Source organism: Neomonachus schauinslandi, chromosome 4 (genome assembly GCF_002201575.2).
Source record: "Neomonachus schauinslandi chromosome 4, ASM220157v2, whole genome shotgun sequence".
Classification (NCBI taxonomy): Eukaryota; Metazoa; Chordata; class Mammalia; order Carnivora; family Phocidae; genus Neomonachus; species Neomonachus schauinslandi.
In genome coordinates this window covers 19,285,359-19,425,915 of record NC_058406.1, presented here as the reverse complement: position 1 = coordinate 19,425,915, position 140,557 = coordinate 19,285,359, and the positions used below count along the sequence as shown (strand labels likewise).

At 49.5% G+C, this 140,557-nt stretch overlaps 5 protein-coding genes and 1 non-coding gene across 11 annotated transcripts; 1 reads left to right on the top strand and 5 right to left on the bottom strand.

Annotated features, from left to right (window-relative positions):
• Nucleotides 1–6,664: 6,664 nt before the first annotated feature.
• On the bottom strand, nt 6,665–41,691 carry RPS6KA1 (ribosomal protein S6 kinase A1). Of its 3 annotated transcripts, XM_021684142.1 has the most exons (22): nt 41,563–41,691; nt 35,010–35,054; nt 25,947–26,063; nt 25,601–25,682; nt 23,782–23,862; nt 23,526–23,605; nt 22,131–22,237; nt 21,164–21,201; nt 20,661–20,803; nt 20,183–20,253; nt 19,802–19,890; nt 18,729–18,793; nt 18,396–18,498; nt 16,838–16,968; nt 15,581–15,706; nt 15,269–15,358; nt 14,720–14,878; nt 9,688–9,849; nt 9,386–9,462; nt 9,041–9,158; nt 7,968–8,105; nt 6,665–7,636 (listed from the first exon to the last, which is right to left on the bottom strand). In XM_021684142.1, the coding sequence occupies exons 1-22, from the start codon at nt 41,623–41,625 to the stop codon at nt 7,514–7,516; spliced, it is 2,208 nt and encodes a 735-aa protein (XP_021539817.1). In that variant the 5' UTR covers nt 41,626–41,691; the 3' UTR covers nt 6,665–7,513. The 3 variants fall into 3 exon arrangements, with proteins under 3 accessions (XP_021539817.1, XP_021539818.1, XP_021539816.1); XM_021684143.1 differs by lacking the exons at nt 35,010–35,054; nt 41,563–41,691 and adding an exon at nt 28,762–28,850; XM_021684141.1 differs by lacking the exons at nt 35,010–35,054; nt 41,563–41,691 and adding an exon at nt 26,880–27,133.
• Nucleotides 41,692–61,762: 20,071 nt separating this feature from the next.
• On the top strand, nt 61,763–62,008 carry LOC110574791 (cytochrome b-c1 complex subunit 8-like). The gene has a single exon (XM_044913915.1). It carries the CDS (start codon nt 61,763–61,765, stop codon nt 62,006–62,008), a length of 246 nt encoding a protein of 81 aa, XP_044769850.1.
• Nucleotides 62,009–71,565: 9,557 nt separating this feature from the next.
• TRNAE-CUC lies at nt 71,566–71,638 on the bottom strand. Its single transcript has one exon. It is a non-coding gene; the product is annotated as a tRNA-Glu (tRNA).
• Nucleotides 71,639–74,677: 3,039 nt separating this feature from the next.
• On the bottom strand, nt 74,678–90,084 carry HMGN2 (high mobility group nucleosomal binding domain 2). 2 transcript variants are annotated; one of them, XM_021684140.2, is made up of 7 exons: nt 89,872–90,084; nt 88,830–88,874; nt 88,633–88,662; nt 88,235–88,285; nt 87,498–87,593; nt 87,004–87,040; nt 74,678–74,695 (listed from the first exon to the last, which is right to left on the bottom strand). In XM_021684140.2, the coding sequence occupies exons 1-6, from the start codon at nt 89,884–89,886 to the stop codon at nt 87,005–87,007; spliced, it is 273 nt and encodes a 90-aa protein (XP_021539815.1). In that variant the 5' UTR covers nt 89,887–90,084; the 3' UTR covers nt 74,678–74,695; nt 87,004. The 2 variants fall into 2 exon arrangements, with proteins under 2 accessions (XP_021539815.1, XP_021539814.1); XM_021684139.2 differs by lacking the exon at nt 74,678–74,695 and adding an exon at nt 86,191–86,635.
• Nucleotides 90,085–91,225: 1,141 nt separating this feature from the next.
• Nucleotides 91,226–121,707, bottom strand: DHDDS (dehydrodolichyl diphosphate synthase subunit). Of its 3 annotated transcripts, none has more exons than XM_021683589.1 (9): nt 121,649–121,707; nt 121,034–121,151; nt 119,028–119,144; nt 115,856–115,998; nt 112,659–112,775; nt 111,408–111,509; nt 103,173–103,287; nt 101,096–101,203; nt 91,226–93,548 (listed from the first exon to the last, which is right to left on the bottom strand). In XM_021683589.1, the coding sequence occupies exons 2-9, from the start codon at nt 121,094–121,096 to the stop codon at nt 93,309–93,311; spliced, it is 1,005 nt and encodes a 334-aa protein (XP_021539264.1). In that variant the 5' UTR covers nt 121,097–121,151; nt 121,649–121,707; the 3' UTR covers nt 91,226–93,308. The 3 variants fall into 3 exon arrangements, with proteins under 3 accessions (XP_021539264.1, XP_021539266.1, XP_021539265.1); XM_021683591.1 differs by having other exon boundaries at nt 91,226–93,545; XM_021683590.1 differs by having other exon boundaries at nt 121,034–121,106; nt 121,649–121,669.
• A 4,545-nt stretch (nt 121,708–126,252) lies between these two features.
• Nucleotides 126,253–138,250, bottom strand: LIN28A (lin-28 homolog A). The gene is made up of 4 exons (XM_021683588.1): nt 138,220–138,250; nt 137,572–137,756; nt 127,233–127,417; nt 126,253–126,472 (listed from the first exon to the last, which is right to left on the bottom strand). The coding sequence occupies exons 1-4, from the start codon at nt 138,248–138,250 to the stop codon at nt 126,253–126,255; spliced, it is 621 nt and encodes a 206-aa protein (XP_021539263.1).
• Between the last annotated feature and the right edge of the window lie 2,307 nt (nt 138,251–140,557).

The window sequence follows — 140,557 nt, the reverse complement described above, 5'->3', positions numbered from 1 at the left end:
TAGCTAGTCATGGCTGGGGTTGAGTTTTGACTCCAATCTCGTGCCTTCTGATTCCAACCCCTACTCATTCCTCTAAGCGAGAATTTAGCCCCTTCAGGCGCTCTCTGAAGTCCATGCAAAGGGTCTGATAACTCTAAAGTTCTGTCATGACGGCAGGAATGACTTTGACCAAATCCAGCCCTGGTCAGAAGATTTTGAGGTGGGTGAGTGACTCCAGGCCCATCGCGTACAGCCCTCACATCCAGTTCAAAGATGTGTCACATGCCCCTCAATTTCAATTTGGCCCACAGTCTGGGCAGTGGGTGTGGAACAAAAGAAGGGAAGAGAAACAGAGGAAATTATTTATAATAAGTTTCAGACTGAGTCATAAACATGAAGTATAACTCAGAGGCTCTGGGGTAGGAGGGGCAAAGAAAGAGAAGGTCCTTAAGAGAGGGCTCTGCCTGCAGGGCAAAGATGCTCAGATGCATGGACCTCTCTCCAGGCCTTGGATGTGACTCCCTCTACTGAAAAGGGGGTTGGGGAGAGGGAGAGTGAGGGAATTGAGAGTTTGGAGTCTGTGCTCTGGGAGGAGGGAATGGTTAGTCAAAACAGGCTAAGTGGGTTAAGTACTTCACATGTGTCAGGCCCTGGGCTATATGCCTCTGATGCATTACCTCGTTTCACCTTCACCAAGGAGTAGACACCACTATTAACCCCCATTTTAAAAAAGAGAAAATCAAAGCAGAGAGGTTAAATGACATGTACAACTCTGTGCTGGGCCTGGCGACTGCTTAGGATTCTCTCTCTCCCCTCCCCCACCACCCCACCAACCCCTCCCCTCTCTGCTTGAGTGTGCACGAACACGTGCTCTCTCTCTCTAGCAATTAAAAAAAAAAGTTTTAAATGACTTGCCCAAGGTTACACAGACAAGTGGTCAAAATTGGATTCTAACCCAGGACTGCTTGTATGTCAAGAAAACAGTTAAAACCAGGATAGCCTAACCTCAGAGTCTGCACTTAACCACAACTCTAGACAGCTTCCTACATCCTGGGTGCTGTTTGCTTGTAACTGAAAAGCTCTGTAGACACTTCACACACACACACCCTCTCTTTTAATGTTCACAATAGCCCTGTTTGACGGTTGAGGGAACCTCAGAGCAGTGCAATGACTTGCCCAAGGTCACACAACAGGTCGGTGTTGGGGCTGGAGTGTGATCACAGGTCTGACTCCACGTCTAGTGCTATTCCCACTACGAACCCACTGCTGCCTTCACAGATGAGCTGGGCAGGAGTCAAGGCAGGAGGGAACAGGTAGGGGGCCCCCTGCATGGGCCTGGGGGCGGAGGCGGGGGGAGGGCCACGAGGAAGCACAGCCTTAGCACCAACCCTTTGCCTGCCGTGGCAGCTACCTTCCCTGCGGGGGAGGGGAGAGCTCCTTTAGATTTCTCCCTACTACTGTTGAGTCATTTCCCCCTTGGGTCCCTTGGAGTTAGTGGGAACCCCCCAAGAAATAGAGGCTGCTCAGAAGACCTCAAAGTGGAGGAACTTTCCAGCTGCGCGGGGACTGCCTTGTGATGTGGTGGAATCTCCGTCATTGGCGGTATTTGAGCAGAACCAGATAACCATCTATGGGCGATTCCTGCAGTGGGTGGAGATTGGCTCTAAGTCTTTTAGAGCCCTTTTGACTGTGAGATTTTTGTGTGTCACTGTGGGGTGAAGTCCAGCCTGTGCATACTATGAGCTTTGGGGCCAAATAGACCTGGGTTCAAAATATGACTCAAGTCACCAACTTGCTGGGGGACTGTGGGAAGGTTTTCTCTCTAAGCCTCATAAGATGGAAATTATAATACCTACACCATGAGGTTGCTTTGAGTACAGGTTTCCTCCAATGTCTGAAAACACGGAGTTCCTACGAAAACTTCTATAAGCCGAAATGACATAAAAAGAAGCAATTAACATTAATTTATATGGAAATTTTTTTTTAGCTTTCCCAAGACCCCCCAAATTACCTCTCTTAAGCTTTTCTGATACGTTAGAACCCATCTTGCTAATGGATGCACAGAATAAACGGACATAGAGCACAGATGCTCCGAGACACAGTCCAAAGATAGAGTAGCCGGCTCAGTTGGTAAAGCATGCAACTCTTGATCTTGGGGTCCTGAGTTCAAGCCCTGGTTGGGTGTAGAGCTTACTTTAAAAAAAAAAAAAAAAAGGAAAGGAAAGAAAGAAAAGCTGTGGCGGCTTGATGCTGAATGGGGCTCCCCAGGGAGGAGTTTGGCGGGGCTGCTTGGGGTGAGCGCTGCCTCTGTAAGAGCTCACCGCAAGACAGACGCTGAATGCTCTTTATTTTCCTTTTTTGCCTTTTTCGCGTAAGTGAAAATCCTCTTTAGATTTCTTTCGGTTAGCAGAAACAGATACTAATGCAGGTCTTTCGTAAAAGCGAAATGGCCTATTGCGTACTTTTGAAAAACAGGATAACTGCCTTAGGGATGATGTGTGTATTGTGCTCAGTGTAAAGAAGGAACTCGCCAAATCAGGCCTGCTATTATGGCCATTAAATGAATGGCCAAGTCACAGACTGGCAGGTCCTTTGGTGGCCTTTTATTATAGGGTTGGGTGAGAGAAATCCAAGTGTTAACCAAAGTACCAAATGTTTGGATATCTAACATATGTAGGAAACCAGCCTTTTTTCTGAGGTTGCCTGTCTTAGAAACGATCATGGAGAACATGGTACATAGTGGGTAAAATGCAAGAAATGCTCAGGGACTTTGATGCCTGTGCCATCAATTGAGAATCTGAGTCTCTGATTCGGAGGGGACGTGTAAGACCATTTAAACAGTCCCGGACTGGGGACTTAGAATCTCTTCTAAGATCCGGACAAGGCTCATTAGTTCTGTGTGAGTGCAGCCCAGGTGATGGGGAACTCACTACCTTATGAGACTGTGCATAGGAAACTCCCCGCATTTCCCAGCATATTCTCTGTTGTTTGCCAGCTGGGAAATGTAACTGCCTAACAACTACATCCTCTAATGGAGACCAGACCCCAGTATTATAGAAACGTTTATGACCACACGAGACAGATCTGTGGAACATTTAAGTAGATTTGGGGCATTCTCGGAAGCAGAGAGATGGGACAGCACACTCGTTGAGTGAGTTTCAGAATCACACAGACGTCGTTTTGAGTTCTGCTCTGCCACTCACCCATGTCCTTGGGTAAATCAACCTCCAAGCCTCAGTTTTCTCATGTATGACGTGGAATTAATCATTTCTCCTTCACATGAGGATCAAATGAAGTAAAGCAAGGAAAACACTTGGTGCCCAGCACTTCCACATAGTATTCCTTTATTTATTTTTTAGAGAGGGAGAGAGGGGAGGAGGGGCAGAGAGAGAGAATCTGAGCTCGGAGCCCAACGTGGGGCTCCATCCCACGACCCATGAGATCGAGACCTGAGTTTAAACCAAGGATCGGATGCCCAACCAACTCAGCCACACAGGCACCCCGGGAGAGAGAGGATCTTAAGCAGGCTGTGCACTCACACAACCCTGAGATCATGACCTGAGCCGATATCCGAGAGTTGGAATAAGCCACCCAGGCGCCCCTAGCATTTGTTTAACGGATGGGAGCCAATATCTCATGGGAAGGGGTGTCCTACAGGGTAGGAGCTCAGGGATTTTTATTGAGCATTAAAGGGAAAAGTGACTCTAGAATTTAGGGACACATGGATTGACAATTTGTTTCCCCAAGCCAGGTTATTTCTATTAGTGGGTTTTACCCAGGGAGTCAGCACTCAAGAGAAGGAAGTTCCTAGCTGAGATGCTGGCAGCTGGGAACTGTTTCTGGAGTCCATTGAGTTCTTGGGGAGTTGTCTTGACTTTGTGAAAATTAGAACAAGCTTAATGGTACAAGCTGCTCTTTTAACTTCCTAAACATGTTCATATTCACTTGCTTATTGATCTTCAGGTACGCTGTGAGATGGACATGAAATAATGATCCCATTTAGCAAGTAGGGAAACCAAGGCTCAGAGACGTAAAGTATTTTATGCTTTAGAGTTTAGCTGCTGAGAAAACACCTATGGACTCCCACCCTACCCATCACCAATTCCTGGTTCTTGAATCTTCCCTTTGGTGCCCGGGACAAGACATTAACTGCTCTGGGCCTCAGAGCACCAGCTTCTCTTCCTCCTCCCCAGATGCTTTCCAGGCTCCTGCAACTCTGAGGATGTAGTTTCTATGCTTCCTCTAGTACCACCCACCATCAAGTCCACTGTTCCTGCTTTCTCTTGTGCTGACCCATTCAACAAATGCTAGCTAAGGACCAAAATATTGTGTGCCAGGCCTGGTGCTAGGTGCTTGGGGTACAAAATGAACAAAACATAGTCCATATCCTCAAGTTCAGTCTGGTGTGGGGGAGGGGAGGAAGACATCATCAGCTGTTTCCAAACACTGTGATGTACAAAGAAATGGAACATGAGGATATCTGGGGATCCCAAAGGAAGACTGCCAAAGTCTGTGTGGGGTATGCTGGTTGGTTTCTTGGAAGTGTCATTCAAATTTTCCTAAAGAATGAGTAAAAGTCAACCAGAACACATAGCAGCAGAATCCAAGGGAGGCAGAAGCATGGCAGTTCAGGTTTTGTGAGCAGTATGAGGATAGGTTATGAGAGCTGATGCTTAGCAAGGGCCAGATCACACAGGATACTGTCAGCCTGAGCTCTATCTTGTGGACTATGAGGAGCCACTCCAGGGCAGATGCTGGGTCAGATTTGTAATTCTAAATGGAGGATGTTGGGAACACAAAAGACTGGAGGGAATTAGTAGGCTGTGGCAAAGAACAAAAATATGAGGACAGGGAGGATGGAGAGGAGGGGATAAATCCCCCAAATATTTTAGGAGACAGAATTGATGGGGCCAGGATGCAGATGAGATGTAGGAAGTGGGGGAAGGGGTCAGGGATGATGCTCAGGATTCCAGCTGGGGTAAAAAGGTCCAGGATGGACAACCTTGGGCAGTGGGCAGGGCAGGACATATTGGTTTCACTGCACAGATGGAGAAATTGAGTCTCAGGGGAGTGGAACATACCCAGGTCAGGGGCTCAGCACTGTGTGTCTCAGTGGGTGTTCAGTGCCACCTTGAAGTGCTAGCATGCTCCGGGGCTCAGTGGCAGTCCCTTTTCTTCTCTGCTCTGTCCCTACAACAGCACTTCTCAAAGTTCAGTGTGCACAAAAACCGTATGCCGATCTTTTTCAAATGTAGAATCTGACTGAGTAGGTCTGGGGATGGGGCTGAGATTCCGTATTTCTACCAAGTTCCCAGATGCTGCTGCTGCTGGTCTGTGGGCCACACTTGGAAAAGCCCAGCCTCTTGGCTCTATAAACTGCCTCCCAGCTAGTGACTCCAAGATTTATACTTCCAATCCAGACCTCTCTCCAGAACTCCAACTTCTGGTTACAACTCTTAGTTGACATCTCTACTTGGGTATTTAAAAGGTATCTCCCACAGAATTCTCAAACCTGTTCCTCCACATTTCCCTCCGTGTTCAACTGCTCAAGTCAAAAATCTGGAAGATATGTAAGAATCTCCTTTTTCTCTTAGTCTCTCTATCCAAACGGCCAATAAATGCTGTCTACTTTACTTATAAAGCATATCCTGCCTGTTCACTCCCTCCCCATGCCCTCTCCCACTTTCCTAGTCCAGGCCACCCCATCTCTCATCTGAGCCACTGCAGTAGCCACTGATCCGTCACTCTGCTTCCTGCCTCCCCCGTCCCCCCATTAACTCTCTACACATGAGTCAGAGCCATCTTTTAAAAATGTAAATCAAATCATGTCACTCTTCTGCTTAAATTCTTCTAGGAGCTTACATTTTACTTGGAATTAAACCCTAATCCCTTTCCCTGGGCCACAAAGCCCAGCATGACCAGCCCCACCTTCCTTTCCAAGCTCATCTCATGCAAACCCCCTGGCTCTGATATCACAACTACTTTGGCTTCTCTTTGGTCCCTCCCTGAGCATGCCCAGGCTGTTTCCTCCTTGGAAACAGTGTTTCCATGCCCACCTCCTTTGCTGCCCACTCTGCCCCGCCTCCCAGTCTTGGAGAGCCCCTTATCATTCAATCTCAGCTTCTGGGTCACCTCCCCAAAGAGGCCTTCCTGATCATGCCATCTCCTATCCCAATTTAATTCTGCGAATGTCTTATCCATAGCTGACCTCAGTTTGTTAATTGTCCATTTCCCCTATTAGGAGGAAAGACCCATGAAAACAATGACCTTGTTTTCTACTTGCTTCCCCAGTATCTGGAGCAGGGCCAAGGAAGGTGGGTGCTCAGAAAATACTCAGTGTGGACAAAATGTCATTCCCCTCTCTGAGCCTCTGTTTCCCCATCTATAAACAGAGTTGATAATAGACTAGCATTAAATGAGATATACAGGCCCAGGCACAGTGCCTGGCACTTGGTCACTGGGGGCTAATAATACCATGACTCTTATTAATACCATAATGGAATCCCCTGGCAGGAATGTGCAGGAAGGGCCGGTGGGACTCCCACATGCTCCCCAAATGACCTGAGCTCCAAGCAGCTGGGCTCATTGGCCCTGATCCATTTCTTGTTGCTGCCAAAGTCCTCAACACCCAGTAGCAGAGAGGGGAAATTCAGGGATGAAAAGCGGAGGCGAGCGTGCTTCAACTCAACTGCAAATTTATTAGAAAGGCCGTGGACAGATGAACCCTGAGTAACCAGCTGAGGAAGAAATGAAAAAGAGCCCCTGCCTCTCTCGGCCCACCCCACAGGCCTCTTGTGAACTCTGTCCTGGAGCAGACTCCAACACAAGTCCGCCCAAAAGTGCTTCCTGGATCCTCCTCCTGCGGCTGCCCCATCTCCCTGCGGGGAACCCCCTGGCGGAGCCGGTGTAGATGCTGGTGCCTGAGCTGGGGGCCACGGGGTCCTGGTCCTCTCTTCCAGCAGGAAGAGGTTTAGAGCGACCCCGCCACCCCCCAGCAGAACAGAACGGAAAAGGAGCTGACTGCGAATAGAGCAAGTTCTGCTAAACAGCCGAGGGCTCTGGAAGGTGGTGCCGGACTGCCTCGGAGGTATGTGCAGATGGCTGCAGATGGCTGCAGATGGCCCGTTGTGGGGTGCCCCGGGGTAGGATACCAAAGCTCTAAGGATTCTCGGCCGCAGAGAGCCTTGGTGTGACTCAGTGCCCCTCCTGGGGCTGCACTGGCTATTTCTGCTCCCAGAAAGGCAAATGGATCTTGTAAAAAATCCATGGCGGTTTTTGCCATTTTTTTCCTTAAAAAAAGATGAGTTTGTACAGTGAATTGATTTCAACCAGCAGAGCATGAGCCGAGAAGAGTCCATCCTGGGGAAGGAGAAGGCACTTCTCACACCCTCAGTGGGAGTGATCTGGGCTGGCTGCTTCCTGGGCCCCTTGGGGCTCCGCTCCCGCTGGCCCCGTGACTCAGGCCTGCTCCGTCTGGGAAGTATGCGGCCTCCATCAAGCCAGCACCGCCCTGCGGCCTGGACGCTCTGCCTTCTCACAGGGTGGTGGACGGCAGCTTCCTCACCCGCCGCTGGGCCAGGATCGATGACTCAATGGGCTTCAGCTGAGGGGTGGGCTTGGAGCTGTTGAGTGCGGAGTAGGTAGCTGCCATGGCCCCCTGGGAGAGAAGCGGGGAGGTCAGACCACAACGGCGGGCGGTGCGGGGACATGCGCACCCCAGCCGCTCTCAGTGTTCCACACCTGCCCGGCCCCCTGTCAATCCAGCCTTGGCGGTCCTTCATGGTCAGTAGTCCTGCCTCCTCCATCAGACTGGAGGCTTCACAGGTCAGAGCCTGGGTCCCCCAGAGGACCGTGGACACCCTTGCATATTAGATGGGAGCTCCCTGAAGACAGATAGATACGGCATCTGCAGCCTATGCTGCCCAAGTTCTTGCCCTTGGAACCCTGGCCTGGGCCACCAGAGGCCCAGCAGCCCGGAGTGGCCGTACCTTCACAAGTTGCAGGTCCTGGTGGGACAGCTGGCTCTGAGGGAGCTTGTCTTTCTGGGTGATCCATGGGTGCTGCAGGACCTGCTTGGCTGTGAGGCGCTGGTGAGGGTCCACATGCAGCATCTTGGACACCAGGTCCTGCGGGCGCGGCGGACAAGATGGTTGGTGGAGTTGGCAGCAGAGCCCACAGCTGTGCCCCACTGATGAGAAGTGGGCGAGCGGCCACCTCCTGCCATCACCCGCCGTCTCCCGCCGTCTCCAGCCTGAACCCTCCCAGTCGCCCCTGTAATCCATCCTCCACATCGCTCCAAGGCCTCCCCAAGCACATGCCCTTCTTTCGGACTTCTTCCTGGAATGTCCTTTCCTTTCTCTTTCACCTTCTAGAAGCCATGCAGGAAGGTGGGGAGAACCTAAGATTGAGATCAGGCAGACTCAGGTTCAAAACTGGCCTCTTCTGCTGATCAAGTGAGTATCCTGGGCAAATTACTTCAACACTCCGAGCCTCAGTTTCCCCTCTGAGAAAGAGGGAGAACAACAATATCTGCCTCATAAGGCTGATCTAAGGTACTATTTATTAAGGGCTCGACCTGTTGTGTGGCACAGAGGCTCCCATAACTGGAAGCTTGCTAATACTGAGAGCTCAAATGCTCCCTCCTCTGAGAAGGCCTCTCTGCTTGACGTGGTCAGTAGCTCGGCTCCATGCCTCCAGCGCCTGCACCCCTGGAGGAGGACTTACCTTTCTCTGCTGCCTGGCATCTCTGTTCCTTGTATGCAAGCCCCTATCTCTCCCCACACCCAGTTCCCTCAAGGCAAGGGCTGTGATTGTGCAGCCTCTGTCCCCCCGCAGGGCTCAGAACATGGGAAGGGCTGTGAATGATCACCAAGTTGTCCAAACAAGGTAGGACGGCAGTCTGCCTGGGAACCTTCCACTTGGAGAAATATAGCAACAGCGATTTGTGGAACATTCCACTTGAAGAAACGAGGTTGCAGGTTACCTCTTCATGAACTGCTAAAAAGCCCTGGGATGGGACCCTGCCTCCCCACCCCAAATGAGCTGGGCCTCACAGACTCACCTTGGCTGTCTCTGAAACTGTGTTCCAATTTCCCCCACTCAGGGTGAACTTCCCACTGCCGATCCGGGTCAGGATTTCCTCCGGTGTGTCACTGGGTCCATTGGCAAATGGAGTGTATCTGGAGAAAAGTCCACCCAGTTGGGGTATAGCCTTTGGCCTCCATCCTGGGGCTAGGGGTGGGGGTCGGGAGCTGTTTCTCCCTTCAGGCTGGGTACTCCCCAGGGCGGTGTCTTCCCCCTCCATGTGGGGCTCCCAAAGGCAGGGCTGAGTCTCTCCCCTCAGCCAAGCACCAGCCCCGCCTGTGCACTAGGGCTAGAGGGAGGGCCGGGGAGAGGGGCCGCTCACCCCGCCAGCATGGTGTACAGCAGAATGCCCAGGCTCCAGATGTCGCAGCCTTCATCGTAGCCCTGGCGTTTCAGCACCTGGCAGGAAGGAAGGCAGGGGAGGGTGGTTAGTCTGAGGGGCAGCAGCAATTGGCCCCATATGCTCATGTGCTGCTCCCCAAAGGGCAGGACAAGGATCCCAACCATGGGCTGGATCCTCCCTTGGTACCGAAGCCAAGACCATACAGACTGGAATCCTGGACCACGTGGGGCCTCTGTAAAAGGGCACAAGGCCTCCTGTGCCAGGCTCCCCGGAGCACTCACCTCGGGGGCCACAAAGTTGGCAGTGTAGCACGGTGTCATGAGGAGCCCATTCTCAGCCCGCAGCTGCTTGGCAAAGCCAAAGTCGCAGATTCGCAGGCACTCGGGGTTCCCAGACTCGTCCACGTACAGGATGTTGCTGGGCTTGAGGTCCCTATGAACAACCTAGGGGCAGGGGGTCCGGCCAGTTCTCAATGTGGGCAGGCTGCTAGTGGCCCAGGTCAACTGCCAGGGATGAGACAGTTAGGAAGACGGGCCCAGAGAGGGACAGAAGGACCCAGAATCTGAAAGGAAGGGAAGGGGCTGAAATGGGGCCCTTAGTGCTGCTGGTACTGCCGACTTGAATTTCGTGTGGATGTCTGCGAGGCAGCCCTAATTTCACCTGTCCACACCAAACTCTACTTATTTCTCCCCTCAAGTCTGCTCATCACAGTTTTTCCTAAAGACAACTCCACCGATGCTTACCATTGCTTGGGTCAAAATCTTGAGTCCTCAATTCCTCTTTTTTTCTTATATTCCTCAATCAAGGCATCAGTAAGCTCTGCTGTCTCTACCACTGAAATATATCCAGAGCCCAACCACTTTTCAACCCCTCTACTGGCAGCACTGATCCCAACCAAGGACGCTATCATCCCTCACCTGCGTTACGGCAACCACCTCCTAACTGGTCTCCCTGCTTCTGCCCTGCCTCCTACAGTCCTAAATACAGCAGCCAGGGCGCCTGGGTGGCTCAGTTGGTTAAACGTCTGCCTTCGGCTCAGGTCATGATCCCGGGGTCCTGGGATCGAGCCTCGTGTCAGGCTCCCTGCTCAGAGGGGAGCCTGCTTCTCCCTCTCCCTCTGCAGCTCCCCTTGCTTGTGTGCACACTCTCTCTCTTTCAAATAAATAATCTTTTTAAAAAATACATACATACATACAGCAGCCAGAGGGATCCTGTTAAATTAAGTCAGATCATGTCATCCTGGTTGGAACCCCCCAAAGCTTCCCCTTTTAAGAGGCAGAGTCCTTCCAAAGGCCTACATGGCCCCACCTGATCTTTCCCCTGCCCCTCACCCACATCTCTTGCACTCTGTGGTCCTCTAGCACCCTCCTCCTTGCTCAATCAGCTTCAACCACACCAGCCTCTTTGCACTTCCTTCAGCATGCCAAGCACACTCCTGCCTCAGCGCCTTTGCACTCACTGTTCCCACTTTCAGGAACATTCTTCCCTCAAGCATCTGCCTGGCTCATTCTCTTGTTTCTTTCAGGTCTCAGCTCAAATGTTACCTTATCAGTGGGGACTTCCCTGGACCATTCCATATAAAATAGCAAATACCAACCAGTACTCCTTAGGCTCCTCATCCTGCTTTATTTTTATCCATAGCATTTACCTCCATTTGACATAATATTTACTTAATTGTTTTTCTGAATCCACCCACTGGAATATAAGTTCCATGAGTGTTTTGTTCACTGCTGTATCTCAACAGTTAAAACAGTTCCTAGCACACAGTAGGTATTCAAGGAGCATCTGTCCAATGTCATTCAGGCCTGAAGCAAATGACTCCTCTGGCCACCCTCTGCTCCTCTGTAATCTGAGGGCCGAACCACTCCACTTTCCATCCATCCCCCATCCCTCTGTAGGGTTCTACGTAGAGCCAGCCAATCCTCCATTACCTCATTATCAACAACTTTCAGATCACCAACCCTAGCCCAGAACTTATCCTGAGTCCAGAATCATATAGCTGCTTGCCAGAGATCAACCACTGAATGTTCCACAGACCCTCGAACCCAACACATCCCAGACTAAACTCGGTCTCACCCTCTTGCTCCTCCTCCCATAAGCTAATAGGGTGTTGACAAAAACCCTTCAATGGCTCCCTACTACCTGCAAGATAAAGCCCAAAGTCCCCATCCTGGTGTGGGAGGCTCAGTTATCCATTCCAGCCTCACTGTCCACCACAACCCCTCAAGTGTCCTGAGCTCAGGCCAATGGAGGCTCCCTCGACCATAACCATATCTGTCTGTGGAATGGCTGCTCACCTCCAGCACCCCAGCACAGAGCAAATGCTAAGTGAACTCTGTGCAATGAATGAACAAATCCACCTCTAAAACACATAGAGATCTTGCAGGTGAGGTTTTGACTCTCACAGATTAGCTGGCTTTATGAGATGATCCTTTCATAGCCCCAGTTGGGCCCCAAGCCCTCTAGCAGGTGCCTGTGGGGCAGGTAGGTTGGAGGGTAGACATGGCCCTGACAGTCTACCTCCACAGAGGGCACAGTGCCGGATGAGGAGAGGGCTATACCAGCAGGGTGGTCTGGGTGACACCTGCGAACTGTATCCACACTCTTGGGAAGCCCCTTCCTGGGCTGTTGCCTGACCAGCTCCTAGGGCTCTGTCCTTCTGATACAATCATATGGCCCCAAAGACAAGGCCAGACCCCAAGAATGTAGACTCTCTTCCCTGCGGAGGGCCCAGCCAAGCTTTCCAGAGGTTGGTGAGGGTCTTTACAGTACACCGTCAGGCTCACCCACTGCCTGCCACCCATTCACCCATCCCTAGACTGTTACCACCTGAGGGGACCAATGACTAATGGGGGCAAAGTGACACTGTGCTTGGGGATGTGATGCCGTATGAAGTACACCACACCTCCCATGAAGTGTTTTCTAACTCCTTGCTTCTGAAAAGAAGTTGAAGCAGAATATAATTAAGATTTTAGAAATACAGGCAATAGAATTTTAGAAATACAGGCAATAGAGAAACAATTAAAATGATGCCACCGGGCACCTGGGTGGTTCAGTCGGTTAAGCGTCTGCCTTCGGCCCAGGTCATGATCCCAGGGTCCTGGGATCGAGTCCCCAGCTGGGCTCCCTGCTCAGTAGGGTCTGCTTCTCCCTTTGCCCCTCCCCCCTGCTCGTGCTCTCTCTCTCTCTCTCAAAAATAAATAAAATCTTAAAAACAAAAGAGAATACTTTAAAAAAAATGATGCCATAAGGAAGCAAACAGACACATTCAGAATGTGGGACATTCCACAGAACTGATCTCTTCAACTAGTCAGCGGCATAAAAAAGGGAGGTTTTACTATGGAGGTTATGTGGATGTATATATTTAACAAAACTCTTCGGGTTATACAATTAAGCTCTACCGCATGCAAAATTTATCTCCGTTTTTGAAAAGAGACTTAAGGGATTTAACAAGTGAAGGAAAGGTGTAAATCTTACAGAGATTGTGACTCCAATATACTAATGGCAAAAAGATTTTTTGAAAGGACAATAGGGAAATGTATCTATTGACTAGGTACTATGTGAACACAAGTAATTGTTAATTTTGAGAGTTGTTATGAAGGAAAATGTCTTTTTTAGGGTTAGAGATATACAACTAAGATTGTGTGAGGTCTGAGATATGCTTTAAAATACTTTAATTATAGGTATTTATGGGTCAAGTGTCATAATGTCTGTAACTTCCGTTCAAATGCATCTGTAAAAATATATATTTATATGCAGAGATAAGGATATAGAGGTAGAGACAAAGAAACAGAGATAAAGAAAATGTGGCAGACTGTTAAGATTTGGTGAATCTAGAAGAGAAATGGTTTTCATAAGATTCTTTTAACTTTTCTATAGATTTTAATGTTTTCCTCAATAAAAGGTTGGGAGAAATACTTCAGCAACAACAAAAAAAGAAAGAAAGAGAGGGAAGGAAGAAGAGGAAGGAAGGAAAGAAGGAAGGAATGAAAAGGGAAGAAAGAAAAAAGAAAAGAAAGAGAGGGAGGGAGAGAGGGTAGAAAGGAGATAAAAATCTCAACAATTCTTTAATCTGGGTGATGGGTATCTGGAGGTTCATTATACTCTTCTCATAGTTTTGTATATATTTAAAAATTTTGACAATAGAAAGTTAATAAAAAAAAAAAAAGCACAGCAATGATCTGGCCCTATTCCTCCCTATGCAGCATTTTCCACGGGGCTGCTGTGGCCCGTGGAGCCTTCCAAGGGCGGCGAGGTGGCAGCTCCCGCTATCCTGAGTTCGCAGATGAGGAAACGGCTCAGAGGTGAGAGGCCTTCCCAACAGTACACGCAGGACTTGGACACAGCCGATCACTGGATTCCAGAACCTGCATTCTTTTTTTTTAAAGATTTTTTATTTATTTATTTGAGAGAGAGAGAATGAGAGAGAACACATGGGAGGGGATAGGGTCAGAGGGCAAAGCAGACTCCCTGCCGAGCAGGGAGCCCGATGCGGGACTCGATCCTGGGACTCCAGGATCATGACCTGAGCCAAAGGCAGTCGCTTAACCAACTGAGCCACCCAGGCGCCCCAGAACCTGCATTCTTAACCCCCACGCTGTCTGACCACGAGCACCCCAAAACATCATCTTGTCCAGAGAGAAACTCATGCTAACTCTATTTTCAGCTTCTATACACACCACAGGAAATCTTCCACCTCCATCCCATGCAATGATAAAGGCCAAGTCGTATGGTTTGGACAAATACCTCTTCTCTAGCACCTGCTGTCTTTCCAGCAGCATTTCCTCCTGCATCCACTTCCTCTGTCCTAGCAGCCGAACCCACAACCAGATTCAACTCCCTGCTGACCCTGCAGCTTCCTAACTCACAGACCCACACCCGATCTGCAGCCCCTCAACCACGTTCCTCAGTCAGACATTCTGGCTCTATTCTTCTCTGGCTGTGTGACCTTGGGCAAGTCACCTCACATCTCTGAGCCTTGGTCTTCTTACCTGTAAAGTGGGGCCAATAACAGTACCTACCTCCTAGGTCTGTTGTGAAAATCAGTTGAGATAGCGTAAGGAAAGAACTTAACATGGTGCCTGGCCCACAGCAAGTACTGTGTCAACATTCCTTTTCACCATCCGGCCTCATCTCTCCCTCCTTCCCTTCCTTACATCCATCTCCTTACCCACCCACCACCCATCGTCTCCCCTCTGGCTGGCTGCCTGAAGACAGCTCCTGCCTGGGCCAGCCATGGCTCATGCACTCTGCTGATGGTAAGATCCTCAGCAGCCCGCCATCCCCACTGGGTGCCCCCTACCCCGGACTTACCCCCTGGGAGTGCAGGTACTCCACGGTTTTGCTGATGGTGTGCAGGACAAAGCTGGCCTCCCGCTCTGAGAAGAATTTCTGCCGCAAGATCTTGTCTAGCAGCTCCCCACCCCGCATCAGCTCTGTCACCAGGTACACGTGTTTGCCATCATCGTACACCTGTCAGAGACCTCACCGTCAGGGCCCTCCCCTCCATGCCAGGCCTGGGTTCCTTGGTTACCCGTTCACCAGGCCAGGAAAGAAGGACATGAGCCTCGGATATGTGTTCTGCTCCGTGCTTCAGTAGCCCCCACGGGGCCACTTCTCTGGGCCTCTGTCCTCCCTAGACAGGAGGATATTGGCCCTGGTCCCCCAAGGGGCAGGAAAGAGGTCAGAGAAGGCCTGAGTCGGAAGTGGAGAGCCTTGGGGCGCAGCCAGACTGGTGGCACAAAGATCCTTCTCTCCCATGAGCAGAGGAAAATCCGAAGTCAAAGGAATGGCAGTCCTGAGACAAATCCCAAAGTTGAGTGCCCCAGGCCCCATCCCGGTCTCAAGGACCCTCCCACTCACATCTTTCAGAGTGATGATGTTGGGGTGCTGCCCATACCGCAGAAGAATCTCAATCTCTTCTGAGGGATCCCGCTTGCTCTTGTCGATGACCTGAGGAAAGGGGGCACATGGGCGACATCAGGGGGACATTCTCCAGAGTTCCTCCCTGCCACAGAGCCCACACTGCAGGGCTTGGAGGGGGGGGTCTCAGCCGCATTCCTTTCACCCACCCAGAGAGCCTAAGGCACCCACCCTCCCCCGCCAAAGGGCCAGGGCTACATTAGCCTCCCCCCAGCCCAGGAGCCTTGGCTGAGACATGGTCAAGAGGCCCACCTTGACAGCGTACTCCGTATTGGTGGCCTTGTGGACACAGCGCTTGCACACGGAGTAGGAGCCCACACCGATCATCTCCTTTACGACGTAGCCATCGCTAAAAACCAGGTTTTTCCCGTGGAGTTGCTGCAGGAGACCAACAGGTGGGGCTGACCCTCTGCTCTAGAATGCAGGGGTCGTCCCCCAGCGCCCAAGGCCTTGGCTCAGTGGAGGTGGCACCAGGCAAGAGTTGGAGGCCTGGGGCAGAATCTTGGTTCTGTAACCTCAAGCAAAAATCTCCCTCCGGGCCTCGGTTTTCTACTCTATATGGGCACACACAGTGGCTCCAGGCTGTGGTCAGACGGGGGTGACGAGAGCAGGCAACAGAGTCACCACACACACATCATGAGGTCTGTGGCTCTGAGAAAGCTGGGCAGGCCTGAGGGACGTAGGAGCCCTGAGCTGGGTCCCGGTGCTGCCACTTCCTGTGAACTTGGGTGAGTTGCCTCCCCCTTCTGGCGTGTCAGAGCCCATGTCGTGAGGTGTCTTAAGGTTCTAAGCCATTAACAATAGCAAATACTTCTGTGGTGCTTAGTGTGGGGCAGGAACTATTCCCAGCACTTTTCAGCAGTGACCACATGCCCTGTGACAGCCCTGGTTCATGCCTGTTGTCCTTACACCCAGTCTGGTGGATTGTTTGTCCTGGACAAAGGTGTCTCAGCTGTATAATAAATTACATGGTCACCTTAACTTTCACACACAACAACCTATGGAGAAGGTTCTATCATCACCCCCATTTACAGCTGAGGGAACCGAGGCCCTGGGAAGGTAAATGTCTCACTCAAGGTCCTTTACCTTAGAAGCTCTGAACCCGGGCAATGAGCTCCGGAGTCTACACTCAGGCCTCTCACTTCTAAATTTCCCACGGAGCTGGGGAAGTGCGCTCATGGGGGACAAATGTGAGGAAACCTGAGCCCTCTGCCCCCCGTCCCCGTCAGGGACCTGTCAGCCACCCCACAGCACTAGCACCCTGGGCACCCCCTCACATTTATTTATCTAGGCTTTACAACGTCCCCGGCTCTGTGCTCGGAAATTTCTATCCATGTGGCCACCCAAGCAGAGAAACTGGGGCCCAAGGAGGCTGGGAGGTCCAACGGACTACACAGTGACAGTCAGGGTTTGACACTCAGTGACTCCAGAGCCTGTGCCCCCAGCTGTTCTGCCTTGGCGGCTCCCGGGTAGGGAAGACAACGGAGAAGCAGTCTCCCGCCCCCTCACCTGTACCACTGAGTGCAGTGGGGCCTGTGTGGCCCGAGGCTTGCCGTCGTCCTCCATCAGGCCAGTGGCCACAAAGCTGAAGCCACGGAACAGTTGATGGGCACCAGCACTGGGGGGGATGCCCGGGGAGTCTGCAGGGGTGGGAGGGAGATGTGACCCTGAGAAGGCGCCCTTGACCATGGGGCTTCCAGGCCTGCCTCAGCAGCTGGCTGTGGAGGGGGCTTGGGTAGGCCCCTCATGCCAGGCCTCAGGCAGCCCATCTGTTCATGTGTCTTTAGACCAGCCCAGCCCTGACACACAAGAAACATAGAAGACCCCCCACACTGGGCGTCTGGCCCAAGCCAAGACATTTCATCTCTTTCTGGAGGCCTACTGCCTCAGGTCTGCCCCTTTGGGTCCATCTTCTGTGCAGCACCAGGAGGGATGGTCCCAACTACAAATCTACCCCCTGCCCGAACCCTTCAAGTGCTCCCCTCGGACCTCAGAAGAAAGCCCAACTCCTCAGCTGGGCAACTGAGGTCCTTGCGATCTTAGCTTCCTCTGTCTCCACTCTGCAGCTCAGCCTCACTGGACTCCCCAGGTCCTTAAAGGAGCCCCCGAGCCCCTGCACATGCTATTCCCTGTAACTGGGTACTCCACGGCTCTTCTGCCCTTCAAGGCTCGGCTGTCACACTCCCCTCTGAGAAACTCTGCCTGAAGCTGCTCCTCCAGCTCCTCACCCCTGTGAAGCTGCACTCGTCACACTGCCCAGTTTTCATGTCTCTCCCCCAAATAGAGTCCGAGCCCTATGAAGGCAGGGCCAGCCCCCGTCCCCCGTGGCTGATCACTGGCAACAGCAGGAACCTGGTACATACGGGTCAGATAAGTGAATCAAGATGAGACAAACTATTGGAGAAGTGCTAAGCTCCCTGTCATCAGAGATGTGCAAGCCACAGTGAGAAGAGCACCCCCTCTGCTAAAACCCATCCATCTGGGAATCCTTCCAGAACTAACCCCACCCCCCCAATATCTGGCCAAAATATTGGGATTTATCAAACTCCCTCCCAGAAGCCCCCTCCTTGGCTTCTCACAGTAACCCCAGGAACTGAGAGGGTCTGTGGCTGAGCCCACGTTCTAGATGAGTACACTGAGGTCCAGTGATCAGAGCAGCCAAAGGCGATTCCCACACTTGCCCCTGACCTGTGGGCGCTGTCACCTCTGCTCTGCCAGACTGTCTCCACCTCATGTTTCTGCTGGGTCGGATTCTTTAGTCCTGACGTGAATGTGAGCCTCATGTGTTCGGTCTTCCCAGCGGGCTGGAAGATGCCCCGGGGAAGGGGGCCTGACTTTTCTACTGTGGCCTTAACCACCCACTCCCCCACCCCCTCACCCAGACACAAAGAGGCCCATAGAGCCCTGGAGTGGGAGAGTCAGGCCGAATGAGATGGGGACAAAGAATCAGAGACCTATCCTGCAGTCTGCCCACACACCTGGGCCTGACCACCCTACATCCTGAGGGGCCCCCGACTCCCTGCTTCCCTCCTGTACCAGCCCAAGACAAGCCAGACCACAGACGCACCCTTGGGTGTGCGGGACGTGAACTCGGTGTCAAAGTAGAAGGTGTCGTCAGGTTGCGCCACGGCCGGCTTGAAGGGTGGCTTGATCTCACGACGGTACAGCTTCTGCAAGGTGGGGTGGGCACTCCGGTCACCATGGCGCCCCCACAGCCCATCAGGAGCCTCGGGCAGGAGAAGGTAATTGGCCTGGAGTGCAGGCACCCTGGGAGGCCAACCTCGCCTCCAAGGCCATGCCGTCACCCTCTGCTCCACATCCGGGGCCCTTGTTGGTAGAAGCCCCCTCCCGCCACAGGTGAAGCCCTGATGGGGGCTCTGGGGTGGACAGACACACTCACATTCCAGTCAATGGTAGAGTAGAAGGCATGCCGCTTGATTTCCTCTGCCCCATCAGGGCCGGAGCCTGAAAGAGCCCAGATGAGGGGTCTGCCCTTGGACGGTCCAAGCCCCCAGACACCCACCCTGTCTGCTGTGTGACCTCACCATGGTCTGGAACCAGCGACTGCAGCAGTCTACTGGGAGCATGGGGGACAATGGGCTCCCCCTGTCCCAAATCCACCCAGCCATGACTCCAAAGGCCTACTGCCCACTCAGCATTTTCCACTTTCTGGAGACCCTTATGATCAAGCTCCAGTGTACTGATGGAAGAAGAAAGGCCCAGAGAGGTCAGGCAACTTGCCCAAGGCCACACAGAACAGAAATTGGCCTTGTTCTGAGATCTGCAGAGGCCCCCATCTCCCTCCCAGCCCAGGCCTCCTCTCTATTGCTCTTATCCCATGTCCTTGTCAGCCACCAGGCAGACTCTCACTCCATTCAACCCCAGGGACCCGGACTGGACCTTACAAAGCTGGTCATGGTCCAGAGGAACCCAGGGGCCAAGGAGCCAAGACACAGTGAACATCTTCTACACAACAGGCATGTTCATGCAACTTCATTTAGTCAACAGGGTTCCAGAGCATCATCTCCCATGGAGACGGGGATCCGGGGCTCAGGGAGGTCAAGTCAACTGCCTTGGGTCACTTAGCTCATAAATGGCCCTCATTCAACAAATATTTATAGAGGGACCACTGTGTGGGGGCGGTGAGGACCTGACACGGGGCCGGGATTGGGACCTGAGCCTCCTGACTCTTGAGCTCATGCTCTTTCTGCTGTGCCAGCAGCCTTGGCGAAGGAGCTGTGTGGGGGCCTCTGTCCTTGTCCCCAGGGGGAGTGGGGATGACTCAGTTCCTGCCTTCCCCCTACACACAGGTCACCCCCCCCCAAACACCACACATGGAGCCAAAAAGCAGGGTGGCCCGCGGCATTGTCTGCCCACACAAAGGACAACAACGGCCCCTTTCAGCCCCAGATGTGGCTCTGTGGCCTAGGCTGCAGCTGTACCCCGCTCCCCTCCCGAGCTGGGGCTGCTTACCGAGCCGGTTGGCAGGATTCCGCTTGAACAGGGCCCGCAGGAGGCTCTGGGCTTCCGTGCTCAGAAACTGGGGCATGCCCAGCTTCGCCCTAAAATAGCCCCCAGGTCTCATCAGGGCTGAGCCCGCCCCAGAGGCCCTGTCTCCCCTCCCCACTCTGTCCAGGTCAAATTTCCAGCTCAATCCAGACAAACCATCCACTAACTCACCTCCCAAAGACTTCAGGGATTCCCCGCCCAAGCCCGGGAAAGCATAGTGCTTAACCCAGAGGAGGGTCTCATTAATGGGGAAATCTGAGGCAAGAACAGGGTATTATTCTGGCCCCCAAGCTGGGGCCAGCATCGGGGGAAACCCTAAAGTGTCAGGGCAGGGCTGGTGCTTACTTCAGAATCAGCGTCATGGTCTCCTTCCGGTCCTTCCCCTGGAAGGGCAGGGAGCCCGTCAGCATCTCAAACTGCAAAGGACAAGGGTCTGTGAGGCTGTGGTCTCCATCTCCCATGTCCCCCACCTCCTCCCACCCAGGCCACTCAGCTCCATTCCCAGGATTCTTGCTGGACTGTGGCAGGTCCACCTGGATCAAGAATTGTGACTGTCTCTCTTTCCTCTGCCAATCAGAACACCAAAAGCAGTACTAGGGGCTGAGGCTGAGGTGAGGCCCAATCCCAGGCTGGGGGCAGCCCACGTGGGGCCAAGCCTGGAATCCTCCCAAGGAAGGAACCTGCAGCTGGGTGGAGGGTGAGGCAGCTTGGCTGGGAAAATACAGGAGGAAGTCTTAGAGAGTATCAACCCCCTCACTGTACAGAGGGAAAAACTGAGGCCCAAAGCATGGGCTGAATGCTTTACCCCTGTCTGGGCACTCACCATCAACACCCCGTAGGACCACCAGTCGGCACTGTGGGTGTGGCCCTGGCGGTTGACGACCTCGGGGGCCATGTACTCCACCGTCCCACAGAAGGAATAGGCTTTTTTCTCATGGTCAATGGCCTCCTTGCTCAGGCCAAAGTCTGTGGCAAGGAGGGCAAGAGGACACGTCTTTAGGAACCCCCTTGCCTTCCTTGCTGCCAACCCCTGCACACCCAATGCCCCTGCCCACAGGCCTGAGGACATCACCCCCATGACACTCGGGAGGAGGCTAAGGCCCAGAGAGGTTAGGTGACTTGCTCAAGGTTACCTAGTGGGGAGCTAGGGTTCACACCCAGGCCATTCCAAGTCTAGGGCCTGGACTTTTGACCACTTCCAAGTGCCTGGCACAGCCTCTCAGGTAGAACGGATCTCCTGGCACTCAGCCCAGGCCTATCAAGAGCCCATCCTGCCCTCCCCTGGGACTTGATGGGAGCGGGGGGGAACAGGGGCCCTCTACTCACCAGTGAGTTTGATGTGGCCCTCCTCATCCAGAAGGATGCTGTAATGAAGAGATGGGTTCTGGTGACACCATGGGGGTTGTGGGGGGCTGGGCCTGGCCCAGAGAAGGTGATCCACCCAGATCCATCTGATGAGAGGCAGGTGGAGTAGACGGGTGCTGCCATGCAGACATGTTGCCTGCCTTCTTTGCTAATCCTTGAAACAACGGGCTGAGGTAGGGACTATTATGGCCCTATTTTAACAATGGGGAAACTAGGGACACCTGGGTGGCTCAGTCGTTAAGCGTCTGCCTTCGGCTCAGGTCATGATCCCAGAGTCCTGGGATCGAGCCTCGCATCGGGCTCCCTGCTCAGCGGGAAGCCCGCTTCTCCCTCTCCCACTCCCTCTGCTTGTGTTCCCTCTGTCGCTGTGTCTCTCTCTGTCAAATAAATAAAATAAAATAAAATAAAATAAAATAAAATAAAATAAAACAACCAATGGGGAAACTAAAGCTCAGGGAAGTTAAGTAACTCCACACGGTCACAGAACTAACAGGTGGTGGAGATAAGATTTGAATTCAGGTCTGCCTAACTCAAAAGCCAGATCTCTTTCCAGCCCAGCACCTGTTCCCCTGGGCTCCCCCAAGTTACCATTTGAGGATATTTAGCTATTAAGGAAAATTCTAGAGAGGACCATATCAAGGAATGACTTTTAGTGATGGCATCTCAGACATCACACTGGATTAGCAAAAAATGTAGGCAATCACCTGCACGGAGGAGCCTCAGCCTCGTCAACGGCAGAATGGTGATTAGGCAGCCCCCCCAAGGTGGGCCTGCTGCCACCACCACCCCACTCCAACCACCTATTCATGGGGCAGCCATAGAGAGGGAGACTTTGTTGGGGAGAGTCACACCCACCCCTCAGGAGAGACCCCAGGGCCTGCCTCTGCACTCCCTAGGGAGGCTGGTATGGAGCGCGGGCTTCACTCACTTTTCAGGCTTGAGGTCTCTGTAAATGATGCCCAGGCTGTGCAGGTGGTCCAGGCCCAAAGCCAGCTCAGCCAGGTAAAACTTCACATCCTCCTCTGTGAACATCACCTACGACAGGCGGGAGGGGGCGTCAGCTGGGAGCGCCTCTTCGTCAGGAGCTAGGGCACTGGGCAATCAGCAGCTTCCTGGTCCTCAGGGCCCACCCTGGGGAGGACCCTTAGACACCCCCAGGCCATACTCTCTTCTCCTTATAAAGGGGGTTGAGTATGAAATGACTAACATACAAGTCACTCATCGTGGCATTGTTTGGAAATAGCAAAAGGGTTGCAAAGAGCCCAAGCGTTGAGCAGAAGACTGAAATGAACTCCCCGGCATGATGGAGTGCTATGTAGCCCTAAACACACAAGGAATCTCTCCATGTGCTGATATGGATCGATCTCTAAGATACACTGTCTTGAGCAAGGCAAGATACAGAACGGTATATACAGGGTAGTGCTTTTTCTGTAAGAAAATGGGGGTTGGAATTCAGAACATGTATCAGAATGGTTTGTATTACTAAAGAAACATGGGGTGCTTAAACAAGAAATCAATAAAAATGTTTACCTATGGGGGGTAGAGGGACTGGGGTGGGAGGAAGACTTCTCAATGAGATTTTTCTTTTCAATCATGTAAACGTATTACCTATTCAAACATTAAAATAACATTTAAAAATTTTTTTTAAAGTTTCTCTTCTGAAGGTTGACTTGTATTAATGGTCCCATTTTTATATCTGGCTCAAATTCTTTTACGCCAGTTAAAATCCTTTTGGTTAGGGGCGTCTGGGTGGCTCAGTCAGTCGGGCATCTGCCTTCAGCTGGGCTCGTGGTCTCGGGGTCCTGGGATTGAGCCCCACGTCAGGCTCCCTGACCAGTGGGGAGTCTGCTTCTCCCTCTCCCTCAGCCTCTGTCCCTCCCACTCATGCTTGCTCTCTCTCTCTCTCAAATAAATAAATAAAATCTTTAAAAAAAAATCCTTTTGGTTAACACATAGGACATAATGTTAAAATATCCAGATTTCTGGGAGGATTTGCGCTTCTTCCCATCCTCAAAGCTTTGCCCGGGGCAGCCTTGGAAGAATGGAGGTGGAGAGGTGAAAGACCCCTTAGCTCCTGGGAATCAGGGTGGCGTCAGACGCAGGCCCTGATCCTCCTCACCCATCCTGGGAGAAACTCTGAGGCTTGGCCAGGGTGTACACTCTGTCCCAGGGTGGGTTCCTAGGTCAGGGTCTGCTAGGCAGGCCTGGGTGGTCCCAGGTCCAAGCCACACTGGTCACGTTCTTCACAGAGCTCTGGGATGAGAGGCCTCGTTGTCTCTCCAGCTCCATCCCGGGGCCCTATGGCAGTGGGGTGTCAGCTCACCTCTTTAGAGAGCCGTGTGAAGAGGTCCCCGCCACGCAGGAAGTCCAGAATAAGATAGAGCTTTCCCTCAGTCTGGAAGGCTGGGGAGAGGGGAAAAGGCAATGGTGGAGCCAGCTGGGCCCTGGGCCCTGCCCCTCTACCCTAAGCTCCCTTGGCCTGCTGGGGGTGGGGGCAACATAGGGGGAAGGCAGCAGCCCACCGGCAGGGCAAAGCCTGGCAGGCAGAGTGGGAACTCAAGTAGGGTCTGTGGTCTCACCATAGTGCAGCTTCACCACAAACGGGTGGTTTACGTCAGCTAGGATGTCTCTCTCCATCTTGGTCCGAACGCGGTCACGCACTGGCCAGAAGAGAAAGGCAGTCACGGAGAATCTAGCCCCCCCAAAACGGTCATCCCCAAGCCCTGGCTAAGAAGGGCTGCTCTCTTTTCCAAGAGTTCCTCACACCTCATGGCTGGGCCCAGGGCTGGGCCCTAGGCGCCCTGCCCATCCCTCGAGCGCCATCTCCTGCCGTGCCCCATCAAAGGCCATTCAATCCAGTCCGTCTGAGCAACCTGTTCTGTCCTCTGCGTACCCTTAGCTTTTGCCCCCGAGGCTCCCCCAGAATGCTTTTACCAGCCCCCTCCCCACCTGGCACAAAAATCCCTAATGCCGGTCTGGGGGATGGAGAGTATAGTCACCTGGGAGCTAGTTAGGCAGATTCTTTCCCTAGGCCTAAAATTCAGACTCATGGGTCTAAGCGGCCACCCTCACATCCTTTTTTTTTTTTTTTTTTTTAAGAATAAAAGTCCCTAGGCATTCTGATCACCAGCAGGTTCTTCTTTGACTCAGCTCAGGCCTCACCTCCTCCAGGAAGTCTTCCTTAAACTGCTAAGCTGAATTAGGGCCCTCTCTCTGACAGTGCTCGTGCTTGCCCCTTCAGAGTACTTTTCACCCTCTCTGTTAATTTTTTCTTTTCCCTCACCAGAGGCGGCATGGACCATGCTGGAGTTGGACTATTCCAGCCACTGTTTCCCGAATATACCTTACATTTTTACACTTCTGCTCAGGCAAACAGCTTCTCCTTCCTGGGGTGCCCTTCCTCTACTATTTTTTAGCCTAGAGAACTCCTAACTCCTCCTTCAAGGCACAGCTCAAGCGGCCCCTCCTTACGTGAGCCCACCCTCTGTGGGCTCCCCGCTCACAGCCCCAGCTGCTCCACACGGCAGGCGTGGCTCGGCCACTGCTGCCCTGGCCTGGGAGACCTTCACAGCAGTGCCCAAGTCCTCCATCCTCCCCCTCCATGGCTCCCATCATCCCTCCTGGGGAATGACTTCTGCCCCTACCAGGTTGGCCTGAGGGCATCAAAGCTACAGCACCCCACAAACAACCCTTCATGGGCCACAGGATCCCTGAAGTCTGCAAGGCCGACACTTCTGATCCTCCCCGCCTCACCACAGCCAGGGCCCACTCCCCCTGGTCAGTGGCTGCACTGGTTCCCAGACTGCTCCAAGGGCCACTGCCCAGCCCAAAGTCCACTACCAACCACTGTCATGCCCTTTGTGAGCCTGGGAATTCTAGACCTGGCCTTGGGCTCCCTTCTGAACCTCCCTGCGATCCATCTCTGGGGCCCTGCCTCCACTCCCCCTCTCCTACCCTCCCTAGCTGCCTCCCTGGACTCCCTGCCCCTTTCCTCACACCTTTCTCCATGCTGAGAGGGTCTCCCTCAGACTCTCCAAGCACCGTGAAGCAACTCTGCCCAACTAATCTCAATATCAGGCATGAGAAGGCCCCTGCCACAAGCACCCTGCACTCACCCCTTGCCTTCCTTCCAGACATTCACCTTCAGCTATGGTAATTGGTGCTTGGCTTGCGGGGAGAGGGGAAGGCTGAGGTTAATCCCCAGAAATCTTTTCTTCGAAATGGACCCTGTCTCTGCCATGAGGTAGGAGGGGTGAAGGGGGAGGCTAAGGACAGGCCTGTTTCTCTACCTTCAGACCAGGTGCTCCTCCATCAGACCCAACACTCTGGAGAACCGGGCTGTCTCCCTCAATCCTGTGCCCAGCCTGGGCTCTGCACGGGGAGGTGACCTTCACTCACCTTTCAGCGTTGCCTTCTTTAGTACCTTCATGGCATACAGGTGCCCACTATCAGGTCGGGTGACCTTCCGCACGAGGAAGACCTGAGAAGGCAATGGGGAAATGGCAGAGGAGAAGCTGCGGAGGGGGCCGAGCCTGTTCGCTCCCATCCTCCAGGTCCCAGGCTGACCTCTAACTTCCCTGAGCCCCAGGTTGACCTTTTGCCCTCCCTGGGTACCAAGGTGACCTCCTGTCCTCCCCTCAGACCCACCAACCCTTGCCCTCGGATCCTGAACCCCAAGGTGACCCTTCACCCCCACCTCTGACACGACCAGTGCTGCCCTCCCAGCTGTGGGCTCAGGACTCACTTTGCCAAAGGATCCCTGGCCCAGAACCTTGAGCAGCTCAAAATGGGATGGGTCGGCCTTCTCAGAGCCAGCCTTGACGTGGTGCGTGATGGAGATCTCCTTGAGGATGCCCTCATCCTGATGGAGGGACAGAGCTGGTGAGCATGGTGGGGCCCATCCAGGCCGGCAGGAGACATGGTCCCCAGCCAAGCCCACTCCCCCTGGAGACAGGGCCCTGCTGGCCACACCAGACAGCTACACTGATGGGGCCAGCCTCCTGGTTCATCAATCCCAAGAGGGCCTTAAGGGCCAGGGAGGGTCAAACTACCAAGGTGCCGAGTCAGGTGAGGCACGGCTCCCACTGCTCCTGCTCTTCTGGCCCAGTGAGGCCCAAAGGGATGCCCAGGCCCGGCACAGGTCCTGCCTGTGGGACTCCCCTCCCCCCACTGCAAAGGTTTTCGTTTTGCCACAATAGGAAGTAGAGTTTGTTCTCATACCGGGGAGGCAGAGCCAGGCTTTTGTTCCTGGTCAAAGTGGATGATAGGATCCTTCTGGCCAAAAGGGCAGGGCTCAGATGCACAGGGACCCAAGAGTCAGCAGAGACTACCCCCACCAACCCGGTAAGTGCCAGTCTGGGGTGGACAGGAGCTGAGGCCAGAGACTCCATGATCCATCCTTTGAAACTTCCTTCCTAGGAGTCTACCCCAAAAGCCCCTTGCCAGGCCCTAGCTGTTCTGGGACCCTTCTGTCCTCCCTCCAATCGGCTGCTATTGCCCTGGAGCCCTGAAGCGCCTCCCCACTTCCCCAGGAAGCAAGTCTGGGCAGGGTCCAGTCGTCCAGCAGGCCCAGGCCGGGGCCAGGACAGTTGAGAGCCAACCGAGGCCAAGTTCGCTGCCCAGGCACCTGCTCCAAGGGCCACAGCCAGGCCAGGACCAGACATCTGGGCACACTCACCGAGTCCCGCCTGGGGCCAGAGCCAGGGCCAGGGGCAGGCAGAGAGGTCTGGCTGGTCCTGGGCCGCTGCTTCCTGGGTAGCCAGGGGAGCAGGGCCCAGAGCCGCAGGCGGGGCGGCTTGGGATCCTGCTCCATTCGGCCGGCAGGGCCGAGGCACCATGGCAGGAGCACGCAGCGTCCGGGGCTGCCTCGGAGGTGGCCGGGCCCAAGGCGGATGTGCAGGGTGAGGGCGGGGGCTGGGCCCAGCTCAGGGCCGCCAATCACTCGGGGCCTGTGGTTTCCCAGCTCCAGGCCTACAATCTTACCACGTTCCCTTCCTCTCTTCCCCGACCTCCCCATTGCCTGAGGGCTGCCCTCTGGCCCTTTCCCCCCTCATCCTCCCCCAGGGCCTGCAAAGGGAAAGCCCTACGCCAACGCAGCTGCTGAGGGGCAACAGGTACCCAACGGGCAAAGACAGGCGTCTAACGTGTAGAGGCGGATAAAGAGGGACACCCAACAGGCAGAAGCAGGCATCCACAGGTAAAGACAGATGAAGGTGGGCATCTATCAGGCAGAGGTGGGAGAGTACACAGGCCCACCAGGCAGGGATGATGCTAGGGGAGCTCCACACCCAGCAAGGGGAGCTAGGAAGAACACACACCCAACAAGCAGAGACAGATGGGGACATGTACCCAACAAAGCAGAGGCAGGAGGGGACCCATACCTAACAGGCAGAGGTGCATGGGACATATATCCAACAGGCAGCAACAGAAGGGGACATGAACTCAACAGGCAGAGACAGACGGGGACCCAACAGGCAGAAGCAGATGGGGGCTGGCATCCAACAGGTGGAGACAGATGGGGACACATACTCAACCAGGGAGAGACAGAAGGGGACACAACCCAACAGGCACCCAACATGTGACATGTACCCAACAAGTGAGGACAGGCACTCATCAGGTGGAGACAGAGACAGGAATCCGACAAGAGAGGCAGATGGGCCGCAGAAAGAGAAAGCCAGTCAGTGAGGCCCAAGGAGACTGACAGAGACCCGGGCCCGACATACAGAAAGCCAGACCCAGGACTCAAGGGCAGAGCTCCGGGTTCTTGCTGGCCTGCCAGGGGCTGGGGGAAGAGGTGAGGGGACATCACCTGCAAACACCCTGCATCTGGGGGAAGAGTCCGGTATTTGTGGCAGGCACACCTCTGAGGTTTCATCCCTGCCAGGGCCTGCAGAAGGCCCAGGACTGAGACAGTGGGCTGAGAGGAACATCTCCTGAATGCAATCTGATGGCTTTGACTCTGATCCAGATTTCCCAAATCTGTTATCCCCATTGCAGATACAGGAAACCGAGGCCCAGAGGCCAGTGACTCACCCAGGCTGAAAGTGGACCAGCGGCAGAGCCGGCCTACACTCAAATCCTTCCCCTAGTTACTGCCTGGCTTGGGGTCAGCAGGCCTCCAGTGCCAGGAAAGGGAGAGCAGGTAAGTCAGCCAGAGCCCTGCCCCGCCTCACCCCCTCCCTCAATACTGGGATCAGCGCAGGGACTTCCCATTCTAGGTCTAGGACCTGACAGACACAGCCCTATCTTCAGGGGACCTTGAACAGCCACAAAATCTGCAACCATCAGAAGTTGCAGGCTCTGCAGGCCCCTGAGTATAACCCTGGGCGGGACAGGCAGAAATCCTGGCTCAGAGAGGGGCTGAGGTGAACCAAGGCCACACAGCAACCCTCACCCACCCCCGCCCTGTTTTAGACTCCGCTCGCCTGCCTCTGAGAACACTCCCTGGGGACAGAAGCAGTCACCCAGAAACCCCAGGGGACAGAGCCACTCCCAAACCCATTCCTTGCCCAGGGCCATGGTGAGAGATATTGCTGGAGGCAGACCAACCCTCTGCTCACCTTTCTGGGACAGGGGAGTGAGTCTCTCTCACCCCTGGGGAAATCTGCCGGGGTCTGCATGGTGGGGCTCAAGCTGGTGGCCAAAGGGCCCCGTTACTCCTCTACTTCTGCTTTTTCAGCCTTCCCGGCCCAGAAGGCAGGGTCCCTGACCCCCTCCTTCTCACTTCCCCCTCTGCAGGGAGGAGGGACAGAAGATGGGTCAGGCTCCCCTGCCGAGGAGGGGACACTGTAGACCCCACACCCGTCACTCCGCGGGGGGGCCCGGGGATACAGCCCTCCTCATCTCCTCTGATCCTAAGGAGGGGAGACTAGAAGACAGACAAAAGTCACAAGATAACAAGGCAATGACACATGGGGCATCCCAGCACCTGCCAACATCTCCTTGAGGGAGTGCGGGGCAGACGTCAGCAAGGCCGGTCTCTGAGTGCCCCAGGCCAGGGCGCAGAAGCTCCTTCCCTGGCAAGTGACCTTCCTATGGCTGGGCCCACCCAAAATGGCAACCCTCTGAGCAGGCACCCCGCAGCTGGCCCCGCCTGGGATGGGCAAGGGAGCCACGGGGCCTAGCAAGGACCTCACAGAAGTGTGAGAGGAGAAGAAGGTAGCAGTGGAGCAGGGGCTGACCAGGCCCAGCCCCCTTCCACGTGGCCTGGCCGCATCAGTCCCACCAGTAGCCCCACAGGAACTGGCACGCCCACAAGTACACACAGGCCGATGATCGGAAACCATTTCCACAGACATGTGGAAACACACACCCCCACGTACACACGGACTTCCCCTTCCAGCCCTCAGAGGGCCTCCAGCGACAGTCTGGTGAGGGCCTGCTGGCGGTTGTGAAAGGGGCCGCCTTAGACCGCTCGCTGCACCCAGCTCCTGCAGGCAGGGCTGTGGAGGCCGGGACAGCCCGGGGAGCCCCAAAGCTCTCCGTTCCGGAGCCAGTGGGGCCCCCCACCAATCCTCAAATCCCAAAGCAAAGGACGACTCTGTGGCTAGCAGGGTGCAAGAAGGGGCAACAGGAAGGAACCGGTCTCAGACCTGCCTTTGCTGGAGGGTCTGTGCGGGGACTATGAGGCCTCTGGTGGCTGGAGCGGGGGAGGACAGCCACCAGACCACAGCCCTTGGTCCCTGCCCCATTCCCCACCATATACTTCCTCTTACTTACTTCCCCCCACAGGGCAGCTGGGAGAGAACCCCAGAGCCCCCCAGCCTGATCCCTGGTCCCTAGGGTCCTTCCACCAGCTGCAGCCCAAACCCAGCTGCCAATCCCCGCAGTAACGGACACGAACAGCCCCTTCCCCAACTGGCAGTATTTGCAGGGCCTCCTGGGCCTGCCCCTTCCGGTGGGACAGATGGCTCCTGATGGGGCAGGTGAGGAGAGGTCCCAGGCGTCCCTGCTGCACTAGGCCAGGACTGGGCCATGAGTGACAACCAGAACTGTGCCCCTTATAAACACAGCATGTATTGCACAAGGCCGTTCTTTCCTTCAACCTCCACTGGTGTGGCTTCTGCCAGGCCCTGTGTCTTAGCTTCGAGAGAGATCCTGCACTTCAGAGATACGAAAACCAGACTCGGACAGAAAGTGACTTGCCCAAGGCCACATGGCTAGAAAGGGGGACAGCTCAGGGCAAAATCAAAGAGTGTTTGCTTCCAAAGCCTACACTCAAGCGTTTCATTATCGCCCTCCATGAAAGCCCGTTTCCCCTTTGGACATCCGTCACAGCTACCGGCCCCCTGCTCTGTCCCCAAGCCCCGAGCCTGACACTAGGAGGCGCACATGTTAAGACTCAGGCCTTGTTCTCAGGCAGCTCCTGGAAAATACATGATGACAAAACACAAGTGGCTACAAATCTACAATCGCGTATTATGGTTGCCCAGAGGCAGGAACTATCTGCCCGGGGTGAGGTCCCAAAGGACCTTCCAGAGAGGGTGCAGTCCAGCTAAACCCTGAGGATGAACAGGAGTTGGCCAGGCAGAAAGGAGGAAAAGAAAGACACTCTACGCAGAGAGAGACCTGCATGAAGAAGAGGCTGAGGCCAGGAGTGCAGGGTAGGAAGTTAAGAACCGTCCACTCACTAGCTGAGCGCTCCCAAGCAAATTTCCCTCCCCGTCTGAGCCTCAGTTTCCCCCTCTGTAAAACAGAGCTCACAACTAAATATTCCACCCTTGGAAGGTTGTTGCTACAAGTACAACGGGCCACAGAGACAACGGGATGTTGTAAACAGGACTCCTCCCTGGATTGGGTGGGCAGTCTTACTGCTGCAGTCTCCTCTGGGCAGGCTGAGGGGACACAGCCCAGCCGCATGGTCCCGGGGCCTGGGAGGGTAGGCTAGCCTACCCCGGCCAGTCCAAGGGAAGTTCCCCCCAACACCTGAGGCTTCCAAGGCTCCCCGAAGTCCGCAGTCACATCCTGCTTGTGCTCCAGCCAGAGGAGCAGGAGGGATCCGGGATGGATCAGGGTTTCATAAACAGGAAGAGAAGAGGGGAGGGGGGAGACGCCCAGCTCTCAAAATAGACCTGCAAGCGCTTCAAAGGGGTCCAGCTCCGGAGACAGCCAGGGGAGGGGGCCGGCGGTGCCCAGTCCACTCTCATGGAGGGAGGGAGGACAAGCAGAGCCCCAGTCCGCCTGAGGACCCCAGGCGTGCCAGGGTGCCAAAGGGATCCGGGAAGCTCTTGCTCTGAACCGCTGTCCGGGCTATGGCTGCTAAAACCCAAATCCCCCTTTCGGCCTAAAATGAATAAAGTAAGCAAACATTAAACACCACACTTTGGGGGCGCCCAGCTGGCTCAGTCGGTGGAGCAGGCGACTCTTGGTCTCGGGGGTTGTGAGTTCGAGCTCCCCACTGGGTGTAGAGATGACTTAAAAATAAAATCCTTAAAAAAACAACAACAACAACACAAAACACAGCAAACTTTGTGGGACTGTTTAATTTATACATACCACACTCCTCCTCCGGGTGGCCCTGAGGGGTGGACCCTGTTCTTGTATAGGAAAAGCATCTAAACCTCAGAGCAGTACAGTACCCGCCCAAGTCCTACAGCAAATGAGAAAGGGGCAGGGTCCTAAACTCAGAACGCCTGACTCCCAAGGGCCCCCCGCCCCCGCCTCTTCTCCACCTGGAAGGCCCACTTCTCTCTGGAGCTGCCAAATCCTGCCTTCGGAGGCCCAGCCAAATGCCAGTTCTGCGGGGAAGGTGGCCTGCAGCCTTACTCCCCTGCCACACAAAACTGTAACCATCCATCCGGCCCCTGCTCAGCCCCAAGCGCAGGTGCCCCTGGCTGGTTCCCCAGGACATGCTCCTCTTACCATCTCACTGGGAGAAACGTGGGCACCAGGAAAGGGGTACATTTCTCTGCCCGATATGGGGCCTGGCACAGAATGGAGATTCTCTGTGCCCACAGTCATGCTCCCCACCATCACAGCACCCACCACCACACAGCTTGCCTGTCTCCCCTGCCTGAAAGCAACCTGAGGCTGGGGGTACTGACTTCATTTTAGGGCCTCCCAGCGCTCCAGCATGGTGCACCGTTTTGTGATGAGGCAACTAGAAGCAGCTACTTTGTGATGAAGCAAAGGAGAAACTGGCCTGCTCCCAGCTCCTTCCACCACACAAAGTGATGAGGGCCTGACCACAGGCTGAGCGCCCCCTGGTGTGCCAAGCCCAGAAGTAGGCCCTGGAGATACTGTGAGGTTCTGGGGGCAACAGAAAAGACAGATGAGCGGGTGTCTAGAAATGGTGGAACCCAGAGTCACAGGGACTCAATACTCTCCCTCTTCAGCATGCAGTGTTCTCTGGGCTGGGAGAAGTATGGGCTCTGTGGTCAAGCAAGACCTGACTCCATTGCTCACCAGCTATGTGACTTTGGGCCTCAATTTTCTCATCTGTAAAATGGGAATAGTAACAATCTCTACATCAGGGGTGTTGTGAAAACTAAACGCAAAGCTCCTGGGGTGGTGCCAGGTATGGGTTAAGCTCTTTCTCTTCCTTAACGTGGCATTCAAGGCTCTCCTTGCCCATCCATCTCCAGCCTTGTCTCCCTTCCCCTCCCAGGGTCTTCTGCTCAAGAGCAGGGGTCATAGGCTTGAGATCAAATGTAGGTTACCCATCCGAGTAAGCGCCTGCCCTCTCCCAACAAGCCCCTCTAGCTCCTGAAGTAGCTTACCACCTGCCCCCACAAAGCTGCAAGCTCCTCTGCAACCCCCAGAACTTGAGCCCCAAGATCTGAACATCCTGGCTGTTCCTTGAATCCCTTCGTTTTGTGATGAGGCAACTAGAAGCAGCTACTTTGTGGAAGGAGATTCTCCAGACAAGGGACCTGGTCTCTGCCACTTGGTCTGGCCGCTGTTGGCCACGATGGCCACAGTAACCAGCAGAGGGGTAGGAGCCTACTTATCTCACCTTGCCCTACCCCAGGCAGCTCAGCTCCCTTCTCTTAGGAGGCTGAGACAAGGCAAACATCGGGACCAGCCCCAGGTCTATTTTAAAGGTCAAGCTTGGGCGCCTGGGTGGCTCAGTTGGTTGAGCGACTGCCTTCGGCTCAGGTCATGATCCTGGAGTCCCGGGATCGAGTCCCGCATCGGGCTCCCTGCTCGGCAGGGAGTCTGCTTCTCCCTCTGACCCTCCCGACCCTCCCCCCTCTCATGCTCTCTCTCTGTCTCTCTCTCTCAAATAAATAAATAAAATCTTAAAAAAAAAAAAAAATAAAAAAAATAAAGGTCAAGCTTATGGCAAGTCTGGTGCCCAGGCTGACCCAGGTCTAGAGGGTGTGGCCCCTGGAGGGCACGGAAGCGGAGCAAGACACTGGGGTACCCGCGCGGCTGGTGCTCAAGTCACCGTGCGCTAGGCAGTTACTACCCCATCTGTTCTTGCCACCACTCCCGTGACTCAGGTACCGTTGTCCCCAGTTTACAGATGAGGAAACTGAGACTCAAAAGCAAGAACACCTCTGGCCAAATAGTGAGGGTGGAGCCAGGACGTGAACGCAGGTCCGCGACCTACTGTCAGAACCCACGCTCCATCCTTCCTCGGCAGCTTCCCGAGCCCCCCACGGCCAGCAGCTCTGGGGCCTGACAGCTCCTGAAAACTGGGTGTGCTCTTTCCCAACAGAGAGATGAGAAAGCCCAGGCCCAAAAGGAACAAGGGATCCACCCAAGGTCACACAACTGCCACCCAGCCCCTGGTGCTTTTGTCCACACACAAAACCAGCGACAGGAACTGATGGGCTAAAGGGAGGCGCCCAGGGGAAGCAAAGACAGTAGGGAGGAGGGAAGCACCCAGGGCTGGGAGGTGGGAACCCAGAGAAACGGCCAGGGTGCCACATGCTGAGCACTGGGCCATGGTTAGACTTGGGGGGCCACCAGGTGCCCTCCCTTCATGTACCAGCACCATATACCCAGAAGATTCTAGGCCCTCATCATGCCCAGCTGACCTGAGGCTCTCCCATCACCCCTTCAGCCCTTTCCTTACAGCCAGCCCAGCTGCCATGGGGAAATAAACCAAGGAAGTGGCCTGGGTGAGGAGGAGCCAGAGTTCTAGCCTGGATTCTGCTCCTGACCCTCTCTGGGCCTCAGTCCCCTCACCTGAGAAATAGGAAGGTTGAGGGGCGCTTGGCTGGCTCAGTGGGTAGAGTGTGAGACTCCTGATCTCAGGGATGTAAGTTCAAGCCCCACGCTGGGTGTGAGATTACTTAATAAAATCTTTAGGGGCGCCCAGGTGGCTCAGTCAGTTAAGTGGCTGACTTCGGCTCCGGTTGTGATCTCAGGGTCCTGTGATCGAGCCCCGCATTGGCGCGCACATCTCTCTCTCTCAAATAAATAAATAAAATCTTTTAGGGTGCCTGGGTGGCTCAGTTGGTTAAGCAACTGCCTTCGGCTCAGGTCATGATCCTGGAGTCCCGGGATCGAGTCCCGCATCGGGCTCCCTGCTCGGCAGGGAGTCTGCTTCTCCCTCTGGCCTTCCTCCCTCTCATGCTCTCTGTCTCTCATTCTCTCTCTCTCAAATAATAAATAAATAAAATCTTTAAAAAATAAAATAAAATAAAATAAATAAATAAATAAATAAAATCTTTTAAAAATAAATAAATAAAACAAAATCTTAAAAAAGAAAGAAAGAAATAGGAAAGTTGGAGCAAGTGATCTCTGTGCACAGGGTCACCTCGAGGATTCGGTGGGACCAGAGAGGGGGGTGGGCCTCCCTCCTCCTCCACAACCATGCAAACGGTCCCCTGCTCAGGGTGCTTGCCTTAGTCCTCACCTTGGACGGCTGCAGTCCAGCTTCTTCCCCTGAGGCCTGTCCATTCTGGAAAAGAGAAGGGAGATTGGGGAATTTAACCAGGACTTACCAGGGTGGGAGAGTGCAAAAACAGACCCACCAGAACGCCCCCTGCCCCACCCCATGAGGCTTCCCCCAGATAGCTAGGGAGGCCATGTAGGCCAGGGCCCTCTACCTCCACTTTCACTGGGGGGGCGCAGGTGTCAGGCCTCCCACAGCAGCCCCTCGCCAGCATGTCCCACTCCTCCCTCCCTCGCGCTCTCTGCCTAGCAAATCCCTCGTCTTTGAAGACTGAGCTCATATGTCACCTCCTCCCAGAGAGAAGGAAAGGGCATGTGTGGCTCCCAGCTCTGCTGGAGACAAACTGTGATTCTGTGCCAAAGAACCAACTGCAAAGAGGCCTCAGTCTCCTGATCTGTAATATGGGGCTAGTTACCCCACCTCCCAGAATTACTGCAGGGATATAAGGAGACCAAGTTTGCGCAAGTGTCCAGCCTGGAACTGGTGGCTGCCCTGTCCTTGCCCCATTCTGGGACTCCTCCCCGGCCCCTGCCAGGCAGAACCACAGCCGCCACACTGCGCCCCTGCATTCCTTCCCTGCGCCACTGGCCACACGGCAGGGACTATGTACACAGAGGCCTGCCCTTCCTAGTAGAGGGGGGGACAGAGATTAGGCCTTGGCGCTAACAGCTGCTCTCTTCCAAGCCCCTGCCACATGCCAGGCACTGGGCTCGGTGCCTCACACCTGTGGCACCATTAAATCCTCCTGACCTGGGAGGTAGGTCCTGTCCCCATCTGGCAGACGAAGAAACTGAGGTTCAGAGGAGCATAGTGATGGCGTACCTAAGGTCACACGACTGGTAAGTGGGGATTCAAAATCCGGTCTCTGACACCCAGGAGGTACCCAAAAAAAAGGTCTGCTGAAGAGCAGCCCACACCTCAGCATGGGAACTACCTATAGAGAGGCGGCCACTGGGGCCCATTTCTAGGCAGTCCTGCTTCTTCCAGACCCTGGACTTCGCCCTCAGGGGTATACCAACCCCAGCCCATCCCTTTCCTGCGTGATAGGAGGTGAGTAACCAGGCCTGGGGAAGCAAGGAAGGAGCCGTCCCCACCCCTCCTGGCACAGCAAGAGTGTGGTGAGGCAGCTGGAGGCTCCCACCGGTAGCGAGACCCAGCCTAGGGCAGGTCAGGACTTTGGAGCCAGGGGCTGGGTCCACAGGGCCGCTGTGGCTTTGCCTGGCAGAAGCAGGCACAGCTGTGCTCTGCCCATTACATAATCTCCCTGCCCCTGGAGCAGCTCCTCCCTGCTGCTTGCAGAACATCCTGCCCCCTGAGCCCCTTTAATGCCCCTAATCATCCCCAGGGGCTGCTTTCTGCAGGCCCCTCCACATGCACACACACATACATTCTGTCATCTCTCAGCAACCTGGGGGAGGGCTGGGTTGATCAGGGCCGGGGAGTCGGGAGTGGGGGCCATGATGCATTTATGTATTGAGTTCACCCAGCATTCTAGACTCTTGCTATAATTCCCTCAAATGGTCATAATGGCCTTCTTGCATACCAGCCCCCCTCCCTGCCCTCCTCATTCCAAACCCCCATCCTTCCTCAAACTCAACTGTGATCCTTGCATTGAGCAATCAACTCTCTAGCTCACGCACTCCTGATTGAGAACCTTCAATGGACCAGGCCTCAAACCCTGCCATGGCTTCCACTGCCTGCAGAATAAAGTCCCAGCTCAGTCCCCAACTGCCCAACACAGGTGATTAAGTATGTGGGTTCTAGAACCTGACCTTCTGGGTTCAGATTCTGGCTTCTACCACTGCATGACCCTGAGGTTACTTCATTTCTCAGGGCTTCAGTTTCCTCATCTGTGAAATGGGAGATGAAAGTAATGTATCTCATTGGGTGGCTACAAGAAGCAAACAAAATAGCGCCTATAAATACCTAGCCCTAGCACATAACCAGTCCACAAACAATAGCCATTATCATTACTGGGTCTTATTCTTGAGCTTTAACCGAATGACCTGGGACGCTGGGCAGACCAGCTTGTTCCATATCCCCAAGCATCTGTATGGTGGCTCCTTCTACCAAGAAAACCCTTCCTGCCTTGTCACTTTGGCAAATGCCTGGCCTTCTTTCAGCACTCACTCCCAGTGTCCTCTCCTCTGTTCACAAAGCCTCAAGTCCTTTCCTCCCTCCTCTGGGCCCCAATGGCACCGAGCAAACCACAGGTTAATTTAGGAAGAAGCCATGGCTTGTCCGTCACCATTTCCCTAGCACCCAGCTCAGGGGCGGGCACATGGTTGGTCACATGAAAGCTCAGCTCAGCAGAGAGAGCAAGAAGACCAGAGCAGCTACTAGTACTCCTATTTTTCAGACAAGGCTCGGAGTTAAGGGACTTACCTGAGGTCCCTCAGCCAGCAGGTGATGGACATGGGGCCATAACCCAAAGTCACATGGCTGCAAGCCTAAATCCCCAGTGAGGGAGGGGAGGAGGGCTCAGATGCACCCAGAGGTGTGGGCTTACTGAGCAATAATATCTGGACGATTCAGGGGACCCCACAGGTCTTGTTTGGCTGCCTCCGGTCCTAGGGTCTCTGGCCTGGGTACCATCCTCATGAAACCCTTTGCCTGTAAGAGCTGATGCACGGCGTTTCTAGAAGGGGATGGGCAGCCCTGGAGAAAGGACTGGGAGCACAGAGACCACAGGCGAGCATCCCCCTTAGAGCCAGGGTCCTGGGAAGACAGGGTCCACGTGCCCCTCTGGCCTGACTGCACAGGCAGGTGGAAAGAACACAGTTCTGCAGCCACAAAGACAGAGCCGCTAATCCCAGCTCTGCCGGCCACTCGCTCTGACCTTGGGTCTGTCACATCACTCCTCTGACCCTCGGTTTTCTCATCTGTGTCATGAGGCCAGGTCTGTCTTGTTCACAGCTGCACTGTTGCTTGGCATAGTACTTGTCACATGATAAGTACTCAATAAATATTTGCTGAATGAATGAATAAATGAATGAATGAAAGGGGACAATGATGCTGACCTTGCAGAATCCCAAGTCAAAGACCTTGTCTAAAAAGTCTGGTACAGGGGCGCCTGAGTGGCTCAGTCGTTAAGCATCTGCCTTCGGCTCAGGTCATGATCCCAGGGTCCTGGGATCGAGTCCCACATCAGGCCCCCTGCTCGGCGGGAAGCCTGCTTCTCCCTCTCCCACTCCCCCTGCTTGTGTTCCCTCTCTCGCTGTCTCTCTCTCTGTCAAATAAATAAATAAAATCTATAAAAAAAATTAAAATAAAATAAAATAAAATAAGAAGTCTGGTACAGGAAGGGCCCTCTGGCCTCTCCCACTCTCCCCGCTCTTCTTCAGAGAGCACCGCTCCTAGGACAGCTGCCTAGGGCCCCCAGACCACTGTGCCCCATCCCCAGAGGTCAGAGATGGATTCCAAAAGGCATTCTTCCTTCCCGCCCAAGCAGCTCTGTCTTGAGAAGCAGGGCTCAGGGCAGCGTCTGGAGAAGCCAGGCAGCAGATGGACAAAGACAGCACGTGCCCCACGGGCAGGAAGCAGCCCCAGGAGCTGGGGTCAGAGCCCAGCACTGGCAGCCCTGCACACTGCTAGAGGCTGGGGGCCAGGTGCCAGGGCTGGCTGGCACCACCGGCCCTTCGAAAAGGCTGGACAGAGGCCCTGTGGGACAAGCAGACTCGGCCAACATCCGGAGCCGCCTCTCCTGGAGTACCTTCCACCTGGGCCAGTTTGATCCCAGCCCTTCCCCATCCTTGAGCCCTATCCCCCCAACTTGTTGGAAGACAGTGGGAGATCTGGACTCCCATCCTGACTCTGACAGTAATTCATACGCCAGTTCTCCTCTCTGAGTTCAGCTGTTTCATCCGAAACTGGTGGTAATAATTCCTTTTTTTTTTTTAAAAAGAGGCTCCTCACCTAACATGGGGCTTGAATTCACAACCCTGAGATCAAGAGTCGCATGCTCTACTGACTGAGCCAGCCAGGCGCCCCAATAATCCCTACTTTGAGAAGCTGTTTGGAGAATTATTTTATTTTAAGGAGGTAACAGTGGTGAAGCAGGGCCGGGGGCACACAGTGAGGCTCTGTACATGGCAGGGCTGGGCCCCCTGAGAAGGTTCCTGCTTCCAGCAGGGCCAGGGAAGGCCCAGGCAGAATCCTCACCCACACCGCCACCTGGGCCAGGCCCTGCCTCCCAGCAGCCCATTTTTGGCAGCGTCATGAGGAGGGCAGAGCTGTCCAGGTCCCAGGCCTCTGCCAAATGCCCCCAGCAGCCCCTTGCCTGCCTCCTTCCCGGCCAGGAGCCCGTGACAGCTCCTGTACCTGAGGGTCAGGCTACTATATCACTTACATATCACCTGGGCTAAGAACAGCAAGGCCCTGTTCTCCACTGAGAATGGCCCAACTGGCGCCCTGGCTGCCCCATGGCTCCTATTACCCAAACAATAACACCCAGTCGCCTGGCACGTCCATGGAGTGGGGGAGGGGGAGAAAAGGCAGCACTGCCCAGGGCCCTGCACCTCTCAGGCCCAGGAAGCATTAAGCTAGGACTCAGCACTGGCCACTGGAGGAACAGAGGTGCAGAGAGGCTAAGGGCCGGCTGAGGGTCACACAGTGTTTCCAAGCTGAAGCTCTGAGAAATCACAATGTCCCCAGTCCTAGGAAATACACTAATCTTCTCCTCTCACGGAACTCAGATGCAGTTGTACTCAAAACTGAGTTGAGTTTCCTTTTTTTTTTTTTTTTTTTTAGATTTTATTTATTTGAGAGAGAGAATAAGAGAGAGAGAGCATGAGAGGGAGGAGGGTCAGAGGGAGAAGCAGACTCCCCGCTGAGCAGGGAGCCCGATGTGGGACTCGATCCCGGGACTCCAGGATCATGACCTGAGCCGAAGGCAGTTGCTTAACCAACTGAGCCCTCCAGGCGCCCCCTGAGTTGAGTTTCCTATTCAAACCTGGTCCCCTGCCCCAGGATTCCCCAAAGGGAAGCAGGAAGTAGTGCCCTGCACTGGGAATCAAGCTCCTGGGTGTCTGCCCTTCCTACGAGTATAACCCATGGTAAGTCCCTGGGTTAAGTTCTTCCCAGCCTACCTTCCTCTAGGGAGGCCTAAGTCACAGGGGCATGCCAGGGCAAAGGAATCCACCTTTGAGCGCCCCCCCAACCAGGCCCTTATGCCCCAGGCCTCTGAGGGGGGGCTACTGCAGAGGGCAGTGTTCCTCACCTCAGAGAGTGAGTCAGCGAGAGAGAACCTCCGAGAGTCATGCAGGGCTTGTAAAAACCCCATGGCAGGGATCCCAGAGCAATTTACTCAAATTGCACCTTCAGGTTGGTTACCTAATCCTGCCGCGCCCACCCTCCAATAGCCAGTGTCAGCTATGACCATCCCTTTAAAGGGGTAGCACACCCTGGGTGCTGGGGACCTAGGGTCCTCACTCTAATCACAACCTGTGGCCCTGAGAGGCAGGGTACTTGGTGGGTACTTGGTGGTTGCCCCAGGTAAGAGGAGGCAGAGGAGGGGAGCTAGGCAGGTGCTAGGGACCAAAGCCAGGAGAAAATCACCTTGGCTCCCGGGCTCACTGAGGTCTTCACACCCTCCCAGTATACCCCCCACATCCCCTCTGGAAATGGAGTTTCACCTGCCTCCTTCCCAGCATGAGGCCAAGGGGAAAGTTTTCTTAATCTGCTGGTTCAGGGCCTTGACCTTGACCCTGGGTGTCAAAGGGCACAGGAAGAGCTGGCCTTCTGCATCCTAGGGCTTGGCACCACAGAATCTTCAGAGGAGGGCGGGAGCTGCTTCTGGGAGAGGCTGGGTGACAGAGGCTAAGTGCCCCAGGGGCCCAGCCCTTCCTCTGGGAGGGCTCACAAGAAAGAAGGCAGGCACCAAGGTCCTCCCTGTCTCCAGGAATAATCTGCACAAGGTCTAAGGGCTTTTCCCCACTGTCTTCTCCACAGCCTGGGGTGGGGGACACAGGTATCCTCTGGCCCTAGCCTTGGGGCAAAGAAAACCAAGAGTTTCAGCCCTAGACAAGTGGTGTCACCCCATATTCCACAACTGCCAAGGGTCAAGAGGGGTAACCCTGCTAGGGTCAGCAGCGGAGAAGCGGGGAGCTCTCGGGGTAGGGCACTGGGAGGCATCAAGGAGACGTGGGGTTCCCATGACGCTTGTCTCCTGGCACCTCAGCCCTGCCCGTCTGCGCTGATAGAGGAAGCTCCGACAGCTCCCGGTACAGGTCCTAGTTGTGTGGGGTGAGGAGGGCCAGATCTCAGGGCCCCGCGGGATCCCCTCTCCGGGCTAAGGGGGTTCTGGGCGCTTGGCGGAACTGTCCCTCGCTCACACACACACATACACACACACCCGGGGCATGGGGGGGTGGAGCCGAAGAAGGGCAAGAGATCGGAGTGCACTCGCGCCCTCGAGGGCGCCCTCCAGGCTGCAGCGGCGCCGCGAGCCGCCCCGCCCCCGTGGGGACCCAGGCTCGCCGGCCGCCGGCGCCCGTCCCCCGCCCCGCTCACTCACCTCCGGGTCCAGCGGCACCAGCTCCATGAGCGGCCAGGGCTCCTTGAGCTGGGCGAGCGGCATCGCGCCGCCGCCGGGCCGCCCGCTCTCCTCCGGCGGCCCGTGCCGCGCCGCCTCCCGGGTCCCGGGGTCCCCGGCTCTGCGCCCCCGCGCCCTCCCCGCCCCACGCGAGACCCCCGCGCTCGGACTGGGCCGTCCGCCGCCGCTGCCGCCGCGGCACTCGCACTTCGGCTCCCTCCGTCACCCGGCGCCGCCGCGCCCATTGGCTACCTGCGCGAGGGGCGGGACCGCCTAAGCCCCGCCCCAGCCCCCGCGGCACGGCTTTCCCGGAGCGGACCCCCGCCGCCGGCGCGCGGGAGGGCTGGCCCCGCCTCCGCCGCGAGCCCCTGGCGGGTGCTCTGCCCTGCTTAGAAGAGGCCTTCCCGGCTCCTCCCTCCCAAACCTGGTCCTCCCTGTGCGGACCACGCCGGGGCTGTCGCTTTCCCCTCATCAGCTCGTGTGGAATCACGCCCCAGATATTCCTTCTTCCTCCTGCGGGAGGGAGCCCCTGTTCACCTAGCCCTCGTCCGGCCGCCTCACCCCCCGCCCCCAGGCAAGCACTCACACCGAATATCCCGGGCCTGACCCAGGCAGAGGCTTGAAAGGAACCTGGGCCCCACGCCCCTCAGGCCCTCACCTCCCGAAGCCCTAGAGATCCCCGGGGATCTTAGCGCCCCAGCTCCAGGTACGTTCCTATTCTTCTGTTGCCACCATCCGTACCTACAGCGCCCCCAGAGTGATTTCTTAATACACATTTTTTGGTAATCTGTCCTTGAGGGGGCCCCATTCAACCATGCCTCCCCAGAATCTCTCCAACTTCAGGCCCAGCCCTGGGTTGATTTATGTTTGTGACTCCCAGGGTTGAGGGACACTTGGGCTGCCCGAGTAAAAGGCCAGGGAAAAGAGATTCAGCCTCCATCTAAAGAGGTGTTAGGGGTCCAGGTGTGGTGAGATTTATTCACAGGTGGAGGAGTGGAGGGATGGGGTTGCAGGTTTCATGGGTGGGGAAGAATGGCCAGTTATTTGCAAAGCTGTTGTAAGGCAGGGGTATGGCTGGAGTGCCTGGGTGGCGCAGGGGGTTAAGCATGGGACTCGGTTTTGGCTCAGGTTGTGATCTCAGAGTTGTGACATTGAGTCCTGCCTCGGGTAAGACTCCCCCACCCCTCCTTATACCCCTCCCCCACTCTCTAAAATGAATAAATAAATCTTAAGGCAGGGGGGATGGAGAGGATTTTTTATCAAAAACCTTCTGTGAACCAGCTCCATCAACCTGTGATTTCTTTGAATTCCTACCACCGCCTAGTTTACAAATCAAAGAACAGCCTCACAAGGATGAGATGATTTATCCAAGGTCACACAGCTGGTCAAGAACAGATTAGGACTTTTAAGAAATCAAAGTGTATGAGGCTTTCTCCTAAATCTAGATGCTCCCCTTATTCTACGACTTTCCTAGGGTAGCAAGTGAATTGAGTTTTCAATGGAAAAGACTGGAATCCAACAAAAAAATTTTTAAAGATTTATTTATTTATTTATTTATGGGGGGGTAGGCAGAGGGAGAGAGACTCAAGCAGACTCACCGCTTTAGCTCAGAGCCCTCCTCAGGGCTTGATCCCACAACCCTGAGATCATGACCTGAGCCAAACCAAGAATATGATGCTTAACCCACTGAGCCACCCAGGTGCCCCCCAACAAAATTTTTTTGAAGCAGGCTCTGTGCACAGCATGGGGCTCAAACTCACAACCCCAAAATCAAGACTTGTATGCTCTATGGACTGAGCCAGCCGGGTGCTCCAGAACCCAACAAATCTTAGCTCTATTACCTCCTTAACATTGGAAAATTAACTTGCTTTCTATCTCTAAACCACAGTTTCTTTATCTGTGAAGAATTATAATCCAAATCTTTTAGGTATATACTGAGCGCAATATTCATTTTATTTTATTATTTTTTAAAGATTTATTTATTTATTTGAGAGAGAGTGTGAGCAGGGGGAGGGGCACAGGGAGAAGGAGAGAATCCCCAAGCAGACTCCCCGCTGAGCACAGAGCCCAATGCAGGGCTTGATCCCAGGATCCGGAGGACCATGACCAGAGCCGAAATCAAGAATCGGCCGTGCAACCGACTGAGCCACCTGGGTGCCCCTACATTCATTTTAATTCAATAAACATTTATGCCTGTATATTACATGACAGGCCCTCTTCCTGAGCATATATCGTATACCGGGACTGTGTCTAGATCCTGAGGATAGAGCAATGAACAAAACCAAGTCCCTGCTCTCACGGAGTTTACGTTCAGTCTGGTGTGATTACATAGATAATTACAGCCAACGCACACCCAGTCTTTACTATGGACCAGCACTGTTCTAAGCACTTTGCCTGTATAAACTCATTTAATCCTCACAACATTATGAGGTAGGTGCTCTTACTATCTCCAGTGAACAGATGAGGAAACTGAGGACAGAGAAAGTAAGCATCCCATTCTCTGGGTCTCTCTGAGTTACACAGCTTGGAAAATGGTCGAGCTGAGAGACCACTCTGGCAATGTGGTCAGACTCTGTTCTCTTGTTCACTCACTCTCCACCACCCTGATGAGAATGGGTGGGGTCTACACCAGAAGAAGCTCAGACCAGAGGGGGCAGCCATTATTAACATCCGTGTTAGGGGGCGCCTGGGTGGCTCAGTTGGTTAAGCGACTGCCTTCGGCTCAGGTCATGATCCTGGAGTCCCAGGATCGAGTCCCGCATCGGGCTCCCTGCTCGGCGAGGAGCCTGCTTCTCTCTCTGACCCTCCCCCCTCTCATGTACTCTCTCTCATTCTTGCTCTCTCAAATAAATAAATAAAATCTTTAAAAAAAAAAAAAATCCGTGTTAGTATGGGCCAGTTCAGTTGCCTGGAACCAGTTTGCAGTGTCCCAGCCCCTGCTTCTCAGGGCTAGCATTGTAATATGTGGACTTACTTGCGCTAAAAAACTGTTGCTGTCTATCTGAAATTCAAATTTAACTGGGCATCCTGTATTTTGATTTGCTAAATCTAGTGATCCTACGTTGGGTATAGAAGAGATGGCACACAGGTGCCAAATATCTGACTGCAAGCTGGACTGAAGTGAGACAGGAAGAGACCCCAGAGCATTAGGGCAAAAGACTGGGTGAGGGAGGTGGGGTAGATGGTCAGGAGTAGAGGAAGTGAGGGGAAAGCAGGAGTGATTTTGTCTTCAGTCTGCCCCTTTCCTGGGGCCCCTGGCCCTCTTCCTTTCCCTTCTTATAGGAAAAGGTTCCCTATCAAGTGCATCATCTCCACTTAAGGACTGAGTAGTGATTGTGCTTTCCTATGAATAAGCTTCCCTTCCTATGTCCCCTCTCCCAAAGGTATTGGAAAGACAGTGGTGGGTCATGCTGGAAAAAGGAAGCCCAGAGGACACCCGGGCCCAGCCTCAGCAGCTTGGGCCGGTCAGCTTGCCTATCTACATTGTAGTGACAGCCGTCACTCAGCAGAGAGCTATGGAGACCAAACCATCGCCTACACGGCAGTGACCCTGCTATAGGATCAGCTTACAATTTTCCCCCTTTCCCTCTAGACTCTAGCCACACTGACTTTCCTTTGGTTCTCCTGCCACAGGGCCTTTGAACATGCCACTCCTTGTACTTGAAACTGTCTGCCCTCTTCCTCAAACCAGCTTATCTCCACAATCACTTCCTCCAGGACATCTTCCTTTACCCCCTGGTTATACAAACTCATAGCAATGGATACTTCTCACGATTGTACCTTTCCGTGTGTTTATGTGATTATTTGATTAACACCTGGCTCTTCAATTAGACAGTAAGCTCTGAGAGGGTAGGGGTCGCATCTTGGTTCTTCATTGTCTTCCTGGCACCTGACATACTGCCTGGCACCTAGTAGGTGCTTAAAGAGGCTAAGTGATATTCCAGCATCATCTAGGTATGAAATGGTAAATTCAGGACTCAGACCCGGGCAGTCTAACCCCATGCTCTGAAATTCTGTACTCTGAGTAGTGGATAAATGTTAGCTAATAATAATAATAATAATAATAATGGGGTTAGAACAGGCTGTTCTGGGCGGTCACTTGAGGTGTTTGTTAAATGAATGACTCATGAAAGGGCTTTGCTGGACACAAGTGAGGTTATTATTTTGTATCCTGTTGAAGAGATTTTTCTGGCATGGAGCAGGGGGGCTGAACTGACAGGGGCTGAGGGCTGAGTTTTGGGTCTCTCTAATGCAGCCTGGGCATGTGCTTGCTGTAATGTTCAAGAGCACAGGGCATTGCTTCAGGGAGAGGGTCTGTCATTACTCTTTCTTAGCCTTTCAGTAGAAGAGGGTCTCCTGGCAGCAGGTGGAACACAATGAGAGGGATCATCGTAATGGCAGTCCAGTCGTCTTTCACAAGTGATTACAAAAGGACAGAGCTTGGTAAGTATTTAAATAATAATCACCAACTATGGAGGCTTATTGAGAGAATACAATATGGCCTGCTTGGAGCTGTTTACAAACAAGAGCTCATCGAATCTTCCCAACACCACCATGAGATAGAAATCATTGTCCCCATTTTTCAGATGAGAAAACTGAGGCTCATAAAGGGCCAAGATAGCCAGCGGTCAGACAGCTGGTAAGGAGTGCAGCTGGGCTGAGAACCCAGTTCTCTCAGACTCAAAGCCAGTACTCTTAATCACTTCACTACATGGCAAGCCCAGAAGGGGAGCGCCGGGGTACACAAGGTACAGACAGTGGGTAGTAAACAGGTGAGGGGGTGGAGTCTCTCCTCTGCTCCATCCAGGTCTGGGGGATTGGGGTGGCATCACTGCCCTGCTTGAAACCCTCCTGTGGCTCCTCCATCACATTTCAAATAAAATCCACAGATTTTGCTGGGCCTGCAAAGCCCCACAGGACCCGGCTCCCTGCTGCCCGGGACATCTCCTCTCCTATCATCCACTCACTGCCTTCCTGCCAGCAGGCATCCTTCCTGCTCACTGACACGCCAGGTGGCTCCCACCTCAGGCTTTCACTCCTGCTGTCCCCTCCACGTGGAACATTCTTTTTCCGGCTCTCTGAGTTCACTCCCTCACTTCATTCACACCTCTGCTCAAATGTCACCTCTTCAGAGAGAACTGGCCCTATCTAAAATAGCTCCCCATCAGTGACATCACCTACATGTTATCTTGTTTTCAGGGCACACCTCTCCACCAGCAATCATACTGCCTATTTACCTATTTGCTATTGTTTGTTTTTCCCAGTAGAATAAAGTTCCACGAGGCAGGACTTGTCTGTTTTGTTTACCCTTGTATCCCTGGATACATCTGGCATATGGCAAACCCTCAAACATACTGATGAATGGAGTCACACCAACCTGGGCTCTAATCCAGGCTCTGCCACCTCCTAGCTTTGTGACTCGGAGCATTTAGTTAACCTCAGTTTCTGCATCTCTAAACTAGGGGTGTCTGCATTAAGTTAGACCGGGCAATAAAATACCTGTGTGGGGCGCCTGGGTGGCTCAGTTGGTTGGGCGACTGCCTTCGGCTCAGGTCATGATCCTGGAGTCCCGGGATCGGGTCCCACATCGGGCTCCCTGCTCGGCGGGGAGTCTGCTTCTCCCTCTCCCACTCCCCCCTCTTGTGCTCTTTCTCTCTCTCACTCTCTCTCAAATAAATAAATAAAATCTTAAAAAAAATAAAATAAAATACCTGTGTGGTGCCTGGCACATGGTAGGTGCTCAAGAGAAATGGCAAGTAACAACCGTAGCCCTTCTCCCCTAAATCTTCCCCCTGCAAAGGAGGGGAGGGCAGGAGGCTGGGACTTGGAGAGTTCACTGGATGCGTTCTCCATTGGTGTGAGATGAAGATGTGAGAAGAGGCTTCGGTTTAAAGGCACTGCCATAACTGTGGTCATGAGGCTGGTAAAGAATGAGGCCAGAGATGGAGTCATCAGAAAGGACGAGGAGGAACAGGAGCGTGCAGGTGGGACAGTCCCAGGACTGCTGGAGAACTGGCCAGAGGGCTCCCCCACTGCCCTGGAGCCTGGGGGTGAGGCAGAAGCTTGCTGCTATTAGCTGGGGAGGATGGAAAAGGAATTGGAGTTTGAGGGACAAAAGAGGAAGCAGTTGGTCGTCAGTAGATATTATCGGGCACCTGCTATGTGCCAGGCACTGTTGTGGCCACTGGGGATAGAGCAGAGGAGTAGACAGAGAGCGTCTCTGCCCTCTAGGACAGGGGTGGGCGAATTATGGCCCATGGGCCAAATCTGTACACCTGTGAGCTAAGAATGGTCTTTACATCTTTAACTGATTGAAAAAATCAAAAGAAGAATATTTCCTGACACGTGAAAATTATATGAAATTCAAATTTCAGTATCCACAAATAAAGTTTTATTGGCACACGGCCATGCTCCGTTTACGTGTGGTCTAGAGCTGCTTAGCACCACAACAACAGAGTCGGAGTAGTTGCAACACAAACCATATGGCCTGGAAAGCCTGAAATGGTTTTTTTCTTAGGAAAAAAAAAGGTTTGTCAACCCCTGCTCTAGGAACTTCCATTCTCTTTGGATAGACAGTTAAAGAAGCAGGTAAGCGAGTTTCAGGATGCATCTGAAGACACATCAGCATTTCCTCATACCCAGCTTCTGCCTCCTCCACCTACCCCTGGAAGGGAAGTGCTCCATCCAGCTGGGCTACATTAGAGCCCAGAGGACTGGGGTCATTGTCATCAGCTCCCCGCCTCTGGGCCAAGAGGAGCTAGCCTTTTCCTGAAAGGAAAGAGTCATACTCAGTGATTTGCAAAGTCTAGCACCCACTGGATCCCCTGTCCCCTCTCCCAGATCTTCAATGCAAGAACAACTAGATAACCTCAGAGGAACATCCCCTTTGTCACCAAGGCCTGCCACCTACATGCAGTGCCTCCCTCTTTATAAAAAGTCTTCTCCCGCACTACCTCATGGAGCCCTGACAGGGATAAGGCATGGGTTGGGGTTATTGTTCCCATTTCACAGACAAGGAAACTGAGACTTAGAGAAATTACCTGAATTACCCAGGGTTACGCAGCTTGAAACAGCTTGCAGATCCAGAATTAGAAAGTAGTGGAGTGTCAGCTTTGAAAGGGCCTTTGGGATTGTCAGCGAGCCATCGAAAACTGGTGGCCTGGGGCTGAGGTGAATCAGGTGAGGGTGGTGGCAAATCCTCCCTGTGTGAGACATAAGGCGTGCATTGTCTGTGGAGAGTTTAAAAACATGAATGCAACTGGGTAGGTCCGCTTTTTATTATCACCATGCCCTGGCACTTCCAAACAATGTCGGTGATAAAATCCTCCCTCCTGAAGAGATCTCTTTGTTGGTCTAAGTTCTAAATAATTGCTGTGATTATTAAGAGTTTTAAGAATGTAATATATCTGTAGGCTCCAAATTAGTACATTTATATTACCTAACCTTTAATAAATAATATATGCTATGTGGAAGCTAATTTGGAGAGCTCCCCAGGTACACAATTGGCCCCCAACATATGGCTTCAATTTGAGAGTTCATAGCAGGTCAGAATCATTGGAGCTCACTTCGGGAGTGTTCAGGTCCCCATATCCCTGTATTTAAGCATATTTGAAATCAACAATGATGGTACAGTGACTGTAAAAAATGAAGGAACAAAACTTGAGTTACTGCAATTCTCTCATTCTCTGTGCAGATCATTCTCTGAACCCTGCCCTGTTGCCTCTTTTGGAGGCACTTTTTCTTGCATATGCGTGTGCATGTTCCTTTTTGTTAAAAAAAACACACACACACACACAAAAAAAACACAAAAAAAACTTTAACTAAAAAATATTGGTCCATTACTTTTTTCCCTTTTGTGTTGTAATTTTTATTTTTTTAAATTTTGGTTGGTCTGACTGTGTATATGAAGTCAATAAAAGGAAATTTTTACTGTGTTTTCTGGCCATTATTATTTGTTTTATTTCACAATTATCATTAATGATAATTCTGTCATGTTGTGGTTAAAAAATGATCCATGCTGGGTGTTAAATACACACTAGATTCACCATTGACCTGAAGACAGAGGAAGACCCACAGACAACGGCATTATTTTCTCAATCATGATCATCATTATTATTTTATTGAACACCTACTTGGTGCCATGCCCTGTTCTAATGTTTGACACGTATCATCTCTCTCTCTCTTTTTTTTCGACATTCAACAAATATTTATTAATATCCTACCCTCTGTGAGCACCATTGTAGGTGCTGGGAATATGGCAGTGAACAAAGTCAAATGTTTTTTCTCTATTACCCTTGAACCACTGGGCCTGGAGGTGTTTCCTTGTGTGTCATCTCACTTTAAAAATGAAGACAGGCTCCCACAGGGCTGGAATTAGGGTAAAGTGAGTGAGGCCAAGTCATGCAGTGCAAGTTCAGATCCTGTCTTTACTTAAAATATTAGTAGTTTGTTCATCATAAATATTATAAATATTTATTGCATTAGTTTTGACTTCTTTTTAAGGATTTATTTATTTGAGAGAGAGAGAGAGAAAGAGAGTCGGGGGAGGGGCAAAGGGAGAGAATCCCCCAAGCAGACTCCCCATTGAGTACAGAGCCTGACTTAGGGCTCTATCTTATGACCCATGAGATCATGACCTGAGCCAAAACCAAGGGTTGGCCGCCAAATTGACTGAACCACCCAGGGACCCCTACTTTTGGCTTTTTATTTATTTTTAAAATTCTTATTTTATTTTTTAAAGATTTTATTTGTTAGAGAGAGAGAGGGAGAGGGAGAAGCAGAATCCCCTCTGAGTGTGGGGCCCGACACGGGGCTTGATCCCAGGACCCTGTGATCATGACCTGAGCCGAAGTCAGATGCTTAACTGACTGACCCACCCAGGTGTCCCTACTTGATTGTTGAGTTTTTTGGTGCCCCCTTAAATCTTACACCAAGATGATTCCTCATTAACCTCACCCTAGTCCTATCTTTGCTCATCTAACCCTCATAGCAATCTTGTGAAGCAAGTGCAATAATTATCCCCATTTTACAGATAAGAAAAGTGAGGCACAGAGAGGCTAAATGGTTTGTTCAAGGACACAGTTATTAAGTAGTAGAGCTGGCACACAAACATCTCTTACTTTAGAGCCCATGCTCTTAACACTACTTTACATTTGTTTGGTCCACACAGGTTGCTGAATAACCCAAATAACTTGCCATTGCTTTAATTTAAATTAAAAATACAGCTAGCTAGCTAGCTTGCTTGCTTCCTTCCTTCCTTCCTTTCTTCCTTTCTTTCTTTCACAGGCTCCATGCCCAGCTCATGACCTGAAATCAAGACCCCGAGATCAAGACCTGAGCGGAGATCAAGAGTTGGACGCCTAACCGATTTACCACCCAGGAGCCCCTCCAGCTTCTTTAAAAGTCTGGCAACCTGGGCTCACATTCCTGTTTTGTAAGCATCAGCAGGATGAGTGGCAGCCCTTCTTAAATCAGGCAAGCTCATTAGGTAGCCACAGCCCCCACCACCCTCTATTGTCTCAACTCGTCCCCCGCTTTACTCTCTTGTTGCCTGCCTGCTCCTGGGGGCATCTGGATTTGGATCCCTAATCTCTGGCCATTTCACAAATGGAGGAATCCAGGCTCCAGAAAGGAAGAGGCTTATCCAGCGCACCTAGCACTTCTATGACAAAGCTGGGCTCCAAGCCAGGCCCCACAGAGCCCCTCAGTCACAGGAGACAATTGTGAGTGACTTTACTTTTAAGGGAAGCTCAGAGAGGGAGCTCCTAGACTCAGATCCAGCTAACACTCATTCCCTGAGCTCCCAAAGGCTGGCACTGAGATGGGCACGCCCATGTCCACACGAACAACTCCCAGCAACTCTGACAGGTCGCCCTTGACAACCTCCATCTTACAGGTGAGAAACTATGGCTCAGGAGGTCAAGTGACTTTCCCAGGAACTCACTGCAAGTTTGTGGCAAAGCTGCCTAACTTCAGTTTACTAGCTCTTGACATAAGACCAGAGGAATCTACCTCCTGCTCCCTCCCTGCAACCCCCTCTCTCACTCTTGCTGGGGTTTTCTGGGGCTGAGGCTGTAGTCACCCCTGAGTAAAGTTACTCTCTTCCAGGAGGATATTGACACAGAGCAGCCTGAGAAGCAAGACTGAGTTGTCAAAATACCTGCTAGGGATGCCTGGATGGCACAGTTGGCTAAGTGTCCGACTCTTGGTTTCGGCTCAGGTCCTGATCTCAGGGTCGTGAGATGGAACCCATGTTGGGCTCCATGCTCAGCAGGGAGTCAGCTTGAGATTCTCTCCCTCTCCCTGCGCTCCTGCCACTCGGGCTCGTTCTCTCTCTCTCTCATTCTCTCTAAAAAATAAATAAATCTTGCGGTGCTGGTACCTGCTTTATGTCAGGCATGTGTTAGATGCTTTTCACAAGGCTTATATTCCCTTTTTAAAAAAAAAAAAAAAGATTTTTTTATTTACTTATTTGACAGAGAGAGACACAGTGAGAGAGGGAACACAAGCAGGGGGAGTGGGAGAGGGAGAAGCAGGCTTCCCGCAGAGCAAGGAGCCCGACGTGGGACTCGATCCCAGGACCCTGGGATCATGACCTGAGCTGAAGGCTGATGCTTAACGACTGAGCCACCCAGGCGCCCCTTATATTCCCTTCTTTGTGTTTATCTGCATCCTCTAAATTTTCCACAATGAATACATTTTACTTCTGGTACAAGGAATTGCTTGATCATGGCCTTGAAATGAGTCTACTAAAGATTTGGGGAAGTTGGGGATCAGTATGCCCAATTGGCAATTAAGGAAACTGAGGCTGAGGGATTGCCCAAGGTCACACAGGCAGTAAGTGATGGAGTCAGGATGCTTTCTGAGTCTAAGGCCAGCGCTCCTTCCACTCCACTGCTCTGCCTGCCTTCTCTTCACATCTTGTTCCACAAAAGAATTCACGCAAATTATAAACCTACATAAGAGAAATCAAGCATTTATCCTATTATATTTCAGGAGGATCAAATAATGAATGAGGAAAAGTTCTTTATGTAAGAATTTCAGGTAATGAACGCAAAAAAGAATGACAGAATGAGAAAATTACCTTTCAGGACGCCTGACTGAGTCAGTTGATAGAGCGTGTGACTCTAGATCACTGGGTCATGAGTTCGAGCACCACATTGGGTGTAGAGATTACTTAAAAATAAATAAAAACTTGGGGTTCCTGGGTGGTACAGGCGGTTGGGTGTCTGATTCTTTGTTTGGGCTCAGGTTGTGGTCTCCAGGAATGAGATCCACCCTACGCGTCATGCTCAGTGGGGAGTTTGCTTAAGACTCTTTCTCCCTCTCCTTCTGCCCCTCCACCACCCTCTCTAAGGTGAATAAATAAATCTTTTAAAATAAATAAATAAAATATTTTAAAAAGAGAAAAATTTGGGGCACCTGGGTGGCTCAGTTGGTTAAGCGACTGCCTTCGGCTCAGGTCATGATCCTGGAGTCCCTGGATCGAGTCCCGCATCGGGCTCCCTGCTCGGCGGGGAGTCTGCTTCTCCCCCTGACCCTCCTCCTTCTCATGCTCTCTGTCTCTCATTCTCTCTCTCTCAAATAAATAAAATCTTAAAAAAAAATAAAAAAATAAAAAAAAGAGAAAAATTTTTTATAACAGCTAAGGAAATGATGGATCATAGGTGGATGCTAAAACTAATAGATAAAAACATTGATGAGGAATTTCATAATGAGGAGAGCAGGCCAAGAGCCCTGACTGACAGATCAATCAATAAAAATGTTTCAACTAAATATGTGCCTCCAGATGTGACTTAATAATAAGTACACAAATAAGTTATTCTTGCCAAAATCATTAAACCTAATCTAATCAAGCCGCTAGATCTAACTTTCAGTTTACTGAAATACAAATGACAGAAGAACAAGTTAAACTACACCATTAGGAAGCAATCAGCCCAAACTTCTGCGACTTGGGAAACCTCTCAGGACAACGCTCTGGTTTCTTTTACAAATAAATAGCATGAAAAAAAAAAAAGGAAAGAAAGGTGGAACCGTTACAGACTAAAAGTTACTTAAGAGACATATCAACAAATGAAATGTGTGAACCTCATTTGAATCCTGATTGGAACAAACCAACTATTAAAGAAATTTGAACATGAACTAGGCATTGAGTGATTTTAGGGAATTTTTATTAATTTTGTTAGGTATGATAGTTATGTTTGAAACAGACCTATCTGTTAAAGATATATGCTGAAATAATTTGGATGAAATGATATGATGTCTGGGATTTGCTTTATAATACTCCAGAGAGAGGGAAAAGTGGGGAGGTAATTAAAACAAGATTGGCAAAACATTGATAATTATTGAAGATAGATGATAGGAACATGACAATTTATTTTATTTTTAATTTTTTTTTATTTGACAGAGAGAGAGAGACAGTAAGAGAGGGAACCCAAGCAGGGGGAGTGGGAAAGGGAGAAGCAGGCTTCCCGCCAAGCAGGGAGCCCGATGCAAGGCTTGATCCCAGGACCCCAGGATCATGACCTGAGCTGAAGGCAGACGCTTAAAGACTGAGCCACCCAGGCACCCCGGAACATGACAACTTATTATATTGTCTCTACTTTTTGCATGTTTGAAGTATTCCATAATAGAGAGGTTTGGGGTTTTGTTTTTAAAGCTTTTATTTATTTATTTATTTATTTATTTATTTATTTATTTATTTATTTATTTGAAGGAGAGAGAGGGAGCACAATTGGGAGAGGGGGAAGAGCAGAAGGAGGGGGAGAAGCAGACTCCCCGATGAGCAGGACCCTGAGATCATAACCTGAGCCCAAGGCAGATGCTTAACTGACTGAGTCACCCAGGCGCCCCAAAAGAGTGGCTTTTTAAGGCTTAAAGTCAATAATTAAGAAAATTGGGACAAAGAGAAAATACAGATGAAGAAATAGAAAAGTTCTGAGCTTTTTAGCAGCCAAAGCAAAGAGGGAAATAAGAGTCATGCTAGCCAAGTGTTGAGAAAGGCAATCTCATGCTTATAGTCATTTGATCCCCACTCATAAGAATGCACCCCAGGGGGCGCCTGGGTGGCTCAGTCATTGGGCATCTGCCTTCAGCTCAAGTTATGATCCCAGGGTCCTGGGATTGAGCCCCGCGTCGGGCTCCCTGCTCCGCGGGAAGCCTGCTTCTCCCTCTCCCACTCCCCCTGCTTGTGTTCCCTCTCTCGCTGTGTCTCTCTCTGTCAAATAAATAAAAAAAAAATTTTAAAAAAAAAAAAAAAAAAAAAGAATGCACCCGGGGCCTGGAACACTTCCTAACCAAGAGACAAAGAGCCCACACAGCTTGTGCTGGGTTTATCACCTTGTGTGGTATTATCTTTCCTTGTCTTAAGTGCAATGAGTATTCTTTTGTTTCTTCTTTGAGCATGTGCATCATATGGCATCTGGCCAACCCCACTGCTCTATCTGTTCTCTGGAAGGGGACAAGGTCTTTCCACCATGGAACGAGAAGAGTGAACATATAGGCAAATTGCCCTGCGTCCACCACTGGGAGAGATTCGCTGGCCATCAGGGACCAATGCCCAAGGTTGAAGGTGATCTCACTCCGTCTCTTCTCTATGTGAGTAAAGCATCGTTCCACCCAATGCTTGACTGCATGTGTTTTCTTTGGCGACTCAAATACCAAGACGAGATGGGTTAGAAGGGTTTAGAGTTCTCCCCTGGGATTTGTAGCAGGTGCACAGTACTCTACTCTCTTGGGATTGATAACTGGTGCACGGTACTTCACTTGAACCAAGAGATATAGAAAACCACCAAACCCACACAGTCTCTTATTTATTTATTTAAATTTTGTTTCTTAACATATAGTGCAATATTGGTTTCTGGAGTAGAATTCAGTGACTCATTACTTATATACAAAACCCACTGCTCATCATAACAAGTGCCCTCCTAAATATCCAACACCAATCTAGCCCATCCCCTACCCACCTCTCCCCATCAACCCTCAGTTTGTTCTCTATCATTAAGAGTCTCTTATGGTCGGATGCCTGGATGGCTCAGTCCGTTAAGCATCTGCCTTCGGCTCAGGTCATGATCCCAGAGTCCTGGGATCTAGTCCCACATCGGGCTCCTTGCTCGGTGGGGAGCCTCCTTCTCCCTCTGCCTGCCACTCCCCCTGCCTGCGCTCTCTCTCTCTCTGACAAATAAATAAAAATAGTTAAAAAAAAAAACAGTCTCTTATCGTTTGTTTCCCTTTTTCCCTCCTTCCCATATGTTCATCTGTTTTCCTTCTTAAATTTCACAAATGAGTGAGATCATACGGTATTTGTCTTTCTCTGACTTATTTCACTCAGCATAATACACTCTAGCTCCATCCACATCATTGCAAATAGCAAGATTTCATTCTTTTTGATGGCTGAGTAATATTCCATTGTACATACATACCACCTCTTCTTTATCCATTTTCGTCAGTTAGTGGACATCTGGGCTCTTTCCATAGTTTGACTATTGTTGATAATGCTGCTATAAACTTCAGGGTGCATGTACCCCTTGGATCTGTATTTTTGTATCCTTTGGGTAAATACCTAGTAGTACAATTGATGGACTGCACAGTTTCTTATAATCAAAGAGATTCCACTGGTGGCAAAATTGTCACTTAATATGAACTACCAGGTCGGGATGCCCGGGTGGCTCAGTCGGTTAAGTGTCTTACTTAGCTCTGGTTATGATCTCGGGGTCCTGGGATTGAACCCCATGTCGGGCTCCGGAATCGGCTTGTCCCTCTCCCTCTGCCCCTCCCCCTGCTCATGCTCTCTCACTCTCTCAAATAAATGAATACAATTTAAAAAAAATATATGAACTACCAGGTCACCAGTAAGGGGGCCCGTCACCTGTGCTTACCTGGGCTATGAGGGACTTGCAAAGGGGTGGGCCTTAGAGGATGAGGGAAATGGAGAAAGACAGGGGAGAGGCAGAACATTCCAAGTGGAGGGCACCCAGGGAGCAAGGGCAGGAAGGCTATCTCGTTTATGTAAAGAAAAAAAATATGTATGTGTATATATATATATATATATATATATAGCCCACAAAATGTATGTGAACCAAAATAAAGCTGGGCTTTTTTGCTCCCTCCTCACCCAAAAGAAATCGATCCGACTCCGAAAAGCACTGTCAGAAAACAAAAGTCTTTTTTTAAAAAAGATTTTATTTATTTATTTGAGAGAGAGAGCATGGCTGCGCAGGAGAGCAGGGGGAGGGGCAGAGAGAGAGGGAGAGGGACTCTCAAGCAGACTCCCCACTGAGAGGGGAGCCTGAAGCAGGGCTTGATCCCAAGACCCTGAGATCATGACCTGAGCTAAAACTATGAGTCACCTGCTCAACTGACTGAGCCACCCAGGCGCCCCAGAAAACAAAAGTCTTTACCAAAGACTTAGGACACTCTGGAGGACACTGCAAAGGGATTACACAGCACGTCTCAAAATCTGCAAAATCTCTCTTCCTCAAAGTTCCATGCTATCAGAGTAGCTCCCCAAACCTCTTCTTTTTCTTTTTTCCAAATTCCTGGCCACCCAAATTCTGCCAGCTCACTCCCCTCCCATCTCTCAGTAGCAGTTTTTCCTGAGTGGGACTGGGAGTAAATTTCTCCAGGTCGCTCCACTCCTTTGCTTAGGTCTGTTCCTCTCTCTCTGCCTTCCTTACAAAGACTCCTTAGAACTGTCTGGGAAGGAGGAAAAGCCATGAATATTTACATGTGAGTATTTTTGTCCTGTTGCATAGAAAAAAAGATTAGAAGGAAATACACCCGGATGTTAACAGTAAGAGACCAGCAGAGCTTTGGAATCAGGTGAAGTTGGGCCCGGGTCCTGGCTCTGGCACTTTCTAGTTGTGTAACCTTGGGCAAGCCTCACAGGGGATATTTCTCTAACCCTCAGATTGCTATTCCATAAATTACTTAGCATGTATCTGGCATATAGTAATTTTTCTGTAAAGTGTAGCTTACAAAATAAAGGCGTTACTGCTACCTGGTAGGAATATGGTGAACTTCATTTTGTCTTTATCACTATTTTTTGCCTTTATCAGTATTTTATTTGAAAATTTTTACATTGAGGCGTGCCTGGGAGGCTCAGTCCGTTGAGCCGGCAGACTCTTCGTTTCAGTGGCTCAAGCGACCGAGCCCCCCCAGGCACCCCTAAATAAAATCTTTTAAAAATTAAAAAATAAAAATTTTTACAATGAGCACACATTGTAATTTAAAATAAAACACCATAAAGATTATTATAAACACAGGCATAAACTGTTTATCAGTAGAGGACTGAATGAATTATGGGGTACGCATATTCTGAAATACTACAAACTCGTTAAAAATGTCAGTATAACGACATGGAAAAAATGTCCACAGAATAGCAAATTGCAAAACGGTATGTGTAGCATGACCCCTTTATGTATATTTTTACACACGTTAAGGATGTAAATGCACAGAAAAGGTGTAAGGATACTCAACACCTTAGCTATCTCAGCAGTGAGGATGAGAGTTTTTCATTTTTTTAAATCCATATTTTGTAAGGTTTAACTTTTTTTTTTTTTTTAAAGATTTTATTTATTTATTTGAGAGAGAGAATGAGAGAGAGCACATGAGAGGGGGGAGGGTCAGAGGGAGAAGCAGACTCCCCGCCGAGCAGGGAGCCCGATGTGGGACTCGATCCCGGGACTCCAGGACCATGACCTGAGCCGAAGGCAGTTGCTTAACCAACTGAGCCACCCAGGCGCCCAATAAGGTTTAACTTTTTAATAAGACGCATGAATTACTTTTATATAAAAGAAAACATCAGGGTGCCCGGGTGGCTCAGTCGGTTAAGTGTCTGCCTTCGGCTCCGGTCATGATCCCGGGGTCCTGGGATCGAGCCCCTAATCGGGCTCCCCGCTCCGCAGGAAGCCTGCTTCTCCCCCTCCCACTCCCCCTGCTTGTGTTCCCTCTCTCGCTGGGTCTGTGTCAAATAATAAATAAAATCTTAAAAAAAAAAAAAAAAAATTTAAGGGACATTTAAGGGGGGAAAATGGTCAGGGTTTCCCGGAGTGTTTCTCGGGCCCAACAACAGAGCATGGCAGAAAGCCAAGGACTCCAAGACTATCCGCTCCGCAATCCTATCGCTGTGCAGTCCGCTCCAGCAAGCTACTGGGTGGGGAGGGAGGGGTTAACAGTCGCACCCCGTCTTCAGCCCTCAAAGTCCACCCCAGCCAAAGTCCTCTTTTGCAAAGGCTGCAACAGACAGGAGCTAGTTGAGGTTGCTCCCTCCTCCCTCCCACCGCGGACCGCTCAATACCTCCGCTACGGAGAGTAAGATTTGCGGGAGTCGTGAAGAAGGCAAGGGGAAGAGAAGGCCCTGGGGCCTGGAGATCTTTCTAGATGTGGCTTGTGGCCCCGAAGACTTCCGTCCTTCCCCAATCTTTGTTGAAATTTAAAAAGAGGAAGGATCCTGGAGGGACAGCATGGCCTCCCTGGATTCTCAGGGTAGGGTCCGCTCCTTAGCGAGGGAGCCGCTAAGTCCTCAAACACTTGGGGGACAAGCCTGAGCAGTTCCTGGAATGCAGGGGAAATGAGGGCGATGACACACCGGAGGGCCCCTAGCAGCGGTCTCTATAAAACCGCCGCCTCCAGATCTAGCCCCTAGATTGAGTCCCAGGATATCCTGGCTGGTTCCAAGAACCCGGCCCGGAAAATGGGCGGGGTTCCTGCCCGCTCCACGCCCCCCCACCCCGGCCCTTCTGACCTGTGGGCTCCAAATCCCAGGCCAGCCCCAAGGCCAGCCCATTCAGCCCATTTACTCGGCCCCGCGCTCCCTCAAATCCCCCCTACCCGGTGCCCGCCCAGCCCCAGGCGGACCTCTGCCCAGCCCCCCAGGCCTGCGCCCTCCCCTCAACCCCGCGTCTCATTTCCGCATAGTTCCCGCTCCCGGCACCCCGCGCGCGCCTCGCGGACTCCGTGGCCCGCGGGAACGCAAGCCCGCGGACCCCGCCCCGAGACCACGCCCCCACAAGGCCCCGCCCCTGCACTGCCCGCGCGTGCTCCGTCCGGTTCTCTGGGCCTGCAAGTGTGTCCCTGTCCCTATCTGCCCCTAGGGCCCCCATTCGGAAGGTTGTCTAGGAGGGCGTTCTGAGAAGCTCGGGGAAGATGCAGGCCCGGAGGCGGAAGCAGAGGATGGGAAGGCCCGGGGTCAGGCCAGTGAGGGCCTCAGAGATCGAGCCACGCCCACCTCCTTTCCTCCAGCGGGCGCAGTTGGGCCCCGCGGGCTCGGAGCCCGAGTCTGAGCAAGGGTTGGCCCGGTACCCGCCAGGTGCGCTGCGCGGGATGGCAACGAGGCGGGGCGGCCCGCGGAGTGCTGGTCCGGCTGGAGGGCGAGTCACGTGAGCTGGGGATGTCCGACCCAGGATCTGGAATCCAGGGCAAACGGGAGGTATTGAGGTGAGCTCCGGCCGAGCGGCTCTCTCACCATGGATGCCACGCCCTGTGCTGGCAGGGGTGGGGAGCAGGGCCCAGGAGGCCCAACTGATGGGGCGCTGCCTCTCCAGCGCCTCCCGGGTATGGGGAGCTCGGCTCTGCGTCGCCACCGTGTGGCCGCAGGAAGCAGCGCCTGCCTAGCACCCGGGGACTCCTCAGGGCTGGGGAAACGGACCTTGGCGACCAAGGGGCGGGCCGCGGTCGGGGAGACCGGCTTTCGAGATCCCGCCCCTCCCGAACCGGGTTCTGGAAATGGGGTTGAGGTCGCCCTGACAGTCCTTCTTTCGGCCACTGTGAATCCTGCTCAGGACTGCGTGGGACGTGGGTGTGGACACCCCGCATCCGCCCCCATCATGCTCACCTAGTAGCTTGTGTGGATGAGAACGATCCTTCCCAAAGGCAGCAATAGCCCCCAGTAACCAACCAGCTTTTCCGAAGCTCCTGCTATGTGAAGGACACACAAAAATGAATAATTAAAATAAGTAGAGAAAGTCTTTTCAAATTCGTGGCTCCCTATTCTCCTGAAAATAACAGGTAACATTTAAGGAGGGCTTACTGTATGCTGTGCATTTACGGAGTACTTTTATATGCATGACGACACTAACTTCTCACCACAGCCGTCTAAGGGTAGGCTATTTAACAGATGGGGAATTTGAAGTTCAGAGAGGTCAAATAACTTGTCCAAAGTCACACAGCTAGCTAACGATTGAATTTCTGAGCCTTGGCTTTTTAATTATTATTATTATTTTTAAAAAGAACAGTTTTAGTTCACAGAAAATTGAGCGAAAGGTGCAGAGCGTCTGTATAAGCACCCCACATACATGCACACCCACTGTCAACATCCCACACCACAGTGGTGCGTTTGTTAAAATTAATGAACCCACACTGACGCATTATTATCACCCAAAGTCCAAACTTTACTTTTGATAAACCTTGGCTTTTAACCACTGTGCCAATCTCCTGCCCTAATTGAAGACCACTTTGCTGAGGGGGGATTCAGCTGGGACTTTGAATTATCTGTAAGAATTTCCAAAGCAGGGGTAGGAAGGGCATTCCAGGCAGGAGAGCTATGTATATAAAGATATGGAGGGATTCTCATGGTACTTGGTGAGTTTGACTTGAGCAGGAGGTCCCAAATTTTATTTTATTTTATTTTTAAAGATTTATTTATTTGAGAGAGAGAGAACGCCGGCAAGGGCGAGCAGGGGGAGGGGCAGAGGGAGAGAGAGAACCCTCAAGCCAACTCCGCACCAGTGGGAGCCAGAGAATGGAACTGGAGCCAGGTCTCCATCTCTGGATCCTGAGATCATGACCTGACCTGAAACCAAGAGTAGGCAGCTTAACGGACTGAGCCACCCAGGTGCCCCACAAGGTCCCAAATTTTAGTCAATGGAGTATCAACCTCATGAAGTTAGTCCTAAGCAATAATGGCCATAGAGTCATGGGTTTAATATGCACGTTTGTTTTTTTTTGAATGCCAACTGAAATAGATACGTAACTTTAAACAAAACTTATTTATTTTTTAAGTAATCTCTACACCCAACATGGGGCTCAAACTCAACCCTAAGAGTCCCATGCTCTGTGGACTGAGCCAGCCAGGTGCCCCTAAAATTGTAACTATTTAAAACATATTTGACCATGGGGAGGCTGATGGTTCCTGCAAGTGTGGAGGACGAAGTGACCTCCTCAGGAGTGAGGGGCTGCCACGACCATGGGACACGAGTCTGGGAATCTGACACGAATGTGGCATGCGATCACCTACAGCTTGTCGCCCTCTGAGCGACACATCTTCTGGTGCTGCTTCAGCCAGGGCATCCCCAACATGCTGCTCCGCTCGCGGGCGTGCATTCTTCACATTGTGCCATTTGTAGTGTTTTATCCGGTCTACACATGGGGGACCCAGGAGTTTGAGAAATCCAACAGGAAGAATTCAGCTGCCCATAAAAATGATAAATGAGCCACTCATCTGGATAATGGTTTCCTGCATAGGAAGGACCCTTCTCTGGGAGAAAAGTCTACATTATAGTATTTTTTAAAAGCTTTTATTTATTTATTTGAAAGAGAGAGAGCAGAGAGAGAGAGCACACAGGTGGGAGGAAGGGCAGAGGCAGAAGGAGAAGAAGGCAGGGAGCCTGATGTGGGGCTCCATCCCAGGACTCTGGGATCATGACCTGAGCTGATGGCAGATGCTTAACTGACTGAGCCACCCAGGCGCCCCTACATTATAGTATCTTGAAGGCGTAATAAACTTCTTATGGACTGAAAAAAAATTGTGCTCACACATCATTAAAATTATCCCTAGGACCCCCAGTGCTAGTCATACCCCATTCTGTAAAATGACCATAGGAAATTACTGGAGAAGCCCTGGGGAGGTAGGATGAGGTCACTTTTTGTTGAGCAAGGGTCCACATGTCCCAAGTAAGGGGCTTGCGGCTTTTCGTAATTCTTTCTGAGTCTCAGACCTACCAGCATATCTGATCTTATCTTTCTTGGCTGGCTCCTCATTCTCTTCTGCATAAAGAGTAAATGCCTGGAAGGACCTTTGTGGCTCAGTCACTTGAGCATCCGAATCTTGATTTCTGCTCAGGTCGTGATCTCAGAGTCATGAGATTGAGCCCCATGCCAGGCTCCATTCTCAGTGGGAGTCTGCTGGAGATTCTCTCTCCCTCTCCCTCTGCTGCCCCCCCCCCCCCCCCCCCCCCCCCCCGCCGTGCTTGCTCTCTCTCTCTCTCAAAGAAAGAAATATATATATATACTTTTAAAGTGAATGCCTTAATATGGTCTACAAGGTCCTTTGGGATCCTGGGATAGTCCCACAATGGCCCCATTAGGCTGATGAAGAGAGGAAAACAGGAGATAGGGAGATTCTTTTTTTTTTTTTTAAAGCAATGTATTTTTTTTTTAAAGATGTTATTTATTTATTTGACAGAGACGCAGAGAGAGGGAACCACAAGCAGGGGGAGTGGGAGAGGGAGAAGCAGGCATCCTGCTGAGCAGGGAGCCTGATGCAGGGCTCTATCCCAGGACCCCGGGATCATGACCTGAGTGGAAGGCAGACGCTTAAAGACTGAGCCACCCAGGCACCCAGAGATTATTTTTTTAAATGAAAGTTATACATATACATGATTTAAAGAAATAATGAGTATTATAAGGTTTTCTATGAAAACAGAAGGCTGTCCATCACCCTCTTCCCCCATTTCCACTTTTCCAGAGACACCATTTTCAATTCTTTCAGCTGACTGTATTTTACATTTATCTCCATCATCTCTAAGTAGCATGCTTGTTTTGCCACTTCTTGATGTTTCAATTTTAAGCACTATCTCTTGATTTTCTACTGAGAAAGATAAAGTTTTAACTCTTTCCCCGCCACCTGCCCCACCATACACATAATCCTGCTTCCCCAAACTGCCCAACACAATTTTGATTGGTTCAGTAGTCATTGTGCACATTATTATATGTAAGCTATGATTACTTTTCCTTTTTTATTTTTTTAGATTTATTTATTTGAGAGAGAGAGGGTGCAAGTGGGGGGGGAGGGGCAGAGGGAGAGGGAGAGAGAGAGGGAATGAAGCAGACGCCCCACTGAGCACAGAGCCTGATGGGGAGAGGAGGGCCTCGGCCCCACAACTCCTGAGATCATGACCTGAGCTGAAACCAAGAGTCGGATGCTGCACCGACTGAGCCACCCAGGCGCCCCCATTTTTCCTTTCTTGTACAGCTGTTTGTTTTCCCCAGAGTTAATAATTGTCCTGTTTTGTCACTTGCTTAGTTTTTATGAATTCCACTCTCCACCAGTTATCTAAATGTCTTCCCAAAATGTTCACACACATCAGGTGTCTCAGGTGGGTATCTCTGGAGGTGGACGGGGAGACAGAGGTATTTATTAGGGATCAACAGCTGGGAAAGAAAGTGGGTGGAAGCAGGATTGGGCAGAGGGAAAAGGAACTTCATTGAGGCCCCCAGCCTGGCAGGGAGCTTTGGAGCAAAGCGTTGCCCATCAGAGTGTCCCAAGCCCGGCTGAAATGCTCGGGCCCTTAGACCCTGCCTGGCTCAGTCACAGTGTGGGGGCTGCCCCAGGGAACGATGCTCTCTTGCAAGGCAGCTCTGCATCTCGGGCTGACCCGGAAGGATCAGGAGTTTACACCTGGTGAACAGTTATCATTCTGGGCGGGAAAGAGCTGGATTTTGTAGGGTTTAAAGTTTTAAAGTTTATACAATCTGGGGGCCCTTAAAAAAAAAGAATATAAAATTAGGTATAATTTGTTTAGCTTGATAAGATAAACCAATAAATTCCTAGAGCTTCGAATCCCCTGGAGACTCAGGACCTTTTCTTCTGAGATCTCATCAGGCAATCTAGCAGAAATGCTTTCTGATTACAACTTGGCTTCTCCTGCCCACCTAGAACCCTCTACAAGTCCCAGCACTCACAGGACCCCATGGACGTGCAGGAACCTGGAGCTTCAGCTTTAGGAGCTTCTCGGGAAGTTCGCCACTGATCCTGGGATGATCTTCTGGGATCAGTCTTCCTAGGGATTCCCCTGGGGTCATTTTTTTCTTGATTTACTCCATCCTTTTTGTGGAGCACCTATTCCAATAGTTTCTTGGGAAAGAGGGTGTGGGAAGTGACATTTTGAGACCTTGCATGTCTGCAAATATCTTTTTTTTTTAAGTGTTTCTTTTTCTTTTTTAACATATAATGTATTATTTGTTTCAGGGGTACAGGTCTGTGATTCATCAGTCTTACACAATTCACAGCACTCACCATAGCACATACCTTCCCCAATGTCTATCACCCAGCCACCCCATCCCTCCCATCCCCCACAACTCCAGCAACCCTCAGTTTGTTTCCTGAGATTAAGAGTCTCTTATGGTTTGTCGCGAATATCTTCATTCTACTTTCACCCTTAATAATTTGGCTGGGTACAGAATATATTTTAAAAACTCCTAGAACAGTGCCTGCCATATAGGGGCGCCTGGGTGGCTCAGTCGGTTAAGCATCCAACTCTTGGTTTCGGCTCAGGTCATGATCTCATGGGTCTTGAGACTGAGCCCCGCATTGGGCTCCACGCTCAGCCAGGAATCTGCTTGAGGATTCTCTCCCTCTTCCCCTCCCCCCACTCTCGCTCTCTTTCTCTCAAATCTTTTTTTTTAATTATTTTTTAAAAAGAACAGAATCTGGCATATTTTAAATGCCATTGGAGTTTTGGTATCACTATTATAAAAAATTCTAGTTGGAGATTATTTTCTTTTAGTGCTGTTACTGAGAAGTCCAAAGGCATTCTGATTCCTGGTGCTTTGTATGGGATGTCTTTTCCAGTTTGGAAGGTAGAGGATCTCTTTTTCTCCGGGGTTCTGACATTTCACGACAGCCTCCTGATACTGGTCTATTTTCATCCAGGCACTGAGCACTTTGGAGATACCTTTCAATATGGAAGCATGCGTCCTTCAGTTCTGGGAATTGTCTTCAATCTTTAATTGATATCTCCTCTCTTTTTTGTGTTTTCTCTTTCTGTAATTTCTGTTGTCTACATGTTGAGTGTCCTGGACCAGTCCTCTAATTTTCTTTTTTTACTTTCCTCTTTTCCATTTATTTTTCTCTTTGTTTTACTTTCTGGAAGGTTTCCTCAAATTTATTCCAGCCCTTCCATTGAATTTTTAATTTGCAAGAGCTTATTGTTGTTGATGATGTTTGTTCTTTTTTTTTTTTTTTAAAGATTTTATTTATTTGACAGAGAGAGACACAGCGAGAGAGGGAACACAAGCAGGGGGAGTGGAAGAGGGAGAAGCAGGCTTCCCGCCAAGCAGGGAGCCCGATGCGGGGCTCGATCCCAGGACCCTGAGATCATGACCTGAGCCAAAGGCAGTCGCTTAATGACTGAGCCACCATCTTTTTTTTTTTTTTTTGATGATTGTTCTTTTTAAAATAACATCCCACTCTTGCCTCACAGATGCAGGATATTCTCTTCTCTCTATGAAGATATTAACAGTAGGTCTTCTTGGCCTGGTCAGATTACTTTTGAGAAAACTTTTTCTGATCCCCTGCCTGGAGCACAAAGCCCCAACTGCCAGCTTTCTCGGGGGCCAGCTGGGACACAGGGACAGTGGGTGTCTCAGCATTCCCAGTGTATATGTTCACGTCACTCCTGACTTGGGGAGGATGCTCCTGCCCTCCCCTGCACCTGCACTTTCCCCATTCCAGTGAACTCGTGTTATCCTTTCCAGAGAACAAACCTCCAGTCTTCTGCCGGGATTGGGGAAGGAACCCAATGTCAGGTCCCCAAGGGACCTGATAATTCTGATCTTGAAACAGCTTCCAAACTCTTCTTATTTCAGACACCCCTGCATTTAAACAGGTACCTGGGGGAGTCTGTGATCCTTCTTCCCCCATCCAGTTTTCTTGGGATCACTGTGTAGTTACCACCCGACCATCTGTTTTCCAGCTTCCCGATGCTATGCTCTGATCTCTTCCCTCATTCTCCTCCTCTTAGTGGGTTTGTGCCTTAAACAAAATCTCTTTACTGTAGTTTTTGCGGGGTTTTAGGAGGACGTGGAATTAGACAAGTATGTTCAATCTGCCATTATTTTCAGAACTTCCATTTTTCCTAAACCAGTAAGCAGGTTAATAATTACAGACTTGAGGCCTACGGAGGGAAACAAACCTGGGGCCAAGATGAGCACAGTAGGCAGGATGACTCAGGCATAAGAAACTCAGATTTGTGTCTTTTTATTTATTTATTTACTTACTTGAGAGAGAGAGAGCGCGTGCGCTTACACCAGCGTGAGTGGGGGAGGGGCAGAGGGCGAGAATCCCAAGCAGACTCCCCGCTGAGCCGCTGAGCGCAGAGCCTCACGTGGGGCTCCATCCCACTACCCTGAAATCATGACCTGAGCTGAAGCCAAGAGTTGGACGCTCAACCGGCTGAGCCCCCCCCAGGCGCCCCATCCGATTTCTGTCTTTAAACTACACCCCTCTGGGCGCCTGGGGGCTCAGTCGTTAAGCGTCTGCCTTCGGCTCAGGTCATGATCCCAGGGTCCTGGGATCGAGCCCCGCACTGGACTCCCTGCTCAGCAGGAAGCCTGCTTCTCCCTCTCCCACTCCCCCTGCTTGTGTTCCCTCTCTCGCTGTGTCTCTCTCTGTCAAATAAATAAAATCTTCAAGAAAAAAATAAACTACACCCCTCACTGCTGTGAAAAGAAGAGACCATCCAGGAACAGATGTGGAGTCGGAGCGGTGAGGAAGCCACCGTGAAGGTCAAGGTGAATGCGGTGGGCTGAGAAGGTGACGCCTGTAGAGCTGGAAGGAGCCGGTTAGGACAGGGGCCATGAGGGCAGGAACCTCCAAGGGGGTACGGCCCGTTCCACGTCTGTTTTGTCCCCTGCTGTGTGCGTACCCAGGGCTTACCAATGTCCCTTGCTACCAGAGACACTTTATAAAATGTTTGTGAATGGACACAGTGAGGGTGGGGAGTGAGGAAGGGAGGAGGTGAAGACCATCTACAGGATTCTCCTGCTAGTGTGGACCTTGGAGGCCAACAAAGGGCTGTGGAGTGTGCCACCAAAGGGAGCCACAGAAGGTGTGGGAGCAGGGGACTGACCAGGTGAGAGTGGGTCTTTCCCTGCACCCAGGACCAGTGTCACCATGTCCTTTCCCCTTCCAACCTGTCTCCTGTCACACCCTTTCCACTCTGGCCACTCCTGCCGCTCCCTGACTCATCCTGCCACTTTGGCCTCTGTCTGACGCATCCTCCCCCCAGCCTCACCTCTCCGCCTCGCCACTCCTCACTCTTGCACTGGCCCCAGGAGGCCACAGTCTGGTTCTTCAACCCTGTTCTTATGCTGCTGACTCTTACCTCAGTCTGCGATTGGATTCTGTGTTTAATGTCAGATTCCCCCACACAGTGTGAGTTCACAAGCGAGGGAATCAGCCTGTTTCACTTGCCATTGTGTCCCTAGCAGCTAAGACTGGGCCTGGTGTACAAAAGTGGGCTCAGTAAAAAAAAAAAAAATTTAAAAATTAAAATAAAAAATTAAGACTTATTTATTTATATGAGAGAGAGAGCATAAGCAGGAGGGGCAGAGGGAGAGGGAGCTGAGCGCGGAGCTGGTCACGGGGCTCGATATCATGACCCTGAGATCACAACCTGAGCTAAAACCAAGAGTCTGACGCTTAACCAACTGAGCCCAGGCGCCCCTGGCTCAGTAAATTAAAAAAACAAAACAAAACAAAAACTGTATTTATGTTTTATTGAGATGTGATTGACATATAATATCATATTCATTTTAAGTGTACAACATAATGATTCAATACTTATATATATGTTACAAAATGATCAGCACAATAAGTCTAGTTAACACCCATCACCACTCATAGTTGATACAGTTTTGTTTTGTTTTTTTTCTCATGGTGATAACTTTTACATCAACTCTCTTAGCAACTTTCAAATATACAATACAGTATTATTAACTATAGTCACTTGCTGGACCAATAATTGTTGAAAGAACCAGATGAAAGTAGGTGTCATCTCGCACAGATGGGTTGGAGAAGAGGTTGAAGGGGAGACCATGGACAAGGCATGTGACGTGGGAAGGAGAGGGTACAGCCTGAGCGCAGGCGAGGGGCAGAAGTCCTGAGAGAGGAAGTGATAGGTCTCGGGACCTGGTGGACTTAGTGGAATGAAGCCATCCCTAAGCCTTTGCTCGGTGCTTGGCCCTGGGCCCTGGGCCCTGTGAATGTCTGTAACACAGGACTGGGTGAAATCAGCTATGGACTAACTGTGCTATGGGCAGATCACACCTGGTAAGGGTGTCAGGAAGAGGAGGATGCCCTGGTGATGGATTTTAAAAGCTGAGGGGGACATGGCCAGGATGGGGGGATGATTCCAAGGCCTCCAAGTTTCTGAGCCTGGGTGAGCGGGGCCACAGGCAGAGGCAGGGGACATGGGTTTCAGAAACACTGATCAGTCCAGGATCTTGGAGAATGTGCAAGGACCTATGAGGGGCCAAGGTAAGAGGCAGGGCGGGACATGTACCTCAGGCTCACTCCACCCTCGGCATGGCCCTGCTTTCTTCCTGGGTTTGACCTCATCCAACCCTGCTGCCCCCCAATCCCTGTTATGCACCCCAGCCTGAGTTCCAGGCCACTGACACCGGGTTGTGATGGCCCCATTCCCCACCTCACTCCCAGCCTCTCCCCAGTTGGCCTGCCCTCATCTTTCACCCAGGAGCCTCTTCCCCTCACTTCAGCTCCCCAGAAGTCCTCTAAGAAATTTTGTGCTGGGCACTTTTGCAGACCTCTCTCTTGCCTCCTTGCATTTGGTCAAGTACCCCACATTTTAAAGATGGGAAAACTGGGGCATCTGTGTGGCTCAGTCAGTAGAGCATGCGACTCTTGATCTCGGGGTTGTGAGTTGGAGCCCCATGTTGGGCCTTCAAACCCCCAATTGGATCAGTAGAATTGATTGGGGAGTTAAATTTGGGTCTGCTGACTCTGAAGCCTATCTCCTCACCGCACCCCAAAGGCCAGGCAGACAGGAAGCTGGGGATCAAGGCTGTTTCTCACAGCCAAAGCTCTGGGTGCCCTGGGTGGGGGTTCATATTGGACTAAACAGGAGTGGTAGGAACTTGAGGGACAATGCAGCACAGTGTTTACCAGCATAGACCTGAGGGCCCTAAGGGCCAGAGTGCTCAGGTTCAAGTCAGCTCCGCTGCCTCCTATACCTCAATTTTCCCTTCTGCAAAATGGGTTGAAGATAGTACTTACTTTACTATGGGTACCGTGGGGATTAAATGAGGCACATAGAAAACACTAGGTGTCGTTATCTCCTTTCCTGAAGCCCCTCTGCCCGGTCAGGGGCTGCCATTCCTCCTACTCTGGCCAGGGGTGAGCACCAGGGAGTGCGGGGTTCCTCCCTGCTCTGGCCTGGGGACTGAAGACAGGAGGAAGGACCATTTCTTATCTCCATTTTATTATTTTTTTAAAGCTTTTTTTTAATTTTTAAAAGATTTTTATTTATTTATCTGACAGAGAGAGAGAGCAGGAACCCAAGCAGGGGGGGTGGGAGAGGGAGAAGCAGACTCCCCGCCGAGCAGGGAGCCCGAGGCGGGGCTCGATCCCGGGACACGGGGATCATGACCCGAGCCGAAGGCAGACGCCCAACGACTGAGCCACCCAGGCGCCTCAGTCTCCATTTTATTAATGAGGAAGCCCGGTCTCAGAGAGGGGAGGCCCCTTGCCGAAGGTCATACGGTCAGGGACAGAGCCAGGATGAGAACCCTGGGGGTGTCCAGAGGTGGGCAGTCACGGAAGGCAGGCCGAAGCCGGTAAGGGGACTGGACTGTGGGTTCTGGAACCGGGTGGCCCTGGGTTTAAATTCAGCGGTGTCACTAGTTGACTAGATCACTTCATCACCCTGAGCCCCATCATTCAGCCATAAAGCCGTAAAGTGATGGAGGGAATAAAACATCTTATTAGGCCCCTTGCAAGATGGTTATCTTGGGGTTGGTGCCGGTAGGCACCCGGCACATACCTGTCGGGGGACTGATCAGCTGCGTGGAAGAGGTGGACGAGCCAGGGCCTGGAGGGGGGATGGCGGCTTCCGAGGAACAGCTTCTCAGTGCCTGGCCCACCGGGCGCTGGCCCTTACGTGCAGCCTCCTCTCCAGCCCTGCTGTCCTATTCCGCCTGGGCCCTCAGCCTGCCAGGCCACCCCGCCCTGGCAGCTGCTGCACAGCCCGACCCTGTTTATGGGCAGCCAAGCCCGCCCCCAGCTTCTGAACACGTCCCTCACTGTCCCATCGCTGGCCTTGCTTATGACCTCAGACCTAAAGCTCGTCTCTCGTCAACATCTTATATTCGCCCTCAACCACAGTTCACCTGTTCTCATAATGTGTACTGTTCGGTTCCTGCATAGTATGCAGCAATAGTGGCCATTATTATAGGTTATCATTATTGTATCAGACATTATAATACAATCACACGGTACCACAGCAGGTTATCCGCGGTCCTACAGGATGGTGCCCTGTGGGTGCGCTCGGAGTGCTTGAATTCAAATCCCAACTTGACCACTTATTTGCTCTGTGACTTTGGGGAAATTATCTAACTTTTCTCTCCCTCAGTTTCCTCATCTATGAAATGGGATAATAACAGTAACTACCTGATAAAGTTATAAGAAATTAGCAACCTAGAATGGAAGTTTGATAAGAGTGGGATTTGGGGCTGTTTTGTTCTTTGCGGTATCACCAGTGCCTGGCTACTGCCTGAGACATAGAAGCTAGTCAACAAATATTTGTTAAATCAATCTGTGCAATAGTGAGGTAATGCGTATAAAGTAGCCCTAAAGCGCTAATAGAAATACAATACAAGCCACTTATAATTTTAAGATTTGTAGAAGCCATGTTAAAAAAAGTAAAAAGGTAAAATTAATTTTAATAATATATTTTTAAACATAATGTATCCAAAATATCATTGCAACATGTTCTCAATGTAAGAATTATTACTGAGATTTTTAAATCTCTATGCCCAACATGGGGCTCAAACTCACAACCCTGAGATCGAGAGTCACATGCTCTACCAACTGAGCCAGGCAGGCACCCGTGAGATATTTTCTATTCTTTTTTTCCTACTAAGTCTTTGAAATCTGGTATGTATTTTACCCCTACAGCACATTTCAGCTATACAACAACAATATCGTAAGCAATGTCCTACCAAAAACTAAGTCATATTTAACAAATATTTTTGTTTCTAAATTTAAAATAATTAAAATTAAATTAAATTTAAAATTTGGTTCCTTTCTAGTACCAGCCACATTTCAAGGGCTCAGGAGCCCCATGTGGTTCGTGGTTACCAGATTGGGCCAACAGAGATACAGAGTGCCCAGGGGCTCGAGTTAGGTTCCCAATGAAGTTCAGCTACTATTAGTGACCTGGGAGATGTCTGTGCTTTCGGTTGAGTGAAACAAGAAGTCACTGAGCATCGTGTACAACATGATTTCACTTGTGCAAACAAAGAAAAACCCCACCCCCAAACTATTTATATTTGTTAAATATGTAGCCCAGATGTAAACAGAAGCCTCCTTGCCTTGTAAGAGCTCCAATCTCGATCCATGAGAGCAGCAAGAAAACATGAAACGTGCTGCAGATGCCTGCTCAGGAGAGTGGGCCCAGAACAATGGAAGGCCTTTGTGTTAGCTCCAAGAGGAGTCTGATAGAGGAGCTGGGGGCCTGAATTGCTTGGGTTAGGAAGGGAGGAGAGTGTGAATTTCCCGAGGGTCAAGGTGGTAGAATGCATGGGGCAAAGGGCCAGGGAGCACCCCTCCCTGGGAATGGGGATGCCTGAGAGGATGTGAACCCATCACAGAGATGACACTTAAAATTGCTATGCAGGGTACACGTGAACATTTCTGGGACCCCAAACCCTCTGTGAAGTCTACTCGACTGACCAATGTCTGTGTGCATGAGTTTTAGGGTAGAATCAAGAAAGAAGCTGACCTTTCATCTGGGTCAGAGAAAGGAGATGGCCAGGGCAGAAGCAAGGGCCAGAGACTGAGGAGACTGGACACAGAGGGTCCTCTTCTTTCCCCCAACACCATTCTTGGGACTCAAAGAAGTGACTTTCAACCTCCCATGATTCATGAAGGTGGAAGTAGGAGCCCTTCTCAGCATGTCCGCTACATCTCAGAGGCAAAGGGGGCCTCAGAACACATCAGGACTCCTCTGTGTTTGTAAGTGCCCAGGAAAAACCTGGAAGGGTCCGCATTAACGTGACAGGGGCTGCCTCTGGGAGGAGAGTGGGTTTGGAGAGGTGAAAATTTTCACGTTTGCCTTCTATATGTCTGTATTGAGTTGTTTCAAAAAATGTTTTTACAGTGAGCAGGCAATACTGTTATGTTTAGGGAAAGCAAACACTGCCTGCACCTTCCTCCCAGCCCACCCAAGGAGTACCTGGCCAGTGTGGAAAAGTTAGGATGTATGAGTAGGTAAGTAGGAGTAAGAAGCAGAAGTCATAACTCACTGCCTAGCAATGACCGTTCTCCCAAATGCTGCTCAAACTCCGGGGAAATGTCTGGCCTCCGGGCGGGCCCTCTTAGCGCACCCCGAACAGGCCTCGCCAATTTGCCCCAGCCCCAGACTAGCCAAAGGTCAGAGTAGCCAAAAAGGTTGCCTTAGGGCCCAGGGCTGTGAGGGGTCTCAGCCTTGTGCCTGGAGTGCCCTGGTGGAAAATGGGGCCTTTGCTTTGGCATGGGGACTGCTGTGGTGCTTGGGTAAGTCTCTGTTCAATTTAGGGGCTGTGCAGGGGACATGGATGGGAGCCCCCCTGTGGCACTGAGGACACTGCCTTCTCGTGACATAGAGGTCAGAAGTTTGGTCAACTTACTGTGAGCAAGTTACTTAACCATTCCAGGCTTCAGTGTTCTTTTTTGTAAAATGTTGTGAGGGTTAAATGAGATAATGCATCATATAGTTGGCACAAAGTAACCTTAGGAAGAATAAGGATATTGTAAGAACAGTCTTTGCTCAGCCAAGCCCTCTAGCCCTCATGAAGGAGGGGAGAGGGATGAAATTTTTTCCTGTAGGGGAGTGGGAGATGGAGCCCAAGGGCCAGTGTTCTGTCTGGTTGGAGCAGAAAGACTTATGAGTCCATCTGGGGGCACCAGCACGAGCAAGGAAGCTGGACACTTCCAAAGGTTCAGTGGTAGAAAATGGTGGGTAGTGGGGTGGCAGTTGACAGCTTTAAGGGCTGGGGCCTATCATGGGGACCAGACCAGTGCGGAAACAGGTGTGGATTCTAGTCTGCACTCTGCCATCGGGGTGGCCCAGCACGCACTACTGGGCCTCAGAATAGTATGGAGGTTTCTTTTCTTTCCTAAAGATTTATTTATTTTAGGGGCACCTGGGTGGCTCAGTCGGTTAAGCATCTGCCTTTGGCTCAGGTCATGATCCTGGGATCGTGAGAGCAGGAGAGAACAAGCAGGGTCCTGGGATCAAGCCCTGCATTGGGCTCCCTGCTCAGCGGGGAGCCTGCTTCTCCCTCTGCCTCTGCTGCTCCCCCTGCTTATGCTCTCTCTGTCAAATAAATAAATACAAATCTTTAAATTAAAAAAATTATTTGAGAGAGAGAGAGCACATGTGAGTGGGGGGAGGGGCGGAGGGAGAGAATCTCAGAGCCAGACGTGGGGCTCCATCTCACCACCCTGAGATCATCTGACCTGAACCAAAACGAAGAGTCGGATGCTCAACTGACTGAGCCACCCAGGCGCCCCTGTGTGGAGGTTTCGAGTGCAGCCTTCCTTCAGGCTCATTAATACAAGTTCAAATCAGGTTTAGTCACTCGACAACTATGTGATTTGGGGCAAGTTACTTAACCCTCCTAGTGCTTCAATTCTCCATCTGTAAAATGGGAAGCATGCCGTTACTAGCTTGTCGTGAGAATTAAATGTGTAAGTCAAACACATTGCGTAAAGGATACCAGGCTTACAGTGAGGGCTCGCTAACCTCGAAGACTTGGTATTGTCCGTCTGCAGCACGGAAATGGCAGGTGATCCGTGGGGTTCTTTCTGGTTTGGGAAGTCATCATCTTTCGTGTCTGACCCAGCTTCTCAGAGGGCAATTTAAGACCAGTCCCCTCTTGTTCCGTTCTACCTGCAGCCCTAGAGAATGACAAAGCTCTTGAATAACTGAGAAAAACATTCTCTACCCCCTGCATTTCTGTGGGAGAATGAAGGGAACGTTTTCTGCTCTGGCCAGTCATTAATGCTCCAACTTCTCAGTCCAGAGCCCAGTCCAGGCTCTGATCATTTACATTCCCATCTTCAAACCCAACTCACTAATTCCCACAGCAAATGCCATGTGAGCATTTGCAGAACCGATTCATGATTCACTGAGTGGACTCTGGAGCCAGATGGGCCTGCACTAGACTCATGGCTGGACCACACTGGGTCTCTAAGACCCTGTTTCTTCACCTGTAAAATGGATAAATTAATTCCCACTTCTCAATTTAATGTGAGGATAAAATCAAACAATCTCTTGAATCCATTTGGGGCTGTTTTTAGCTGCAAGTAACAGGTGACCTGACAAAACCAATCAAGGCATTTCATTCTCTCCCAGAAGTATCTGGATTTGGTAGCTCTGAAGTTGGCTGGGCCGCTAGCTCAGGCTCCCTCTTTTTGCTCTGCCATCTTCAGTGTCTTGACCTTATGATCCCAAAGTGGTTGCTGCAACCCCAAACTTCATATCCTCATAAAACACACTCAAGCAAAAGGGTGTCTGGGTGGCTCAGTTGGGATTGAGCCCTGGTCAGCAGGGAGCCTGCTTCTCCCTCTCCTTCTGCCGCTCCCCCTGCTTGTGCTCTCCTGCTCTCTCTCTCTCTCTTGAATAAATAAATAAAATCTTAAAAAAAAGAAAAAGAAATCACACTCAAGCAGGAAGCGGGGTGGGGCAGGGAGGGGAGGGAAGGAAGAGGCTGAGGCACAAGTCCAAGCGCTGGTGCTTTATTGGGAAGGCGCAGGCCCAGGGCGCAGGGGGCCAGGAGGAAGGGAAGAGGCAAAGCAATGAGGAGTGCTGCGTTAGGTCCGGGCTACTGCTTCCCAGCAAGCTGCAGAGAGGCACAGCTGGGCACGCAGCAAGTGTATTAACTAGCACAGAGACTTTTCTGGAAGAGCTGAAAGGAGGAATTTTGGAGAAAAGGAGGCAGTTAGCCCAGTTCCCTCCCTTTCCATCTACCATTTCCTACTTTTCAACATTTGCCTCTGGGGAGTTGATGTCTCCACTGTTCTGGACTGAATCACTAACCACTTGGCTGCGTCTGAGGAAGCCGGACCTCATGCTCCTAGGAGTGGTTTTTCATCCAGGTCTCAGAATGGAGGGGTTACTTGGTGCAGGGGGTCCAAATGGGAGCACTAAAGAGGCAGTTGAGAAATCTTTGGGAACCCGCTGCAGGCAGAATAGTGCAGACTGCGGCAACTAGTTGGGTCTAAAGCAGATTTTAAAAAATGAGCCAGGGCGCCTGGGTGGCTCAGTTGGTTAAGCGACTGCCTTCAGCTCGGGTCATGATCCTGGAGTCCCGGGATCGAGTCCCGCATTGGGCTCCCTGCTCGGCAGGGAGTCTGCTTCTCCCTCTGACCTTCCTCCCTCTCGTGCTCTCTGTCTCTCATTCTCTCTCTCAAATAAATAAATAAAATCTTTAAAAAAAAAAAAAAATGAGCCAATAGGATTTATTGATGGATTGATGATGGATTGATGATGGAGTGTGGGGGAGGAGGAGAAATTAAGGTTTTGGTGGATGATGGTGCTGTTTACTTAGATGGGGAAAGCTTGGGGGGGGAGTTACTTTGTGAGGAAAACTAATTTTTTGCCCGTGTTAAATTGGTGAAGTCTACTAAGTGATCTAACTCTGGATCTGAGGGGCAGAGGTTCTAGCTGGAGATCCGAATTTGAGTCACTGTCACTATATGGTATTTAAAGTCAGAATACTGGTTGTGGTCACCTAAGAAAAGAGGTTGGTTGAAAAGAGAAGGGAGAGACGAGACAGAAACTTTGACTAGGGCAAGCCGCACACCATGGGTGGCCTGTTTAACAGGTGGTGGGGGCAAAAGCCTCCTCATCTGGGGGCACTGAGGAGAGGATGGAGGGTTGGGAGTGGTGATGGAGACTACACTTTGGGGAGCTTTGCTATAAAGGGGAGCAGAGAAATGGGGAAGTGGCTCAAGAGGGCCAAGGTAGGATGCTTTGCAGGTGTTTGCAGGTGGGAATGAGCCAGCACGGTAAGATGGATAATGCCAGAGAGAAAGGGGACAGCTGCACAGATTTAGTCTCAGAGCAAAGAGGGATGGATCCAGATCGCAAGTCGAAGGCGTGGCCTTAGAGAAGAGAGGGGATCCCCCCCACAGGAGGGGACGTGGGGTGTGGGCACACTACACTGCAGGCAGGCAGCAGAGGAAGGGAAAGATGAAGTCACTCTGTTCTGACTCCATCTTCTATGACAGAAGTTTGAGGCACTGAAGTCATTGAAGAGGGTGTTGAAGACGGGAGAGGAGACAAGGGTGGGAAGTAGGTCATCTGAGCGAGAAAAGGTGAGTATTTCAGGGAAATATAACAGGAGAGCTTGGCAGTGTGGGGGGCCCACTTGAAGTGCGGTCCTAAGTATGGAGTGAGTCGGGGTGGCATGGTTGGTGGGTGCTCTCTGCAATGTTAGGTTGTTTAGGTGCAGGTAGGTGCTGGAGAGGTGCCATGCGAGGGAGATGGGAGGGAGTGGAGTGTGCTTAGAGCCAGGCAACGAAATCTGAGTAAGGCAAGTGGACACAGGAGAGAAGAGGTGACTGGTGCAGAAAAGGTGCAAAGAGGTCGGATCAGTGGGTTGGAAATCTCAGTGAGGATGGAAGAGGCGAAGGCTATTTACAAGGCAGTAATAAAAAGTTAACCACGGGACAAAAACACACCTTTCAAAATACCAAACAGCTAAAAGAAAAATGAAAAGAGGGAGTGCCTGGGGGGCTGATTTGGTTAAGCGACTGCCTTCAGCTCAGGTCATGATCCCAGGGTCCTGAGATCGAGCCCCGCGTCCAGCTCCCTGCTCAGTGGGGAGTCTGCTCCTCTCTCTCCCCCTGACCCTCTCCCCTGCTTGTGCTCTTGCTCTCTCTCAAGTGAATTAAAAAGAAAGAAAGAAAAGAAAGAAAGAAAGAAAGAAAGAAAGAGAAAAAGAAAAAGAAAAAAGAAAGAAAGAAGAAAAAAAATAAACAGGACTATATATAAAAGACTTGAGATACATGTAAATATAACATAAAACAGGATGATGGATGAGAAGCCAAACATATTTATCATTTTGTGCTGCTGTAAAAGAATTGAGGAATCTCTACAATGGATCTCTAGAATATACTGGCTGGTTTTTGTTTTTTTAAGATTTTATTTATTTGAGAGAGAGAGCATGTGCAAACTAGGGGCGGGGCAGAGGGAGAGAATCTCAAGCAGACTCTGCAGTGAGCATGGAGCCTGTTGTGGGGCTCGATCTCACACACCCCCCTCCCCGAGACCATGACCTGAGCCAAAACCAAGAGTCAGATGCTTAACTGACTGAGCCACCCAGGTGCCCCCAGAATATACTGTTAAGTGAATATGCAAGATAGAGAAATGTATAGTATGCTTTTTTTTTTTTTTAAGATTTATTTATTTGAGAGAGAGGGTGAGCGAGTGCAGGGTGGGGGAGGAGGGGAGGAGCAGAGGGAGGGAGAGGGAGAGTCTTAAGCAGACTCCACGCGTGAGCCCGATGTGGGGCTCGATCCCATGACCCTGAGATCGGGTTGGACACCCAACTGACTGTGCCACCCAGGCGCCCCCAGTATGCTCTCTTTATATAAGAAAGGGGAACTATAACATATTCATCTGTTTAAATTTAAAAATAATTGGAATGATTAAATCGAATAAAAAAGGTCATTAAATGGGAAGGGAGGGAATAAGGTGGAGGACATAGGAACAGAAATTAGACTTTGAAGAGATCATGTTTTGTAGATTAGACTTGGAACTATATAAATATTTTATGTATTAAACTAAGAGAAATTCTTTTTTTTTACATTCTGTAAGGAAATGCAAGTTGACATTTTCTCATGTCCGAGATATGTAGAAAGGATGTATTTGCACATAAATTTCCAAGTGTAGCTCCGCTTTGTTCAATGTCATAGATGGCTTTACAGGAATAGTTTTATAGAGACATATCATCATTTCATTATTCAACACCATGCGTTGTGCTTTGACTCATCATTTCCTCTGCGTTAACCCACAGAGTGTGGTGGGCCCCTGGGGCGCCGCGCAAAGCATGCGGCGCAGGGCCCATGCTAATCTCCTCTGGATCGTTCCAATTCTAGTCTACGTGTTGCCGAAGGGAGCCCAAGATAGTCTTTAAAAATGGAAAAATACATAAAACAGGTTAATGTATATGAGTATCCAGTGAGTAGCAAGCCACACAGAAAGGAACTATAGTAAACTGAAAACACCGTGAATGGACTGTATCTGCGTCCTAGGAAATATCCCCCAAACAAAGAACTACAAACAAAACCTTAAACTCCCTTTTGTTATTCTGATACTGTTGTGTGATGTGCAATAAAACAACTGAGTAATTGTGATTATCTATTTCATAATTCAGGATACAAATGAGAACTGGGATTCTCAATGTTGAGAAAAAAATATACACATGGAAGATACGAGTTAAGAAAATTTCTTAAGTCTTGAACTTGAATAGAAAGTATGAATGTGGGGCGCCTGGGTGGCTCAGTTGGTTAAGCGACTGCCTTCGGCTCAGGTCTGATCCTGCGGGATCGAGTCCCGCATCGGGCTCCCTGCTCGGCGGGGAGTCTGCTTCTCCCTCTGACCCTCCCCCTTCTCATGCTCTCTCTCTCTCTCATATAAATAAATAAAATCTTAAAAAAAAAAAAAAAGTATGAATGTGTTTTACCTTAAAAAGAAAACGTGTCCTAGCTTTGTCTACCAAAGGCCATAAACAATGACCAACATAGCAGCAGTAGACTATTAATTCTAGAGCCTTGATTTTGGTCTTGCAATGCCATTCACCACTAAAAGGAACCAGGATTTTGGTTTTTTCCTAGAAACAGATGACCCCAGGTCTGGAGCAGGAAATGTACAACATAAGTCTGGAATATCCTATCATACTAGATAGCAAGGAAGTTACCAATACTACCATCAAAAGGGTTGTTATCAAAAGGACTGAGCAGCCACCTGAAGAGGCCCCCCCCACTGGACAAAAAGAACAATTTGAGCGTCATTAAGTTGAATAACTACAATGAACTGAAACATATAAAATGTTTAATTCAGTGACCATGATACTAACAACACTAAAAAACAACCCACTGATCACTTTTGTATGGAGGATGCTAGTAAACCCAACTCATTATTTTGAAAACTGGCCAGATTTTTCCAATATGAACTCTAATTCTAGCTAACCAAAGAGCGGATGAGTCAAAGTTTCTCTTCACATTGGTATTTCAGGCATTATGTGAAGAAGGGATGGTAGAATTAGAGTATCCTCATTTTGCAACCCTTGATGAATTAATGAATCTAGGCACTGACCTTCAACGGCCACAGTATATAGACAACCAAGCGTGATGCATCTCCTGATGAAAGCGTACACCACTATGTGGTTTTCTTACCACTAAATCTGAATCCAATCACACCTCCAGATCTATTCCTATTTAGTAGGAAATACAAAGGATAAACCTGTGTAATGACACCATGGAGACAGAAGAGCAAAATCCAGGGATGCCAGGGTGGCTCAGTCATTAGGCGTCTGCCTTCGCCTCGGGTCATGATCCCAGGATCCTGGGATCGAGTCCCGCATTGGGCTCCCTGCTTGTGTTCCCTCTCTGGCTGTCTCTCTGTCAAATAAATAAATAAAATCTTAAAAAAAACCCAAAATCCAGACTGGGAGAGATGGAGGGAACTTATAGGCACCAAGAGATAAGAAATATGCCATTCAAATAAATAAATTACTGAAGAAAAAAAAAAAAGACAGGCAACTAGAAATTTGAGAATTTGGGTATTTCATATTAAGGAATTGTTATTTTGGTAGGCTAATGATATTGTGTTTTCCACGAAGTCCCTATCCTTTAAAAATACGTAAGTATTTATGGATGAAATGGGGTGTCAGGTTATGGTAAGGGAGAGGAGCCCGTGGTATAAATTAAGTGAAATTAGCTATGAGTTGATAATTGCTGAAACTATGTGATAGGTACGGGGTTTTGCTTAGTCTACGTTTGCACATATTTGAGGGATTTTTTAAAAAGATTTATTTATTTTAGAGAGAGGAGAGTGCACGCAGTGGCAAAGAGGGAGGGCAGAGGGAGAGAAGCAGACTACCCACCGCACTAGGAGCCTGACACGGAGCTCAATCTCACGACCCTGAGATCAAGACCTGAGCCGAAATCAAGAGTCAGATGCTTAACTGACAGAGGTACCCAGGCGCTCCTATTTGAAATTTTCCATGACAAAAAAACAAGAATTTCCAAACTCAGGTCATCATGATTTAGGCTTTCCCTGGAAATGTGTGATGATGGGGAGGGACGGAGATATCTGGGGTATCTTTCAGGTTTCTTGCTTGAGGAATGGAACAGGTGGTGGTGTTTTACCAGGTTCAGGAAGAGTAGGGGAGGTGGGTTTGTGAAGAACAAGAGTTCCACTCTGGCCATGTTGATTTGGGGTGCCTGTAGTACATCTGGGTGGGACTGCACAAGAGGTTGGTGGAAATACTGAACTCAGAGAGATGGGGGCAGGTAATGAAAATGTGAGTCACTGGATGATGTCACAGGGAGAAACTATAGAGAAGAGGCTTAAGAAGTGGTCAACCAGACAAATAGTATCTTAGGAACAGGAGGGCCCCAGGCATGTCTAGAACAGTTTTTAAAAGAGGTGAATACTAGGGCGCCTGGGTGGCTCAGTTGGTTAAGCGACTGCCTTCGGCTCAGGTCATGATCCTGGAGTCCCGGGATCGAGTCCCGCATCGGGCTTCCTGCTCAGCAGGGAGTCTGCTCCTCCCTCTGGCCCTCCCCCCTCTCCTGCGCTCTCTCTCTCTCATTCTCTCTCTCAAATAAATAAATAAAATCTTTAAAAAAAAATAAATAAAAGAGGTGAATACTTGAGTCTTACATCACACAGCATACAGAAATTAACTCAAAATGTTTTAAAGAGGGGCGCCTGGGTGGCTCAGTCGTTAAGCGTCTGCCTTTGGCTCAGGTCATGGTCCCAGGGTCCTGGGATCGAGCCCCACATCGGGCTCCATGCTCCACAGGAAGCCTGCTTCTCCCTCTCTCACTCCCACAAGCATGCTTGTGTTCCCTCTCTCGCTGTGTCTGTCAGATAAATAAAATATTAAAAAAAAAAAGTTTTAAAGACCTCAATTTAAGAGTTAAAATTATTTAAAACTCTTAGGAGACGCAAGTGTAAACCTTTATGACCCTGGACTGGGCAACAGATTTATCTTATTATTTTTTAAGATTTTATTTACTTATTTGGCAGAGAGAGAGAGGGATATCACAAGCAGGGGGAGCAGGAGAGGGAGAAGCAGACTCCCTGCTGAGCAGGGAGCCTGATGTGGGGCTCAATCCCAGGACCCTGGGATGACCTGAGCCGAAGGCACTCAACCGACTGAGCCACCCAGGTGGTCCTGTGGAACAGATTCAGGACACCAAGGCATAAGCAATAAAAAATTAAGTAAATTGGACTTCACCAAAACTAAAAACTGTTATGTGACAAATAACCGTATCAAGTAAGTGAAGAAAACCCATAGAATGGGAGAAAACATTTGCAAATCATAAATCTGGTCAGAATCTAATATGCAAAATATATAAAGAACTCCTGCACCTCACCAATAAAAAGATAAATAACCCAATTAAAACATGAGCAAAAGGGGCGCCTGGCTGGCTCAGTCAGTAGAGTGTGTGCCTCTTGATCTGGGGGTCGTGAGTTCAAGCCCCACGTTGGCCGTAGAGTATACTTAACCAAAAAAATGGGCAGGGGATTTGAACATGTTAAAAAAAAAAAGTTCAACACACATGGAAAGATGCTCAACATCCTAGGACGAGGAAAATACAAATCCATACCACACTGAAAGATCACTTCCTACCCCATCCAGATGCCTGTAATAAAAAAAGAAATGGGAAAATGTGTGCTGACGAGGATGTGGAGAAATCGGAACCCTCGTGCCCAGCTCGTGGGAGTGGGACATGGTGCCGCTGCTGTGAAAACGGCCGGGCAGCTCGAGGAGGGACAGCAATTCAAGACCCGGCAATCCCACCCCAAGGTACGGGCGGGAAAGAGCTGAAAACATCTGTCCACGCAAGAACGCGTACACAGTAGAGAAGGATTTGTAAAGCCCTCAAGTGCAAAGAACCCAAATGCCTATCAGCTGATCAATGAACAAACTCTGGCACAGGTTTTCCCCACTATCCAGAAGTAGAGCTTTCCCATGAACTCCTTCCGAAGCCAGGGGGCACAGACGAAAGCGATCCCCATTCATTTAGATGGAGACGTTTGTGAGCTTTCCCGGACCCCCCAAAACAACATCTCTTAGGCTTGTTGGAGACCTTCGGACACGCTTGCTAACGGATGCACAAAATAAATCGAGATAAAGCACAGATGCTCACACAGTTCAGAGGTGTTATGGTGGTTTGGTTTGGAGCGTTGTTCGTGGGGAGGGAGCCTGGCAGGGCCACTCTCGGGGCTCAGGCTGAGTGCTGCCTGGAGAAAGGCTACGGAATCGCAATGCTGCTCTTCTCGTTTTTTTGTTTTTTTTTTTTTTTAGGTCTTTTTTAAAAGCAAAGTGGCATAATGTGAACTTTCAAAAAGTGTAAGAGGTTATCTGTAAAAGGACTATTTGACCAAAGGAGTCAAGTACATGCTAGAACACGGATGGAACTCAAGAACCTCGTGCTACGAAGCCAGTCACAAGACTACATGTCCTGGGATTCCATTTAGAAGAAATCTCCAGAATAGGCCCATCTAGAGAGACAGAAAGTAGATTCGCAGTTGCCTAGGCCAGAAGAGGGAATGGGGAGTGATTGCTAAGTATGGGCTTTCTTTTTTGTGATGGAACATTCTGCAATTGTATATTGTTCCACAACCTCGTGAATATTCTAAAAACTACTGAATTGTGTGCTTTAAAATGAATTTTTTAAAAATATATTTTATTTATTAGAGAGAGAGAGAGCGCGCGCAAGAGAAGGGACACAAGCAGGGGGAATGGGAGAGGGAGAAGCAGGCCTCCTGCAGAGCAAGGAGCCCGATGTGGGGCTCGATCCCAAGACCCCGGGATCATGACCTGAGCTGAAGGCAGACGCTTAACGACTAAGCCACCCGGGCGCCCCTAAAATGGTGAGTTTTTAATGCAAATTCTAGTTCAACTTTGGGCTCATGCTCAGCAGATGCTGCAGTGAAGCCAGGCCCGGGGAGGCCTGGAGACACCATGTGCCCCGAGCCGGGTGGCGGCTGGCCATTCATGGCACCTGTCCTCTTCTGTCATCTCCCACCCCCCTCCCCCACCCGGCCCCCATTTAATTCCAGCAACTCTGGTGAATCCTAAACAGAATCTGTGGTTTCATCCCTCTCACCATGATTGGTTTAGGAGCAGGCAGGCAGTCCAGTTCTGCCCAAACAAACTCGGATTGCTGAGAGGCTTCTGGGAAATTCTCTTCAGGAGAAACAGGCCTTCTGCCTCTGGACACCAGAGTGTCAAGTTGAGGCCTGGAGCAGCTGACTTGGGAGGTGGGGTGGTTGGACAACATGCTGAGGACAACAGGGCAGAAAAGTTGGAAAGAAACAGCTGGGTACTTAGAACCACCTTACCTCAGGACTTCTCTTAGCGAGATCGATCTTCCTCCTGTTTAAGCCACTTTATTTTATTTTACTTAGAACCCAGAACATCCATTCTAATACAGGTTATGGTGACTGCTCCCCAGAGATGGGATAAAATGGGCTTGGAGACGGCCAGGGGAAGGAAATCCATTTTATCATCAGACTTCGTTCGGGTCAGGGCTGGCACGGAGCATGATTATGGCTGGCTTAAATAGTCTTTTTTTTTTTTTTTTTTTCTTAAGATTTTATTTATTTATTTGAGAGAGAGAATGAGACAGAACATGAAAGGGGGGAGGGTCAGAGGGAGAAGCAGACTCCCCGCCGAGCAGGGAGCCCGATGCGGGACTCGATCCCGAGACTCCAGGACCACGACCTGAGCCGAAGGCAGTCGCCCAACCAACTGAGCCACCCAGGCGCCCCCTGGCTTAAATAGTCTTACCCTGTTTTCAGGATTGGTTTCTTGGTCTGTAAGCCCAGGTACTCTCATGGTCCATGGCTAGTCCCATCAGCAAATATTTCCCATGAAGGAAAAACAAGGTTCAAGCTCACCCTACTCATCCTAATTCCTAAGTAACAGAAGAGAGGGTTACTACTGGGTTTAACTTCAGCCAGTCATTTCACATGTTTTAACTGTAAAATGGGGGCAAAACACCTAATTTTTGACACAAAAATTAAGAGCCTTTGGCTGAACTCCTAGCATGGTCCACAGCTCAACACATTTAACTGAATCTGAAGTCCTACAAACACTGATTAAAGTAACCCCAGCTGTGGCTTTCTCAAATGCTGCAACTTCTGCTCAAATACCAAGCTGCCGTCTCCCTCACAGCTATACCATCCCACTCTGCAGAGGACGCTGCCCTCTGACTAAAAATTAAGAGTGTACCACCTAGAACGATTTCAGCAATAGAGAAAGCAAGTGGCTACAAATTGCCTAAGTGGACAAATTATCCAAAAGGTGCCCCCAAACAGAAGTCAGAAGTTATTTTTGAATAAAGCTGGGAGTTTGAACCCTGACTCTGTTACTCACTGTATGTATACAGAACCCCGAACAAGTTTCTTCATCTGAGCTCATTTCCTCACACATAAAAAGGGTGTTAACGCTTGTGTTGCCCCTTTATTTCTCCCAAACGATAGAGGTGACCTGTGAAAGCATATTCAAATTGCAAGCATCAATTTATTACAAGTTCTCTTTCCTAAGAGCTAACTTCTTGCTCCTTCCTCTGGAGGAAAGGTGCTTCACTGCAGGGTCTCTAAACTGAAGCAATCAGAAAGTCTCCATTAACAGCTCTGGTTTTGGAGCTAGAGCAGTTACCAGCAAAGACAAGAATTTAATCAATTCACAGAAGACTTGCAGGCCTGCTTAAGAGAGTGCCCATCAGTCTAACACATCTTATGGCCAATTGTATACAGACACAGAAGCATTTTTTCCTGACACAAAGATTATAGTTGGACCTACTTTCTAGTTTTATAGACTTTAAGTGTGAATGAAGTGGAAAGGCTCTTCTGCTGTCCACTACCAGGCCAACACCTCAGACCTACCCAAACTCTGCCTTTAAAAATACACTTCAGGTAATGCTACATAACCACGTACAGAAATCACTCCTCTGCTCCTGGCCTCTCACCAGTCCACTCCAGGGATCTTTCCTAACTGCACCTAGCACTGTGTTCTACAGACGGACTCGAGACCAGAACGGCTGTACCTGAAACCTCTACACCTCACACCAGAATGCATCCTGTCCCAAGAGACCTGGAGAAACCAGGCTCCCCCACTCCTGGGAAAAGATTAGAGGCAGCATTCCAAGCCAAACTGTATCCAGCTTTATTAAAGATACTTTTCATAAACAATCATGGTATTTCAGGCAGGACATGGGCAGACGATCGTTAACAGTATACAACAACTTTCAAACTCCCTTCTTCAATGGACTACCAAAATCAGAAAGCCACTATAAAACCCAATGAAGTCTTCATGTGATGCTCTGAACAGGGGAAGTTTAGAGTGAGGGTTGACAGTTCACATTTAGCATGTTGTTTAACAACTTTTCACAAGCCGACCCTGACTTTCAGGAAATGAAATGAAAATGGCAGAATTATCAATCTGAAGATCCACGAGCTAGAAAAGGAACTTTTTTGAGGGACGCCATCTCAGTGGTGACACTGTAAAGTCCAGATTGCCTGACATACTGGGAACCATGTCTTGGGTGTCAGGTTCCAACAGGTCTCTGGGTTTAAGGGAGTCAAGTCTATGTTGAAGGCAGAGAGGGAGAAGAAGACATAAAAAAATGAGTTTTAGTTTTTCCACACCACCGAGGCGTTTGTGCCAAGGCGGCTCATGTGTGTCAACATCAAGGAATCCCTCCTCCTGGGAGCCAAGAGGAAGTTTCTCAAAACTAGAAGGGAAAGGTGTTTTTCCCCTTTTTTCAATCTAGCTTCGGAGATACTCTATTAGTGACATATGCCCTTCCCCCAAAACAATGAAGTGTTCTGTGTGCTAACAACATAGCTTAAAAAAAAGTAAAACAAAATTCTGCATTTTTATAAAACTTGATAAAAAATAGTATTTCAAACTGTACAGTCACCAGAAGTACACAGTTATCAAAAATGCACACACTTCACTTGGCATCTCCAGCACCTTCAGCTTTCTGTGCCTAGAAGAAAAAGATTAATACGTTACCACCTATAGATTTGACACTATTTTCATTCACATCCCATCCCTAGCACTACTTTGCTCCCACACCCAAGTTCAGATTTTAGATCCTTCAAGACGCAGTCCTTGTTTTGAGAATAACTTGGTAACTTTCCCTCTGGACCTCACTGTACCATCGGGGAAGGGGGCACATTAGCATTAGAAGGGGAGTTTATCCCCAGCTTGAAAACTCTATGGTGTAGCATGAGCTTGGGACACGGAGCTCACACTACAGTGCCCGTCACTGGATGGCAGAGATTTTAAGAACCCAGAATTTAAGCTAACGGAAAAACCATAAGCATACTCTGGACTGAAAAGCAGACTTGGGCGATACAGACGCAGGAGAAAGGTAATAAAAGCTTTTGGGATCGGTAACTGACTCAGAGCCAACTTCACAAAAAGTGAAAGAGCAGTTGTACCTGGTCTGTTTTGGCATCTCCGTTTTCTGCAGGGTTATTCCCATCCTTGCCAGCATCAGCTTTCCCCTTTTTCCCTTTGGGTACCTTCTCTCCCTTCTAAAAAGGGGAAGCGAGAAAAAATAAGAGTAGTTTCTTCTAATTTTGCATTAGCAGGGTATGGTGTGCAAAATTCTGTATGACACAGGATTGTTTATCAAAGATAACACATACACAAACTATAAACCCTCCCCCATCGATAAAAACGGATCAAAACAAGGCCAAATTATCATTTGCTGTGGTCTTTAGCATACAAGTTTTTATTCGAGTGTAAATAATAGCAGAGAACAGCGCCTTGAATACTTAGGTTTTAAATGTACAGTCTTCTGTAAACTGATGACTACCCTCCCCCCCCCACCCAGGACCTTGTTGTCCAATTATTGTTATCCTGATGATAGAGTTCTTGGTTAGAAAACCAGTACTACAAACGTCAGGGATAAATAGGCAAGCTATCAAAATAATAGGGATTCTGATCTGTAAACGGGGTCGTCATTGTGCTGAATTAAGACACTGAAGGACAGGCCTCATACTGTGAAAATGATCAATTCCAACATAAGTTTAAGGCCCAGTCCAAGTAACTTTCTCATATCAAGTCTGTGTCAATGGATGAACCCATTATACAGCAGAACTGTCAGCAACGTGGGAAACCACACAGCTTTATGCAACTCCTAGAAGCACCCTGGTCTCTCAGTTCCACTCACCTTTGCAGGGGCCTTTTTAGGCTTGGGCTCTGGCTTTGGAGGAGCAGGTTTCTTTTATGTCAGGGAGAGAGGAAGAGAACATTAGTACAAAACAACCCACTGCCAAACCACAGTACCCCCTGGCACAAAAAAAGTTTCTTCTTTTTCGTAAAGCTTCTGGGGTTGGCTTTCCGCTGGAGTTTCCTATCTTCAGGAACCCATTTAAGTAACACACCAAGGTGTCCCACTTTGACTACAGCCACCAGAATTTCAGAACCAGCAAATATCAAACAGGAGAGCCCACAAGAGAGTAGTAGATCATTCAAAAGCAGCCACTAACCATAACCCATGGGAAACAAAGGAAATTTTTAATGCTTTTTAGTTTCAGGGATAAACATAATTTAATAGCAGACACTTACAGCAGATAACCTTGCAGATCTTCTCTGTGGCTATTAAAAAAAAGATTAAAAATAGGACAGTTAAAAAAATCAAAAGGTAAGAAATTTTCTCATGAGTTTGGTCTAGACTACTGGAAGTGCAGAAAGCTTAGGGAAATTCGGGACTAGAGGTGTGGTTAATTGCCAGCAAAGGAGTCCCAAAGCTTTTTAAGACTCACCTCATCCTTCACCTTGGCTTTATCTCCTTTAGCATCCCCTTCAGCCTATAAAAGACAAACAAAGCCTAAGAAAGTTGTAGCTTCTAAGGCAATTCTTAAGGACTCACTAAGCGTAACAGTCCTAAGGAAAAAAACCGAAGGGGGAAGTCTTGCACACAACTTTTCCATACAAATCTTCCGGTTTTAGCATCCCCAGCTCCTATGAAAATGCCCGAAGTGCTCAAAGATCTGACTGTTCCTCTATGCAAGCATCACGCCCGAAATGGCCCAAAGCGCGCAGTAAAGGCGGGCGTCTGAGCCCCAGCCGGCCGGGAGCCTCCGCCAAGCCGCCCGGGGCAGCGCGCGCTAAACCCGAGCGAGGAGCGCGGAGGAGCGCAGCCCTCGCCGCCGCGCCAGGCAGAAGCAACAGCTGCAGATGGTGCAAACAAACCGCTCCGGAGGCGGGGCCCGGGCGCCGTTACCATGGCAGCCGTCGAGGGCGGGAGACTGGAGGCGCGCGCAGCCGGGGGAACTCGTGGGCGGCAGCGGCGCGTACCGGCGCGAGTCCCGTGCGCCGGGGCCGTGGGCGGAGGCGGGGCCACACAGCGAAGCCCCGCCCCAAGGGACACGGGCCCCGCCCCCTCACGGCGGCGGTTTTTTGGCGGCAGCGCGCTCCCCCGCCCGCCAAGCCCGAGCGCCGCCTTCCCGCCCTTTCGGGTTTGAATTGCCCGCCCGCGGGGAGGGGAGGGGGCACGGCGATGGGGGAGGGGGCGCGGGGCGGGCGCGTCGAACCCGAGGGGAGCGGGATAAACAGCCGCCAACATGGCTCCTCCCGCCGCGGCCGCCGCTCCTCCAATATGGCCTCTGGCGCCCGCGGGCAGCCGAGACGCGCAGGGTTAGCCCGGGGCAGTCTGACACCGCCTCGAGCCCCTGTGCAGGGCGTCTGAGCCTGCTCCAGCCCGGCACCGATGCTCGCGTCGCGAAGCCGGGGAAGCGGCGGCAGCAGCGGCGGTAGTGGCGGCGGTAGTGGCGGCCCAGCGCCTGGGCCCCTCGCGCCACGTACCTTTCTCTTGGGCATGGTGGCGACGGCGGTGGGACGTAAGCGCTGGACGCAGGGATGCAGCGGCGCGCGGGCTTTGGCCGGTCCGGGGGTCGTTCTCGCCTCTTCTTCTTCACACTGCTCCGGCTCCGGGGGGTTTATAAAGTTTTTATAGCGCTGGGAGCCCCGGACCGGTTAGAACCGGATTTCACCTCCCGCCGCCGCTCATTGGCTCAGCTGGGGTCACGTGGGCGGGGTTTAAACTCACCTCCTCTGGAGGGAGTGAGGAGGGGGGTACGGGGGAAGGGCGCGCGAGACGGCGGCGCGCCTAGGGGGTGGGGGCGCAGTGGGGGGAGGCGCGCGTCGATGGCAATAAACGAGGGTGTGTGTGTGTGTGTGTGTGTGTGTGTGTGTGTGTGCGTGTGTGTGTGCGCGAGTCGGCGGGCTCTGCGTTTCGGCTCCCGCCAAGAGCTGGCTTTTGCAAACTACCAAGTTCCTTCCACCTTATGCAACCCAGCTACCCACTTCTCCAAGCCATGCGACACTTAGGGCGCATCTCGGCCGCTTTCCTTCCTGTTCCCGCCGGGGGCCCCAGAAGAAGGGTTTTCGAGGCCTGGCCGCACCGCCCTTCTCCGCCAGAGGCGGGAGGAGGCGCGCGGCGTGGAGGCACAGGCTGCAATTCCCAGGGCCAAGGCGGACGCTGAAGTGGGGAAAGAGCGGGGAAGCCAGCTTGGCGCAGCCGGACGTGCATCCTTCCAAGCTGCCACTCCGAAGAATCCTCTCGTGCTCCTCACCTGGAAGGCGTTCCGCTCGAGGTGGGGTGAGGGTTCGAGGGGGGGGGAGACTTCACACGCAGAGGTCCCTTTCGGGTGCAGTGGGGCAGGTAGGAGCTGTCCTTTCAGCACCCGCTTCTCGGCCGCCTCCCCAAATGCCAACGAAGCCCCCCCCACCTCAAAGCCTGTCGAGGGGCTCCCTTAGGTCCCTGTATTCCCGAACCTCGTAACCCCGCCACAGAATGATGGAGAGCAGCCGCCTAGGCCTACTAGCACTCCCCTCCCCCTACGCTCCACCCGCTCTGGAGACATCAAGCTCAGCTGCCCCCACCCGACGCGGCCACCAAGCCCGGGCGCTGCAAACGCAGCTGGCGAAATCCCTCCTTCCACACTGGCAGGCTGGCTTCCTCTCACTTGCGGGAGGACAAGAAGGGTGGAGGAAAGCGACCGGGGATCAGGAAACAAGTAGAGGAACAGGTGTTGCGATGGCAAAAGGGCTTTTCCACTGGCTTCCCCCACCCCGCACTTTCCCAAAGCTGGGGATCCTGGAGGTAGCCAAGCGCACCTGAGGAAAGGCAGACAATTGCAGCCGCAAAACCAGGTGTTCTTCTGTTGTACTGTTCGTAGACAAGTTTTACATCTAAGAATTTTTAAAATTCTATTTGAAACCCAGGAGAACACAAGAACACAATATCCTCAAGTGGGGGACTGGCTCACAGGTAAGAGGACATTTAAATAGGTCCCACCTACTTTCCTGAGGCAAGGGTTGAGCCGGTTTGTACAAATCCTGCGGGTAGAAAGCAATCACAAGGAGTCCCTATCAACTATTTGCAGCTCCTGCACCTTGGCAGTAGTGGTCCCTCAGCCCCTACCCATCCCACTCTGTGTACCTTCTCCAGGATACAGGACCTAAAGCCAAAGAGAGACACCAGCTCCACTAATCATCTCTGCTGTACCTCAGTCATATTAGGGAAAGTCAGAAACAGAACGGAGACAGGACTCAATAGCCAGGCTCACTGGGCAGATTCCGTTTGTTGCCTCCAGCCCCTCATTCCCGCTTTAATTGTAGGGCTCTGCATTATAGCCGCATAATTCATGCCTCCCTAATTAAGGCTGTCAACAGCCCCATTGTAAAGCTGGAAAATGTACAGCACCTGCTCTCTGGGAACCCTGTGCCAGGGACTGGTTGTGGGGAATGCCAGGTGTGTGTGGGGGGCTTGCCAAAGGGTGCATTGATTGGCTTCTCAATCGCAGTGTCTGGCATTTCTGCCTGATTCTGGGAGCAGGGATGATGGCCAATGGGTCTCTTGTGCCAGGTATCCTGGCACAAGAAGGGGAAGAGGAGACTGGAATACAGGGAAGTTAGGGGTTTAAAGACTGCTGGGAGCACTGCTTGCAAGACCCCACCTCTCCCCTAGAGGGAGGTGCTGGGGAAACAGTTCGCAGAAAGTAAAATGGGAAGACTAAACAGAGTGGTGTTTGGCTGGTGTTAAAGGCTGGTGCTTGCTGCTCCGGGCACCTGAAGCAGAGCTGCTCAGGCAGACAGCCCTTCAAAGGCACTAATCCTCTCAGCAGCTCTGCAGCAAGGCCTGGCAGGGAGAGGTAAGGGAAAGGACATGGCCCTTGACTTGGTCCTCTTCTCCCTGCTGGGCAGAGTTGGCCCTAAGAAGCGGAGACCCCGCTGCGCTGAGAATAAATCAGTCTCAGGGGTTACTTAGGGGGCCAGGTCAAGAACAGAGAAGCCTCAAAGACTGAGGCGGTAGGAAGCAGAGTCTGAGATGGTGAGGACGGCAGTCAGTCAGTTGGGAGAAGTGCTTGTTTCTGTGCTCTGGGTCCTGTGACGCGTTCCAGGGAAGGAGGCCTGTGGTGGATTAGATTCACCAGGGCCTACAGGCCCTTCTGTTACCCTGTAGTCATGGAGGGGGCTGGTCTCACAGGGGCGTGGAGCCTGGCCCCATGCCCTGCAAGAGGAGGAGAAAAGCTTGTGTGGGCTGAGTCGACAATAGGTAATTGGATTGTAATCACCCGCCTGGCTTCCGCGCGCCATTGGGGGCGCTGAGCCTTTCAGTGAGCAATCAGTACTGTGTGGTGGGAGGGGGTAGAGATTCAATAGCAAATCCCAGGTGGAGAGCCCAGGGGGAGGAGCAGCAGATGGGCAAATTTTCTGTCTCTTCCTCCTCTTCCTTGCCCAAATAACGCTGGCTGCCTATTAGCTATTTACCAGCAGATCCAAGGTGGAGCCAAATCTTTTGTCAAAGTCGGGTAGAAGGTTAAGATGGAAGGGTAAAGGGCTAGGGTTTTGGGGAGACCTCTGCCCTGAAATTCTGTGTGTTGAAGGATGTGCTGGTAAAAAAATAAAGTGCATCTAGGAGCACACGTAGAGGTGGCAGAGGTGGAAGGAACAGGCAGCAAAGACCTGGGGCTCCCTGCTCTCCAAACCTACGGGTGACCAGAGCTGGCTTTAGTGTACTTATGGGAGACTCGCACCTCAACCCTCCCCAGGGGCCACTGTCCCAGGCAGTCCAAAAGGTGTATCTACGGCCAGCAGACCTGGCCTCTGGGGCTCCCCTGCCAAGCAAAGGAAACACAATTCATCATTAGGAGGGAGGCGCCTTTCACCAAGAAAAGAGAGGGGAGTGGGGCCCTGGAGGCAGAGGGCAGGGCAAAGTGGCAGGAGGCCAGCCTCACTCAGGCTGATGCAGTGCCCAGACGTGCCAGCCAGTCAGCCCGCTTGAGTTCCAAGGCCTGCAGGAAGCCTTGGACCCGCTCTTCCCGTCTGGCTGAGAGTTTGTGCAAGTGCGTCCGTCGGAGCTGGGCATCCCCACTGGCCTGGAGCCCCTCTTGCAGCAGCTGCTCTGTCACTGCAGCCTGGTCCCTCTCCAGCTGCTGCCTCTTCCGCTCCTCTGCATACATGTCTCGGGCCTTCTGCTAGACAAAAGTGGGGGTCGGGGTGGGGAGATCATTTTTAGGTGTGAGTGGAACTGGGATGGAGGAGGTAGGGGTGGGGCACCAGGCAGGCCAAGTTAAGTGGAACAATGGGGAGTTTGTACCAGATCAGGAAGACCTTGGGAGTGGCTGTGCAGGGGGGGGGCGCCCATGAGGCAGAGGCCCCGCAGCGGCAGTTCTGGGTCCATCTTGGTTTGTTTTGGGTGGGAGCCTCTGTCTTTCTTGAAATTCTTCTCAGGCTCACACTTGGAAGGGAACCAGGCGAACGTGGGTCTGACTTCTGGTTCCCCCACCAACTAGCTTTGTGGCTTTGGGCAAATCCTCTCCTAACCTCATTTCTTCATCTGTAAAGTGGGGGTTGTGTCTACCTTGAAGAGTGGTTTTAAGGATTAGAGATAATATATGCAAAACCCTCTCTCGCATATTAGCAGCCTCTCACACAGAAACAGCAATTTCACAAGTTATTGTCTATTCTCTGCTGCAAGGAAGGTCCTATTCCTGCCTGGGGCACGGCCAATGGGTCACCTCCTTTGGCTTCCCGGGTCATTCTAAGGGTGCCATCCTCCCAACCCCCTCAACTATTTTTCCGAGTTTGGCTCCAGACTTGCCTCCTGTAGGGAGACCGGCCTGACTCTTCCAGCAAATGATCCTCCTAGGAACATGGTGAGAAACAGGTTCGGCTCTCTTAAACCACTTACTGCATTCTACCGAGTAGAATAGGTGTTATCCATAGGCCACTTCTTCTGTTAGAAAATAAAGCACGTGAAGGCTTGCCTGAGTGCTCGGGGCTCCTGGAACCAGCTCTGACACCAGGGAAGGGATCGTGCTCCCTGGCAGCACTTCTCATTCACTTGTGTATCTCCAGACAAACCATAAACTCCCAGAAGGCAGAGACCGTGTGGCGTTTCCTCTCTGGCACTTTGGGCGCCCTGTACATGTGAAATACTCAACTGACTGACCAGGTGGCCCTAGGAGGGCAGGGAGGAAGCTCCTGGTGAGGGGAAAATCCCCCCGGAGCCGGACCAAGGCCATCCTGACTGGATATGGAGCCTTGCCTCCAGAGCTCCTCCTGCCAAACCTATTCCACGTGTAAGAAACTACACTTTGCCGCTAGGTTGGCCTTCTATACCCTGATGACCCTTACCACATTCTACCTTGTAGTACAGTATTTGTGTACCTGTGTCCTACTCAGCCTGTAAACCTGGATTGCTCCGCCTTCCTCCCTTAAAGAGTATCTTACACATGCACAAGCACTTGACCCTCTCAGTGCAGCTACTTTTTATCTTTTGGAGACAGACATGGAAATTCAGAGTAGGGAAATGATTTGCTAGGGTCTCTCAGCAATCAAGGTTTACTGCATGAATAAAGATAACAAATGGAAATTCTGGAAAATCCCTCCCTAGGCTCCTGTATGAACCCAGGCATTCAAGGGCACTCTTCCGCTAGGGTGATGAGCTCACACGTGGAGCTATGAAGACTAGAAGGGTTTGAGAAGTCACTGTGAAGGCCTTCCATTTGCTGGAAGGGCTTCTTCCTGGCCTTGGGCAGAAGGAGGAACCCTGGGTTTTGTGTACAGAACCTTACTAGGGTATGATGTACAGGATATGGAGGATATGGTCTCAGCAATCCACATGCTTATGGGCCGATTAGGACACAGAGCTCAGAGAAGAGACATTGTCACTGATGATGATCAAGAAACAGTGACACCTCATGGACAGGCAGAATTTGAGCTGGGTTTTTAACCAACGGGGAGGATTTGGATAAAGGTGGGGTGTATGGGGGGAGGAGAATATCAGGCAGTGGGAATAACGGCAAAGACACACGGAATTGAAGAGCTTGACCAGGCCAGAGTGAGTCCTCTGCACAATGGGTGGCTTGAGGAAAAATGAGAAAATGAATGGCCAACTTGGTAGTTGGCTATTCACGGTCAGCTGCTCTTCTCTTACCACTGCTTGTGGACAAAGCCAAGTAGGTAAGTACTGGCAGGACAGAAACGAGGGGAGTACTCAGCCACAGAGGGAGGAAACATGGAGCTGCTTAAAGTCACTCTGTGAGGCTCAGGCTTCTTCTGATGGCATCCCCAGACTGAGTGCCGGGCAGGGAGGCTGCAGTCAAGGGAGGGCCTGGCCCCTAATTGCCAGGAATCAGATTCACTGTTAGGATGACAGAGCCAGGGGAGCTCCTAAAGACCATCTACCCAGCCTCCCCATTGTACAGATAAGGACACTGAGGCTGAGGTGGGGAGGGCCTAGGTCACAGCAGGCTGAAGTTCCACTGGTTTCTCCACTAAGGTAGCTTCTTGAGAGACCTATGGGAAATGTGTCTCTGGATAAGCTGTGCTTTGTAGAGGTGGCGTGGGGAACCAGTGCATATAAATGCCTGTCTATCCAGCCTCCGCGTGGTCTGGATCTACCTCCACATTTCAGATGTGTTTTAAGTCTTCTCAGGTATTCAGCCTCAGAAAATACAGGCTCAAGAAGTCCTAACAATCAATTTCTCTCTCCCTGACAATACTGTCTACTTTCCCTTTTAATGACTAATCAGGTGTGGGTATTAATAATTTCCTTAGAGACTTTTTATACAGACCTCATGCCATCTTGGTGCAAGGGCTCCATGGAGCTTGCTTTGAGAAATGGGGCTCTGCCCTATTCATCTAAACCTCTCCTGAGCATTAAGCCTCTCTGCTCTTGTTCTCTCCTCAGCAGAATTAGGGAGCAAGATGTAACAGCCCCTCCAGTACATAAATCCTCAAGTCCTCCGCTACACTGTCTGGGCCTGGAGAGAGGCTGCAGGCATTTGGTTACAAAACATTTATTAGCCAATGACAAGTCCACCCATAAGTCCCCATTTGCCGCAGTCAACGTGCCCAGGTGAGTAGCATGGGGGATGCATTTCTGATGGCTGCTTGAGACAGCTACCCCTGCCAGAAACACCACATACTGAAGCACCCCCAGGGTCTCCTGCCTAGGGAACTGTACTGGCACAGGATGAGAAGGGTGCTCTGAGCCTATGGCTTTTCTGGAGACAGGAGAACTCTGATGAAGAGCTCAGAGACACACACGGGAAAGGATACTGGCCATGATTCTCTGAAGATGAATTCTGTTTCAGCACTGCTCTCAGCACTTTTGCTGTATTAGCTTACTGTACCCTATCACAAACCTGTGAGGCAGGACTTTTTTTTTTTTTTTTTTAAGTAGGCGCCATGCCCAGTGCAGAGCCCAATGTGGGGCTTGAACTCACAACCCTGAGATTAAGACCTGGGCCGAAATCAAGAGTCAGACCCTGAGCCCACGGAGCCACCTAGGCGCCCCAGGCAGGCATTCTTATTGACACCACTCCTCTCATTTTACAGATGAGGAAAATGATACTCTGCAGGGTTAAGTCATTGCCAGTCAGTCCCAGAATGAGCAGGATTAGCAGGCAACGCCATGGTTCAGTCAGGAATGTAGGAGACAATAGTTCAAGCTTTTAACTTTTCCTAAGGAGAAGACAGCGACTACCTGAAGAAATAAAATAGAAATAAAACAGTCGGGCGCCTGGGTGGCTCAGTTGGTTAAGCGACTGCCTTCAGCTCAGGTCATGATCCTTGAGTCCCGGGATCGAGTCCCGCATCGGGCTCTCTGCTCGGCAGGGAGTCTGCTTCTCCCTCTGACCCTCCTCCCTCTCATGCTCTCTGTCCCTCATTCTCTCTCTCTCAAATAAATTAAAAAAAAAAAAAACAAAAAAAAAGAAATAAAACAGTCGACTGACCCAGCCTCACGTTTCATCTCTGACAAATGCATCAAAGGAAGTTTAGTGGGAACACGTATCCTCTGTGATACCATTCTTCCCGAAGAGATAGACCAAACACTTACTAGTCATCTCCGTCAGTGACCCCTCATGGACCTTCCATTCCTGCAGCTTGTTGCCACTGAGGCTCAGTGGCTCTGCATTGCCACCCACCCCTCCCCTGCTGATGTTCTGTCTTACTGCATGCTTTACCAGCAGCCCCTATTTTCTACAGCTAATGGGTGATCACCTGAACACTGCCAAGGTCCCTTCAGATACCAAGGTCTAGCCCCAACCTGTAGCTGAGTCCCTGCTTCCCTTAGCTTGCACCAGGGACGCTCATCCCAGTGAGTTACTCTAGGTCTAGAAGCTACCCCCCTGGCTTCCTGTAGGAACAGAGACACACTGTGCTGGGCTTAGAGATAGAGCAGCTCAGATTTTAACAATGGGAATTTGGGAAATGGGATGGGAACACAGACATGGAGGTTGGAAACTGAAGGGTAGGAAACTGAACAAGGAACCATGAAGTCTAGTTTGGTCATGAGACAGGGTACATAAAAGGGAGACACTGGAAAGACCAGCCCTCTGGTCTGAGGCCAGACTGGCGAGGATGTTGTTAATCTGGAATCTACTCTTAGTGCTTCTGCTGAGGTGCTGAGATTTCTAGAAACAGAGCTTTGAGGACTCCTGGGTAGATAAAGCCTGGCCAGGATCCCCAAGAGGTCCCCTGAAAAAAGGGTTCAGGACATCTCTGTTTTAACTTTGGTTTCCTTACTTTAAAAATGGTGGCAATAACCATGGTATTGACCTTCTAGCACTAGACAGAATCCATGTAAAGGATGCCTGACATGTGGTAAGAACTCGATAAATGTTTGCAATTAGGATTCCCAAGTACAAATTGGGACTCTTAATACTTGTCCTCAAACATGTCCCACCTCACCCCAGGAAACAGCAGAACCATCCTCCCAACCACCCAGGCCAAAACTTACACATCTGGATTACTAGTACCATTAATATTTGTACTCAATTTGTTTTATCCTCTGAGATCCATGAGGTTCAAAATTACATCATCAACATTACCACTAACAAAAACCTCTTAAATAATGGTTAAGTTTCCTTTCAGTTTGTATTACCCTTAGAATATATCTCACCAAAGATGTATAGTCAGAGAACTATATTGAGATAACGTGAATTCTTTTCTCTAGGGGTTATATTATTAATTTAGAGTTACTTTCATTTGTTTCTGTTTTTAACATTTGTTTTTCCCCATCTCGGTCCACTCAAACCTCCCCCTCCCTACAGCCACCACCTGACCCTGAGGCACATCCTTTCACCTGGACTACTGTAGGAGTTTGGTCCCTGACTCCCGCTTCCCTGAAAATCCTGGGTGATTGTTGCAAAATGTAAATCAGATCCTGTCATTCCTCTGATCAAAATTCTTCAGCCGTGTCACCATGGCCCATAAGGTCCTATATAACCAGAGGCCTGACTCCCACCCAGCCTCATCTCACACCCTTCTCCCTCCTGCATGATGGCCTCTTCATTTGTTCTTCCAAGACCCAGACTTGATGATCTCGGTGTCCTTACACTGCTGCTCCTGTTGCAGAGAGTGATTGTTTACCCCCAGATTTTCACACATCTGGCTGCTTCTCATCTTTTATATCATGGCTTAAAAACCACCTCCTCGGAAAGTCCTTCCTTGACTGCTCTATGCAGTACCTCTTGCTTTCTGCATTACTTTCTAGTATATCACTCTATTTTCTTCACTGCCTTATTACAGTCTGAAATTACCTTATATATTTGTTTACTTGTTTATTATCTATCCCAAGTAAGACTACAAGCTCCACGAAGGTAGGAATCTTATGCTTAGTGTAGCCTCTGACTCATACTTGGTACTCAATAAATGTTCATGCAATGAATGAAAGTTAAGTCCTCTGAAATTACTATAAAAGGCTTCTGAGCAGCCAAGTCAGAGATAAGAGTATATCCATACACAAAAGCTCATGCACCAACATCCTCTGGGCTTCAGAGCCAGTTTATCTCACTTTATAGACCTATTTCTAACAAGCTCGACTGACTGGTTTCCTTGCCTATAGCCGATTTAAAACAGTAAACAGGAAGAGGAGGAGAGGGATGCTGTCAAAATAAGCCATTGACGGTGGTAGAAAATGAGACGGAGGATGTACAAAAATACACACGAAATCCCAAAGCCAAGTATTTGGGGACCATCTAGCTTAGGGCAAACAGTCCCACCCTTCAAGGGCATCCCTGTCCAATGAAGGGCTTTAAGATGGCAGTGGCCATCATCATTATTAGCGAGTGCCTGGTATATACTAGGTGGCAATGATTATGTACAATACACATTTCGGAAAGTTTTCCATCAAAAAAGGATAGAGGGCGCCTGGGTGGCTCAGTCGGTTAAGCGACTGCCTTCGGCTCAGGTCATGATCCCAGGGTCCTGGGATCGAGTCCCACATCGGGCTCCCTGCTCCGCGGGGAGCCTGCTTCTCCCTCTCCCACTCCCCCTGCTTGTGTTCCCTCTCTCGCTGTGTCTCTCTCTGTCAAATAAATAAATAAAATCTTAAAAAAAAAAAAAAGGATAGTAAAAAATTTTGGTTCTTAAAGGAGCTTTGATCATGTGGAAAAATCTGATATTCATTCCTCACTGATGGTGGATAATTGAGACTCTGTTTTTCCTTTCACTTGAACAGAACTTCCTCTTTTAAAAATTCTTCATATTCTAATGACCAAGCACATGACCAAAGCTTCATGATTTGATTGACTTATACCAGGAGTTCTGGATGTGGGATTCATGGACAGATTCCAGGGGTTATGTAAACCCCCGGTAGTAGTCTAAGTGTTTCAGTGATGAGTACAATTCTATGCAAAATGCCATATGTTAGAATGATCTGTGCAATTTTTCTAGGGAGATGGTCTACGGTTTTTCATCAGATTCTCCAAAGAGATTAAGAAGCCCTGACTTAAATCATTATTTCCTCCTGGCCATTTTCTTTCTAGACTCAAAAAACAGCAGCAGCTTTGGGTTTAAAAGTCTGTGGCCTGGAGACAGTGACTCTGTCCCTGTTTCCAGATTTGGAAAATGAAGACACTAAACCTGTGGGATTGTTGGAAGGGTTAAGAAAACTTACTTGAAAACATCTAATGTACTAACCACCACACAAACTACCATTATTATTAAGAATTCTAATCAGATGCAGGTGACTCTGCCTCCTATTAAAACCTGTTTCAAGATGTGGTGATCAAAACTGAAAGAACTTCAAATGTTGGCAGAACATATTTTATATAATAGAAAGCGCTACTTTGTTCTTAATCCCTTCTGGAAGAGGCTTGACTTTTGTATACTTCCATTTCTACAATCTTTTATTAGTTTAATACCGTCAGGGAATGGCCAATCTCTCTGAGAAGTCTTTCCTGTGTTTCTGAGGCAAAGAGATTAAAGACATGTAACTTGAATCCTAGTTCTGTCTCTTATTGGTTATGTGTCCTTAACAAAAGAATTTCGATGTATTCACTTGCACAAGTGGGGCTGATAATACCCAGGTCATTGGGATCTTGGGAGCATTAAATGATATAGTACCTATAAAATGTTCACAGTCCCTGACACATAGTAAACAAGTAGTAGCTACTATCATCATTAACATGCTTATTAGCAAGTGCCTCGTGTAAGTAGCAGGTGGTCAATCGATGCTAACCTTTTCTTCCATCACATCCAGTCAGACCAGCCCTGAACTCTTTCTTACCTGGAGCGTGCTATGGTTCATCTGGTACTGCAGGATGGCCTCACAGAGGTTCCAAAATGTGTATTCTGGCCACAGAACGGGTTGGAACACCAAGCAGGAGTGGGAAGTCTGGGAAAGCGGGGGAAGGAAGACAGGATAGTTTAGCAGCATGTTGCTGGAACATATTCCTGGTCAGGCTTCCAAAGAAGGAGCATGATGAGCATAACCCAGGGGCCCAGAGATGAAGAGAGCCCGGGCACCTCAAGCTGGAGCTACCATCGCTGCCAGTCCTGAAGTCCCTCGCTCATGGGGAGGGGTCATCTGAGGCACCTGAGTGTAGCAAGGCAGAACTATAGCAAGACTAGATCAACATTCCCACCAGGATTTTTCTAAGAGCCAATTTTAGGACTATGAAATAACATCTGGATTATGTTATCGGGTCTTGGCCCTCAGAGGTCATCTGGGAGACATGTTGTCTGATAAAAGTCAACAGTGAACAAATGGTAGCTGGGGCTGTTATTTTTAAGTAGCAGAGTAGGACACGTGGTGAAGAGCATGGGCTCTGGGGCCAGACTACCTGGCTTCGGATCCTGGGTCCACTATTTACCATCCATGTGACATGAAGCAAGTTACTTAACCTCTCTGGGCCTCAGTCTCCTCAACTGTAAAACTGGGGAATAAGAATACCTGGTTTTTAAGGTACAATGAAAATTAAACAAGATAATGTACACAAAGCAGTCAGACTACAGAGCTGGGTGAACCCTAATAATAATCACTGGTGTAAGAATTCCTTTTGGAACATTCTTGACAGCCACCGCTTGATACCTTTAGTAGTGAGGAGTTCAGTGCCTCAAGAGGGCTGACTTTAGTTGTCAGACAGCTTGTTCTGCTAAACCAATGTCACCTTCCCTGGTACTTCTACCAAAGTCTCAAGTCTTTTCTCTGGAACAGGTCTGTTTCTTCCTCAAAGTGACATTCTTTCAAATATTTGAAGTCAAGATTAGAACTGTTATTTGTCCCCAAGGTTGTCATGTCTTGCTCAGTTTACCTTTGCCAAAAAACCATACATTTTAAGGCAGCAGGGATTATTTCTGACTTGGTGATTGCCATATTCCCAGCACACGAAGGAGGAATTCAGTATTTTTTTTCTAAGGGAATAAACTCACACCATGCCTCCCTTTTCCAGACCACTATCCTTCACTCATTCCTTACATGCCGTGAGTTCCAGATTCCTTGCTATCCAGGTTGGCTGCTTCTGGTAAGTCCTCTAGTTTACCAATGCAGTCTTTTAAAACTCAGTGCCCAGAAGTAAACTTTCCAGACATGATCTGACCAGCACAGAAGACCACCGAACCATAAGCTGCACATTATTTCTTTCAATATAGCCAAAGACCAAAAGTATCTTCAGTAGCTAAATCTTTTAAGACTATGGTCTATTAAAATTTCTGGAACTTGCTTCAAAGCTGAGTCCCTCCAACCTCTCCTTGAACAGTCATGTGCTACTTAGGGGCCAAGTTGACAGATGATGGAGATTTTCAAGCAAAGGCAAACTGATTTGGCTCTGAGCTTTTGGGGGACCATTTACACAGGGGTGACTGAGCTTAGAGGCAGCAGCAGGCCCCTAAGAAAGAGTCTGCATATAGTTTCTACCCCTTGTGGACTGTGCTTGCATAGACACAGCTGCTTCATCTGAAGGAGACAGACCTATAACTGCAAGGCAAGGTTCTAGCCCAGAGGGGCTAGAGTACCTGGCAGATTACCAGGGCAGCTGCTTATGCTCAAGAACACAAGGCAGAAGTCCAATGCTTTGAACAGGGGCACAAGTGAAGTTTTCACCACAGCTGGATAGCCTTGATTTTCCTCTAGGCACTTCAGAGAACAAGAACCACACAGGCTGGCAAAGCCAGGGACAGAAGAAGAAGGACAGCAAATGTTACCAGGCACAGCCTGGATACATTTCTCCAGATTCCCCCTGCCACCCCAGTTCTCTGGTACCAGCATGGCTACGAGTGGGGATGAGCCCTACTAAATCCATCCTGTGGGTACAATCATAGTCTTCAGGCTGACACAAACACAACAGTGGTTGCAAACAACTTACCTGCCAGAGCAAGAAGTCGCTGAGCCTCACTTCCCCGGAAGTCCGTATCAAGATGTCAGGATTCGGAGAGTGGTTGGTATAGAGGCACTTATCGAGCAGAGACTCAGAGACATCACTAAGGCGAGTGGGGAAGAGACAAAGGTAAGCACACATCTTTTTTTCAGATGAACTCATACGTAAGGCTTCCCAGTTTATAGAACACCATTAGCCAATACAGGCGGAGGCCCTTAACATTCAAATAAATGTATGATTTTAGTCCTCACAACTACATAAAGTATTTCGATCCTCATTTTATACATAAGGAAACTGAGGCTCAGAGAAGATAAATAACTTGCCCAAAGTCATTTCACTGCAGGCCTAAAACGAGATGCACCCACTAGAATGTGTCCTTCACTTGAAACATCTTGTTTTTTAAAATGCATACATCTGGGTGCCTGGGTGGCTCAGTCAGTTAAGAGTCTAACTTCAACTCAGGTCATGATCTCAGGGTCCTCCAATGGAGTCCTGAGTCAGGCTCTGCACTCAGCGAGGAGTCTGCTTCTTCCACTCCCTCTCCCTCTGCCCCTCCCCTGCTCATCTGCATACACACACACTCACTTTCTCAAATAAATAAATAAAATCTTTAAAAAATAAAAATAAAGTAAACCCTGCAATTTGATACAACACTAATGCAACTATTTTTAATAAAGATAAATCTAAATGCACTGATTGGGGAAGATCAGAGCTAAAATTAATTGAAAAAAAAATAAGATTCGGAAAATATACAGTGCAGGGGTGCCTGGGTGGCTCAGTCATTTAAGCGTCGGACTCTTGATTTTGGCTCAGGTCATGATCTCAGGGTCATGAGATCAAGTCCTGTTTTGGGCTCCACAATGGGCATGGTTAAGTCTGCTTAAGATTCTCTCTCACCTTCTTCCTCTGCTCCCCTACCCCTCTTAAAAAGAAAAAAGAAAAGGAAAAAGAAAATATAGACTGCAGGGGCGCCTGGGTGGCTCAATCAGTTAAGCACCTGCCTTCGGCTCAGGTCATGATCCCAGAGTCCTGGGATCGAGCCCTGCATTGGGCTCTCTACTAAGTGGGGAGTCTGCTTCTCCCTCTGCCCTCCCCCCATGTGCGCTCTCTCTCTCTCTCTCTCTCGAAAATAAATAAAAATTTTAAAAATAAAAAAAAATAAAGAACAAAGTTTAGAAAGATATACATCATACTCTTACTGATGATTACTTCTGGAAGGCTGGATAAGAAGGAAAGACTAGGGGCGCCTGGGTGGCTCGGTCGTTAAGCGTCTGCCTTGGGCTCAGGTCGTGATCCCAGGGTCCTGGGATCAAGCCCCGCATTGGGCTCCCTGCTCGGCGGGAAGCCTGCTTCTCCCTCTGCCACTCCCCCTGCTTGTGTTCCCTCTCTCGCTGTGTCTCTCTCTTCAAATAAATAAATAAAATCTTTAAAAAAAAAAAAAAGGAAAGACTATCTCTTTTTTACTTTATGTACTTCTGTTATTGTTTGAATGTATTATAAAGAACATCTTTTAGGAGCGCCTGGGTGGCTCAGTCAGTTAAACATCTGCCTTTGACTCGGGTCGTGATCCCAGGGTCCTGGGATAGAGTCCCGCATCAGGCTTTCTGCTCTGCGGGGAGCCTGCTTCTCCCTCTGCCTCTCTCTCTCTGTTTCTCATGAATAAATAAATAAAATATTTTTTAAAAAAGAACATTTTCAAAAAAGATTTGTTATTTGAGAGACAGGGAGTGAGAGCGCGTGTGTGTGCAGGGTGGGGAGGGACAGCAGGAAAGGGGGAGACTCCCTGGTGAGCGCAGAGCCTGACCCGGGGCCACGACCCCAAGATCATGACCTGAGCCGAAATCAAGAGTCAGCTGCTTAACCGACTAAGCTATCCAGGTGCCCCTAAAGAACATTTTTAAAAACTTTTAAGTCATATGGACCATGAAACACTGCAAAAAATCCGTATTACTTAGGATTTAAAAAAAGAGCAAAATAATCAGCCCTCCCACGTCGGTTAGGAGCTACTTTCCCAAGCAGACGGACATTTAGAAAGGAGATGGGATGGAGGAAGAATGGGGACTGCCATCATTTATCTGAAGTAAAACACTCCTGTTCATGGAAAGAAGGTATTTGAAAGGCTGGTTGTCTGTTGGTTCTAAGAACACTGTTTACCTGTCCTACCAAGCACCAAGAGGCAGAATTTGGAATCTCCAAGTGGTAAGACTTGCATCTTGGGAGGGGTCTAGAAGATAAAATTTCTTGGTGGGAAGATTCTTCCAGGAGCACAGTTAAAAAAGCAGAGAGATCTGGGCTGTCTATTTTTTTTTTTTTTTTTAAAGATTTTATTTATTCATTTATTTGAGAGAGAGAGAGAGAGCACACGAGAGGGGGGAGGGTCAGAGGGAGAAGCAGACTCCCTGCCGAGCAGGGAGCCCGATGCGGGACTCGATCCCGGGACTCCAGGATCATGACCCGAGCCGAAGGCAGTCGCTTAACCAACTGAGCCACCCAGGCGCCCTATTTTTTTTTTTTTTTTTTTTTAAGATTTATTTATTTATTTGAGAGAGGAAGAGAGAGAAGCAGACTCCCTGCTGAGTGCAGAACCCAACTTGGGGCTAAATCTCACAACCCTGAGATCATGATCTGAGCCTAAATTGAGAGTTGGACACTCAACTGACTGAGCCACCTAGGCACCTCTGGGTTGAGTGTTTAAAATGAGACTACATTTACCAACTGTGTGCCTTTGGGTCCTCTTTTTACAAATCACAGAGGGAGTTAAATTTTTTGTACCATCACATGGGAAATAATATTCACTTATGAACTGCAAGAGGAAGGGCTCTAATTCAGATTTCCCTGAAAATCTGAGAGTCTTGTCTTTGCAGCATGGTCTTAATTCTCTAAGAAATCTGAGACCCTGTATAATCAATATAATTTCTCAGCTCTCTTATCTTTGAAAATGGGCACATCTGTCCTATCTACTTATAGGTTACTGTGAGGGTCAAATCAACTGAAGTAACAGCGGTGCCTAGGTGGCTCAGTTGATTAAGCATCCAAATCTTGATTTCGGCTTAGCTCATGATCTCAGGGTTGTGAGTTTGGCCCTGTGTCAGGCTCCATGCTGAGCGTGGAGCCTGCTTAAGATCTCTCTCTCCCTCTGCCCCCACCCCCTAAAAAAACAAAAACAAAAACTAAGTAACAGATTTGAGTGTACCTTAGGAACTAACTATAAAGGATTATGTAAATAAAGAAAAAGAAATGTTATTTCCAATCCCACCACTTTGCTGTGTGACTTCAGATCCCCACTTAATCTGAGTTTCAAATGTGTCTGCCAAAAGGTTTTTTCCACCTACTTCAGGCAGTAGGCAGAATTCTTATCGAAAATGAGGTCACTCTAGAGGGGTGGGAGGAGATAAAATTGACAAAATGAAAATAGAACATCTGTGCTATGGCTAACACAAACCCATCATTACATAGCATTAGCTGTCGACATGAAGACTTCTAAGAAATACTCTTTTTTCTTTTCTTTTAAGTAATCCCTATACCCAATGTGGGGCTGGAACCCACAACCCCAAGATGAAGAGTCTCATGCTCTACCGACTCAGCCAGCCAGGTGCCCCAAGAAGTGATTTCTATTAAATAAAAGTAAAATACCAACTTTCACTATAAAATTAGAGTAGTTTACTACTCTATTTGGCAAGAATGAGGTGAAACGGACACATCCAGACCCAGATCCTGAGGTAATCCAAAATGCTGACAAGAGTTAAGTTTATAGACTTCATTGTAGCATCATTTGTAATAACAAGAAATTAGAAACAGCCTACATAAACAACAACTTGAATGATTAAGTCAATTAAAGCAAGATATATTCTGCAGCCATTAGAAATAACGATATGACAAATTATTAAAAACACAAGGCACGGAAAAGTGCTCGTATTACATCATCAAGTGAACAAAAGCATGATTCAGGTGGTAAAGTGTTCACAGTGTGATTTCTTTTGTTATAAATACTTATGTCATTATTGGATTTGTGTTTTAAAAAGATGACTCTGGCTGAACTTTGAACCACAACTGATCACTACTTTCGTCAGCACCAGCTTGTGCCCTGCACATCCATTAGTCTGGTACCCAGCACCATGGGTGACTTATGTGTGTACATGAACCAGACTATGAGCTGCCTGAGGGCAAGCCTCATGACACATTCAGTTCTGTATTCTTGCTCTTCTAGCATGGCACCTTCTTGGGACAGAGAAAGACTTGATACACGTTTGAACAAATGAGTGAATGAATCACTGAAAACAGATCTCAAAAACAGAGACATGTTGGTTTTCTGAATGTGAGGAGCTTATAGGCTAAAAAAGTTTTTGACAATGTACTTGCAAACAACCTAGAACCCAAACACAGGTAATAGATAATGTCACAACTTGATGGGAAAAATCAACTCAGTTGATTAAACTCACACACACATATTTAAGCAAACAGGAAGACCTAGAAAGACATACTTAAAGTCGAAGTGTTACCAGGAGTGTTGCAGATCCTGAAGATCTAAATTTTCATCTTTATATATCCAGTAGTTTGCAAATCCTCTCTGATGAACATGTATGACCTTTATAAAAGTATGTGCATACTGGGGCTCTGATTAGCCCAGTCCGAGCAGAACACCAACCTTTCTAAGTTTGCAGCCTCCTTACACTGGTGACCCTGCCCCGCCCACGCCATATCTATCCGCTTGACTAATCCCACGTAGGTAAGTTCCTAAGCCATGCAAGGCAAAGAAAATGAATATGGGAGGGCGCCTGGGTGGCTCAGTTGGTTAAGCGACTGCCTTCGGCTCAGGTCATGATCCTGGAGTCCCTGGATCGAGTCCCACATCGGGCTCCTTGCTCGGCAGGGAGTCTGCTTCTCCCTCTGACCCTCCCCCTCTCATGCTCTCTCTCTCTCTCATTCTCTCTCTCAAATAAAATAAATAAAAAATGTTTAAAAAAAAAAAAAAAGAAAATGAATATGGGAAAACTTCCTGGGCAAGAAGGAGAAGATAAAGGTCAGTGATTGTCGCTGTGGTATGAGTACCAAGAACACTGAACTAAGAGACAAGATCAGAGTTCTAGTCCTAGGCATGAACACACACATATCTAATGGCTAAAAGCTTTCTTTGTTTTCCACATAAACATTTATCTCTTTAAATGAAACATTAACTGGAAAGCACAATAATACTGTGAACAACTATGAAATCACCCCACAAGCCAAGAATCAGAAAATCGTAATAACCTGCATCTACTCATATAACCCTCTTCCTCTTCCGTCTCTCATCTTCCTGCCTGCCCCCCACCGACTTAACCAGCATCTTAATTTCTTCCCCAAGAGTTCATTTTCAATCCACAGCTTAACTGACCTCTCTACAGCATTCGACACCGTTGCTCCCACCAATGCCTGCATCCTCCCACCGTGCGCCAGCAAATTCCCTCTTCTCTTGGCTTCCGTAATACTGACTTGCCCAGCTTTCTTCCTGCCTTTCTGGTTGTTCATCCTCTTTTTTCCTTAAGGCTCCTTCTCTTCTACCCAGGCAGCAGAACTCAGAGTTTCTCAAAACTCTCCCCCACTCACTCTAGACTCTCCTCGATGTCCTCAGGCCCTCTTTGCTTTGGTTACCAACTACTCAGATGACCTCCATGCCATTATGTCCAGTCCCCACCTCTCCTCACAAACTGTCAACCTGCCATCTATGCTCAACATCTACGGTATATCCCAAATCAAACTGCTGACCTTTCTCCTCAAACTGGACCCTCCCTCAGGGCTCCCCGGCACAGGGAGGGGCACTGCTATGCACTGTTTCGGAAGTCAAAAACGCTGGAGTCACTCATAACACATCTTTTTCCCAGACTTGGCCCATGAAGGCCCCTCGATTTTATCTACTTCCTAACACTTGATGCAGTCTATTTGACCTCTTCTTCCTCCACCACCACCACCACGCAAGCTCCATTCTGGGTAATCTCTACCTGAATTATCCCAACAGCCTTTCTGTAACTGACAAGCTCCTCACACTACTACTGCCTCTTTCCCCAGTTACTGCTTTGTCTTCCTTCTCTGGCCACTGATCATTTCCTTGGCAAAGCCTTCCCTACCAGGTCTACTCCTCTTACTATAAATTCTTGTTGTATCATGCACCGATGTTTTTATAGCATTTGATCACCATTATAATGGTATGTCAATGTGTATAATATTGATTATTGTCTGTTTCCTTTACCAGAGCTCCCTGAGTGCAGGAAATATGTACTTTTTTTTACCACTGTACCCTCTCTGTACAACAATGTGCTTGGCCTTTATGTGGCACTTTTAAAATGTTTGTTGAGTGAATAAATGACTGACTGAATGAACAATGTGGCACAGAACAATCACCCGGCTGTTGGAGAGGAAAAGGACTTTAAAATAGCCTTAAAAACTGTCTCCTTTTCTGCTTATCTAATCCCATTCTCACTGAGCAACTTTCTGATTTTTAACTTAGTTTCCCAGGTAAATCAAATTATACCCAAGAAAGGAATCAGACAATTTCCTGAGTCCCAAGGTCCTAGATGACAGAGGGAAAGGACAGGCACTCTGGAATCAGACAGCTCTTGAGATGAGTATGAGTCTGCTCTGGCACTCACTAGCAGGATGGCCTGGGGAAAGCCACTCTAATGCTCAGCTCAGCTTTCTCGTCTATAAAATGGAGAAAACACTGGAACCTCTCATACATGAGATCAATGACTGAGTAAAATACAGAACATAACACATCACCTGGGTTATTTTTAATGTTATTTTACTCTTGCTATTATTAGTTTATTAATATTATTACCAAATGTTACACGAACAATAACATGAAGGGACTGAGAGGCTAAGTCTCTACCACTCTAATAGTTCGGATTCCACATGCTGCTTGTGGTGAACAATTTTCTTTTTGAAAAATACCTGAATCTTGCATGAAACCATAACATGAGAGACCTAAAGGACTATACCAGCAACAAGCTGCATTCCTAAAAAACTATTCGAGGAAAAACACTGCCAAAGGACCAGGGGACATCTTTTTTTTAAAGATTTTATTTACTTATTTATTTTTTAAAAGATTTTACTTTTAAAGTAATCTCTACACCCAATGTGGGGCTTGAACTTACGACCCCGAGTATCAAGAGTCACATGCTCCACAGACTGAGAGCCAGGTTCCCCATGGACATCTTTTTTTTTTTTTTTAAGATTTTATTTATTTGAGAGAGAGAGCACGCAGAGGGAGTGAGCAGAGGGAGAGAGGGAGAAGCAGACTCTCTGCTGAGCATGGAGCCCGACATGGGGCTCGATCCCAGGACCCCGAGATCACGACCTAAGACAAAGACACTCAACTGACTGAGCCACCCAGGCGCACCAGAGGGCATCTTTTTAAAAACAAATTTTGAGCCATCTGGGTGGCTCAGTCAGTTGGACGTCTCCCTTCGGCTCAGGTCATGATCTCATGCGCAGTCCTGGGACCAGGCCCCACGTCCGGCTTCCTGCTCAGTGGAGGGTCTGTTTCTCCCTCTCCCTCTGCCCCTCCCCCCTGCTCATTCTCTCTCTGTCTCAAATAAATAAATTTGAAAAATCTTAAAAAAAAAAAATTTCAATTCCAAAGGCACCTAGCTGGCTCAGTCAGGGAGCATGTGACTCTTGATCTCAGGGTCATGAGTTCGAGCCCGTTAGGTGTAGAGATTACTTAAAAATAAGATCTTGGGGCACCTGGGTGGCTCAGTTGGTTGAGCGTCCGCCTTCAGCTTAGGTCATGATCTCCAGGTCCTGGGATCGAGCCCAATGTCAGGCTCCCTGCTCGGCGGGGAGTCCGCTTCTCCCTCTCTCTCTGCCTCTCCCCCTGCTTGTGCTCTGTCTCTTTCTCAAATGAATGAATAAAATCTTTAAAAAAATAATAATAAAATCTTAAAAAAATTAATTCCAATATAGTTAACATACAGTGTTATATTAGTTTCAGGTGTAAGGACATCATTTTTTAGTGAATGCCACAGCCTTGTTACTTGCTACACCATTTTTCTGGGGCTTCTTGGGGTGTGGTGAACACAGAAATTCTGAAGCAGGCTTCGATAAGCCTATCCTAAGCTCTGTGTGGGGAGGGTCACGCCCCTAAATCTGTCTACATGCATCACTGAGTTGACTTCTGGCCCAAGGACATGGTTTAAGAGGGCACGCCTGGTTTCCCTATCGGTTACCATGCTAAACAAGCAGGGATACCTGGGATCCAGCAGGCCTTGCTCCACTCCCCAGGCCATCTCTCTCACAGCATTACTGATCTCGTGACGGGATGTGTAAGCAAAGCAGACATTTAGGAAACACCTGAGAAAGGAAGAAGAGAATAATTTACTAGAGAACAGGGACTAAGGACTAGCGTCACTGCCTACAGAGTACTGCTTCCCCAGAAGAACACACACATACCAAATGTGAATCGTGGCTATTTCTGAAAGGTGAGATTATGAATTCTTTGTGTTTTCTAACTTTTCTTAGAATAAACATGTTACTAGTTTTGTAATAAGACAAACACTAAATGACCCTTTTACTCCCTAACCCTCTCTCCTTCTACTGCCAACCAGCTTTCAGAGGATGTGGATCCACTGTGATATTAGCACAAGCAAAGTAGAATAGGGAGGAAATTTGATGCAGTCCAGTCCACTGCCAAACACATATCATACTCCAAAGGCACACATACTGAAGTTTGGATTACTGACCTCTGCCTCCGCACCTGTAGGACCCCCCCAATGTCAACCTCTCCATGGGTAAAGGAGTGGGACAGAGAAAGATTTTCTTGAAGGATCTGTCTTCAGAGACAGAAATATACTGTAGACAGAGACAGAATATATTATAATGTGGGGTATCAGGCAGGTCCTGGAAGGAAAACTCTGATCCAGAGCTCAAGGCCATATCCACAGCTTACCCACCTTATAACACTCATTTTCACCCTAGCCCCTGTCAAGTAAAATAATAATAATGGGGGCGCCTGGGTGGCTCAGTCGTTAAGCGCCTGCCTTCGGCTCAGGTCATGATCCCAGGTTCCTGGGATCGAGCCCCACATCGGGCTCCCTGCTCGGTGGGAAGCCTGCTTCTCCCTCTCCCGCTCCCCCTGCTTGTGTTCCCTCTCTCGCTGTGTCTCTGTCAAATAAATAAAATCTTAAAAAAAAAAAATAATAATAATGATGACGATTATATATATGTGCATATGTAAATATATGTATATGCATGTATCGTGGGGGGCAGGCGCATGAAGGAGGAAAAGGATAAAAAACCGTATGTGTGAGTTCACACACATTTGACAAGGTATTAAGAACCATCGCTGGTCTGCCCTGCAGACTGAGGAGGTCTCTAAGCATCCCAAACCGCTCCTGGCCTCTTGTACCAAATGCAGACCAACAAAGGCCCAGTGTATCTCTCTGAAGCTCGCAGGGAGTCAGAGGCTGCTCCCGGTCGCTAAGGGGAAATGGGACCACTTACTTGTTATAGTTCTTGGTGGTCTGTACCGCCTGTGCAATCAGCGCCTGGAGATCCAAGGGCAACAAATGCAGATCGCCCAGCACCCGGATACATACCCCATGCTTCTGCAGTTTCTCCCTATCAGGAAGAGGAGGCAGGGTTGGGACGGAGAGCCTGTGGTGCTGGAGAACGGCCAACACTCAACTCCCAGCTCCTAAGCACTGCCCTGTGTGCCATGTGTCACCACGTCCCCTCAACAACTCGGACCCGAATCTGCCACATTCCCCATTCTCCAGTAAGAAACGGAAGCTCAGACAGGACAGGCAGACAGACAAGGCCCAAGGTCAGACAGTATCAGAACTAAAACCCAGGTCTGCCCGGTCTGAGAACCCGAACCCAAACTCTTTACCACACATTACAAGGCTTCATGCGTCCTTGTTGGCAAGTTACATTTTATGTATCCTGTCCCGTTTTGACAAGTGAATAAACTCAAGGGCAGAAGCTATACTGTTCATTACTTCTGTACCTTCTGGTAAAAGATGTTAATAACAGCAACATCATTAAGTTTATGTTTACTAAGTGCCAGACATTGGTCTAAGTGCTTTACACACATCAATATGTTCCATTCTTACACCAACCTTCGGGGCAGACACCATTATCATTCCCCTTTTACAGGCGAGGAAACTGAGGCACAGGGAGGTTAGGTAATTTGCTCAACATCAGACAGGTGGTAAGTGGAAAGCTGAATTTAAACCTAGGGAGCCTGGTTCCAGGGCCTGTCCTCTTCATCATGGCATCTTGCTGCCTCCATATAGTATTCCCAAACTCTGCACAGTGGGCAGAATTGAATTCAGTTACCCAACCAGCTTCCCTCGCCTGGGGACGCTATGGAGAAACTGAATTACTAGCGTTTGGAAAACGGGAACTGAATAACAAGAAGTATCCTGGAGAGCAGGCAGGTCCTGGAGATCTCTGATCCAGAGTGCAAGGCTGCATCCACAGCATCACTTTGTAACCCGCATCACTTTGCTTCTAGAGCGAAGCAAGATCTAACCATCTGTTTTTGAGAATCCATTGAAGCTCCTATAGTAGGCAAATGTATACTCGGATCAAGGCAAAAGCAGAAGGAAAATAGCTACATTCAAGTCCTAGAGCCAGCACTTACTAGCTGACCTTGTATAACCACTAAGCTTCTCTGAGTCTCAGTTTCCCGCACCCTGTGAACTGGAGGTAATAACCATCCCTGCCATACTCTCCACACTGGCTTGTGTTGAGTGAGAGAAGGTACCTGAAAGTGCTTATTCTCAGACAACGGTCAGGTTATTTGAGTGAGGTCCATAGGGAAGGAGAGATAAAAGCCCTGGACAGGAGCCAGGAGATCTGGTTTCCCAACCTGGTTTTGCCATGAGCTTGCTGTGTGACCATGAGCATGCCTTAAACTTCTATCCATAGGGTTGTTTCCCAACTGATGAAACTGAACTAGGCCTGTGGTTTTCCAACCTTCCTAAAGCCAAAAACTCTTTCTTCAAGTCACACATTAAACAGAAGCCCAATATATAGGGCGCCTGGGTGGCTCAGTTGGTTAAGCGACTGCCTTCAGCTCAGGTCATGATCCCAGGGTCCTGGGATCGAGTCCCGCATCGGGCTCCCTGCTCTGCGGGGAGCCTGCTTCTCCCTCTCCCACTCCCCCTGCTTGTGTTCCCTCTCTCGCTGTGTCTCTCTCTGTCACATAAATAAATAAAATCTAAAAAAAAAAAAAAAGAAGCCCAATATATAAAATAGGTAAATGCCAACCAGCACCCTGTGCCCCATTCCCTCTGGCTTCTTTGCACACCCACTCCTCAGAACTCTAAGGTTCTGCTGCACATTGTTGGAAAACCACTGATAAGATTTCTTCTTGTTCTGTCCAGGACTTTAGAACTTAAGACCATTTTCTCTACTGCTGACTGATTAGAGAAATCTCAGTAGCACCCTACTGCTATGCATTTTGATCTTACAGGAACTCTAAGATTACCTCCTGTCTTTCGGACCACAGTGTAGCAGACAACAGCTCAGCTCTGGAGTTGGAAAGATCCTGTCTGTCTTGGCTCTGCCTGTCTGATAGCTGTGTGACCCAGGAGACACACCTAAACTTCTCTGGTTTTCACTTTCCTCCTCTCTACAACTGGGACAATAATAATCTCTTTCTCACAGGATAATGTGAATATTAAATGAAAATACATGTCAGGCTCAGGGCCTGGCACACAGTATAAATACTTTAAAACGGTGGGATCAGTGTGATGTACAGAAGAATTTGAATACCTGGAAAGTGCCCCCAATGCCTCCAACCCCAGCCCTTGGGTAGGAACTCTGAGCCACTCGGGCTCTGCTGGGGACCAGGAAGCTAGGTCTGTGGCCAAGTCTCATTATCCTATATGGACAGAGAGAAGCCTTGCTACCCTCCCCACTCCAAAACCCACACTGGGACAGAAATGAGAAAACTGTTCTAGGCCCAGCTCCACTGGTGCCCTAGGCTCTCTGTTTTCTCATCTCCCTGCATCCTGGTACAGGGAAGAGCTGGGCAGAAAAGGGTTGTAATGAAGAGTCTGGGGCAGTCCGGGCTGGGGAGGTTTCCACACTTTGAAGCAAATAATCTCCATCAAACTTCCTCTTTGTCCCTTTCTGGCACTGCTTCCTAAATTAGTTTAAACTTAGTGACAGCTAAGAACAGTACTGAATCTTCCCCATAAAGGCCTCGTACACGTCATCCTGTCCCTTCCAAGAGAATATATAGGGCAGCATAGTAATGTTTAGGATGACTAAAAGGACTTTTCCAACATTTCTTTCATGCTACTCCCCTGATCACAGTTTATTGGTCGTGGGGTAGAAATCTAAGGTGGGCTATTAATTAAGGGCTTTAGTTCATTCTGGGCTGCTCTCTTGAAGCAGAGAAAGGTGGAGTGCAGAGAGTAGGAAGAGGCTCTTCTAATGGATTTCAATTCCTGGTTTCAGTTTTGCTTGAGGCTGGTTATACTTGTCCTTAAATTCTGTGAAATACCTCTATATCCTCAGATAAATGCCCCCTTAAAAAAAGGGGGGGGGGGACTAGCTTGCCATAGATGCCATCGAAGAGATCTGACTAACATTAAAAGGGTTTAGAGTTCCTTAAATAAGCCTGAGATAAGAGAGGTGAGGGTTATGGTGTAAAGAGCACGCTCCCCCCTCCAACAGAATCTTACTGTTCTTCCATCAAGCGGCTGAACTTCTGCCGGGCCAGATCCATTAGCCCGTCTACCTCACTCTTGGAGCGTTTGAAGTTCTCAATGCTGAACGCGTAGACCGTCACCTCTAGGATGCCCAGGTTCAAACACCAGCGCAGGGTCTGAGAGGGAGAAGGCAAGGAGCTAGGGTATAAGGAAGAGCAGGAAGGGAAATAATAGATGCCTCTGCTCTGACTCAGCGTTGGAGGTGAGAGGCAGACTTTTCTCCTCCCCAAACCAAATAAAGCTAGGATAACACCAGTGTTTCTGTCAGAATAACAAACCAAGTAAACAGAAAGCTACCACCTGAGAAACGGAAAAATGCGAACTTAATGAGTACTGCTCTGCTGGTGCTATTGTGGTTTACCAGAAAGAACTCTTTACCGACAGAGTAAAGATGTAGGTTCCAGTCCCCAACTCCAATGCAAACTTGCTATGTGACTGTAGGCAAATCATTTAACCTCTGTGGGCCTAAGTCTCCTCATCTGTAAAACAGGAGCACCATCCATCACTCACAAGGTGGCTGAAGGACAATATAAAACACAAGGTATTAGGGGCGTTCAGTTGGTTAAGCATCTGACCTCAGCTCAGAGTCATGATCTCGGGGTCGTGGGATCGAGCCCCACGTTGGGCACCACACTCAGTGAGGAGTCTGCTTGTCCCTCTCCCTCTGCTCCTCCCCCTGCTCATTCTCCACCCCCCAAATAAATAAATAAAATCTTTAAAAAATACCACAAGGAATTATTACTCTCAGCACAAGTTCATCTTTTCTGTTAGATTGAGAGGCTGATGAGTTATAAGAATAAAGGCATCGAGTACACAGCTGTGTAGCATTTAAGTCTACACAGGGTTTTCACATACATTATTCCATTCGATTCTCTGAACAACCTCTTGAGAATGGCATTGCTGTCTTCAAGCCTACTTTATAGAGGAGAAAAACTGAGGCTCAGAGAGTGGAAGAAATGTGTCAGAAGGCTACAACTCTACTGTATGAATCCATTATATAAGGTTCTAAAACAGCAAAAACTAACCTCTAGTGATAGAAATCAGTACAATGGTTGCCTCAAGAGGGGAAGAGGAGGTGGGACAGGGTTTGACTGGGAAGGGAGGGGCACAAGGGAACTTTCTGGAGAGATGGAAATGTTCTTTATCTTGACAGGGGTATGGATTAGACGGGTAAATGCAACGGTCAAAACCCCACCTTGTGCATTTCACCATAAGAAATTATACCTCAATGAAAAGAGAAGTGAAACTCACATTAAACCCAGTCCTTTGGGGCTGCTCTACTCCAGAACCACTAAAGGCAGAGAACTAACTAGAGCTAAGAATAACAGTGTTGAGATAGGGAGCCTGTAGGTTAAGGGTAGGGGACAGAAGACATTCAATCAGAACTGAACTTGAAGAAACAAAGCTGAAGAGAGCTGTCTTTCTAATCCCTTAACAGGCATACATGCAACTCACTTCATTGCCACCTTGGGAAAATTACCAATGAGAACCTGACACGTGAATGGACTCAGGCTCCACAGACGACAGGGAAGCTACCTTTTGGCTGGCACATCTGGGTCAGAACCTACCACTGACCAGTCAATATAGCTGCTAATGATTACACTGCCAACTTTTTGAGCACTTTATGCCAAATCTTTTGCCAAATGCTTTTCATCATGCCATTTTATTTCATCCTCACATAATCTCCGGAAGTAGAGATTATTGTTGTCTTCATTTTATTGATGAAGAAACTGAGGCAAAAGGAAGCTAGCCTGCTGCAGGTCACAGAGCCAGAAGTGGCAGGGCAGGGGTGCCCACAGGTTCTGAGTGACTCCAGAGCTTAAGCTAAGCGCTGCGCAAAACTGCCTTTTACTTAGTCACAAAAGAGAAGATGCGGTCACCAAACCTAAAGACCTCCTCAGGGTGTTCAACTGAGCCCCACATCCACTCACTCAAGGCAAAAACTCTCCAGACCGAATTTCCATTCTTCTTAAAGTTAGCTTCACAAAGACAGACCATATTCCATTCTTACTGTTAAATTTAAAGTTTTCCAATTTGCAACATGCATTAAAAGCATAAAATGCCCTTGATCTTTGCTTAGAGTGATGACCCGGGTTGTCTGGCACTTTTCCCAGTTTAAGCGCTAAAAGGCCTCAAGCAGGGGTGCCTGCGTGGCTCAGTCATTAAGCATCTGCCTTCGGCTCATGTCATGATCCCGGGGTCCTGAGATCGAGCCCCGCACCAGGTTCCCTGCTCGGCAGGAAGCCTGCTTCTCTCTCTCCCACTCCCCCTGCTTGTGTTCCTGCTCTCACTGTCTCTCTCTGTCAAATAAATAAATAAAATCTTTTAAAATAAATAAATAAAAATAAAAAAATAGGAGCGCCTGGGTGGCTCAGTCGTTAAGCGTCTGCCTTCGGCTCAGGTCATGATCCCAGGGTCCTGGGATCGAGCCCGCCATCAGGCTCCCTGCTCGGCCAGGAGCCTGCTTCTCCCTCTCCCACTTCCCCTGCTTGTGTTCCCTCTCTAGCTGTCTCTCTCTCTCTCTGTCAAATAAATAAATAAAATCTTTAAAAAAAAAAATTTAAAAAAATTTAAAAATAAAAGGCCTCAGGCAAACTAGGATAGGCAGTCACCCTACCTTTGCTCCAGAAATGTTACTTCAAAGAATTTATTTTAAAATGGAACTATTTATAAGATCTGATAATGGTGGAGCAGCTAAACAAATTATGTCAGATCCTTGTAATAAAATATTCTATAGGTATTAAAACATATAGTTAGAAAAGCTATATATCAACCTAGAAAAAGACTTGCCAAAATACCACGTAAAATAAAGTTACTAAAAATACATGTGTAATTTTACAAATGTTAAGTGATGTTAGAACATATTACAAGGACTGGGATGAAGCACAGAAAACTATAAACTGCTGATTTACTGAGGTGGTAAGAGAAGTCAATTTTGTTCTTATTTCTAATATTCTGTGATGATTCACTATATAACTTAATTTCTGTTAATGTTGATATGAGACCTATAGCAGGCAAGCAAGCAACAAAACAAACAGCTATTAAAAAAATACTCTCAAACCATAGTAAACTCAGGGCCTGATTTTGTAGCTATAGTCCAATTCTTCACACACTGTTCCCACTGGGTTCTGCCACCCACACTCACCTCAGCCAGCTTGTTGAAGCCCTGTGAGTGGCCTTCCTGCCGCTCCACTTGGCACTTCCTGGCATAGCGACGGTTTCCATCCATTATAAAGGCAATGTGTTTGGGCATTGGGCCCGCCTGTGAAGTAAGAAGACAAATGAGGCACACAAGGAGACACTAAACCCCAGGCTGATAGGCTTGAGTTAGATGATAAAAGCGCCCCTGAGGAAGAGTACTGGGTATTTTGAGCTTTTGGCTCAACAAATGGGTATTAAGCGCTTTTACTTATTTATATATATTCATTTATATTGAGCACCTACTACATGCCAAGTATTATGGTAGGCTTTTTTTTTTTTTTTTACTTCATCTCAGTTTTTCTTCACATAAACCTATAAAGTAAACAGTATTAGCTTCATTTCATAGGTGAAAAAACAGGCTCAGAGAGGTCAAGTGACTTGTACAAGACACACAGCTAAGAAAAGGCAAAGTGGTTATTCAAACTGAGGTCCGTATGCTTTCAGAGTTCATCTTTTAACCATATGCACTTGACCACCACTTTGGTTTCATGTCTCCACCTGGAAGGCACAGGAAGGATATTGCTGGCTGTGGTCCAGGGGCAAGGGTATCCTCCACAGAAAAGAGGAATCCACTCTACCCAATCGCTGCCACACAGGAATGGGGGCTCAATGTTGTTGCTCTTCTAATTACACAAGAGAAGCCAAGCATCAGGATTTTTATCAAAATGTAAATGTCAGAAGCCATTTCAAAGCAAACAAAAAAGACATTTTGGGGACCCAATAAAACGTCTTATCTGGCTTAGAGCTGCCTTTTCCTGTCTCTTGCAGCAGAAATACACTCCTTAGCCTAATTTCCCTCACTGAAGGGCCTCGTCACTGACTGCTTTCCCCACGCCTCTCCAACATTTTCAGCTTTTGTCCCCCACGTGTAGTCTTAAAAAAAAAAAAAATTCCAGTCAAGTCATGCAACTTGTTCTTCCCAACGCACAACTGCAGTGGTTCCCCAAGAAGATGCTTTCTATTTCCTGGCCTGCCTGAGATCACTTGGCATTTGTGTGTGAATGTGTATGGGGGAGTGGGGTATAAGGCTTGCTGACTCATAAATTCACTGCTACCCACTGCTTGACAGACTGTAGCTGAAAGACAAAACCAGGCGACTGGCTTCAATCTTAAACTTGTTATATGCAGAAAATGTAACATTGTTGTGATCCTCAGAGAAAAGCGGAGGCAAGATTTGGGGAAGTAAGTGGGTGTAGGAAATAGAATGATTGTAGTCTTCAAACAGCTGAAAACAGCCCCAATAATAGCAGTAATTAAGAACCGCTAGACACTGTTTTCGGTGTATGTTCCATTTCATCCTCAAAACAACCATATAAAGTCACATGGTTAATAAATGATAGACTAAGACTTTCATTCTGTTTGTCTGTCTCTACAGCCCAAACTCTTAACCATTATGCTCTACTGCAACATCAAGGAAAGATTATTCTATCTAAATCTAGAGAACAGTACAAGGAAAAATAGATAAAAGTTCTAAGTAAGAAATTTCAGTTCCCTATAAGGAAGACCTAACAGTCTAGGTTGCCCAATGATATGGGGAGGTGCTGGGGTTCCTGAAAATGTGAAAGTTAGGGCAATAATCTGCCAGAAATGCAGACCTGGAAGTTACCTTGCAATTCAAAGACTTGTTGGTCCCATTGTTAAATTCCACTTAACATCATGTGTTACTCAACTTTATTTTTATTTATTTATTTATTTTTTAAAGATTGTATTTATTTATTTGAGAGAGAGAGAATGAGAGAGCATATGAGGGGGGAGGGTCGAAGGAGAAGCAGACTCCCCGATAAGCAGGGAGCCCGATGCGGGACTCGATCCTGGGACTCCAGGATCATGACCCGAGCCGAAGGCAGTTGCTTAACCAACTGAGCCACCCAGACGCCCTGTGTTACTCAATTTTAATAATAGCTTTTGACACAAGATTACCCAACTAACCAGGAGACCAACTGTACTCACTTTTATGATGTTGGCACAGAACCATTCCCAAAGTGACAGCTCTCCTTCCTTGATCCATGACATAGCTCCTGCCCTGGCAGAAGATGAGCCCAGAACAAGAAGACACCAACCAGGTAAACTTGGATAAACAAGAAAGAGAATAAATCACCAGAGCTTGCAAACAGCTTCGGATGACTTTGTAGGGATTTATCTGGACTGTGGAGAGTAGCCAGGTTTAGGATCCAAAGACACTGGTCTAAGGCTATAATTCTTCACCACCCAGAGTTTATAAGCCAATGAGACCTTCGGGGCAGAGGCCTTTCCTTGGTTTTGGCTTGGTGGACCTTGCTGCTATCCCCTTTTCCTCGGTATTTGCACTGACTTTTCCTGAACATCCAAGTCTGCTTCCTGCCACCTCATAGTGCCTACATCCTGATCCCTCCCTGCTTCCTCCTTCTCCATCTTCCCCAAGACCGTTTCCCATTCTGCGCTCCAACACCCTTCAGGTGTCGCCCCCATCACCTCCAATCTCAGTATTCTCCAAATTATTTATTCCCTCACTCATCTCTTCCACTGTCCCCTCTGTTTCTCCCACAGCCGTCTCCCCGCCCAGTCACCTCTCTCGCTCTCGCTCACCCCTTGAACCCAGCACCTGCTCCACACCGCCCGGCGCCTTTCAACCGCTCCACTTCCTCACGACGTGGCGCTGGAAGAACACGTCATCCTTGGGCGCTAGAACACGCCCCCCGGCACGTAATGGGCGGGGCTGCGACCTGCGCCTGCGGGCTGGGAGAAGGGGCGGTGCTAGCGTTCCAAGCGAAATTCGCACTCCCAGGAGCCGGGAAGGGAGGGTGGGGGGAGGGAAAGAGATGGAGAGCGAGCGAGCGCCCCGCTCACGTGACCGAGGGGGGCGGGCGAGTGGGCTCCGGGCCACGTCCTGGGGACCGGGCCGGGAAGGCGGGGTCGAGATCACCTAGGGGAGCGGGATGGTCTGTAGAGCCAGATCGAGGCCTCGGGCAGGCTGCCCTATAGGGCAAGAATTCGCGGATCCGCTTGCCAGAAGCGCAATTTCAGCAGCTGGTGGCAGGTTAGAACTGTTGAGAAACGGGGTTGTACAGTGTCCTCCTTGCTGGAAGGCATGAGAAGTGGGCGTTGGAGTCCTGGTTCAAGTCTTTCAAATTCTGTATTTACTGCTTGCAGTTGTATTTTGTGGACTTAATCATTTGCTAACTTCCTAGCCTTAGTCAGTCTCGCAAACGCACTTAATAATATCATTTTGCGCTGATTTAAAGCGCTCATATTTTAGGATTTTCAGATTCTTAGGACCTACCCAGAGCAACTCAAAATGGGGTTGAGGCTGGAAAGAGCTCTGCTCTAAGAGTGACTAATGAAAGGCCATCAATTAACCCTGATAGAAAAATCAAAGGCATTAAGCTCTGTAACCTTTAAGGAAAACTGTTGCAGAACTTGAGGGACTCACAAAAGAAACTAAGAGATCGATCGCTTCTCAGCCTTTCGGCTAAGATCAAATGTGAAGAAACTAAGAGTTCGATTTTCCCAAAGTTAAAAAAGGAAAAAAACAACTTTACAATTTCTAAAGAATCTTGTTGTTTCTCACTTTGTATACAGTCTCATCAAGAGAACAAGGCAAGGAAGAGTTATTGCACTGGTAACTCCCAGTTCATGTGTCTCATGAAAAGGTTACTTTTAACACACATGATCAAAGAAAGCCCTAGAGATGAGTAACCCACCCTTGAATAGTCTTAAGCTTTTCTATCCTTCCTGCTTTGCAACCTGGGAATTAAGTTTCAGCCTAGCTGATTAGTTCACTTTTGCAGGAACACCATTTACTGAAGCCCTGTAGTAGAGTTTGCTTTTAGCAGCTTCCATGGCCAGCTTTGACTTTTGGTATGAAGTCTCTCAAGTGGATGTATTAAACTTCTTACCCTTGTCCTGCCATCTCTTTGCTCTTTGTGTAATAGATGGCATGCCTCCAATCAATTTTTTTTAAATCCCCTCCCTTGTTGGCGGCGGAGGTGGCGGGGGCGGGAGGGGGGGGGGGAATGGGGACTAGATGTTTTAAAATACAATGTTCATTAGAAGGCTAGCACACTTGGGCTCAAAGAAAACGTTGTTTTTGTATAGCTAATCAGTGTTACTTCCTCTGGCCTCAATTTCCCTAGTTCCACATATTTCCCTCCCTGGGGTGCTGCAGGGGGTTAATTAATTAAGATTTGTAAAAGGCTTTGAGGAGCAGGGGAGAAAGTATTAGGGTCTCATGCCCCAAGCCATGGCCCCATCCTTTCATCCCAGCCAGTGGCACAACCCCATTCTTATGCATGCCAAGCTCCTAATCCCCTCTTGAATGTGGCAGCTTCCAAGGAAGAGGACAAGAGGCCTTAACTAGAAACAAAAATCCACTGTAATGAGGTGGAAGGACTGAATTTTCAAGATTCATTTCTAACAAAATGGCTGAACAGGAAATGTAATGGTTCTTCTGTTACTTCTGAGTCCCAATCCAAGAAAGCGGGAATTATGGAAGAAAAAACACCCTGAAGATCCAACAAGAGGACAGTTTCAGTACCAATAACTTTTTATTTATTCATTGTATTTTTCCAGGGTAAAGAGAGAAGGGAAAAGGGTCAGCATGTGTGTTACAAAACAATAGCAAGTGGGAAAGGAAGTACCCGGCACAGCAAAACAACCATCAAATAAACACTCCCAGAGATGGAGTCACTAAAGCCCAAGGAGGCTCAGTCTCCTGCAGTTCAGAAATGATGGGAAGGGATCAGGGAAAGAACAGATAGGTACAGCTTTCCTACCACCGCCCCCCCCATAAATTCAAGATTTCACACAAAGCTTTGGTTTCTAGCAGTAAACATGGAGTTACATTCGTCCGTCTCCTATTAAACAATCTTGTGGCCACTTTGACATAAGCTTCTTGCACCTGCATAAAAGTTCCTGAGTGATTTGGATATACATTCATCTTCCCTTCCTTGGTCTCCCGACCCTACTTTCTACGTGGAAAGCACCCCCCTCCCCCCCCATTGCATTTGCTTCTCTCTACCGTAAGACTGGAGATTAAAGTAGGTTTGTTCCAACCAAATACAAGCATATCAATATGAATCACATCAAGGAATGGTCTTGGCACAGGAGACTGGGAACAAGGGAGGAAGTGTTCTTTGCTTCTTCCAGATGTAAATGTGTATGTGTGGGGGCTTTTTTGAGGAGGAGGGGTAGAGGAGGGGTAGGGTAGGAGTCAAGTTTTTAGGACAGAAGATCTGGCCAAAAATAGGAAAAAGGGGAAGGGAACACAAAAGAAAGGATGGTTCAAGACCGCCACACTTCCAGAGGGGTCACCAAGCTATGTTCCAGATTCTTTTCTGGTGCAGAACCTTTTGTCAAAGATGCTTTGGCTATTTTTCTCAATACAAAAAGAAGTTTGTAAACAATAAAACCCCAAAAGAACATGGAGAAGACCAACACATTATATTTACACAAACCAGACCACCTAGCAATCACCCAGTCCGCTATTCGTTAAGTCCTACGAAACCCAAACAAATACAAAAACTAGAGGGGGGGCAGCGAGCGGGGGAGACAAGAACCCAGGATCAGACACACATCACCCAATGCGTTCTATTGCATTTGCCCCGTTTCAACAGTGAGGTAGGTTTGTGGTGATCTCATAGCATGTAAATAAAACCTGTTCTCCTTTAGCTACCACGACACTTAACCACTGCGGCAGCAGGACAGGACACCGGATCTGGGCACCGCGAAGACGCCATGGCTTATGGTCTCTCTGGAAGCCAACAAGAAAAGCCCAGAATTTATAAAGGTTAAGAAATTTAGCCTTCGCTTCATACACTCATCCCTGGGCAGCTCAAGATGGGTCCAGAGTTATTTTTCTTAAACCCATCCTTACCAATTCATTTTTAAAACTTGCACACGTGCGTGCGTGCACGCACGCGCACACACACACCCTGTTGTGCATGGTAGGAATAGCCCAATCCAGTGAAGGATGGATCTGGTATGTAAAGTGAGTCCTGTGCCCTGGGATTAGAAGTCTGAACAGGAATCCTTTATTACACGTATAGACAACGCTCAACTAATCTTGGCTTCCCCATGGCACCTTTCAGCTGGTGCGGCCTCTCCTGACGCTACTTCCTGGACCATCTTTTCCTGTTCAGACCAATTTCCAATCTTCCAGTAGGAGATCAAGTCATGGGGCAACTGAGTTAAAACCTAGTCTCCCATGGCTCACTGAAGGTAGAGGGGTTTCAAGAGAACACTATGGCAGAAAAGCCAGCTCTAATTGCCAAAAATGAGGTAGTTCAATAGACTATGCACTCCAAATAGATGTTCTCCCTGGTGATCAAACAAAATATTCCTGCTGTGCAGTCCCGGACCTGCTGCCGACTTATCCCTGAGATCGCTAATGTACCTGAGAACACAGTGCAGGAATGAGGGCCTTAAGATTAAAATACACAAAAATACAAAACCAGAATATTTATATTACGAAAACAAAGTTAAAATGCACAAGATACGTCATTCGCACACAGCTAGTGCAGTTGGCATCCTGGAGAAAGTGGGGCCCAAGGTGCGGTGTCCACGGGAGCAAATAAATAAAATTCTATCGGCCCAGAATGGGGTGGGAGTCAGCTTCGGGGCAGCAGGTCTGCAGCTGTTCCCCCAACAATCCTGTGGCTACTGTCACAACCCACTGCTTGAGACAGTCCTCAGCACCCTATATCCCAACAGTAGGTTATGAGACAAGATGTGGAAAAACCTGCCTTACCCCTGAGAGACTCCCTCCCACAGAATGTGGTGGCTCGTGGGTTGGGCCCAACCATCTGGTCTCATGCTTAAATCTCTACATTCTGGCATGGGAACAATTATTATTACATCTCCTTCTTCGAAAGGAAAACAATTCCCCTCCCCAGGCCAATTTCAAAAGCTGGAGATCTGGGGGCAGAGACTCCTATAAAGCACACAGGGAGGGATTTTCTCCAGAACCCTCAGAGCATTTGGATAGAGCGCAGTTGGAGATCATTGGCCTCACCCCTTCCCCCCTACCCTGTGCCAAGAGGGAAGAGGGGGTGACGCTGTGGACCCCGGCCTGAGATGCATGGCAGAGCCAGCTGCCCCCCACCCACCCTGTCCCCACTTTCTCCACTCTGCCGATTGATGCCTGCTCCTCAAAACTTCCTGATCGCCAAAGAATTGCCCCCACCCGCTGCAGCTCAATTCTGGGCCTCTGGGAGCAGGGCAGGGCTATGGATCTCTTCTTCTTCTTCCTCCCGAAAGTAGGCTGGCTTTCCCTGTGAGCTGGGAGCCTGCTGGGCCTTCAGGGGACACGAGGCCACCATATGGCTGATGCTCTGGCAGAAGTGGCACTTCTTGGGCTGGGGTGGCAGCTTGCATTCCTTGGCATGGTGGTCTAGACCTCCACAGTTGTAGCACCTAAAACAGAGCAGGATAGTCAAGTTGAGAAACGAGTGAGAGCAGAAGCCTTCCTCTGAGTGAGGACACCTGGGCTCTGGTCAGTTACTATACTCACTCCCCTTCCTGGAAACTAATTTCCCCACTTAGAAAAGGAAGAATATGACCATAACTGCTACCTCTAAGTTCTTCCTAAATCTGTAATTGTCTAGATGGTATCTTCAGATTCAGGTTAACCTGAAAATACTGAAATATCAAGAATGGAAATCATGGACCCCAACTGGAAACTGCAATTTGGGAGATAGGTAAGATGCTACCGTGCCCTTAAGAAACGGTACCTGTCATTCACTAAAAATAAGGAAAATTAAAGGAATCAGACCATATGATCTGCTCCAGGACACAGTGAAGACAAAAAAAACAAGCCACTTAGGAGACCTAGTGAAGAAGCAACAGGTACATACACCAGTTTGCCCTCATCACGTAGAGTTTCACATCCGTGATCTCCTTTGCCTCTAAAATAATCATGTGAGGCTAGCATCACTACCCCTAACTAACAATGGAAGCAAGAGCTCACAGAGCAAAATTACTTGTCAAGTCAAAAAGCTAGGTCATCATGTGCCCTTCTCACGTACAGCCCTTTCCCCATCTCCCACATCCTAAGGCAGAAACCCCGAATACCCAGGTGTTGCCAGGGACCACAGGCTTCCTTTTGTCTTTGGCATCCTGGTCCAAGAAAGGGGCTAGATCGGGAGAGCTCTCCCTTCTCAAGCCACCTTCATACCTGTCTCCCTTTGATCTGCGCTTCTGCATGTTCTTCCCTTTGGGCCGCCTCTCACTCCCAATACAAAACACCCCACCAGGGCCGGTGACCCTGATAGACTCTAGGCCCTTAGCCGACTTCTTAAAGGTGAACTCCACTGCCTCACCCTCCTTCAGGCTCCGGAAGCCCTCCATGTGCAGCTTGCTCTGGGGAAGGAAACACGGGAGATTTTAATGTTAGTTCTCCATGCTTACACCAAAAACCTGCATACATGCGTTCTTGTAAGTTGTGAAGACCAAGTGTGATAATACTGCCATGTTATCAGTAAAGAAACTGTCAACTCAAAGAGCCCCATAATTAAGAACAAGTGATCTAGGTTACATTAACAAAGAACAATCATTACATAATCAGATGCCATAACATTTTCGGTAGCTAGTCTCATTTAAACTAAAATAGAACAGATCAAAAAAAAAAAATTTTTTTTTTAAAAGATTTTATTTATTTTTATTTGAGAGAGAGAGAATGAGAGAGAGGGAGCACATGAGAGGGGGGAGGGTCAGAGGGAGAAGCAGACTCCCCACTGAGCAGGGAGCCCGATGCAGGACTCGATCCAGGACTCGATCCAGGGACTCCAGGATCATGACCTGAGCCGAAGGCAGTCACTTAACCGACTGAGCCACCCAGGCGCCCCAGATCAAAAATTTTTCAACTTAGCATGCTTAAGAAATCAACAAATAGGGGTGCGTGGCTGGCTCGGTTGGTGGAGCATGTGGCTCTTGATCTTGGGGTCATAAGTTCAAGCCCCATGATGGGTACAGAGATTACAGGAAGGAAGGAAGGAAGGAAAAGAGAGAGAAAGAAAAAGAAAGAAAGAAAGAAAAGGAAGGAAAGAAGAAAGGAAGGAAAGAAAGAAAAAGGGAGGGAGAAAAGGGAGAGAGGAAGGGAAATCAACAAATATAAAATTGTAAAATGTAACAGCCTTGTACACTTTAAAAATGTTGAGGTCATGGGTGCCTGGGTGGCTCAGTCGTTAAGTGTCTACCTTCAGCTCAGGTCATGGTCCCAGGGTCCTGGGATTGAGCCCCGCATTGAGCTCCCTGCTCGGCGGGAAGCCTGCTTCTCCCTCTCCCACTCCCCCTGCTTGTGTTCCCTCTCTTGCTGTGTCTCTCTCTTCAAATAAAAATAAAATCTTAAAAAAAAAAAAAAAATGTTGAGGTCATGAAAAACAAAGTCTGAATAAGTACAGAAACTCAACAATTAAGTGTGATGCATGCTCCTGGATTGGGTCCTGGAACAGGGAAAAAAACCATTAGGACAACTCACAAAATTTACATATTGGAATACAGATATGTTCCCATATTAAATGCCCAGATTTTGATCTTTGTACTGAGACTGTGAAAGAGAGTGACCCTAGTTTCGAAAATACACACTGAAATATTTAGCAATAAAGGTGCTTGATGTCTGTAACTTATGATTAAGAAGGAGACAAAAAAAGTTTATTTGTACAATGAAGAATGACCAGGCAATTGGGACAGAATTTTAAGAATTGCTGAATCTGGGTAAAGGTCCTATGGGAGTTTTGGGGTAAAGGTCATATGGGGAGTTTTTAGTATTATTCTTGCAACCTTCTTCCAGGTTTGGAATTCTATCAAAGTAATGTTACTACAAGGTCAAGGAACAAGACAGTATGACCCAAGCAGATGGATCAGTAAGTTTATAAGGGAAAATCCACTAAGAGATCCAAGTACATATCGAGAAATTAACAGGTGAGGGAAACAGTTTAAAACGGTTGAGAAAATTAGCTGTCCGTTTTGGATATCAAGCCAGACTTCTACACTTTCTATCACATGTATGCAAAATACATTCCAGAGGGTTTAAATATCAAAATGTTAAAAAAAAAAAAAAGGGGGGGGTGCCTGGGTGGCTCAGTCGTTAAGCGTCTGCCTTCAGCTCAGGTCATGATCCCAGGGTCAAGATCATCTCAGGTCATGATCCCCCCATCGGGCTCTCTGCTCAGTGGGGCTCTCTGATCGGCGGGAAGCCTGCTTCTCCCTCACCACTCCCCCTGCTTGTGTTCCCTCTCTAGCTGTCTCTCTGTCAAATAAATAAATAAAATCTTAAAAAAAAAAAAGTTAAAATCCTGTAAAAAGACAGACTGATGAAACTACAAAAAGCAACTATAAATCAGTAAGAAAAAAAAAAAAAAATCACAGAATATCATGCCTAACACATTTTTGAATGAACCAATGACCCAAGAGGTAAATCTGAATTATCTGACTTGGGAAGATGACCAGGTACTACTGGTGAAGGAAAAAAAGATCTAGAATGTTTGGAACAACCCCATTAAAACACCACATGTTTTTACCAAAATTTAAAAATATCAACACTTGCCCGGCAGCCTTCCCAAAAAATGGGAGTTATCACCTAGCTAGGTGAGCAGCTATAACAGGGTCAGAAGAACCCAGGGTTCCTGATTTAAATAAAGCTCACAGCCTATTCCACCTTGCCACTTAATACATCAACAGCAACACCTTAGTGCAGGTGAATGCCTCTCCCATAGCCTCCCCAGAATAGACTTCATTATAGCTTACCCCATTATAGTCAAACATCCAAAGAGTGTGTCAAATGTCAACAAAGTGTGGTCATAGTAAATAGGGTTCAGAGAAGCAAAAGGCATCACTGTGCACCCACTCTTGGCTTAAGGGAGCATGAATAAGTAACATTATTATATTATGCAGGTGGTGGTTGGTAGGAGGAATATTTCAAACTGGAACTTAGGTCTTAGGTGCAACATGCTCTTTAGCCGATGGGATCCCCAATTTCTCCATCATTTACATTGTTGTTTTAATTCAGATAGCATTGCTGAAGACAAAGATCCCATTGAGATCATTGGTTAAGAGCCTAAGCCTGAGTGCCAGACATGGCAGTTCATGGAATGTTGGTTCTACCAACTGTTGGCTGCATGACCTTAAGTCAATCATTCACCTCTGGCCCTCAGCTCCTTCAGAGGATGGGGTAACAGGTAAGTTACTCACCTAAGCCTCTAATGAAGATTATATGGGCATGGAAACATCAAGAATATGCTCAGCTAGTATTTCATGTATTATTATCTGTAACTTTTGTCCACCAGTTCCATCATAGGAAGAGCCTCTCCTGTCTTTTCCTACCCACAGGAACAGTCTAGGACAAGAAGACCGCGCCCTTCCCCCAGTGTTGATGTGAGGGAAGGGGCAGAGTGTTAAAGCAGGAAATAAAAACACTGCAGGGCTCTTTCCCCTTTCCTGTTGCACAGAAACCACCCTGATTTGAAGTTACATTTGACTTGTTTCTTATTCATCTGGGACAAGCCAGTCGGTCAGGAGGTACAATCCCAGGTCCTCCCATTTGCCTAGTGGGTTCCAAGGCTGGGACACTCCTAGTTCCAGCTGTGATTGAGCAGATATGTGATTAAGAACAAGGGTTTGGAGTCTGAGGGCCTGTTGTTCCCTCCTTTCTGCGCTGACCTATAAAATGGAGCAAATATTAATTTTATGGAGGAGCTATGAGGTTTTATGCATGAAGAGTGGTTAACACATAGCCAGCCACACATAAATCCTCAGTGAGTAGCAGTTATCAGCCCCTTCAGACTGGATCAGGGCAGGGTAACAGTGAGAACCAAGTGTCAAGAGCCTCAAAATTTTAACTCTGGTTTTTATAACTGTGGAAACTCAGAAAAAAATAATCCATCTACACCTCCTAGGCTTACTGGGAGAACAAGACAATACCAGTGTGGGCAACGTGAAACTGGTCCTCTCAGGTCACCCACTCCATCACTGGAGGATCTGAGGTCTATTTAAGCCTCTCAAAAGTTTAAAAAAAATAGCCCCGCAGGCACCTTACCATAGCCGGTCAAGATTTAGACTGGTGGTCTCCAGGGGTGGCTCCCTGCCCCCCACCCCGCCCCTTTCTACAGCACATAGTTTGAATTCCTCTCTTATCAGATAGGTAATCACCGTGCAGCCCCACTGAGCTGGCCTCACAGGGCCTGCATCAGAAAGGAGCCTGAAATTCTTGCTACTACCCCCACCCCACCCCCAACCACACACAAAGCAGGGCCCCGCCCCTCTCCCCATCCCCTCCAAAAAAGAAAAGGCCTGGGGGGGGAGGGGCAAGGCTTGAGCTCCCCCAATAGAGCCCAGCCCCAGGAAACAAAGAGTTGACACTGGTTGGTTCTGGTGGTCAGATTCCTGGAGTTCCAGAGGCTGCGGCTTCCCCCGACTCCCCCCCCCCCCCGCATTCACCACATTCATCAGTTCCTTCCTCTCCATGTTGGGGTTATGGTCACGGAGAGAAATGGATAGAGACACCTTTCTTCCCCAGTCAAGCCTGCTGGGTCTGCCAAAGTCACCACCAGCAGCCATCCTTCCTTCTCCCTGACCTGCCATCCCAGCCTTCCACAGAGAGAACTACACAGGACCCCTGCCCACCCCCCAACCCTTGTTACCTTTGGTCAAATCCTTTATGCAGGAACCTGAACGAGGGTTATTTATTCCGATAAATTATGTGAAAGATTAGTGGGGGAGGCAGCCTTCCTTCCCATCTTCCTTACCTAGTTCGTTCAAGGCCAGAGGGTGGGCAGCCCACAGGGGGTCCACTGCACGGGGGCTGATGGCATTTCTTCTGTTGGATGGCAGGGAAGGGTTCAGGCCAGTTCTCTATTTAGACCCTCTGCTTCCTTCTTAATACCTCACCACTGTCTCCACTAACCTTCCCCTCATCAAATACTCCATCCCAGCATCAATCGGTGGCTTCAGCAGTTTCTATAATAAAAAGGAGCTTAGGGGTCACTCAGAGAATGTGATGGAGTAAAAAGCACACAGGCACTTGAGTTTCCCCGGAAATTACTCTCTAAGGTCGGACACACGTGGGTTTTTTAATCTTCTGTAAAAAGCAGGGCATCAGACTGCATGATAACCAGCTCCAACAAGGCCCATTTTTAGTCACATTGCTCCTTTCTACAGAAGTGCAGGCAGAATTTCAGGAAAACTTGCTTTGGTCTCAGGGATCCAAGTCTGAGTTCCTGGTTTTTCTGCAACACTCAGGGCCATTCCAGCTCAAGACTGATTAGTGCATGTCTATCCCTTCAGGGCTAGACACCTAGCAGTACACAAATCTTTGTGGCCTCAACCAAGCTCTCCACTATCCTGAGTTGCTGATATGTATCCACGCTTAGTAAGGCTAAGGAGAGGCTAAGGAGAGCTCTAAGCACTTACCCTTTATACCAAGCCTGCCAAGTAGGCCTTATTATGACCCCATGTTACAGCTGAGGTCAGGGAGGCAGAGAAGGGAGGCACCTCGTCCAAATTCAGTGAGCTGCAGAGATGCTCTGATTGCGGCTAACCTGACCCTCCAGCCAGTGGTATGCAATAATGCAGATCACATACACATATTCTAGAACTTTCTGACAGCCGCATATAAGGAAAGGAAGCCGATGAAAGAAATGACTCAGTCCTGAGGTGTTGTCATAGTCCTACCTGAGCTTCATTCCTGAAGGTAGGATTTGGTAGGGGCTAGAAAACCAACCAGCTCTACCAGAAGAAGTTTGTTTGATGATGTGTCAGGGAGGAGGGTTGAGGGAAGAGATCTGTCCAGAACCAGAGGCTGCCAGCAGACAGACAACCCCCAGAGAGCACCTCTGCTCGGACACAGCCAGGACCCCAGCTCCTGCCTGGAGTCCTCCACCAGATGGTGCTGCTCAGCAGCTTGTCTGCATTAAAAGCCGCTCTCGGGTGACTGAAGGAGTTGCCAGGTTCGGAGTTGAAAACCAGAGCTTTATCTCCCCAGCTCCTTAGGGCAAGGAAGCTTCTGTCCTCAGGAAGGAGTTTCAAGGGGACCAAACTTTCAAGGAGAGGAAGCTGACTTCTCACCAGGGCCCACACCCACCCAAGGGGTGCAGAAGAAAGGGTCCTGCAGTTTTAAGCCAGAAACCCAGTTGTTCTGGTGCTCTTGACCATTTACAAAAGCCACTTACTCTTCTTGGACTTTGAGTTCCTATGTGAATTAAATACTCCAAGCTGAGATCATTTGAAATGAGTCTGTACAAATGATTTACTATTCCTGAAAATTTCCTCCTCCCCCACACCGCCTGACCCCAGACTTCGGATAGGTAGTAATTGTTACTCCTGCCTGCAGGAAGAAGGGAGGGTGGAGGTTTTGCCTAGAGCAGTTTCCCCTCCAAAAACAGGCAATTCTAGTAGGGTGGTTTGATTAGGAATGTTCAAGAAACAATTTTGCCCTGGGGAAAGTCACTAAAAGACAGGCAGTTGTGTCACCAGCTGAATGAAGGTGACAAGTTTCTCATATTGAAAGCTCACTCAGGATGGTGGCACAGCCTTTACTTCGGACACTGTCCAGAAAGCATGTCTCTTCAGAAAGAGAAAGACCCGAGAAGATCCCATAACGCTCAAACTAACCTCTACCAACTTTCTGAAAATCAGGGTGATTCACTTACTTCTTAGAATCTGATTTGTCCTGTTAAGATGAAAAAATTAAGCAATGACCAAACCTGTGGCTTCCAGTCCATAAGCAAAAAAACCAGAGGATCCCATCTGGGTCTCCACGTTGTGACAATCCTGCCACCAACTTTCATGGTGCATCTAAGAGCCCAGCCCTATTTTAGACAGCGGTCAGGAAAAGCAGTTATCAGCTAACATTCCCTCCCCTATCTCCAATCTTTTTCTCTGGAGGAAGACCTCTACTGACAAGGACCCCAAACTGTTCAGGTCCTCCTGATTCGGGAGCTCCTTACTTCATATGCATTCCTTCAGCCCACCAAGTAAGGACTAGGAAACTAACCAGACAGCTAGTCCCGCCCTTAAGATCGTATAGGTTAGTTAGAGAAGGAGAGATAAGACAAGCACATCACTAACTAGATATGAGGTGAGTAATCAGAGGCACTAGTAAAGTTATAAACCAGGTGGGAAAGATCTCTTTACATTCTCCCCTCCCCGCCCCCAACACCCAAGAGTCCTAATTCAGACCCTGCCAGAGGTTGCTCTCCCACTCATCCTTCGCAGAAAAAGCAAGCCACGTGGCTTCAGTTGTTAACAGTTCCTCAGGATTGAAATATTTCCTCCTAACCCAAACTTGGTCCCTTAGTCAGATTTGGGCTCTTCTTTTGCCTCCAGGCCTTCCAATTCCGCTTTTTAGCTAGAAAGCCATCTTAAACTCGTATTTGGGTTCTGAGCAGCTGTAGAGTAAGCAGGGAGCCTTTTCTTGTTCTCAAATTTCCACAAATCTTGGGGGTTTGGGAGTTGAGCCACAGGAAACATGAGTTAAGCCAAAACTCTTAAAACGGCTATGAAGATTTCAAAATTCTTGGTGAATCTTAGGAAAACAATTTAGTGCTTTCTTGCCTGCTTTCCCTATATAACTATTTCTCAACTGAGGGGGAGTCTGCCTCCAAGGGGGGCATTTGGCAACGTCTGGAGACATTTTTGGTTGTCACAACCGAGGGATGCCCTGAACAAAGAGTTATCCTTTTCAAAATATGCCAACAGTGTTGAGGTTGAGAAACCTTGATTTAGGGCTGGCCATCTGCCAATATTATGATTCTTAAATTCTCCTAACCCCAGGGACAAGCAGAGAGTTCTAGATCTAAAGATCTGTGTCTGAATAAAACGGTTGTTTAGAGAAATCTCTTTTGCACCCCCCCCCATTCTTAAGGGTAAGGGTAGGTTTTCCTTCCTACTCATCAACGGGGGGGGGGGGGCACGGGGGGGGCATGAAGTTTTCTGAGGGGGGGCAAGGACAGTAGGGAATAGTGTTGGGAACCAAATAAGCCCAACCGTGGAAGGAAAAGAAAATGTTAAATTGCTTTCCCCCCTTTTTATCTTTTCTTATTAAAGGGCTTCCTGACCCTTCTTCCCTGGTAGATGTTTACCAGGACAATTATCCTTCTCACCACCTCAGGCTCCAGGGTACCTACCAGCAGCAGCCAAAGGGGAGGTTTTATTCTTAAAGAGAGCTGCCTTACCCGAGCCCCCACCTCCCGCCACACACACACACACACACACACACTCTCTCTCAACACATTCCTTCCCTAGAACAATTTTTAGGGATCATCCTGCATCTACTCAATTCCTCTACATTCGATCCCCAAGAGATAGTTCAGATTTCTCAACTGCAGGGACTGTAATCACCAGTCTACTGCTACCATAGGGTTTGAGGATCAACCCAAGCCCCGGCAGCATGCTATCCTACCAGGTAAGGCTCAGGGAATTTCCAGTCATTGTCCTCTGTGACTGTTGGTGGAGGGCGTTTGGGAGACAAATTGCTGATTCCTTCTCCCTGCTCAACTCCCTCTTGATAACTTACTCAACGTCGGCATGTCCCCGGACATTCCAAGACCCAGATTATCTCCCAACTAACCCAATAAAGGAGCATGGTGCAGGCTCCACTCCCCAAATCTGAAGGTCCCTGCTTTCCTCTAGACCGTCCAGTATTTTCCAAATGCTTTTGATCCCAATGTTAAGTGGCTTGAGGCACAGATTCATGTGTTCAGGAACACCTTCCTTGGTATTTGCATAGCACCAACGAAGCCCAGATGATGAGGGGCTACATTCCTCCCAGCCCCTATTTAGCAGCCTTTGGAAGGGAGGCAAGAAAATGTTGGGTCTCTTTTATTCCAAGCCTCCCAAAGTTGGGGAAGCTGTCCAGTCCGTCTCCAGACCAACAGAATTTAATCTCTTTGTGGTCAGATAAATGGGAAAGTGGGAGAGCTGGCCACCCCGCTGAGGAGGGCCATTCAAAGCTGGTTCCTGTAATAAAGTGATTTAATAGATCTAAAGAGGCCAATTCCCTTCATTCTCCCACAATTACTTCCTGTGGGTTATCATTCACATATGTAAATGAGACGGGGGGGCGCAAAGCCAGAACTAGTTGTCGGGATGGTGGGAGGGCGGCTGAGGTGGGAGGATACAGGACGAGGCTAGGAAGTGGCTACGCATATGGCTGCACACCCTCCCAGGGTATGTTCGAGTAACCCAGTGAGCCCCTCCCCAGGACCCAACATGAACTGGTTGCCTGCATCCCCTATCTCCCCACTCCGTGTCCTCGCTGCAGGCCATGCTCCGGAGACTTCCCTGCAGCCTCCCACCAGTCCACCCAGGATCTCCCTTCACCCCTCCCCCTCCAGAATACCATCCCTCAGGCTCCAACCCTTAATCCCCACATCCTCCTTTCCCCTCCCCCAAGGCTCCTAAAGCCAACCTCTCCGAAGTAACCCCTCCCTGCCCGGCCTGGGTGTCAACCTACTGGACCTGAGATGATCAATTTCTCCCTCCCAGGTCCCACACCAAACCTCCAAAGGTGCAAGGGAGCCAAGCAACTTCCTTTTCGTGGTTGTTATGGGTGGCTGGTGTCTCAGGACCACCAGAACACTTCTAAGAGATTCAGGAGGGGGTGAGAGGAAGAGGAAGCCGGGGAGGAGGGAAACCTGAAGTCTCTGGCTCCTTGTTCGAGGCTGGAATGTTAGGACAGCAATCAATGGCTGTCTGGGGCCATAAATGCCAAGCAGAGAATAGGTCCAGAGGCTAGCCTCCCTCCACCCCCTGCCCTGCGACACTGAATTTCACCCCCACTGGGCTGCCTTGCTTTAACTGAGAACTTGGGGTTGTGACCTAACTCCCTCCCAGCCTGGACTAGAAATCTAAGGCCTGGACTCCTTAGGTTTTCCTTCCTGGTAGAACTCCACAGCCAAAGCCCAGTGGGTTAATTCTGTGTCTGAGATGGGTACTCTGGAAGAGGTTTCAGGCCCCCAGATTCTTCAAGGATCTGCCAAACTCACTCAGGCCCCAGGGCTTGAGTTTTAGGTGACCACCTGGGTGAGGAGACCCGGCTGACTTCTCAGCTTTACCCGTTTGATCCCGGAGCGGTCTGCCTGCTTCTCTCCCGCCAGGGAGCTCCATTCACACGTTAGTGAAAGACGCTGGGCGCTCAGGGCTCTGCTCTGAAGGGGCATGTGCTTCCCTGGCCGGTCTGCTCGGCCCTCCCCCCACCGGCAAGCACAATACAACCTTAGTTTCTGCCACATGGGGTCACCTCCCTGCCCCCTGCCCCCTTCCCAGGGGAAAGAGGTAACAGACACGTGGTAAGCTAGAGGGGTTCCAGGAAAGGTTGGGGGTGCTGATAATAGACTCTGCACCCCCCCGTCCCGTTGGTGTTAATGGGGACTCAGAACTGGGGTGCCACGGCACAGACGAGAGCGCACAATGAGGGCCCCACGATCTCCCTCAATCCAACAGCCGAGTCCGGCCGCCCATCCTTGAATATGCGCGCCAACATCCCCTTCCCCCGGCGAAGTTCCCCGAATCGGTCTCACCTGATGCACAAAGACATCCACCGGGGGGTCAAGCGCGACCCCGGCGCGGGCGGTCATGGACAGGAAGCCGAAGCCCATGCGCACGTTGAACCACTTACAGATGCCGGCACCGTGCAGCAGCTGCGGCTCTTCTGCCGCCCGGGCGGCGTCGTCCGGCGTCTCCTCCGGCGCCTTGGCGCAGCCACCTGGAGGTTGGGAGGGCGCTCAACTGGGGGGCCACGGAATTGGAGGGTACTCTCAAGACCCAGCAGGGAGACCCCAGTGTCCAGCCCCCGCGTGGGCACCCAGGTGGCTGCAGGTACCAAGCAGCTGGCGAGGAAAGACATGTCCTGGCCGCCTCCCGCGCTCCCCAAGCTCACGCTGAAGCCAGTGTTGCCCCAAAAGTTTTGCTCCTCTTCCCACAACACGTTGCCCGGGGATAGATGGCCCGACAGGCCCCTCCTCTTCTCTCCCCCCGCCCCCGTAGCCTCGGCGTGCACGCCACTGGGACACCAGGGTTCCTTGGTCCAGAAATGGCCCCTGAAGCAGGAGGCCGCACAGACTTAGGGTCCTTCGGCCAGTCTGGGGGACATTTCCCCACCTCCCTTTTATGTGGCTCCTGGGCGCCCCTGAAGCCTAAGGTGTCCCCAGTAAGTCCCGAGCTCGAACCTGCAAACTGCTGGTTTGACACAGAGCCCATGGTAGTCGGCTGAGCCCGCGGCCCCGGGCCCCTGGTCGGGTGGCTGCTGGCCCCAGAGAAGTCCGGAGGCAAAGGGGTGGCTCGGAGAAGAGGCTGCTACATCTTCCCCAGCACAATAGCGGTGGGAGGGCCCACGGCTTTTCAAAGGCTCCCAAATTCTAAAAGACAATGACCCAACCCCCCGCGGGCAGCCCCCTCCCCTCCCCTCCCTCTTCTTTCCCCTCCCTTTCCCTCTGGCTCCAGCTCCGGCCCTCCCCCATCGCTATGGTCTCTGACACCTCTGGGGTGTCCCTTCTCAGAATCTTGAGGTTTGACACCCCCTCCCCACACACACACAGCTGGAGATGGGGGCCGTCAGCCCTAGAAGTCTTGAGTACCCCGGAATTTGGGATCCTGTACTTTAACGACTTAGTGGGGGCTCCCCAAAGCAGCATACAGGTGGGGGGCTTGTGTGGGGGGCGTAGTTCTAAAACCATGTGACTGCTCCCACACACACTCACAGACCACCCCCACCCCCCGCGCAGATAATTATACATTCCAGAGAGTTGGGGGAGGGAGGTGTGAGCCTGGCAGCGCTGGCCAATCAGAGACTCAAACCACCTGTCAAGGGAGAAATGGATGAGCCCTCCCCCTCCCCCAGCTCTTGAGCGCCCCTCCCCCTCCCTTCCCCTTCAGGCCTCCGAGCTGACCCGGCTGCTTGGCGCTGACCCGCTCTCACCCCCCACCCCCGTGTGCTTAGATAGACCTGGAGTTCAGGACATTAGGAAGCCTGGGATGGGGAAGCAGGGGGGAGGCTGGAGACCCAGCAGGGCTGATCTCCAGTCCTGACCAAGGCGCTGCCTCTCAAGGGGCTGTCTCTGACTAACTGAATGTCTCCGCCTCCCTGAGTTTCGACCGTTTTTCTAGATCTCTCAAAGTGCTCCTAATTGATTCTGTGTAAAAAACAAATCCTTTCCTTCCAAATCTGTATCTAAAATTGACTACACGTGGTGCTTCCTGGGCGAGCAGGAAGAACCCAAAGAGTGTTCCTCCCTCCTCCAGCTGTCCTCATCCTGTCCCCAACCCAGTCGCGTCCCTATCTGTTGCTGGGAGAGGGACTAGGTGGGTACGTGGATGGAGGCATTTCTTCCAGTACTCCGGACACTCTTGGGTTCCCAGACCCTCCTCCTTTCAGAGTCCCATCCTAAAGTGCGCTTCCCTCCCCAAGGAGTGCGGTTGGTGGAAGAACTGGAGTAAAGGATCTCCTTACTTAAAGAGGTAGCCTCCCCTTCTAAGAGATAAAGAGGGTTGGTCAAGGGGTGGCTAGTGCCCTGCTCGGAGATGGACAATGGCCGGGGGCTCAGTGCACGGCCCTGGCCCTGCCCCTTCACTTCCGGTGCTCAGTTCAAACTGGACAATGCCAGCTCCGGCCAGTTCCCCTCCCCCACTGCTACAACCCATTTAAAGAGACAGAGCCTGCTTTCGGGGGCATCCGCTTGCTCTGAATTCAGTCTCCACCAAGTGTACAGAACCTCTCGCGCTTCTCACCCTGAGCCTCTGTGTGTCTCTGTGTGTGTGTGTGCGTGTGTGCGTGTGTGCGCGCGCGCGCCCACATGTGTATTTGAGAAAGAGAGAAAGGGAATGAGTGGGGGTAGGAAAGGGAAAAAGAGAAGAGCAAGGGGCTGTGGAGAGATTATTTTTCTCTCTTTCCTATATGGAATCCTCTTCAAGAGACTAAAACTTGAGTGTAAGGGATGGCGGATAGGACTTTGGGTGATAAAGAGGACAATTGTGGCCCTTTGCTACTCAGCCTTAAAAATACATATCATTAACAAATACCGTTAACAGTGCCCCTGAGAACCTTAATTTAGGTCTTCCAATTACATCAGCCAAAGCCATTTTTATTTATATAATCCTCCCCACCTCAGAGTCTTATCTCCCCTCGTTACTAGCGCCTTTAAAATATATGCACTCCCTGTATCTCTGTCCTTAAGATCCAAGAGCAGGTGACTGAGGTCTGGCTGAAAAGAGGGGAAAGGGAGTTTAGCGGTTTGGTTTCGCTTGGTCCGCTCACGAATGAGAGCTGTTCCCTCGGCAAGCATGACCAGCCTCTCTGTCCAGGGTCCTGAGAATGTCAGGAGCCCTGTCCACGGTGCTGAATAAGGCCAAGCTCTGCTGGCTCCCAGCTCCCAGCTTTGAGAATGCCTTCTTGACTTCCCACCTCCAAGTCCTTCCCAGAAAACCTAATTCTTCTCAACCCTCCAGTGACCCTGACACACTTGAAACAAGTGAAGGGATTCTCTTGAATGCCAAAAAGAGGAAATTTCC

Bases quoted from the DNA above. Each gene is read 5' to 3' on its own strand.
- RPS6KA1 (XM_021684141.1), bottom strand. From the start codon at position 27,014: ATGGAGCAGGATCCCAAGCCGCCCCGCCTGCGGCTCTGGGCCCTGCTC. The intron at 18,499-18,728 runs GTGAGTGTGTCT...CCCACCTTGCAG, and splicing joins ACTCTACCATTGACTGGAAT to AAGCTGTACCGTCGTGAGAT. The intron at 16,969-18,395 runs GTGCGTCTGTGG...CCACCCCTGCAG, and splicing joins CACGTCCCGCACACCCAAGG to ACTCCCCGGGCATCCCCCCC.
- LOC110574791 (XM_044913915.1), top strand. From the start codon at position 61,763: ATGGGACACGAGTCTGGGAATCTGACACGAATGTGGCATGCGATCACC.
- HMGN2 (XM_021684140.2), bottom strand. The intron at 88,663-88,829 runs GTGAGTCTTAAA...TTTTTTTAATAG, and splicing joins AAGCCAAGGTGAAGGATGAG to CCACAGAGAAGATCTGCAAG. The intron at 87,594-88,234 runs GTGAGTGGAACT...TCCCCTTTTTAG, and splicing joins CTAAAAAGGCCCCTGCAAAG to AAGGGAGAGAAGGTACCCAA.
- DHDDS (XM_021683589.1), bottom strand. From the start codon at position 121,096: ATGTCATGGATCAAGGAAGGAGAGCTGTCACTTTGGGAATGGTTCTGT. The intron at 119,145-121,033 runs GTGAGTACAGTT...CTTACTTCACAG, and splicing joins TCTGTGCCAACATCATAAAA to GCGGGCCCAATGCCCAAACA. The intron at 93,549-101,095 runs GTAAGAAAGAGT...ACTTTTGTCTAG, and splicing joins TGAACCATAGCACGCTCCAG to CAGAAGGCCCGAGACATGTA.
- LIN28A (XM_021683588.1), bottom strand. From the start codon at position 138,250: ATGGGCTCTGTGTCAAACCAGCAGTTTGCAG. The intron at 137,757-138,219 runs GTTCGAGCTCGG...CCCAACCTCCAG, and splicing joins GTCAAACCAGCAGTTTGCAG to GTGGCTGCGCCAAGGCGCCG. The intron at 126,473-127,232 runs GTATGAAGGTGG...GCTCTGTTTTAG, and splicing joins CGCAGATCAAAGGGAGACAG to GTGCTACAACTGTGGAGGTC.